This window comes from Pteropus medius, unplaced genomic scaffold, assembly GCF_902729225.1.
Source record: "Pteropus medius unplaced genomic scaffold, Ma_sr-lr_union100, whole genome shotgun sequence".
Lineage (NCBI taxonomy): Eukaryota > Metazoa > Chordata > Mammalia > Chiroptera > Pteropodidae > Pteropus > Pteropus medius.
This window is the reverse complement of record NW_024344253.1, coordinates 10,781,375-10,925,553: the sequence shown is the minus strand read 5'-3', so window position 1 is coordinate 10,925,553 and position 144,179 is coordinate 10,781,375. Positions and strand designations below refer to the sequence as shown.

The 144,179-nt window shown below is 38.1% G+C and overlaps 2 protein-coding genes and 1 pseudogene across 3 annotated transcripts; 2 read left to right on the top strand and 1 right to left on the bottom strand.

The window, feature by feature from the left end:
* The first annotated feature begins 24,981 nt into the window (after positions 1–24,981).
* On the top strand, positions 24,982–37,052 carry ABRACL (ABRA C-terminal like). 2 transcript variants are annotated; one of them, XM_039869754.1, is made up of 3 exons: positions 24,982–25,152; positions 29,971–30,037; positions 36,468–37,052. In XM_039869754.1, the coding sequence occupies exons 2-3, from the start codon at positions 29,977–29,979 to the stop codon at positions 36,650–36,652; spliced, it is 246 nt and encodes an 81-aa protein (XP_039725688.1). In that variant the 5' UTR covers positions 24,982–25,152; positions 29,971–29,976; the 3' UTR covers positions 36,653–37,052. The 2 variants fall into 2 exon arrangements, with proteins under 2 accessions (XP_039725688.1, XP_039725689.1); XM_039869755.1 differs by lacking the exon at positions 24,982–25,152 and adding an exon at positions 25,528–25,586.
* Positions 37,053–77,945: 40,893 nt separating this feature from the next.
* Positions 77,946–78,064, bottom strand: LOC120608040 (uncharacterized; annotated as a pseudogene).
* A 17,256-nt stretch (positions 78,065–95,320) lies between these two features.
* Positions 95,321–131,753, top strand: HECA (hdc homolog, cell cycle regulator). The gene is made up of 4 exons (XM_039869753.1): positions 95,321–95,734; positions 119,481–120,521; positions 126,795–126,949; positions 128,241–131,753. The coding sequence occupies exons 1-4, from the start codon at positions 95,464–95,466 to the stop codon at positions 128,403–128,405; spliced, it is 1,632 nt and encodes a 543-aa protein (XP_039725687.1). The 5' UTR covers positions 95,321–95,463; the 3' UTR covers positions 128,406–131,753.
* Positions 131,754–144,179: the final 12,426 nt, after the last annotated feature.

Here is a 144,179-nt window from a genome sequence, read left to right as displayed (position 1 = left end):
CAGCTAAGGCAGAATTACACGGATTTTTCAGTTTGAGTTTTTATTCTGTCTTCTACATGTTGCTCCGCAGAGTGCTGATTCTACAAATGGCCTATGGGAGCAAATTATTACACGTTCATTATCTTTTATCCTTTGGAATTCCAAAATTCAAAGAGCATAGGAAACGCAAAGCTGTTTTCGTAACACTTTGGCAGCAAAACTTGACCTGTCTCATTTGGAGGCAAAATCTTAACTTACATGAGGCTGTTTACAGTCTTTATACATGCCACTTAGTGTCGATATTTATTCATTTTACTCCAGGCCTTAATAGGATGGTAATATATTTGCAGTTATAGACATTGTATTACCTTTCTATTTTTTTTTTTTAAAAAGATGAGGACCATGGAGCTGTAAATATTTTCTAACTTGAATAGTAGCATTTAATATAGATACAAATGTAACATGCTATTAAGCACAAATTTCCCTCTCTAAAACTTTCAATTAGCTAAAGACACCTCACATACCCCTAACAGAGCAACTATGTCAGTACGTGATCAGAACCTCACCTAACGATGGCTTCTTCTTAAGGCAGGTGTAAATGGGAGGAGCACACTGCGGTTAGGAATTGGCTCACAATTGCCTTCAGCATTGTTTTCTCCACCCCCTTTCCTAGGCTCTGAAGGTCTTTCCTGCCCCATGGCCTTTCTTCCTGCCACCTAAAATACTCTTCCCACTGACCTTTGCATGGCTTATTCTCTCACACCATTTAGGTCCCTGTTCATATATAACCTCTTCAGAGAGACCTTCCCACAACACCTGATCTAAAATAGCCCTACCACCTCACTCTATCCCTTTTTCTGATTTATTTTTCTTTATAGCACTTTTTACTACCTGACATTAAAGTATATATCCATTTATGTTTTTCATAGCTAATCATTATTAAGTACTTACTATGTCAGGCACTGTTCTAAAACTTTATACTAATTACCATATTAATTACAACAACCCTACAGAATAGGCATTATTAGTATTTTTATTGGACAGATGAGGAATCTGAGGCATGAAATGTGTTAAGTAACTTATAAGTCAAATTATTATTAACTCTCTGGATCTGGGATTCAAAATACAGTCTCGACTCCCAAATCGTTACCCTGTGGTGCCTTTCGTACTTATTTACTAAGTTCCCCCAGCTACCATCCCTGCGTTTACCAGAAAATATTTGTTAATTGCCATATCGCCAAGGCCTGTTACATGGAACATAGTGCTCATCAAGAATTATTTGTTGAGAGAATAAATGAACAAATATGTGACAAGCTAATCAATACTGTAATCTCTTAGTTTGGCTCCCTTAACTCAGGCAACCTCCAGCTCCACTCCTCTGTAGCAGCCTAAAACAATGATAAGATTGCTTTACTTCCAAGTTCTGGGATTTGGACATTTCCTTCTCAGTTCATAATGTGCCATCCTTTTACTCTCAATTCCCATTCCTCAAATAAGCCTGCTCATTTTAACCTTCAGATTCTCCTCTCTGTATCTCAACATATATTTCATGTATTCAAAAATACATTTTGAGTATCTTGTGCCAGTATGAAACATATTGCATGATCTTCTCCTCAGGGATTATTCACTCTGGGGACTTATTGTCAGCCATGTCAAGGATGCTCTGTAGCACGCTGGATTCCTTCCTGCATTGTCTTTCCCCCTACCGTTTGCCCAATGCTAACACTGTATTGGTCACAAAGTATATGTTACAGGATGTTAAGGAGGACTCTTCCTGTAGTCCTGTTGCTCTGAGAGGCTTTCCTAATGGAATAGGACATGGAGTAGCTTTCTGTTGACAACCAAGACCAAGCTGAGAACAAAAAGTCTACAGTACCACATGTTCTAAAGAAAAACAATAAAGTCAAATCCCCACCCCTAAGGGCTTACCAAGAAGCCACCAGATGAGCCCTACAGCCAGAAACCACTGTCTCTGCCTGACAGACTCACTCCTCACGGTTTGGTGGAGGAGTCCTACAGTGCCGTGTTTGTGTAGAGCAGTCTGTCTGTGTAAGAGCACCTCCAGACAAACACATACTCTCATGGAGGCAGGAGCTCAGAAAACCAGAGAGGCCTGTATGAAGGGGAGACCTTCTTGGGCCCCGGCTGGATACTGGGTGGGCTTGGTGCTGGAGGGTTTGACAGTTTCACAAATGAAAGAGATTTTTCTCTGTATCTGTCACTTAAATGTATATTTCCAGGTACGAAGGGAAAGAAATGATTTAACACATAGGCTCTCTGAGGTCAAGTTTATTTTCTTTCCTTTACATTTCTAGACATATCAATTTTAAAAAGTGACATCACGAGAAAGCTATTTTAAAACAGATGGTCTATATTATATAGCGACATATTTAAACATGTTGGTTTTCAGGTAAGATCAAATAGTTGGTTACTGCCAACAAATATCAATTGTTTTTGAATTGGAAATCTCTAAGTCTTTAAAATAAATTACATACAGTAAAATGTATTGTTTCTGGTGTTCAGTTCTATGAGTTTTGACAAATAAATAGTCATGTTACTACCACCAAAAATCAAGTTGCAGAACCATTTTGTGACTCCTCCCCCCAAAAAAATTCCTTTAAGCTGCCCCTTTATATTAACTCTGCACTCTACTCTCAGCCCCTGGCAACCACTGATTTGTTTTCTGTTTCTGTACTTTTGCCTTTTCCAAAATGAAATTTCGTGTTTTGAATCAGGGTTTTTTTTCACATAGCAGAATGCATTTGACATTCTTACATGTTCTTCCCTGTATAGTGGTTTAGTTTTTTACTTCTAAATAGTATTCTGTTGTATGGATGATTATAACTTGTTAATTCATTCACTAGTCAAAGGATGTTTGGTTTGCTTCCAATCTGGAGTGATTATTAATAAAGACACTGTAAACTTGTGTGTTCAGGTTTTTGTGTGAACTTAGTCTTCATTTTTTTCTTGGTGGGGGATATTGGGTCATACTGTAAATACTATTTAACTTTAAAAGAAATTGTCAAACTGCTTTCTAAAATGGCAGTACTGTTTCTCATTCCCACCAGCAATGTATAGAATTTCAGTTTCTCATCCTCACAAACCACTCTAATGTCATTCTCTGGAGTGCGTAGTAGTACCTCACTGTGATTTTAATTTGCATTTCCCCCATGACAAATGGTATGGGGGATCTTTTCATACGCATATTTGTCATCTGAATTATCTTCTTTGGTGAAGTGCCTGTTCGAAATGTTTCCCATTTTTATAGTTATTTATTTTCTTATTGTTGAGCTTTGAAAATTCTTTATGCATTTGCGATGTAAGCCCTTGTCAGACATGTGATTTGCAAGTTTTTCTACAGTCTGTGGACTGCTTTTTTATTCACTTAGCAGTATCTTTTGCAAAACAGAATTGTTAAAATTTAGACTAATTCCAACTCAGAGGTGGCCCTAAAAGACATTAGTGAGGGGAAATCCACGGAGAAAGTTTCAGTTAGTGCACCTGATCATTCACTTTGTGTAAGAGAGGTGACCCAAGGTAAAAATAGACATTAAACACAGGAAGAATGACAAATGGTTGGGCTGGTAGAGCAGGGGTTTTCAGGGAGGCAGTTTGGAAGATCAGGGAGGAGGAGTTTTGCAGGAAAGCAGGTGATTGAACCTATAGGAAGGGGTATGAAGTGTGAATATCTTTATATTGCATATTCATATCTACCAGAAAGCATCCACTATGGAGGAAGCACAAGGCAACCAAGTAGACAAATGACCAGGCCATTTGATGCTCGGCAGCCTGTTTGATCAGCCACACCATGGTTGGCACATTGGTTCAAGAACCGAATAGCTATTGTGACAGCAATGAAAGGTATGCACGTGCCTCACATTATGAGTTTCCTCTTACTAAGGCCAAATGTCCAATCCTCCAGCAACAGGTGAGTTCGGTTCAGCCCAGCTTGGTGTCAACGAACAACAAATTGAGATTCTGATGCAGCATCATCTCTCAAGGACACCAGTGGTGGCAAGTTGATTTGTCCTTACTGGAAACAAACATATTCTGGGCATAAGTCTGCTTTCCTGTCCATAGGGCCTCAGACAGCACTACTATCTGAGGGCCTAAGAGCATCTTTATCGCTAACCTGGAATCTGTGTAATATCACTTCAGACCAAGAGACCCACTTTACAGCAATAAAAGTGCATTAGTGGACACATGACCACGGGATCTGCTGGACCTCTCACATACCACATGATCCAGAAACTGCTGACTTCCGCGAGTGTAGAATAGCCTTTTGAAAGTGCAGCTGGTATTATAGCTTGGACATGAAATTCTGTGAATATGGGACCCCTTACTCCAGGAAGCAGTGTGGACCCTGAATTAATGACCTCATAACTACTGTGTCCCCCATAGGTAGAGTACATGAGACAGGGAAGCAAGGGATGGAAGTGAAACTGGCTCCACTTGGCTTTACCCACTTGGGGGAGATTTGCACTTCCTGTGCCCTCAATTCTAGATTTTGAGTATCTGGAGGTCCTGGTTCTCAGAGGGGAGTGCTTCTACTAAGAGGCTTATTATTAGTCCCATTAAACTAAGCTACAAATGCTGTCCTGTCACTTAGGGGTCCCAGTGCCAATCGATTAATAGGGAACAAATGAATCAGCATATCTGTACTGGAGGGTAATTGAATCTATTTCCATCAGGAGGAAGTAGTACTTATTTTATACAATTTGGGCAGGAAAAAATGTTTCACATCCAGAAGCTCCACTGGGATGTTCCTTGGTCCTCCCCTACTTAGTTTAGATGATAAGTGAACAAGTGTAACTGCCACAGTCTGAGAGGGTATGGTGACCCTCTCACAGATGAGGGTCTGCGTCACGTCACAGGCAAGCCACCTGGAGCAACAGAGCTGTTAGATGAGGAGGAATGGGCATTGTACTTCTCATTACTCCTTCCTACTGCTCATTCTACTTCTGGAATGAGAAGCAGAAAGGAGACAATGAGCATCAGATGTGACCTTGAATGAACTATAACTCAAAGTTCACTCCACTAACCATCCTCTGGCCCTCATAAAATTTTCTGGGAAATCAGACCTATCAGAATCCTGAGGAAGTTGTTCCCATATAGGGTAAATAAGTGAAACAAGTATATTGAGTAGTACAGGTATGGACTATGGTGGTTGCTGTGGTATGCTGCCCAAATTACCCTATCCCCCATCCCCAGGACTGAGGCACTGTTCTTTCAGCTGTTAGGAATGTTGAAATGTCAGGGGCTTATAAATGGATCCCTCTGCAGGAATTGCCCTTGGGTGAAGAAAGTTGCCTCACTCACGATTATATCTCTGCCTAGGGGCAGCCATATCCAATGACTAGTCAGAAGATGTAGGAGCCTAAAGTTCCTTGCATTGTTTTGGGACAACTTTGAAAAGCCAACTCAGCTCCAGAGCTATTCCAGGGATTGGTTTGGGCCTCTGTTACCATATTATAATTCTCCCTCTGCCCAATTATGGGCTTTCTTCACTTCTCTATGGGTGTTGTTTCTGACAGTAGTTATCACTGAACTTCCTGTACCCAACATAAGCCACCCACACACTTCTGCTCCTGTTAAGCTGAGTTAGTGCTTACCAACCTGTTGTATTTATTATTGTAGTTATTATGATTGGATTAAATGTTACATGAACAAATTAATTATGAAAACAGAAAAATGGTTTTTGTTTTATGAAAACCAAGACTGACACCTTGGGAAAACATGATAATGGCAAATTGCTAAGAAAGATTCCTGTTGAATCAGCTATGGAATTCATGAAGCAAGACTTAGAGCTAGGAAAAGCAACATGCTATCCACGTTTTGGGCGCACAGTGTATTCCATGTGTGCTTCTTGATTGATTGATGTAGAGTTTGGAATGGAGTGTTAGTTTCTTATCTGTAATCAAAATTTCTGTTTTTTTATTTTTATTTTTGAGAAATTTATTATTTTTGTAAAAATAAACACACTCTTTGTAAAAACACAACTCAGAAAAGAATAAAAAAATAAAAATTAACTGGAATCTTGCCATCTACAGCAATTTCTATTAACATTTTGGTGAATATTCTGACATTTCTTGTTTAAAATACACACAAAAAAGATAGGTGTGTAATATCAAATAAAAGGATGGAATATGTACACACACATACATACACATATATACATATTACTTCATGTATTATATATATTACTACAGTTATATCAAATATATCAAATAAATGGATGTATTACAGTAATAATATATATTACTATATATTATTCTTACATATTATATATACCAATATATATATATAATATTCATCCATTTATTTGATATTGTCTTTTTTATTTAGAACACTTTCGTTGACTTATAACATTATTTTAATTTCAAATGTACAACATGATTTGATATTTGTACACATTGCAAACGATCACCACAGTTAAGTCTAGTTAACAACCATCAGCATACATAGTTACAAAACATTTTTTCTTGTGATGAGAACTTTTAAGATCTACTCTCTTAGCAACTTTCAAAAATGCAACTTAATATGAATTTTATTTCTTTTTCGCTTTTGGAATCATCATAAATGACACATCAAATTAACTTTAAAAAAATATATCCTCCAGAAACCATATGAGGCAATCTTACCTTATATTACCAGGGGATCTATTTTCATTACCTAACTCAGAGACAATCATAAAATTAATTTTTTTTTATGGATAATGATGTTGTAAATCAGCAGTTTGATAATGAGATAGAAAATCCTGGGTAAATTTAACATCTCATAGCATTAGGTTCATCAGGACCAGAGGCATAGAAATCTAAACATAGTTGTTGGCATAGCAAAAATAAATCAACTCTTTATATAAATAGAATTCTCAAAAGAGATTAACCAAAATGAAAAGCACTTTTTTCCAATAAAAGATCAAACCAACAAATATTTGTTAGTTGCACTAGGCAAGGCAATTTTTCCTCTAAGTTTCCTTTGTAAACATTCTCACTTTAGTGCACTTTCAATATTCTGAATTTTTAACATGGAAAAAGCCTTTATTATACGGAAGTATGCAGAGATAGTTTTAAAAAATGCTAAATGCATATTGCTTGCCATTAGCCGTGTTTTCTAAAGCAAAAACTTTACAGTTGGGCAAGGTCCTCTCTAGACACTTCAACTTTTTATAGTATTAATTTAACGAAAACAAAACAAATTAATCTATGCTTTATTCTACTCTACAACTTTTATTAGTTATCTGTTAACTCCCTGTCGCCCTGCCGTGAAAATATTTTACAGTGTCATGGGTTCCATAAGCTTTCATGGTGCTTATGAGCTAGAGGTTTTCTGCTTTGTGAAATATTTTTCCATTTTAATCCTATGTCTTGCTTTGCTGTTGTCAGCATTTCATTTTCCAAGGAAGTGTAGAGGTTATCTCCATGTAATCTTAAAAACTAAAAATGTGTAAAGTAAAAATGAATATAAATCCTAATGGCTATAGCAATAAGAAGATATCAAGTTGTAATGAAACAGAATAGTCCCAGTTTGAGGTCAAATACACCTGGGTTTGAAGTCTGATTCTGGCAATTATTAGCCAGGTAATCAAGGGCAAGTTTAATCTTTCAGCTTCAGTAAAATGGGATGCTTTATTTGGCCAGTGTAAGAAGAAGAGAGAATGAATAATGAATGTAAAAGGTTGCTATTTAATTGGTCTTTAACAACTAGCAGCTATTATCGATGACAAACATGATCAATTAAAATCTAGATTGTATATATTCTTGCTCTTTGTTCAAATAATTCAAAAAACCAAGGGGGATATCCTTTAAGATATATATAATTATTTTAAATACATCAATATCAGTTATCATATCCATTTCTTCCTAGTTTTTAAGTCATTAGTATTCTGTAAACCCTCTGGACCAAAAAAGCCTGACCTGTGTCTAGTGATGGGTACATTTAACAAGTGTCATAACCAGTAAGCATTTAGTGCTTAAAATCAACTTATCTCTTTTTAAAAAATAATTATTTTAATATGAGTACATAAGTAGTGAGATCAAAAACATTTTAAACACTATACGTGCTTTTAAATTTTCTCTTGTGAGTACAATCTTCCTCAGCAGCATGGGTTGAACCTAATATTGTCAATTATCTTAGGATAACTTAGGATCTTTCTGTTAAAGCGTAATCATTTAAGTAATTCATTCTCTCATTAAATGCTCAGCCTTTCATATTTCTTCCTCCTTTCCCTGATCTTCTCCCAGATGTCATGGGGAATTTATCAGGGTGGAAGACGGAGATAGCTTACATGATTTCCTGATTAAGAGAAGAAGGATCTATGGGTTGGAGTCCCTTGTGCTGTTCTCCGTTTCACTGCAAGGTGGCTGGTGTGGCCTGGTCCCCAAGTCTATGTCAAGGCATCTTCAGAGTTAGCTAGTTCAGTCTTGCCTTTTAGGGCATAAGGCTGCTATCAAGAAATCACTTGTAGCTTTTATCCTCTAATCATTAAGTCTCTGCATTTGGTGGCCTCTGTCATTCACCAGCCCTCTCATTATTAGCAGCACTGGTCCATGTAGAAACTTGCACGGGACAGGGAACACAGGATGCTTCTAAAAACTGAAACTTTGGTTTAGATAAGTTGTTGGTTATCTATTATTGCATAACATATTATCCAAAAATTGAGTGGCACAATACATGATTTTGTGGGTCAGGAATTTGGGAAGAGTGTGACTAGACAGTTATCTTTTACGGTAGCTTATATGTGCAACCATCTAAAGGCTCGAGCTGGCTGGATGTACAAGATGACTCACTCAGATGGGGAGCCATTAATTCTGGCTGTCATCTGGGAGCTCATCTGGGCTATCTCCTAGAGCTTCTCATTGCATCTCCATTTGTTTGGGCTTATAGCATGGTGGCTGGATTTTAAGAGGGAGCATCTGAAAAGCAAGAATTCCAAGAGATCAAGGCAGAAATTACGCAGCATCATTTCAATGCATTCTATTGATTATAGGTGAGTCACGAAGGCCAGCCCAGATTTAATAAGAAGAGAATTATATCCTACCTCTTGATAGAAGTGTATTTCATTATAATAAATAAACCATGTAAAATGATTTAAAAAAACAACACAAACCATATATACCGTATCAGACAAAAATGAGCAGAACTAACCAAGTGATTTACTTTACATTGAGTTTCTCTTTGTCAATCAATCTCACATTTTTCTGTTGTTGGCATTGTATTATTGCCACTTCCCTATCAAGATTATATTTAAATCTCCAAATTAATTGGATTGTCTTTTTCTATTTATCATGGGAATGATTCATCTATAAAACCATTTGATATTTTTGGGTAGGGTTACTTTGCCAACTTTATTAGTTTCTTCCTAGGTTATTGGCCTATTCAGATGTTCTTTGTCTTGTTGAATACATTTTTTTTCTTGGAAATTGATTCATTGATTTGAGATTTTAATGCTGACATAAATATTTTTTAATGTGCCTTATGTAACTATTTTAAAGACAGAACATTATTAAATTTCAATGTAGGAGATAAGTTTAACTATTTTCCTGGATTATTTAAAAATAGATTTACACTATCCTGAATTTTTTTTTTTTAATAAAAACACTCATCGTGAAAATATACTACTTGAATGGTAGCGAAGGTGGCAAGGTAAGTTATTTCAGCTAAAAACTATAAAATTAACTTTATGCTACTTTCTGCAGCATATAATAAAGAAACTCATGAAGGTCAGTCCAACAAGAAGTTGATAAGCACACTGGGATTCAGTCTTAGTGGTCCCAGGATTCATAATACCCATGCTTCCTGGAACAATATTTTGATTTAAAGACAGAAAGCTGTTTTACCAAAGTAACTCAATAAGCCAATTCATTCACTTACAGAGAATAATTTTCAAAGATATATTTATGAGGAAGGCAGTCATTAAAATAAGCCTCATAGGTACAGAGAGAAATAGAAAAAATAGAGAAATGCAGCTAAGGAATCAAAACCAAAAGTTTTCCTGAAATTGCCTGATAGCCAAAATGAAGTTTGTTAGTTTGGCTTGGTATTTGTTGTTGATAGTTGTATTTATAGAATTCGGGACTCTTAAAAAACAAATGGTTACTTTGATTTTCTACCTTACTATGCAGGCTAGAACATATCTCGCTTGTGTGACGTTAACTTAAGAAATACACCCTAATTAGCCAGCTTGTTTCAAGTGACTAGGTGGAGAAGTAGTTTCAGTGATTTTGTTGTGAATCTCGCAATTTACTATCATATTTTCTTCTCTTTTATGAATAGTACTCCCCGACTAATTAACTAACTTATTTAATATTCTTTTCTTTTGTTCCCTTCTTCTCTCTCCCCTCCCTATCATTCATCAATGATTTAATGCTTACTACATGTCAGGCACTATATTAAGTTTGAGGATTTGAAGAAAACATTTCTTGCCTTTAAGGAGGTAAGAAGCCATTGAGGTCGATGTTCACTGTGAGTAAACAAGTAATTATAATATAGTGTGGTACACGGTCTAAGAGAAAAACAACACTCTGAGAATATATAGAAAAGTTGCCCTACAGACAGTGGTGTGAAGTAAGGTCAAGTTAATCTTTTGCCGTTAGCCCACATTCAGGAAGGAACTGTACAATGATTATTGATACTTTGGCAGTAGAACAAGAGTTAACAAGATTAAAGTGATGACTTTTCAAGTTAGGTCATTGGAGATGGGGAAATGAAGAATGGCAAAGGTAAATGAAAAAGAAAAGGACAGAAAGGTAAAAAAAAAAAGTGTTGCAAGATGAGTAAGTTCTAGTGATCTGCTATAAAACAGTGTGGACACTTAACAGTGCTATATTGTACACTTAAAAATGTAAGTGGGTAGAACTCATGTTAAGTGTCCTTACCACAATAAATTGAAAACAACAATGGAAACAACACCATTCCCACAATACAAATCCTTGTGTTGGCCAGACTGAGCCTTAGCTGGGCATCATGCCTGGCTCTTCATACCAGCCGGACCCCAGAATCTACTTGACATTTTTCCCTTTGTAAGTCCTTCCCAGTTTCCTTCATCATTTTGAACTGTTACTCTGTTTCTAAGTCTGCTCTAATTAAACCAACTAGAGTTAAAGGAGCTGTTTGATATGACTAGCTTTGGAATAGGAGAGTCACCAGTTTATTTTTTATACCCAGGTACTTTTCTGCCTGTCCCCTGTATTGTAATTTATAACTATGTACCTCTCCACCCCCACACCTCTGAGTTCCAGCTTGGCTTTGTTCCTGGTTTGAAGATGTCTAGTTCTTTTCTAATGGCCTTTGATCCCATTTTATGTGATCATTTTGTGGTAGCTCTTGAACTTTCAGACTGCTTACTATGCCAGCTTCATTTTCTCTTGCATGTCTGCACACTTCTAGGGAGAATTTGGAGTTAAGCTCTCCCTGCTCTCAAGGAAAGCTCAGTTTTCCATTTTTAATTAACAAATTAATTTCTAAATTATCAAAGTTTATTGTGAAAGTGCCACAGGAGAAGGTGACATGAAGGGAGACAATGCTTCTGAGGAAAATGAGAAGTAGGAAAGGAGGGACTTTCCAATGAGAGGGGCTTACCAGGGGCCCCTCGGGAGCTGAGGGATTGATCTAGAGAAGCAGCCTAGAAGGTTTTGGACCATTGCTCTGGAAAATCAGGGCAAGTAGACCTCAGAAAGGGCAGCCAAAAGAGTCACTGTTTGAGGTCCCAATAATCACAAGTCTCAGAACTCCTGACTTCACTGGAAAAGCCCTTGTCCACACCCAGTACCACCTGGCATGGTGAAGCCCACTCAGGCTTACTCCTCCTGTGGTTACCCAGGTGGATGCCTCCTCCACTCTTGCAATGACCTGGAATGTCCACCATCCAAGAGCATAGAGCAAGGGCTCGATTCTTAGTTGGGATGGTGGGAGGAAGCTCCCCCATATTTGATTAGGAGCTGAATCAAAGAAGTTTAAAATCAGCCGAGCCTGAAATAGTAACTGACTTCCTTGTCAATTGTTTGCTTCCCCCAGGCCATTTAAGCTCTGCTCATCCACATGCCCCTTTGTGACCAATACCTCTTCAGTCCCCATAGCAAGCCTTTAGATGAAAACTATAAATGTCAATGGATACTCTAAAAAATTTTCAGAAATGCCATTCCTTTCTCTCCCTTTTTGCACTCCTCTACCACATTGGATCCTGCCTTTTCTTAATATTACCTGCTTTTTCTCTGAACTTGACCTTGATACTAGACCGCCAGATTTGGTGCTTATACTTTTGGCCCTTTTGAATTGGCTATCCTGTATGATTTTGACTTTCCCTGTTCTTACAGCCTCGGTGTCTCCAGGCGCCCTACATGGAGCCCAGCCCAACTGCTGCCCCTTAGCCAGTACCCTAATCAGGTTATGATCTCCTTTCCCCTCACCAAACGGAAGGGGAGATTCAGACCCCATCCCTGAGCTTTACGACAAAGTCCAGTTTACTGTCAGCACTGCCCTGTTTCCAGTTAGGTCTGCCTGTATGTTCCTTAGAGTTACCACACAAGTTAGTTTCCTGAACCATACTAGCTTTCTGGCAATTTCAGAGAAGGAAGTTTTTGTATTCTGCTGTAAAGATAGAAAACTGGACCCTGGGTAAGCTGATGCTCCTCCAGGTAACGACGAGAGCTCAGACTTGTGGCTTTCAGACACACCTTTACTTTTCATCTTGAGTACCTGATATGGTTTGCAAGGGACCTTTTTGCAAGTCCTGGAATGTCTCATACTGCTGGGATGGGACAGGGACTCAGAGGGTTCCTACACACTCACACAAGCTTAAATTACAGATTAACTTCTCTGTAGCTAACTAGAAAATTGGGTTACCATATCTGCAAGAACAGAAGTTCCTGCTGGGAGAGCAAGGCAATTTCCTTCGGCTTCTTGAATCCTCACAAAATGCAAGTCAGCAAAAGGGACATGGCACCCACTTTCTTATCTTGACACTGGGATGCATTACACGTATCCTACTTGCCAACTCCATAAGAGACTGCCTGGCCTCACCCTAGACAAGATGCCTCTTGATGCCTGGACGAACAAGCTCCATTATTTAATCACATTGTACATAATAATACTAATTACTATTACTGAATCATTGCTTTGGGCTAGGTAAGCCTTACAATTACTCTATAAAAAAAATTTATGATTCTCATTTTATATAGTAGGGACCTGGGTCCTACAGAGATTGGGCCCAAGCACATGAATGAAGTGATAGAACTGGATTTCCCAGCCATGGCCTGTAGGGCACCAAAGTGTACTTTAATGTTTTCACTGTTTTTTTTTTCTGATGAAAAAAAGAACACTTTGATAACAAAAAATTGGTGAGAATAAAAAAGTTATGGTAAACTTCTAACTTGAAACATTTAACTTTAGGAGACTAAAAATATATACATAATTATATACCTTAAAATAATAATCTATAAATTATAAAATGACACAGTAAGTTATTATACTTAGTAAGTTTAATGAAATTTATTTAAATAGTATAGATTCATTGGGAGCATATAATGAATTAAATGTTACCATACAGCAAATTTGTTTTCAGGAGTACATGTCATTTGTCAATGGCTTATTAGAAAATTATGAGCCCAAAGTAAAATTGATGCAAATATATCATGATACACACTAAATTAATAATGATGTACTTAACTAAAAGTCATTTATAACTAGTCATAAATTTACTTAACAATACATTTATGATCATTAAAAAGCAGAATCACAGTAACTGAAAACAAGAATCGTCACAGGATAATAATGACGCTTCACCAACAGCAAAGTGGCCTTGCTGATATGGTTAAATTCCAACTCTTTGCTTGTGGAAGTGCAAGTAGATGCTTTGGAACATAGTATAGCAACCATTATTCTTGGTGATAGGCCTTTTTCATCTCAAACTTTCCACCCTAATGGCTGCCTACCTCATGTATAGCTGGGCCACTGTACCCTTAAGTGGTCTGAAAATAAGCCTGGATTAAGCTAGCTCTCAGAGGCTCTCTACTCACGGGGGACAGAACACTTTAATGACTATAAACAGAAGATCATTGTAAGACACTGAAAAGGGAGAGTTTGATAAGAGACTTAGACAATCCCAGCTGAAGCATAATCTTATGATGTTTCCTCAAAGAGTAAATGGTCTTAGGTTTCAGACCCAAAACCCCTGTTAGAGGAAAGAGTCACCTATCGAGTTCATAGTAGGGACTCAATAACTATTTGCTTAATAAATATTTGTTTAACAGTTATAATTGTCAATGACAAATATAACTGGACTGACAATATATTAATATTAAAGTCTTGCATTACTATAATGTATCTAGTCATCTTCTTTTTCTCTCATAAGCTTTGAATTACTAGTAATATGCCAGTATTAAATAACCTTTAGGATAATCCAAATTGTTTTGTCTTTAATTCTATGATTATTAAAACTACTTTGTGGAAACCAATCTGATTTCACAAGTACAGTAAATCATGGATGCCCTTCGGTGGATAACTAATCTGACTTTTTGTACACTTATAGTTCTTACTGTGCAATAATATTGGTATTTCAAAGAAAATCTTCTACATACATAGTTATTATTAGCCAGTTTCTGTGACATATGTCATACCTGGTTGAGCGTCTTGAAACCACCTAACTACTCAGAAGAAAAATCTATCTATAAACATCTGGATGTTTAAACTTTTAAACTGAAATCTAAATGTTTAAATGATATAACCTATCAAACTCAATTGAATTTTATAAGCCCAAGGAAGTAATCAGCTATTTTAAGGAAAATTGTGGCAATCAAAAACATGTTCTGAGTTCCTAAGAAATCAATGAATAGATTGTAAGCAGTCCTAGAAAAATATCTCTATTTATCAAAGAATTCTTATAGCTTATTTAGAACATCCCAAACAGCTCCAATCAACACTGTTAAGACCAAGAAGTAAGAAAACGTGGTATATACCTTCCCTCATATTTTTGTTATTAAATATATAGAGCAACTGCCAAAAGACTTTAAAGATTTACCCTTGTAGATAGATCTTTTAAATTTATGTTACAAAACATCAAACCACATTTTTGCACTCTTTCTCTGAAATTTCTCTCAGGAAGAGTTAATAAATGTGACTTTAAACAGGATATAAATTGCTTGCCTTGTTGTAATGTAACTCACCTTCATCCTTAAACCTTTGGTAAAGCTTGACATTCATCATATAAGCCCAATGTTAGTTATTTGGCGGTGGGGGTGGGGAAGGAGTTGGTGTGTGTATGGGGCAGGAGCTCCTCCATGTCTATTTTGGGTGGAAATGATTGAAGATCTGTAAAATGTGATATATAATTAGGATTAGAGAGCTAAGAACCAGTGGAAAGCAGGAGAACATACATGCTGAGATTTTACAAAACTGTAAGGAAGAACAGTGGACTTCCTAGAGGATGAGCTTGAATTAATTTTATTACATTTCAAAGGTGATGATGATATTTGCATTTCACAAGGTGGCATGAGATAACTGTCCCAAAAGATGTCCAAAGTGCTGGAGGGCTCCCAAGAGAGGATTATGACACATTGGGGGCAGAGAGGAATGAGATGAAAGAAGAGAAGCAGGGCTAGGCATATTTCCTACATTCATTTCCCTTTGAATCCTTTTGCAACAAGGAAGGATGCTTTAAAAGGAGACCATTTTATTCAATCATTACAACCACCCTGCAAATACGTTTTAGTATCACTAATTTTTAGAATAGAAAACTGAGGCTGGTAGAGGTAAGTACCTCCCCCAAGAACACATAGGACTAGAGCCAGCCTGGGTGACTGGGTCATCTTTGCCTATATATGTAACACATGGAGCTTTGTGCAAGAGCCTGCATTAGAGTTTGACCTTGGATTTCAGCAGGCAAAGATACAGTGTATTGGGGCAGGATTCATCAGGCAGAGAGGAAAACCAGGCAAAGGCAAGAAAATGGGGATTTGGTAGGTTCAGGCCTAGGAGAAAAGAAGGAACAGGTTGTATGTTGAGCATATAGAAAGCGTTAACTAAGTACTTGCAGGAAAAAAAAAAAAAACAACTGATCTACACTTCATCCTCTCACTACAGTATGCACCAGACGCAGGAACAGGATATAGTTCAATTTGACTGACTCATGGTTTTCACAGATGGTTTTGGGTGATCAGGAATCTGGAAGGTAGTAGGGGCCAAGTTGTAGAAGGTTTTAAAAGGCATGGTGAAACATGTGTAGTACTTGATTTCATAGACCATGAGAAGTCACTGAAGGTTTTGAGAAGGCTGTAACATGATTAAAGCTGTACTTGCAGAAAGCAGAAAGTTGCCCAGGCAGTAGGTGAAGGATGGCCCAGGGCAGGGCATCTCAGGCTTGAATGTAATGCTGACTCTGTTTCGGCAAGTATGCGATTCTGCATTTCCAACAAGTTCTCTGCCTTAGAGACTGACCCAGGATGCTGGGAGAGCTTGGGAATCTGAGAATCCCATAGAGAGAAACACTGGAGAGGCAGGCCAAATGGAAAGTGAGAAGTTCTAAGCTGCGAAGATTTCCTTTGTTCAGAGTCTCAGGACAGGAAAAGAAGTTAGAGAAGGAAGAAACTGGCAATAGGAGAAGCCTCGAGGTAGGTCTTTGTTCATTCCTTCATACAGAAAGGGTCTGAGCTCATGCACTGTTCTGTCCCTTCCCAGGCTTTCTGTGTTTACAAATGAACATTTTCCAGCTGTCCTACTCCTCCCTCGCAGATGATTAAAGGCAATTGAGGCTGTCTGACTAGCTTCTCTTAGAGTCCCCTCCAAAAAGGTGGGTGCCCGCCAGTGTGGCAGTATACACCTGTGTCCCACTGAGAGCTTTAGGGTGTGCAGGCTGGGGGTCTGATCTATTATTTCCTCTGCCTGAGCCCTGGCTTGCTTCTCTTATTCCTCCCCTCCCTGGTCCTGAACCCAGTGGCAAGATCTGCTTCTGTTCCTGCATCTGATCCAGGGTATAGTGAGGGGATGGCTGGAGATCTATTCTGTTCTGTCAATGTTTATTTGGTGCATTCTATGTGCTAGACATACAACCTTGTACCTTAGTCTCTCCCAGACCTAAAACTTCCAGATCAGAACTCTAACTCTGAACTGTTTCAGCCATGCTCCTTTTGGACTTAGCCTTAGAATATCACTTTGTTCCGAAGAGACTGCGATTGGTCCATTTCCTGAATCCCCCTGCTTATTCTTTTGAATCCACTGAGTGCTCAGCCTCTTTCTGATCTCTGGCAGCCTAGATTTTAGGCAGGTGGTGCATGTGAGTCACTTACTCTCCCTTATTGGGTAATGATCATGACCGAGGGGATTGGTGACAATGCCAAGTGCTACAGAGAGCTGAAGAACAATGAGATCTGGGAACAGGTCTTTGTGTTTGCCAATTGGGAGTCATTGGTGACCTTACACTAGAGAGATTAGCTTTAGTAAAAAGGTGAAAGCAGAAACCAGATTGCAAGTAGTGCAGTAAATGATGGATCGTGAGAGATAGAAGCTGCTAATTTTAAGTGTTTTTTGAAAAAATTTGTGGAGAAAAAGAGAAAACAGAAGCTCAGGCAAGCAGCAGGATTGAGGAAAGGAGTTGTAAATAAACTAAAGGGATTTGAAAGAAAAATAAATACTCCATCATAGACATGAGAAAAAGGAAACCTTCCGTTTTCACTCCTAGGGACATTTACATTTTGAGAAGGGACTTTTTCAGCCTGCAGACAAGTTTCATTTTGCCTGGACAGTCTTTTAAAAGCATTTTAATGAATTGCCTCATTTTTAAGAAATGGGAACTTTATATTTTTTAAGAAATCCAGATTTCTATCTTTTCTTGAGAAACAGTAAGAGCTAGCAACTTTAGGTGCACAAATATTTCCACAGCTGTCATTTATATTATTTGCCTGTCTCTATAGACATTTGAATTTGCAACATCTGTTTTAAAAGCAATCTATACTGATTGAAATTCTCAGCATAAATCATGGTGGTATAGGAGATATCCAAAGGGAACGAGACCTTCCTGAGAACCCCTTACATCTAATGTTGCTGAGTTCCTACCTTGCCTAAATATCAGATTGTCCCCTGCTCATCCTGGGTAAGTGCCCCTCCCAAAGACACCAAGAGTGAGGGAGCCTGGGCAGAGACCAGAATAGAGCCTTTACATTCTGTAGGATGGACTAAAAAGATATTAATGAACTACTGTAGCTGAAAAGCAGCAGAAGTCCCTTGGAATTTCTTGGGGGCATTTACTGCCACAAGCTTTCCCTGGCTGCTGGCTTCACAGGCTTGTCTAGACTAGTGGTTCTCAACCTCAACTGAACATTTGAGTTACTTTGGGACCTTAAAACACAGATGTCCTAGAGATTATGATTTAATTGGTTTTGGTGGGTCCTGGGCACTGCTTCTTAAAGGTTGGCAAGTGGTTCTAATGTGTACTCAGATGAACTACAACTGTCATACATTGTGTCATTAACCCCTTCCGCTCCAGGCCTTTTGTAACGCTGGATATTTGGACTTGAAACTATTTCTTAGCATTCTTTGACACTTGACTCCACTGTGCTCACACAGCTGCCAGTCCGGCTGCTCTTTGCACACAGCATTTGAGCACTCATGACTGTGTTCAGTGATCTAGAAACTTTAACTCTCAGCTGGCAACACTGACCACTTGGCCCAGGCTCAATAAAGGATAATGTAGCCTCTCTACTACCAGAGCTATACCAAAGACTCGGGAAAAAGAAAGTGGAAGAACTGAAAACCAAAGAAACAAATGTACAAAAGAGAAGTGTGAAATATGAGTAGAATGACCAGTTGTCCTAAATTGACTGGGAAAGCTCCAGATTTTACTTTTTTAATTAATCATTTTGGGGTAAGAATTTAGATTTCTTGTCAGAAAAGTAGGAAGCTTAGAACACAGGTGATTTATAAATTTTTTGGTTGGTGGGTTGAGAGTGGGAGAAAACTTGCAAACACTAAATAGTGTTTATCAACTTATTAAGATTCTTAGTAATTTCCCAGATTTCTTTGAATTTTTTATTTTATTTTATTTTATTTTATTTTATTTTATTTTATTTTATTTTATTTTATTTTATTTTATTTTATTTTATTATTTTTTGCTATCTAAAATAGCTTTGTCCAATAGAACTTTCTAGGAAAATAAAAATATTTTGTGCTATCAACACCAGTAACAATTGAGTACTTGAAATGAGGCTACTGTGACTGAGGATCTGAATTTTTAATATTATTTCATTTCAAATAATTTAAATGTAAATGAAAATATGAGTCTAGTAGCTACTTAACGAACAAGGTAGATCTATAGAGTTGCTGTTGCCTATGGTAGACATATTTTGGGGTAACTCCTCGTCCATACCTTCTTTGTAGAGAAACTATCTCATTTACAGCTTTCAGAAAGAGCAGCTCTGTGCATTGGACATAGCAGATTTATCTGGGTCATTCTGAACTGGGTCAGTCCAAACTGAATCAATTACTTTCTCTCTTTTAAGGCTGATCAAGTAGGGTTGGCCCTAGAGACTATGCGGTGGAAAGCCAAAGCCACGTGTAACTTGAAGTTATGTTGGAGTGGAGACTAGAAACTATGTAGTGAAAGGGTGGGGGAGTGTGAGGAAAGGGAGAGGAGAGGGGGAGGGAAAGAGAGAATTATGTTGTCTCGTGAGTGATGGACATAATACCAGAGCTTTGTTGAAGACATTGTTTCTAATTCGAGCGTTAGAGAAGAGGAAAAAAAACAAACAAAAAAAGAAAAATAAGAAAACATTATAGTAAATTCTGGAAATAATGATGATATCTATTATCAAATAAGCCAGTTTAGAAGAGCTCTTCTTCAATTGACAAAGAATGGTTCTTTCACATAGGAAGGTTGTTCTCTTTGATCATTCTTTAAGAAAGAGACATATGAGGCTTAGCACATAATGGTTTTCAGTAGATATTTGTTGAATGAATGAATAAATGAATGAATGACTAAAGCACCAGGGAGGACATGCAGCATCTTCTTAGAGCAGTTACATCAACCCTTTTGCTCAACAGTTTTTCAGTCAAATCATTATTTGTTCTCTGGTTTAGCTTTTAATTATTAAGTGTTAGTCTTGCCTTTCTATTGTTTCTTTTTCAAAAACATTTAAACTGACATATAATTCATCTACCATAAAATCACTATTTTAAGTGTACAGTTCAGGGGTTTTTAGTGTATACACAAGACTGTGTAATCTTCACCACTATCTAATTCCACAATATTTTTCATCACCAAAAAGGAGCCCCATACCCATTAGCTCTATTCCCTCCTCCTTCCTCTTAGTCTCTAGCAACCATGAATCTATTTGCTGTGGATTTGCCTACTCTGGTATAGAATTAGAAATGGAATTACTGGGTCAAAAAATATAAAATATATTTTTAACTTTTTGAGGAACTGCTAAATTGTTTTCCACAAATGCTGCACCCTTTTATATTTCTACCAGCAATGTATGAGGGTTTGACTTTCTCCACATTCTCAGGAACACTTGTTAACTTCCAGTTTTTTTAAATTATAGCCATCCTAGTGGGTGTGAAGTGGTATCTTACTGTGTTTTTAATTTGCATTTCCCAGGTGACAAATAACGATCATTTTTTCATGTGCTTATTGGCTATTTATATATCTCCTTTGGAGAAATATCTATTTCAATTCTTTGCCCATTTTTAAATTGGGTTATTTGTCTTTTTATTGTTGAGTTGTAAAAGTTTTCTACATATTCTGAATATAAGATCTTTATAAGATATATGGTTTGCAAAATTTTCCTTTCATTCTATGGGTTGTCAAAAAAATTCTTTATAATGTCCTTTAAAGTGCAGACATTTTAAATTTCATGACACCCATTTTCATCTATTTTTATTTTTTATTATTATTATTCTTTTTGGTTGCTTGTGCTTTGGTGTTATAACTAAGCAAATGTTGCCTAATCTGAGATCACGAAGATTTACAACTATGTCTTCTTCTAAGAATTTTATAAGTTTCTGCTCTTACGTTTGCGTCTTCAATCCATTTTAAGTTTTTGTATATGGTGTGAAATAGAGGTCCAATTAATTCTTTTTCTTGTGGAGATCCAGTGTCGCAGTACCTTCTGCTGAAAATACCATTCTTTCTTTCCCATTTAATGATCTTGGCACCCTTATCAAAAATCAATTGACCATAGATAATTGAGTTTATTACTGTACTGTCAATTCTATTCCATTTTCTATATATCTATCCTTATGATAGTACCACTTCCTGTTCCTGTAGCTTTGTAGTAAGCTTTGAAATCAAGGAATGTGAGTCCTCCAACTTTGTTCTTTTTCAAGGTTGTTTTGGCTACTTTGGATCCCTTTTGTTTCTGCATGAATTTTAAGATCAGCTTGTCAAAAATAAAGTTAGAATTTTGATAAGGATTGTACTGAATCTGTAGATCATTTGGGGGAGTACTGTCATCTTCATAATATTGTGTCCTAATCTATGAACACAGGATGTCTTTTCATTTATTTAGTTTTTTAAAATAAAAATTTCTCTAACAATTTTTTGTACAAGGTCTTGCACTTATTCCTAGGTATTTTATTCTTTGGATGTTATTGTAAGCAGAATTGATTTCTTAGTTTCATTTTCAGATTATTCATTGCTAGTATATAAAAATACAACTGATTTTTATATATTAATATTATATCCTGCAACCTTGCTGAACTGGCTTATTAGTTCTAAGGGCTTCCTTTTTGGATTCTTTAGCAGACATCCTTGTCTTGTTCCTGGTCTTAGGGAAAATGCTTTCAGTCTTTTCATCATTAACTATGATGTTAGCTATGAATCTTTTATAGTTGCCTTTTATTAGGTTGAGGAAATTCTTTTCCCCTAGTTTGCTGAATATTTTTTTATCATGAAAAGGGTACTGCATTTTGTCAGATGCTTTTTCTGTACCTATTGAGATGACCATGTGGATTTCCCCCTCTATTAATATATGTATTACATTGATTAATTTCTATTTGTTGAACCAACTTTGCAGTCCTGGAATAAATCCCACATGTTCATGTGTATATCTTTTTTTCATTATTTCTTGAGGGCACAGATTCTACTTTTATTTCCTTGTGTCACCCAAAGCACTCAAACAGTACTGCAATTGGATCAAGAATTAATGCCCAAGACATGTAATCATGGTTGTGTTACTATCATCATCAACATTAATATGAGCACAAGGTGATGATAGTCCAAACTAGAATGACAGATCCAAATGATAAATCTCATTTTAAGGAATAAGGTAAAATTTAGAGACTATTGGCCACAGGGGATTGTTAAATTTCCTAATGCTACTGAATAATCCTTACAATCATGGTATAAGCCTTGCTTGGTTAAGATCCTCTATTCTTTATTTTTAAAAAGCATTTTATGAAAAGAGAACATGTTAAGATTAATGTTAAGATTAGGGAATTCTTAAAACAAAATACCTGGTTAACTAGTACACAGATCAAGAAGCAGAACCTTATCAGCACTCCATAAGGCCCCCTCATACCCCATCTCAGTCACTACTACCCACCACCCAACAAAGATAACCACTGTCCTACCTTCTAACACCACTGATCTTTTACAAAGGCTTTTCCTATGCACTGTGGCAGAGAAAATTATATGTTTTTAAATGAATACTTCAAATTTCCATGAACCTTTAAATATGTTATAATTTTTGTCATTCCAAGAACATGTAATTTCTTAAGTAAAATTACTAGCATATATGTCATGCTTTATTCTGGAATTGTCTATAGCCATTCTGACCAATACGGAGACTAATAGCCATATAAGGCCACCAAGGACCTGAAATGTGCTGAAAATGTAAAATACACAATAGACTTGAAGACAGTACAAAATAATGTAATAATTTTAAAATAGCCATCGCAGGTTATAATAATAGTATTTTGGATATATTAGGTTAAATAAAATGTTATTAAAATTAATCTCACATGTATCTTTTTTAATGTGGCTGCTGGAAATTTTTACATTACAAGTATAGCTCACAAGCATATTTCTATCGGAGAATGCTAGCATATATTATGCAATTAAGTATATAGATAAAGATTGTCTTAATATTTTATACGTATATTACCAAAAGTTCTTTTTGACAAAGGTTATGCCGTAGGCCACCTTTGCACCCTCCAGGACTGGGACATTGTTCCTGGCACATGTTTGTTAGTTAATGAATACTTCCTTACTGTTTGATAAACTTTATTTTTTGTTTGTTTAGGTTAAAGTTCCACATTGTTTAGCTACATGATAATATTCCTAAACGAATAAGATGGCAAAAGTCTATTATGAAAACTGAAAGAATAGGAATTGGGTATGAAAAATATTTGTTGGCAAAATATTTTTTTATCAAAAAACTTTCCTGAATTATAATTACTTACAGGTTAACATGAAGTTTATGTTATGTGTAGTGCAGCATATGTATAAACAAAGTATTTTTAAAGAGTGAATCCATTTTTATATGCACAGGGACTTTTACTTATTTAGGTAATCTTTTCTTTTTGCTTGCTGGCAGCGTACTGTGAAACAGTCATAACAGAAGTGGCACACTACAGGTCGATTATTCATTTCATTGGATATTATCTGGAAGAAATGTGATCACTGGCACTGGCCAACATAGCCAGGTCCTGCTTGGAGGATTGCTAAATATATTTCTTGTGAATTATAATTTTTGCGTTATATAGCCTTTGAAAAACATAACTTCTCAGATTTAGTGAGAAAAAAATAGGCCTCAAAGGATCCTGGAGTCACCTTAAACTTCGTGTGACATGCGAAATCTAGACAAATCAGAACTTTGGGTAATAATCTTTAGTGAACAGAGACTCATTCAGAGTTATGCCCAAAGTGATAGGTATTTACTGGAAAGGGTAACTAGAACACAGTTGGGAAGTGGATGGATCCAGTGTACCCTTAGGGACCTGGACACTCGCATGCCCCTCGGGAGCAGATTTCTGTTGCTTTTTTCCCATCACTGGGTCTCAGCTTTTCTGAGTCCGCTTCTACCACTTCCGCCCCACCCACCTTCTACTTCATGCTTGTGGTTTCTGCTTACTCAAATGTTTTGCTTTCTGGAGGCCCATTTTATCTACTCCTGTCCCAAGACCTCTTTCACCTTCAGCTTTTCTATCAGATGGCTCATTCTCTGTATTCTACCCTTTCAATTTCCCAGGGAGAATCTGATTGGCTTACCTAACTACCAGAGTCACTGGTGAGAACTGTTTGTTCCAGGTCACTTCCTAGGATGATGGCCAGTTTATAGACTGTGTGCTCTTCACGGTCACTCTTAATCCAATCAGATATTGGAGTTTGAGGTAGTTGTTTGTGCAATCTCTGCCTGGGGAATAGTTAGGGCCACTTCTCTCAGCAGGGCCTCAGTTTTCTTTCCCAGTGGGCTCCTGATACAGCAAGCATCACCCCCCTTCCCCTCACACCCACGCATTCTCACAGACACAGGTGGAAACGATAGTAACTAAAATAAAGTTAGTATGAACAAGCTGGTCACATTATGCAGTTAATGTAGGAAATAATGAAGAAACTTATATTGACCCAGGATCAATACCTTTGTTCAAGTGAAATTTCTTTGCAGTAGAACACATTGGTGTTCAAGATGAGTTCTGTTTTGCAAATCAGATTATCCTGCTGTCACGTAGTTTTCTGGGGGCCCTGCTCTTGGAACACAGAACAATATCACGTTCCCCCTAGGAGATCTCGGCTTTCAGCAAGTCGGGGGCGCTTTATTTCTTATGTCAGGAAAGAGATCTTGGCAGGAAATCATGCCAAGGATCAGAGGGAGGTGTTGGGGACCACTGGATCTGAGAGGCACAGAAGAAAAGAGGCGGTAATCGAAGCTCTGCGTCCGTTTTCCTAGAAGCCTCAGGCGCCCGGCCACCTGTCGGGAGTCTGCCCGCTTCTCGGAGGTCTCCTCTCCCGAGTTTCCTCCTCATAGGCTTGTCCCAGGGAGCGTGGGCGGCCCCTTTCCTGAGCGCTGAAACTCTTACCTCCCCCACCCCAGTCCGCCCCGCTCCTCCTCCTGCACGCCAGCCTTTCTCTTTGCCTCAGTCACTTCCTTCCTCAGCCTCTTCCCCCCCACAGTGCTTTGAAGAAGATAACCCGGTCGGGGCGACGCTGCACCAGTTTTTCATCGGCAAAGAAAAGGAAGCGGAGAGGTGAGTGAGCCCCCTGGGAAGATGTGGCCAGGTATAAGGGATGGACCCGGGTGGAGGGTGGAGGGCAAGCAGCAGGGGGAATCGTGGGCTGTGGTTGGAGAGCCGGGACCTGAAGCGGGCTCTGGAGCGCGCTCTGGAGCGCAGAGGTCGCGGCTGGGCTGACACCGCGCAGGGGGCCGGGGTCACACGCCTCACGCCCTCAGCTCTCCCGCAGACTTCCGCACTCGGCTCACGTGACGCTTTGCCGGCTGGGGGCGGACGGGGGAGCCAGCTGCGCTGCGCGGATTCTCACCCTGGTGCAAAGTGTCTGCTTTGTACTCGCCGGGGTCGGGAGCCGGTTCTGCAGAGCTGGGCGGGGCAGGGCTGTGGGTGCGGGGAGAGGCTACGCGGAGGAATTTGGTGGCTTCACGGCAGCGGACTCCGCGGCGCGGGCGGTGGGTGCGGCTCTGTGCTTTCCCGGTTGTGTGTGGGGTAGGAGGTAGTGAGGAGACACGAGGGGCTTGTGGAACTTGGAGCCGGGTCCGTTCTGCTTGCCGGGTTTGGGCGCTCGCTCTTGCGGCGCAGACAAAGGCTTCCGGGACGCGGCCCTTCCCGGGGAGGCCGCCCCAGAGCCCGCCGTGCCGGCCCGGAGCAGGGCCCCGAGCACGGCGCTCCCCAACTCTGCACCGCTGCCGGTGGTGATCGAGTGATGGCCTGCCGGCGACAGGGTCTTGGGACCCCTTCCGGGCCACCTTCCAAACTTGGAGCAGGGATGACCAAATATGGAGTGCATGCACGCCCGCGAGCAGGCAGGAAGGAACCCAGCCATCCTTTGAACCGCACCATCTGCTGGTCTTGGAATTCTTAGGAGAGCTGGAAAAGTGGCAAGCCCTAGTAGGTAGAGTTGGCTCCTGATTCCCAACGCCACCGCTCCACTAGGCTTTATTCCCTGCATATTAGAAAATATCCATGCATTGCCTTTAAACTTTAAAAAAAAAGAAAAAAGAAAAACTTGATAGTGTCCTTAAATAGATTCTTGAGTGTATATTGATGATGGAACATTTCAGCATATGCCCAGTCCTCTGACATTTCCTTTCCTTTGTGATTCCCACGCACGATGCCTAATTAGATTCTGTCACAATTAGAGGGCCCGCCTAGCATCTGCCATCGTCTTCCCTTGATCCCCCCATTGATGAACTCTTTCTTACCCTTAGACTTGCCCCGCTTATGGTCTCTCATTGTTTTTGATCTTGCTACTTGCTCCAGTCCCAGGCTTGTGTCCTGCTAAAATGCCATGGGCCTTCCAAGTATTGTGTAGCTATAAGTATTTCTCCCGTGTCCCCGATAAATAATAAATAAATCATGCCAAATTATGTATGCTAGCAATAGTTCAGCCTGTTATTTTCCTGCTCGGAGAGGCCTGGGCAGAGAGCCTTTCTTGCTTTGTAAGTGTTCTGCCTTAGTAAGTACTCAGCATGTAATATTTCATATGAATCCAGTATTATATTTAGTGTACTTTGTATAATAACTAGCAGAGAAAAAGAAGAAGGGAGGAGGAGATGAAGGGGATGGAAAAGGAGGAGAAAGATATGGTAGAAATAGCATTTAATTGTAGGGAGTCCCTTTGAGTCAGTTTCACCATTCATAAAACGGGGATAAATAATAAATACTTTGCAAGACTCTTAGGATTACACGAATTAACATAGATAAGGAGCCTCACATGTAATTAATTATAAAGAAATGCTGATTGCCTTCCCTTAAAATTGGATGAGCATACATCTGTTTCATATGATACAGGTATTCACACAATACATAATAGTGGGATTTCCTCTTTGAGTCTCATTAAAGGAGAGCTATGTATGAAGTGTGCAGCTGGTGGTGGGTGGAAGGAGTGGAGAACTGTGTTAAAGAGAAATTTTCAGAGTGGGAAGAAATCACAGAATCTGAGAATTAGAGAAGACTGTAATCCCCTTGGACATTTAATTCTCTCTTCTCTCCACTGTGCGCTAATTTCTTCATCAACCTTCACAGATCCATACTACTTCTGCATTAATTCTTCTGGTAAAAGGGTGCAAACTTTATTCATTGTTAGGCAATTTTGATTGTTAGAGAAATTTTTCCTTTATGGCTCCCAAATCTGCCTTTTCATTACATCTATCCATTCTACCCAATAGAGCAACACAAAACAAGATTATTCATATAAGTACATAAAAGGAGCTTTACTTTAAAAAAAAATAGTGGTAAATCTCTAGGTTAACTTTTTGGGTCAAGAGTTTCTAGAGTGCACATGACCGAAACTTATTCAAACAGCACGAGAAAAACCAAGAACAATTGATTGCTTCATGTAACTGGAAAGCCCAGTGTCATGTACAGGTTCAGTCGTTGTTATGTGGTTGGACTTTTTACTAGCTTTATTCCTGGCAGGTTCTTCCCACACAGTAGCTGTTTACATTGGGGGCTATACACGTATATCTTAGAATCCTATAGGATAGGGTTGTATTACTAGTGATTCTGGCAAAATCCCTGGGATGAACCTCACTGTTCAGAATGGGATCACCTACCTATGCCCCAAATCAATTATATTGGCTCTGAACCACTCTTGGGGTTTAGGCTGAGGCTCTTCCCAAGATACACAGGTTTAGAGTAAGGAAGGAAAGACTTGATCCAAACAAAAATTAGATTGCTCTAGCCATAATGGAGAATGGGTGCTGGGCAGGTAAAAATGACAGCTGTCTATCACACTGACATTTACAGGTTTTTTTCCTACCATTATTCTTGTGGTATGTCTTTCAGTTGTGTCCTCTGGGTGTATTTTAGCTTTTGAATCTCTCAAACTATATCTTGACTTGAATATCATGTCATGGATAAAATTTCACCAACACGAAGTTCCTAACATTTGGATGCTATAATTTTTGATAATGAGTTTTATGTAGATGCATTAACTTAAGATGTTGCATTTCATTGCAATACAAGCTTCTTAAATTATAATATTTACACATATAATGTAGGAGATGACAGTGATGCCTTTAGTTAGTACCTGATGGGAAATCCAGAGTCCCAATCAATATAATTTAAACATAGATGCCATTCTTGTTTTAAAAAACTACTGAGATTTAGTTACAATTTATATGAATAGAGTTGTTTCTTCCAAATTGTTACTCCAAAGTCAATCATACACACTGCTACTTTTTTGGTCTCTCATTTGATTTGGAGACTTTAGGATTTGAAAACAGACTGAACTGATGCACATTCTGCTCTGTTGCTCACACCCTCATGCTGTCGTTTTCACTGTAAATCACTGCCTTATTATGGAAACTCTTCTTCCTTTACTTTTTCCAGTCAACTCTGTTGCGGTTCTCTCCTGCATCTCTACCTCCTCTTTTCCGTTTCTTGCTGGGATTTTTCTTTTTCACTTCTGTAGGTGTTTGCCAGGCTCCTTTACCTTCCCTTTTCTGTCTCTGAGCTCTCTTCCTCTGAGAGCGCCTCTCTGTTCCCCACCTAAATCAGCAGCACTATACTGACAACTCTCATTGGAATTGTCAACTCCCAGCCCCTCTCATACCTTTGCTTCTTTCAGTCCACGAAACCACTATTTATTGAACCTGTACTCTCGGTTTCAGACATGATCCAGCAGAGAGCATTACAGTCAGGTCCCTGCCTTAGAGGAGCTTACCATGTAGTGGTGAAAGCTGGAAAACTGATAATTCCAGTCAGGTGGAATGAAGAGGGCAGACAGAGCTATGGGAACACACAGTGTGGGAGTTCTCCTATTCCAGGTTTCATGGAAGGCTTCCTGGAGGAAGTTATATCTTAGCTGGGACTGGATGTGTGGGAGTTAGCCCCAAGACAGAGGAATAGTCATGGTCTGGGCTGAAGAAACGGTGTGTGTGAAGGCTAGAGGTGAGAAATTGAGAGACATTTAAGGAATAGTTCAGAGGGTAGAGTGGAGGAGGCTGGAACAGTAGGCAGAACCCAGCTTGCAGAGGACCTAGTGAGCTGAGGGAAGTTTCACAGCTCCCATTAATCCTGGACTCCTCCTATCTGAAGATGAATGATTGTCACCACAAGCTCTCCATTGCAGCCAGGTTGTACTGGGCACTGTCCAGGGAAGGACATGTTGTCCCTGTGTGTGACGCAGAAGTCATCATTGCACTGACCTGATGTTATTAAAATTGCCTTATATTGATCTACCTTCCTCACTAGATTGCATGCTTCTGGAGAGGAGGATCTGTGTCCCTTTATCTTGCTACCTCCAGCTCCTACTTTAGGGCCTGCTTTTTCTCCTTTGCTTCTGTGTTTTGCATAGAACACCCTTTTGTATAGAACTCCATGCATAGAACATGCTTTTGCAACTGTCTACCTGGTCTGCTCCTCCCCAGTGACCCCCACAAAGCCTTCTGTGGCTTGTCCTTTGTGCCTTGGACCCATCACTCTAAGAATGCTGTCACATTGTTATGCATTCAGAGCTTTTCTTGGCTTCTGGTGGTTGAACATTCCCTGAAGACAGGTCCTATGCAGCTCACCTTTATATTTTTGGTTGTGAGGGGAGCATTATGAAGAGGATGGGCTTAGAGTTAATAGCGGGTACAAGGGAAAAAGGCTGCATTCTTCCCAGTAGACTGTGTAGAATGAGTGGAATCAGCCCAGAGGGGAAGTTATAAAGGAAAATGGAGGTACGCTAAAGCCCTGTACAATTCACAAGTATTTTTAGGAAGAGAGACATGGTAAATTAATAGTGACAAATGCTACATAAAAGGAGAAAGGGCCCTTGGATTTGCAAGATATACTTAATGGAATGTAGAAATGGTAGTAATACAGACTTATTTTTTTCCCCCTCAGGCAGCAATGAATGTGGATCATGAGGTTAACCTGTTAGTGGAAGAAATTCATCGTCTGGGTTCAAAAAGTAAGTACTATAACACAGGTACAGTATTTCTACTGAGTTTACCTAAAAAGCAAGTAGCACCAACTTTTTTGGTAGCAGCCTATAAAGGGGTCACCAGGGCTTCAGGACACAGTTTTGGTGGCTCTGCCTTCAGTCCCAGGTGTTGAGTGCCCTCAACCATGAAGTGATTGATATCTGCAGACACAGAGCTATTAGGGTATTGTGATTCTGATGCAAAGAATGGTTGAGATATTTCATAATCTTTTGAATGGAGAGAAAATTGCTGTGCCACTTTAATCTGCCTTCATTGAATTCTGATAATTAAATCATGTTCAAATTTTTAATTTTCACACTATTAAAATTTATTTTTTTGCTTTCTCCTGTCAGCATTTTACATATTTCCAAATGACTAGGGACTAAGATTGAAATTATACTAAATTGTTTTTATTTTCTCTACATTCTTGGATTTTATATAATCAGGTATTTATGTACCTATAACTAAACCATCCTTTCCATCGTTTTTTTTTTGAGTCAGCTTTTTCTTCAGCAGCATATAAACAGCTCCCATGATATTAGTGTCATGTAAAATTGGTGGTATTCGCGTCCTTTTCCTGAGTTGTAACGAAGTAACTGTTTGTTGTTCTTGTAGCTGGAGTATTTGTACATCTCAGATAAGACATGCAGGATTTGGGGAGCATTTAGAAAATTTTAAGAACAGTAAACATATTCAGCAACAACTAGGCTAATAGAATTCAAAATTATAAAATTACATCATATAAGTGAAAAATGGCTTTAAATGACCTCATAAGAGTTGTTTTGTCATTATAGCTTGATTCTTCTTATAGTTCTGACTGCTTATGAATCAGAAATTGTTTGAAATAATAAGACATACTTTGAAAATTCCGTTAAGCCATTATTATCAATTGTCCCCTGTGTTAGTTTTCTGTTGTTGCTGTAACATTACCACAAACTGTATGACGCAAAACCACACATTTAATATCTTAACAGTAATAATGTAGGTTAGGAATCTGCCTTAGTTCATTTGGGCCGCTATAACAAAATACTACAGCCTTGGTGGCTTGTAATTTATTGCTCATAATTCTGGCAGCTAGAAGTCAGAGATCAGGGTGCCAGGTTAAGTGTTCTTCCGGATTTGAGACTTCTTGTATCCTCACAGGGTGGAAGGATCTGCGGATCTCTGCAGCCTCTTTTCTGAGGCATTCATTCCTTATTATTCATGACCTTTACATCCTTATACCCAAAGGTGTCCTCAGCTCCTCCCAAAGGTGTCCCACCTGTTACTATACCTTTGGCGGTTAGGATTTCAATGTATGAGTTTTTGGGGAACATGAATATTGATGAAAACAGAGTCTGGTAATGGTCTGCATGGTCCAAAACCAAGGTGTTAATAGGGCACATTTCTTTTTGAAGGCACTAGAGAATATGTTTCCTAGTCTTTTTCTTGCTTCTAGAAGCAACCTACATTCTTGGCTCACGGCACCCTTTCTCCATCTTCAAAGCCAGCAACAGCTGGTTAGTCCTCACATCATATCACTCTGACCTCATCTTCTGCCTCCCTCTTCTAGTTTTAAGGACACTTGTGGTTACATTGAGCTTACCCATTTAGTCCAGGATAATCTCCCCATTTCAGAGTCCTTAATTTAATCGCACCTACAAAGTACCATTTGCCATATAAAGTAACATATTCACTGTTCTGGGGATTATAAGGACATGGATATCTATTAGGGTCATTATTTTCCTATTGCCTGGACTTTTTGGTCTTTTCTAGTCACTTTATTTTTATATCAAGCCTGACTTATCACTTAAATATACCAAGTAAAGATAAACGAGGCATATAAAATTTGGTATGGACTCAAAACTGAGTTTAATCATGTGATCAGTTACTATTTGTTGGCAATCTGTATATGCCAAGCACTGTGTAAGTAGAAGAGGCATAAAGTGTGTTCCTGTGCTTCAGTGATCTTACTACTTAGTTGAGAAAAATAGATTAAAAACTCATGATGCAATTGAAAAAAAAATGGTATGCTAACTGTGAAGTGCTGTCATTCAATTTAGTATGGTCCCAGATAACTAGATTATTGAAGGTGAAGTAGCTGGGAGCACTCAATGACACCTGACTATCCGGTAAGACTTTGAAGTTTAGGGCAGGGCAGTTTAGGAGGAAATGCATGAGCTGCATTTGGGATGTTTGTGGAGAACACTGAAGAGAGAGTGGAGGATGTCATTTATTTAGGTCTCCAGTCAAACAAATGAACAATCTTTCCTGACCCCATTTTTCTTCCTCTGTGGAAATTTGATGAGTCTTGTTTTCAACAGTAATGCCTCTGTGGTCCTCATTTCTACATTCCCAATTTCTCCTGAGCTCTGTGAGGTCATGTTACTCCTGGAAGTAATACTATTATTTAGTTTGTTAAAGGTTTTAAAGGTGTATTTCCAAAGATTTTAGGGTTCTTTTTTCCATTAGATCTTTCTCCATGTCACCTTAGTGTTTATTGGTCAGATTTATTGCATTTAAAAGTCTAACTTTTGTATCCCTCGCACAGTATTATTGTTTTGCTAGGATAAACTGAACCTGCACTTCAAAATGAGCAGTGTTACAAACTGTAAGACAACAGAGCAATTATCATAACTTCTATACAAATGAAAGTATTTTCAATATTGCAGCTTTACCAGGCCTCCTTGACTTACCTGTACCTGGTAATAGATGACTTATGAGTTGGAAATCATCTATGGAGATACGTTATCTACTGACATATTATAGTTAATTATTTAAGTTGTGTCTGGAATAATTTTGATGAATCTAAATTATGATATAGATTAATCATATTTAAACTAATCTAAATGATATATAAGCTGAAGATAGAAATTGATAAATTTATTTTTATCTGTTTCTTTTAAAATTCTTTTCTCATTTTTCATCCAGTAGAAAAAAATTAAATGGATAAAGATTAGTTGGAGATTTAAATTCTTTCATTCAACAAATATTTTCCGAGTGTTGCCTTTGTGCTTAAGTGCTGGAGTAGTGAAAATAAACAAAATTCTGTCTCAATCCTTGTGGATCTCTTTACGTAGCGAGGAGACAGACAAACTGGAAGCATGTATTGGGAAGTGGTTAAGAGCTTAAGTTCTGTATTGAGAAGACCCGTATTCGAAACTGCTGTATTGGGATGTCTAGAGTCAGACTCTCTGGGAATGAATCCTAGCTCTTCAACATATACTCACTGTGTGACCTTAGGTAAATTACTAAACTTTTCTGTGCCTTGATTTCCTTATTTGTATAATAGTACTCTGTTTCAGTGATTCAAAAATACTTTTTTTTTACACTTTGAACTCTTTAAAATAGGAATATATCTTCTAATACATGGTGTGCTATAGTTAATCAGAACATAAAATAATAGTCCTTCTTGAAATCAGTTGTATCTTCTCTTTGATGAAATGAGGATTGAGTTTAATGACTGTAAAATTCATTGAATGGTTCTAGCAACAGAGCAACTGTTACTATAATTGATGGTGCCTGCTTCACAACTATGTATTTAATTTTATGAGAAGAGCTATTAACTCAATTGAGAGAATCTCAGAGGACCTCTCAGAGATGACATTTGATTCCATTCTTGAAGAAAAGAAAAGGAATTTAGCTAGGGAAAGGGGTCTGGAATGCTGGACAGATGGCTCAACATGGCTAAAATTACCAAGGCAGGATCTTTCATGTCACCTTGGGTAGCAGCAAGTCATTTATTTTAACTGGATCAAAAAGTTCATGGTACAATAGAGGAGGAGATCAGGTGAGAGATGAGTGCAAGGGCCTGAGGATTTATCTTAGTCTTCTGGCCTTAGTCTAAGGCCAGAGTCTTATCTGTGAGGCCACGGACTTCACTTTATTTTTAAGGTGATAGGAACCATTGAAAAAGTAAAGTAGAAGATTATCAGTCAAGTTTTCATCTTATAGCATTTCTTCCACATTTTTTATTTTACACCAATATGGAGGATATATTTTTAGGACAAAAATGGAGAAAGGGAGGCTGGTAAGGAGTCTTGCAACTACCCACATGAGAATCAATTTGGGCCTGAATCAAGAAATTAATTGTCCATGGAGAGGAGAACTTAGAGCAACAGAAAGTACAAAGAAAGTGGAATCACTTGCAAGATTGAGGGGTGAGTAGGCAGGAGAACTCCAACATTATACCCAGGTTTCTGCCTTTGATGCCTTTAAAATTTAACATGAATTTACCATATTCCGAGCACTCTATAAAGGGTTTTACCTATATTCTATCTTTTAATCTTTGTGACAACCTTGTGAGGGGAGTTTCTACCCTCATTTTATGGATGAGATAACTGCAAGTCAGAGCTTGAGGGACCTGCCTGAGGTTACCCAGCAGCTCCATTTGTTTCTGTAATCGGTGAAAGATTCTTATTGCAAACAGAAGGTCATGATGCTAGAAGCTGAAAAAATCAAAGAGGTGCATCTTTGCTTCCAGGCCATGCATGGAGAGAGTCTCTGTTTTCCTTTACAAACTTATTTCCTTTTCTTCTCATCTCAGATAATTTACTTGAGGTGAGTCACTCTAGATCCTGTTCCCCAGACACTTAGTTGCTTCACCTGTGACTATGGCTTGGCACACTGTCCCATTTCTCTCACTCACAGTCGAGCCAATGATAATTGATTGAGTGCTCAGTGTGTGCTGGACCCTGTGCTGTGGGCTTTAGAACTGTGTCTCCCAGTAGATGAGGAAACTGAGGCTTAAGGAGCTTAAGCAGTTGCCCAAGGCCAAACAACTAGTAGGTGGGAGAGATTTCAACTGAGGACTGTCATGTTGTACTCCCTTTTTAAGTCCAGAATAGATACTACTCCTTCATGAGTCTCCTACCATTGTAGCCCAAAGTCATCTTGTTCTCTTCCAAGCTATAGGATGTATTGTCTTTGGTACTCACTTGACATCCAGTTGCATACTGCTTAGTACTCTTGCTTTACTTGTTATGTGTGTATTTCTTATTTCCTCATGGGAATTTATAGCATTTCTTTGAAAGCTAAAGTGATTCTATACTTTGTTCCATTTGCCTCCAGTGCCCAGCACAGTGCTACACTCACAGAGGAGTTTACTAAGCCTCAAACTGGAAGTTCTAGCAGAGGAGCACAGGAACTCAAGAACCCTTGGGCAAGGAATGGTCCCCGCTCACTATGATGGCCATCTTGACAGTGGGCACAGCTTTGGGAGAGAACAACATGGGGCAGTGCTATAGGAACAGGGTCAGCTGGGTAGATCAGAGGAACCAACCGTCAATGGGGAGGTGTCCCAGTTAACCCTCATCACCGAGTTTTGAGTTGATTGATTTTTAACCAAAGATTGTTGACCTTAATCATTTAAAAAAAAAAACTTTACATTTTTGGAGGAGTTTTAGATTTACCTTAAAATTGAGAGAAAGTACAGAGATTTCCCAGTCATCTCCTACTCTCACACATGCACAGCCTCCCCCATTATGACATCTCTCACCAGAGTGGTCCATTTGTTACAATGGAGTGGTCTATTTGATGAACCTACACTGACACATCATCAGTCACAGTCCATAGTTTACATTAGGGTTCACTCTTGGATATTGTACATTCTATGGGCTTGGACAAATTTATAATGACATGTATCCACCATTATACTATCATACAGCATATTTTCATGCTCTAAAAATCCTCTGTGCTCTGCCTGTTTATCTGTCCCCTACCCCAACCCCTGAAAACACCTAATCTCTTTAGTTTTCTCTTTTTCTATAGTTTTACCTTTTCCAGAATGTCCTATAGTTGGAATCATACAACATATAGCCTTTCAGATTGCCTTCTTTCACTTAGCAATATGTGTTTAAGGCTCTTCCCTGTCTTTTCATGGCTTGATAATTCATTTCTTTTTAGGATTTACCTTAATTTTTATCATCTATATTAAAAACTGACCTCCAAGCTAGATTATCTAGGAATCGTGGTAAATACAGATTTCTTCACTTTTAAGATCATCATTCCTTCCCTGGGGGTTCTGAGTATGTTCAGAACATGGAGAAGCATTGCTCTTGATCGGGGATTTCTGTTGTATTTGTTATTTTTACTGATTCAGCAACTGACATAATCATTTAAAAATCAAAATTTAGACAGAGAAGAATTGGTTCACAATAGTAGCACTGTTGCATATTTACCTTTTGTAAATGTTTCTTGGTTCTCTTCCAGTTTTTGTCCAGATACTACTAAGGCCAGGAAGCGTACAACACATTGTATTTTTTCCATTACTTTTTGGATCTGACAAGAGGTTACATTGAATTTTTGACTATTAAGTATTAAACTGTAATTTGGTTAACCTATGGTTAGATATTTATTATAAATAATTATGTAACTCTTCCATATATGGGGGCAAGAAACAGGCTTTACATTGGCTAACATTGTATTTTCTCAAATTAGATGCTGATGGGAAGTTAAGTGTGAAATTTGGGGTCCTCTTCCGAGATGACAAATGTGCCAACCTCTTTGAAGCATTGGTAGGAACTCTCAAAGCTGCAAAACGAAGGAAGATTGTTACGTACTCAGGAGAGCTACTTTTGCAAGGTGTTCATGATGATGTTGACATTATATTGTTGCAAGATTAATGTGGCTTACATATCATTGTTTATTGTTATTTTTTGTTTCTGGTAAACTGGAATATTTTCAAGTCAAAGGACGAACATATGAGCATACTAAATGTATTTTTATAGAACTTCGTTAACAAAAGGAGACTTATTTTAGAAGTCTGTCCTTTTTATATCTTGAAAGAAAATTTATGTATTACACTGTAAAATAAATAAAACCTATTATTTTTCTCAGGAATCTGGTTGGAAAATGTAGGCATTGAGGCTTTTTCGGTGGGTGCGTGAGAGTGTTTCATAAATCATTCTTAGACAATTTTTATAGATATTTGACATTCTGTGAAAGCAAGAAGCAAACTGAAGACCAGCTCCCACAAGGAATATCATAATGTTTATGTAATAAAAACATGTAACTACCTTAAAACTGCCTTATTGCCTTTTTTTTTATCATTTAAGATTTATGTGCCTTTCAAAATCAAGTTTTTGCATCAAGATTAGGTAACTGTAGTAAAGGTTATCTTAATTTGAAGAAAAATTCTCTTAAAGCTACAGAATAATTTAAAAATTAGACAATAAGGATGGGTAGTGTTATGATTGGGCCCTATGAAAAAATATTGATTTTGATGCCTAATGTGTGCTTATCAATGAGTTAGGGGACATGCCAAAAAATGTAACTAGAAAACTTCACTTTGTAAGTGGATTAGTTAGACCCACCTGACACAGTACAGGATTGTATATAATTGCATGTTGCAGCCTATAGTACAGGATTGAAAATGATGCAGAACCTCGAGGAGGGTAAAATCAGTAAAAGCCATAAAGGTTGAAAAAGGTATCATAGAGAAGGCAGAATATGCATAATTGGAGCTGATTATTCAGAGCAGAAAAATGGAATGGGTGAGGCTGATGACTCAAGGTAAGACAGAGGAACATGAATTAGCAAGGCATGATCTTATGAAAGGTAGGAGGATGTCAGGTTGACTGGAATGTTAGGGAGAGAAGTGATTCAGATTCGATAATTAAAATGGAACCTGGGAAGCTATAGAGAGAAGAGTCTGAACAGAAACTGGAGCTGGAAAATTTCATGATGAAAATGATGTTTAGTGAAGGTCACTGTAGCACTGGTGACTAGGATGAATTGTGGAGAGTAAAGATGCAGTCAGACAAGCCAGCTAAAATATTGCTCAAGAATCTCATGGGGGTGGTGATAATGGAAAGGCAGAGGAAGGATGGACTTCCAGCACATTTTGAAGGAAATTGAAACTGTCATCAGTACCCTTTCTATGGTGACAAGATCCCAGTTCAAATTAGATTAAACAGCAGAATTCACTGGCACTTCATAGACATTGCTAACATTTACTATGCTCATCCTCATGTAACCCTGTGAGTTTCATTTGGGCACAGTGAACTTGAGGTGTTTAGAGTGGAAATGTGTAGTAAGCAGGTAAGGATTTGGTTCTGGGACTCAGGTGAAGGTTCAGGATTATAGACAAACTTGAAAAATGAAGATTCAAGATCGATTTTCATCTCAATTTTGTTTGATATGTTTAGATAATTATAATTTTGCCTTTGTTATTATCATTAAGTTGAAATTTTAATTATCAGGCACTTGGAAGACAAAAGACATGTAATCTACAGGTTTTGTAAAAGGCCCAGTTGAGAAATTGAAGCAACTTTTAGGGGCAAACAATCTGAGAACCTCACGTATGACAGCTTTTCTGAGAGGAAGCTGGCCTCATGTAATCAGACTTCCTTAAAGAACCTAAAGAAGTAAGTTGAAATAGTTACTCAGTTTGTCCCTTTGATTAGTCTCTTCTTGGTAGTAAATGAAATTTCAAGCTTTCAAACCATAATGATTTAGAATTCAGTAAATATCTTCTGGAAAATGTATATTCATATGATTATTTTGAGAACATTGGCAGACTAGTATTCTTATATACCACTGACATCTGTGATACAATCATCCATAATACAGTTTTGTGTATTTTCCTTTAGATTCGAGATTCTTTTGTAACAATTTTGTATGTGGATAGTTTTTTTCTTTGAATCATGGTCTTAAAAATTCAAAATCATAGATTTGATTTTTTTTGAGCCAGATTCATAGTGAAAATAATCTTTTTGGTCACAAACTGTATTCCAGTTAATTGTGACAGTAATGAATGTCATTGGCTATAGGTGAATGGAAGTTGAAAATTATGAATGGTGTACACAAACATTTTTTTTTTTGTGCAACAAAATGTATTTACTGCATCTACTTTGGGTAGGTCACTGTGGTAGGCATTATGGATTGTTAAAGCAAAACAAAATAATAAAATTTGATTCCAGTGGTCAAAGAAAAACCAATTTGCACAATATGTATTAAATATAGAAGAAGCTCTGGGTAAACGATATAGGGATACAGGTGCACAAATGATGACTCATTCCATGGAGAACTGGGATGAAATAAAGTTTGTCTTAAAGCAGCAGAATGGTTGAGAAAGACTTAACTGGTGGGTTTGTTACTGCCTACAAAGATAGAGGAAGGCAAGTAAAATAAGGAAGGAAAGAAGAGTATTTTGAGCTAAGGCTGGAAAAGAAGGTTGGGGCATTATTTTGAACCCTTAAGATAGAAAAAACCATTTTAAATGTATGTCTTAATGATCAATTATAAAGAACTCTAAAAAACTTACATGAAATAATTTGATAAGTATCACTAATTATCAAGTAAGTTTAATTTGTAAGTTCCTAACAGTGCAATTTGGTATACTGAGATTACATAGGACAATCTATAATTACAGCTTATCATCTTTATATTGAGTGACCGTTAATTGAAAAGTTGATTAATGTTACCACTTTTGGCATTCAAATTTCCTTAAGTTGTCATCCTAGGTATTCCAAGCACTCCTTTTTGTTCTGAAGGCATAATTTAAAAATAAGTTAAAATTTTTGATTTGAGGAATTTATCTTAATTAAACACTAACATTCCAGATTTTTCTGGTGTCTGAGATGCATCCCACAGTTCCAGACAATTAGGAGAAAAGGGCCTATGGACTGATGGACAAAATAAAAACATATGTGATGGCTGAGGACCAATCCTACTTTTCTGCGTGGCATGTGGTATGAACTCATTAATTTATAACCTCATATATTTAGAAAAAGTCAGGAGAAAGGCATGTACCTTTAAGTTATTTATGGTGAAATAATCTTGGCGTTTCCTCTTAACAAAAGATGTAAATAATTCTTTAAAGAAAATTTGCTTCTCAGAAGCTTTTTATGATGAGAAATCAGAAATGACCATATTTTTCTAGAAGGTGATTCCATGTGAAAACCCCTGTCATGTAGGTTTGATTTATCTCTGGCTCTCTCAATAAGAAGTTAAATTTTTTGTTTTTCTTTAGTTCTTTTAGTGAAGACATTTTTGGTTAGAAGGAATGGAGACTCAGGTAACAAGGATTAACTATCAAGATGTATACACAGCAATTAGGAAGGTCAGGTAACCAACTCAGTGTAATCCAAGACTGGGAGTTTGCTGTGGTGCGGCTTCTGGAGATGAGGGACACCTAACCAGAGAGCGTCAGAATGGCTCTTGCAGCTCCCTCAACATCTCAAAGCTTTGGAGATTCTGTTTGAGTAGAGCATCTTCTAGGGTCCAGGCTGATTAGCATGGGCAGCCCTGGGAAAGAACCACTTTTCCACACATGAGAACTTCCCTATTAACGCCACTCAGCTGTTTTCATGGATCCAACTCTTTCTTTTGGCTTCTCTTGCTTCTGATTAGGCTTCCTCATCTTTTATCTTTTCTCTAATTCTTAGCTGCTACTTAAGCTTTAGTTTATTCCATCATTAATTTATTAGTGTCACTTCTTGCTGGCTGTCTCATATATTGTATGTCTGAATTAAAATGCTTTTCAATTCGTCCCTAGTTGACAACTTTTTGTGCCAGGCCACTTCATTGGTCATTGGCCAGCTTAAGGATTGATTGAGTCAGCTGCTCTCTCTTGGTCCAATCAGTTATGGATGCAAATGGAAGACAGGAATGCATATGGCCTAGAGCTCCTGTGCCAGGGCCTGTGAGCTGAGCTGCCTTAGACACATCTGTGAATCTGGGAGGCTGTTATGAATATTTTCTAAGAAGACTTTCCTCAGAGATTCTCTGTGATTTACGGTAGACTGTGAAGACAGTAACTTCTAATTTGGAGAATGTGCATTTCAAAAAAAATTCTCTTTTACGCATAAAAAAATTCCCTCTGCATGGTGTGCTTTTAGTAAACATGATTAAGAAAATTCATGATACAAAATACAAAAAGCGACTATGACTTCAGCAAAGATTTTTAAATAAGTTTGTATGTTATTAATCATAAAAGCTGTACTTATACTTTAAAGATAATAGTATGTTTATTTATGTACACAAGGCACATCATTTATCCACAAAAAAAATGCTTGGTGCACGTATGGTTTCCTGGAGTCCTTGAAATAACTCTCTGGCTCTTTAGGGGTGCTCTTCCCACAGGTTAGGAATACTTGTGGTACAATAACCACGCATTCTCTATTAGGAAAGCCTGCATTTGTGCCTTGGGGTTTACCATTCACTAACTATTTCTGAGTCAGTGGTAGTTCCACATTTCCTCTCTTACAATCTGAGCAGGCTTGTGACTGCTTTAGCTAATAAAATACAGTGGAAGTGATACTATTGCTTTCTGAGAGTTGATCCTGAATGACCAAAGAGCAACTACCTAGCACACGAAATGGAATGTTGAGAGGGAGGTAAGGCTTCAGGGATGGCTTGATCAAGCAAATCAATAATGTCACCAAGATCCTGGTATTTTTCTATTCACCCATTTCGCTTTCTATGACATTAGTTTTATTGATTTCATTCTAAGTCAGACTTTATTCCTAGTCAAAAAATAGCTGGCAACCATTCCTGAGGTTGTGTGTGTGTGTGTCTGCTGTCAGTGTGTGTGTGTGTGTGTGTGTGAGAGAGAGAGAGAATGGAACTCTGAGGTGGAAGAAGTTGCTAGCATCAGATTATTAATTATCTTGTAGTGCTATTGTTGAGAAGTCAGATGGTATCCTAATTCCTCATGTGACTTTCTTTATCATGGAAACTTTTAAGATATTTTTATCCCTAGTGTTTTATTAAAGTTTTGCTGTGTTGTACCTTGGTGTGAATAATTTTTTTAACCTTTTATTTGGGGCATTGGACTGACTCTTTCAACTGGAAACATGTTTTTCAGTTTGGGGAAGTTTTCTTGTGTAATTTCTATGATAATTTCTTTCCCTTTATTTCCTCTGGTCTTGTTTTCTTTTTGTTTTCAGAATGCTAAAGGATAGCATTTTGTTTCTGTTTCATGGATACAATATTTTGTCTCTTCTCTCTGAGGACATTAATTATGGTTTCATTGATGTTTTCTTCTACTTCCTTTATTGTCTCTTTCAATGAGGTCTTTTTTTCAATTGGTTTGTATCTCTATTTCTGTGTGGTTTTGCTGGAGTATTTACTCTAATACTTAGAAATCTTTGGCTCTATATTAATATTTAATAGCGAGTCACTAAAAAACTACTAGAAGTCTGGATGGTGGGAAGTTTTTGCCAATTTGTACTAGGAAGCTTTGCTACATGGTAATCAGAAGGTGGGCAAGCTTTTTATTGTAAAAATCCCAAACATCAACCTTGTAGGTTTTTTTCCCCGCTCTGAAGCCATTCGTTTTCTCTTGAAAAGAATTCAACTATTTTCTGCCTGGTTGTATTTCATGGGTGTTGGCATTCTGCAAGCAGAGTGTGGGGAGAACCTAGGGGTCCTACTCTTCAAACAGCTCCTCTATTTTCAGCTCTCATCACTCTTGCTCTCTACCATACCTGGGTTCTCTAGTATGGAACTACTTCCTCTCCATTTTCCCAGAGACCTTGGTCCTGTGTAGTGGGGAGGAAAGGTAGTTGTCTAGATTCATGGGAAAGGAGATGGGGCCTGGGGAAAATCCAGCAGCTCATTGTACAGCTGGGCAACCAATACCCCTGATTTCAGTCATACATCTCATTCCTGCTTTAAGAGTTCCCTGGAAGTATCATGTTCAGGCCTCTCTGGGGCTCTGTGGGGGTGAGTTGGCTCAATTCCTGTTGGTATTCTTATCCATAGGCAGCTTTCTCAAGTCTATTATGATTCTTCCACCTGCTTTCCAACCTCCAATGATTATTGATATTGCTCATCAGCTATTGTCTCTTCTTATGGTCTCTTTGTCCTCGTGAACTTGTTATTTTCTTCATTTATTTGCTGCTAATAAAAACAGGTTCAGGAGTAAGAGAAGATTAAAAAGCTGATCAGTTCACCATATTTAGCTGGAATTTTTCTCCTTTTTTTCTTATTCCTATACAGTTTTCCCTAATCTTTTTGCTCTAAGACTCTCAGATCTCAAATGCAGAAAATCCAGAGTTCATTTTTAGCTCTACTTTGTCATCACCTGTGTTAGAGGTCATTGTCATGCCACCCCAGTGTAGGATACATCAGTAGCCCTCAAAACAAGCTTTGCCTAATTCTTGCTTCTCTGAGTCTTTCAGCCTCCAGGTCATTCAGGTGGTGATGATAATCAGGAAAGCAAGTGTGAGTGCCAGGAGAAGCCCAGAAAGATCTTAATTCTGGGGAATCTGGCATTTAGGCTATTGAAGAATACAATCTAGGCTCATCATATTTTATTTCATGTGATTGTATTCTGAAGAAACAGAAGAGGAAGTGGGAGAAGAAATAGCACGTTATAGCAGGAGGTGGTATATCTTGCAAAATTAAAAAATGGGAGTAGAAAACATAAGATAATTAATTGGGAGAAGAATTTATTGGAGCAACTTCATCTAATTGCCATAAAATCCAATAACAATGATGTATCTTATTAACTAGGTGCTAAATTAACTTTGTGGAATGCACTATTTGATTAGAGTAGTTAACAGTCTATGCATATAGTCAATATTTATTGTGTGTTGAGGTAATCAGCAGAAAAGGAGCTTGCTGACACCAGGCTTCAGGGAGGGGCAAACGGTATTAGCACTAAGAGCCCATCATAAAGGTGAGTATTTTTAGAAGTGGAGTCAACCACAGAGTTCAGGACTTTACCTGAATTGCAAGTGGGGGGCACTCAGTAAATCAGAGGACTAGATCCTTGACTTGGAGTGGTGGACAAAACTTATAACCTCTAAGTCTTGGTCTTTTCTCATCTGTAAAATGGGGAAAATAATAATAATACCTAACTCTTAGGACTATTATGAGAATTAAATATCTGAAATACAGTGATTGGTCAACGAATGTTAGTTGTTACTATTATTTGTCTTGGAAGGGACATTGTTTTGGGAGTTGTAACTATTATCATTATTTGTTTCACGCAGTACCGAAAGTAACCTGAGCATCAAGGATGACTAATGGCAAGCAGGGGAAGTGGTCACAGTCAAGGTTTCACTGCATCAGACTTCCAGGGGAGATAACAGTGCTAACCGAAAAGTCATAGGACTAAATTCAGAGACAAATTTACAAATGATAGTTTTTCTTTGGGTGGTTCTTTGTTTGAAGGCCAAATCTCCTTTTAACACTTTGTCCATCCTATAGAGACTTTGTCTTTCTGTTCACTGATGAACTCTAGTCCCTGGAACACTGCCAGCACATAATAGGTGCTTAATAAATAGCTGTTGAATAAATGGATGAATGAAAAAGTGGATGGATGAGTTAATTTAGCAGAATAGCTCGGTTGCTGCTCTGAGCATCAGAAGTATGCTTATGTATCATGGTCACTTACAGCTTAAAATAATAAGAAAGAATATGGGTTGGCAGTTACAGTTCCTTGATTTGGCGGTATGCTATAGTTTTTTTAAAAAAATCTGTTTTGGCAGCTTTTATTGTACAGTGTTTGGATGATAAATGAGTACTTTCTTATAGAAAGGTAACACATGGCTCCTGTATTTTGTGAAATAACGAACCCTTCATTCCATTGCCAGGTTTTTAGAATATGTTTCATAATTAGAGAAATAAAAATGTGCCTTTGCAAGACTGAGCCAAAATTAAAAAGTTTTGGGTTGAATCCAGAACAATCTAGTCTTAGGTAGTGCATATTTGGGAACTAGAGCCCTACATACCCGGGAGCTTGTGATTCAGAGAGAGGATGGCAGCTGCTTCCCAGAGAGTTGGGGCCGATGGAAGTTTCCACTATAATTATAAGGCCTGGCTGATGAGGCTGTTGTTGAGTAAGTTCGTTAAAGAATAAGAGTAAGGAGTAGTAGATTTGGAAAAAGGTTTGGAGAACTTTTATTTTGGAACGGCAATCAATTTGGAAATTTGGAGAGGCTTCAAACTCTAGGTTGAAAGAGAAGAAATGACTCAAATAAGACTAGACCATAAAATTAAGAAATACCAGTGGAAGAGGAACAGGGCAGCAGATGGTCTAAAGGAACAGTTGCTTCCATGTTCTAGGTTAGTAACATGTTTTTTAAAATGGATTCCATTGCAAGGTCCTCATAAGGAGTGGGCAATTGATCGAAACATGCTAGGTATTTTTTTGGTGCTTAGGGGCAAGTGACTTGCATTTTACATAGGGTTAAGAGAAGCTTTCTAGTAACATACTAAGAAAGCTAGGGGTTGCTAAAATTCGTTATTTGTAAGCTAAAATTAATGTACTATCAGAGTTGACAAAGCACTGAATTCAGTAGCCTACTGACAAGGCGGGTTGGTGCTCAGCACTGCACATGCTGTAGAGTTCATACTGCACGTACGTATCATGATGGTGGGAATTCTCACATTTTTTCGAAGGGGCACTTTGTTAATGGTATATCTTCAGTGTTTTATTAAGTGAATCATGATTTCCAGTTGCTATTATTCTGGTTACTCAGTGATTTAGCTTCATTGTATTGTTTGTTGGTTGTCCGATTAGAACATTTACAAGTGGTGGCACGTATTTGGGACAATGATATTTTTGACTTATAATTCCCTGTAAACTTGACTTTGATATATGAATAACCCATACTCTACTGTTAGAGTAGATGTATATGTAAAACCCCAATAAGTGCTTATAAAGCTATAGCTTATTTGTATTACTCAGTTCTTTCTCCTACTGAAAAATGAGACTATTTGGTGGTACTTGGATTATTTTCCTCATCTAAATGACTATAGTCCAAAGAGTTTGAGATGCAAAGTTCAAACAAATAGTTTGATAAAACTTTTAACAAAAGGAAGCTATTTGTTGTATGTTGGTGACATTAAGGAAATGTCCTGAAAATCTAAAATTCCCATGAAAATTATTAGGTTATGGAAAGAATCTTCATTTCTATTATTAAATACTTGGAAGTCTAGATGTCATGATTTAGCAAGACTTGATTGCAAAGCATGCTGATACATCAGTGTCGGGCAGAGGAGAAAAGGAGGAAACCAGGAGCTGGTCAGCCTGGGGCTAAAGGAGCAAATACCTCTGTAAGCACTGGGTTTCGAAGAAGTGGTCGTGGTCGGTATCTGGGTCTGAGGGAAACTTCACACTGACCCAGTGAGGTTGAAGGTATTAGTCCCTAAAATTCAGAGATTTATATTTCAGAGATGTTGACACTGGGGGCTACCTGAAGAATTCTAGTCCAGAATCCCAGATCTTCACCTAGACAAAAACGTAGATGCCTTTGGATTATTTACATTCCAGGCCTGATTACTCCCTGCTGTGTTATAATGATTACAAGGTTCAACTCAACCCAAATCTAATGGAATCGAATGAGAAGGGAGGAACAAGAAAGCTGAGAATGAAGGTCTGGCCGAGGTCCAGAATGACTTTCAGAATAGGTTCAAGTGTTTTCGGTGGCTTTTTATGCAGTGACTCATGTAATAGAAGAAAGGGGCGAAAGGGAAAGAATAGAAAAGACTCCCCAAAGCAACTCACTACCCTCTCTTTTAGCATCTTCCAAAATCCAAGACAATTCTTCATTTTGGGCTAGTTTAGGATTTTTTTTTTTAAGTACAGTAAGAGAAAAACTGAAGAACATCAAGAAAGAATTGTGAAAGGGTTTCTTCTCCTTTTCTTCTCCATCAAATCAAATGCTAAATATTGAATATAATCTGCATTCTTTCAACCCGTTACCAATTGTGGACTGCTCAGAGTGGCTGAACCCCAGGGCAGGCGTGGCTGATTTATAGAGTGGTGGACACAGAGCAGTTTTACCCACCTGGGCAACTGTTCCAACCATGAGGGGAGGATCATGACCCCTGTTATCACCTCTCCTGGAGCAGAAACTATGGGCCCACATGACATACAATCATAATTTTTGTTTATTTGATATGCAAATGGAGATATTTCTTTCCAATTTATTTATAGAGGTGCAAATATCAAAAGAACAAGAAGGATTTCTTTAAAAAGAGTTTTTTAGCAAGAGATTTGCAGGTGCTACATTTTCTCTTTCGTTGGTGCAGGCTGTCTTCAGGGAAGGTGTGAAAAGATCTTGGCATGCCTCTTTTACTAACAGTGGTCTCAGCCCATCTGGGAGGAAAAATCAGTACCTGGTGATGACAGATACTCCAGGACCCAATTAAGAGGCGTCCAGTATCTGTCTTCTGAGGTCTGTCTTAACATTGTCAACTGCTACACAATTATCAACCTTCACACTAAAACAGAAACCCCAACAAGGCAGAGATTTTTTTTGGCTCATTTTGTTCAGGGTTGAAACAATACCTGGCACATAGCAGGTGTTCAATAAACATTTGTTGAATAAATGAACCAATGTCCTTCACCTCATTCGCTGTGGACGAAGGTGATAGTAATAGTTATTTATTAACCTTTTACTACCTTTTATTTAACATATTTTATTTAATCTTTATAAAAGCCACGAACTAGTTAATAATAATACCAGTTATCAATAATAATAATAATATTATTATTATTCATGCTTTATATTTTGAGGCTAAGGGAATCTAGTAATTTCCCAAAGTTACTCAGTAGCATAACTGAGAGTCTGAGCTCTCTGTTGCTATTCCTGTTGTTAGAGGCCACTTGGTATAAAGCTGTGTTTCTCAAGTATCTTTTATAAAGTGACTCCTGCCTTCTTGATTTTTACAATATCTGGGGAACACTGGATTTGCTCTTAATTTAGAGTTTTTGGTTAAATAAATTCACTTTAAAAAAATAAAAATACATTTATTTTGAATTTTATTGATTTTTCTAGAATATACGATAAAGTGAATATCTTATGGGTACAGCTTCATTAATTTTTACACACACACACACACACACACACACACACAACTTCTACTATATTTAGACATATAAAATATAATGATAAAGTGAATATCTTATAAGTACAGTTTCATTAATTTTTACACACACACACACACACACACACACAACTTCTACCTATATTTAGACATAAAATATAGGATAAAGTGAATTCTTATGGGTACAGCTTCATTAATTTTACACACACACACACACACACACACACACACACACACACACACACACACACACACACACAAACTTCTACCTATATTTAGACATAAATTTCCAGCCCAGGAAGTCTCCCTTGTGCCCCTTACCCACTCCCTCAAGTAAACACCCTTCTGACATCAATCATCACACAGTTTTTCCTGTTCTTGAACTTCATAAAAATGGTATTGTATAGCATACATACTTTTGTGTCTGTCATCTGGGCTCATCACAATGTCTGAGAGATCCATCCATGTTGTGTGTAGCAGTAATTTGTTCCTTTTGTATTAGTGTATTAGCATTACATTATATAAACATTTCACAATTTATCCATTTTATTGTTGGTGAAAATTAAGGCTGTTTACAGTTTGACTATTAAGATTAAAACTTGTACTTATCCTTGTTGGTGGGTATATAAATAGCAATATAATTACTGGATCATAGAAGAGACACATGTCTAGCCTTTGAATTATATCTATTTATAAAAAAGAACTTCTATTGTGGGCTTGATGTGCTAGTTACTTTTTGCTAATAAACTTTAAAATAAGAGTGTAACTATTAATATTCACCTGTGTACCACCTAAAATAATTTCACATATGGTACTTTGGAAAACATTGGTACAGCAGAAAGAAAGCATGGGCTTTGGAATGAGATACCACTGGGTTGAACTCTTGGCTCTGCTACTTACTATAGCTGTGTGATATGGTCACAAAATTTATGTGATTTAAGTGAAAGTTTGCAATCTCAGTCTTATTATTAATGAAGTGCAACTTTATGTTAACATGGATGAATCTTAGATATATAAAGCTTGAGGAGAAGAAGCTGGACTCAAAAGAGTACACATTCCATTTATATAGAGTATTAAAATAAACAAAATAAATCTGTGCTCTTGGATGTCAGGATAGTGGTTACCTTCGGGAATAAGTAGTGACTGGAAGAGGACTTCCAGGGTACTGGAAATGTTTTATATCTTGATCTGATTAGTAATTACACATGCATACATACAATTATATACGTATATACATATATACACACATTCATACATATTTATATACACATATATACAACACAACACAATGCTGTATATATTTGTATGCTGTGTTCTATTTCTTGATCTAGGTGCTGGGTATACAAGTGTGCTCAGATTGTGAAAATTCATCAAGCGGTACATATGTGATATGTGCTCTATTGGTGCTTTCTTTTTCTGTAAAAATGGGGATAATAATAAAAATAATACCTACTTCAGAAGTTTGTTGAATGAAGTATAAAAAAAGTGAATAGGAGAAAAATAGACCTTTGTGTTTAACACAGAATGAGGAATGGGATTTAGGGCTTAAAAACTCTGTACCTCTACATTTCGGGGCTGCTTAATTTGGGCTCTGTGTATCCCTGGCAGACCCAGCTGGCTGAATAAAGAGTGTGTTTTCTATAACTCACTGATTTCTGGTGGTCCGTGTGTCTTTTGGGGGCCGGCAGCTACAATAAAATAAAGTCTTATAAAAATTCTCTACAGGTTTGGATGTTTCTTACGATGACATGTCTTAGCCATTGGAACATTTTAGCTCAACACATTACTCATGTGTTTCTAGTGATGTTGGTGTAAACAAAGATACCATGGTGCAATTATATAAAATTACAGCACAAACAATTATGTACAGTACATAATACTTGATAATAGCAAACAACTATGTTACTAGTTTATGTATTTACTGTACTATTTATTGTTATTTTAGAATGTACTTTCTACTTATTAAAAAAAGTTTGGTGTAACACAGTATGCTATGTTATACTGGCAGCAACCTCATATATCTGTGTTTACCACTTCTCTCGATCGCATCATTTTTTTCTTGTGCTTGACTTAATCTCAAGTTGTTTTGTAAATAACATGCCATATAGGCTTGTAGCCTAGGAGCAATAGGCTATACCACCTAGCCTAGGTGTATAGTAGGCTATACCATCTAGGTTTGTGTAAGTGCACTCTACGAAGTTCGAACAACTATGAAATTGCCTAATGACACATTTCTCAGAATGTATCCTCATCATTAAGCAGTGCATGATTCTATAGAGAGATTTATTTTAATGAACTGGCTTATGTGAGTGTGGGGGCTGGTAATTCTGAAACCTGTAGGGTAAGATGGTAAGCTGGAAACTCGAGCAGGATTCTTATGTTATAGTGTTGAGACAGAATTCCTTCTTTGGGTAATATCCATCTTTGCTTTTAAGGCTTTCAACCGATTGGATGAGGCCCACCCACATTATGCAGGGCAAGCTCCTTTATTAAAAAAGTCAATGAATTATAAATGTTTATTACATCTAAAAAACGCCTTTACTGCAACATCTAAACTAGTGGTTGGGTACCATTGCCCAGCCAAGATGACACATAAAATTAATCATCACAGCATCTACAATTCCTGTTTAAAGAGAAGATAGTCAGTTATGTACTCTGCTTAAATGGCTCTGACTATATATTTAGTCAGAACACATTAATCCTCTGGTAGATATTTATATCCTCTTCCAAGTGGTATATGATCTTCTGGTTCAATGTTGCATGGGCCACAGGCAATGACACTAATTTTGGCGGAGGTATCTTAGTTATAAAGGAGATTAGATATCTATGTTATGTCAAGAACATAAAATAACTAGCTAAATAGTCAGAAATTCTCCAAAATCTTGTCAGATCGTAGCTCATGGAAAACTCCCATTTACTGGTTGTAACAGCATCCTTCAACCAATGAAAGTGTTGGGTTCTAAAAACTTATTTCCTTTTGCTGTTGTTGGAATTAAAACATGTTTTTCCCAAAAAGAATGTTATAAATGGTGGTTATTGTGTTCCAGACTCCTAGAAAAACACACATAGAGAGTATCTCCATTTGTGTATGGACATAAGAAATGCCCAAACCTGTAGAGAATTTTTATGAATTTATTTGAGCCAAAACTGATGACATTGCTGGGAAGCAAAGTCTCAAATGCTCTGGAAAATGAAAGTTTTGCAGTTTCTTTTGTACATTTGAAATTAAGGAAGGTTACATGAAGGCCTGAGAAAGTAAGGGAGGGATTGGATTACAAGACAGTTAACAAGATTTTGTGGTCTCTTGGGGGTGGTTGGGTTTTCTAGGGGTCTGGAAAAGAGGATTACTTCTGGCATTTCAAAGGTGTGTTAACCAAATACACAAAAACAGTGGACAGGGCTTGCTTAAATCTTTTACTCAAGAAGGTATAGGCTTGGGGTATGACTACCCACCACAAATGCCCAGTTAGGAACTTATGATCAGATCACCCTGTGAGGGTACTTTTAGTAAGATTTATTACAGTGCCTCTTTTTCATCCACAGTTAATTTTAACAATTCCTTTAGGTAATTAGTTTCACGATTAATTTCCAAATTCTCTATTCCCCTTTCTCTGACTTTAAGAAAATGTCAAAAATGAGTGATCAGGTGCTGCTGCCACAAAGTTATACGCAGAAGTTCAGAGAACAGAAAAAAACGTTTAACCGAATAGTAGACCTATGGATTACAATTCCACAGAAGTATTTCATTTTGATCCACGTTAAAAGACAATTAGAATTCTTCATTGACATTTAAAAGTCAAGAGATTTCTCAAAAAGCACAGATTCTTGGGTTTCCTTGAAAAATAAAACAAAACAGGAGATCTGTTAATGTGAGGCCAAGATTATGACAGGGCAAATATGGCGGGAGCGAAGTAGCTTCTGGATTGTGCTCCCCAGGCCACCAGAACCACTCGCTGCCAGGCTTCACCGTTATGTTACCAGCTTGATCTCAAAGGCCCTGAAGGCATGTAGGCATTTCAGTTGCAACTTCTGTCATGGAGACTCTCTGTAACACCTTGCTGTGGGCTCTGTCACACATGCAACATCTGTCCTTGCACTTGATTCAGATCCAGATTAAAAGCAGGGGACTGTGCTTGGTGGGGAGAATGAGAAGTGGCAAAGGGGACACACTGAGCTGTGGCTATTTTTGGAAAGATGAAGACGTAGAGACGTTTTGTATTAACACTAGAAAGAAGAGCCTTTCTGAAGCAAATTCCGTTTCATACTCTGCGTGCTGAAGGGTAAACAGATATGCCTTTACTTTGTATATTTTACACCGTATTTCTGGAACATTGTGCCCTGTCACTTTTTGCAGATGTGTTTCAAGTAAGTGTATTATATGATCATTAAAAATAAATGCCCAACAAAGCTAAGGAAAGAGGTTCTAAAGTCCAGTCTTCTTTCTGTATGTGTATACCATACCAGGATTTCTAGCATTGCAGAAAGAGCCTTTCAAATAGTTACTAATCACTGTATATTACAGGGAGACAAAGACCGGCCAGATGTTTCAAACTCAGTGTTTATTTTAACATAGTCAAACATAAATCTGAGTATCATTATCTCTTCTAAACTCTGAGTACATAATCAACATATAAGGCATGATAGTTCCTGTATTATGGTGATTAAATGGACAATTCACATTGTTAGATTTCAATTATCATCCCCAAATGTTTATTAAATGCTGACATATTGGTGGAGCTGTGATTAGACCCTACATAAAACAAATTAATCAGATAGGTAACCACCCAGGCATCATTCATCATTCAAAATAAACAATACTAATAAGACAAAAATAATGGCACTAGTCTGACAGGCATGGCATCTTTAGAAATTACTGGCCTGATTTCATTTTACCACTAGCTTCTGTGCAAGTGTTAACTTCATCAAAGCTATGAAATCCATAAACAATTGTCAATTGTAACAGGATTAATTAAGATACAGTTTGGGCTAAAATTCATATATATGAATTTTTATACATTATTTTTTACGTATAATATTTAGTAATAACATATTTTACATATTAGTTAAAAACAATTTTCCACTCCTAGGTAGAGATTGTAACATTTAAAATTTCCATTTCTCAGAAAAGATAAAATGATTATTAAGTCAATTCTTATTAGTCCCTTCATTCTCTCTCTTGGTATGTTTCAGCAAGGGAGGGGTGGAATCAGGAAAGCCTTCAAGAGAGATATAAATTGAGTGTTTAAAGAAGAGTAGATGTCTGCCATGATGATGTGAAGGATGAAGGTTATTTTAGGGGGAAGAGGAGAGAGAGAAAAGGTCTGAAAACAATGGACAGCTTTAGCGTAGCTTAGTTTTTCTGGAGTGAAGGGTAGGAGAAGCATGGTCAGAAGTTATTCTAGCAAGGCAAGCAAGAGTAAGATCATATTCTAGGACTTAGTGCTTCATTTGAAGAAGTTGGTGCTTCATCCTACAGAGGACTTGTAAAGCTCTGGTGGCAAGCTAAGACTCTAATAAGGAAACACTGCTATCAGAGCAATGGATAAGCTGAAAGGATCTAACTAAGGCAGTGGTTGAGAATGATGGTGGAGATGTTAGGGAGATAAAATAATCAGGGCTTGGACACCAGGTGAATGGGGAGAGTGTATTTGTTTCTGCATTAGTGTAGTAGGTCACAAAATGAGCTTTTGTAACAAGGCAATCCAAATAAACAGTGGTTTGAATAGGACAATGGTGTAAATCTGTCACTTAGCAGTCCAGAATTAATCAGGTCAGGACCAGCTGGGCCGAAAGTGGATCATTTGGTTTGCTGCCTCATAAATGAAGAGGAAGGTGTTCTTCTCTCCAAAATACAATGGAGAAGAAACAGGATAATTTCAATAAATATTCTCATTTGGAAAAAAAAAGACAGGAAGCACATGGTGGTCATTGCTCAATGGGAGTTACAAATTCTTGCTAGGTGGGAGATGTGAAAACTTGGGCCCTGGCAATGAAGTGAGCTCCTTGGATAGACCCAAGATCTGCTCCCTTGGGAGGAGCACCTCTATCCATTGCCTCCCACAGTTCCTGGCTTTACTTTCTTGGTCTTTTAGCCTCATTGGCTGCATTTGGAGGATGTTCCCTTCCCTTTGGCGGCATTTGAAGAGTGTGCCCTTCCCAGGGCAGACATCTTTCACAGCTGTCTGTTGGTGCAGGATTGAAGGCATGGATTGCTTTAAGGGTCCAGGAATGATATGGATCTGACACTCAGGGGATGTGCTCCTCTGAGACTGCCACTAGAGCCATGTGTTCAAGAATATAGGTTTGTATGCTAAGATATATTACAAAGATGTTTATTGCAGTGTGTGTATATACTAAATGTATACACCATTAAGATAATGGTTAAATCCAATATAATACATCCTTGTGGTATATAGCCATGTAACCATTAAAAAGAGTTAAGTAGATATGCATCTATTAATATAAAAACTTCAGAGTATATTGTGAAGTAAACAGAGCAAAGTGCAGAGTAGTATACATTGTATGTTCTCCTTTTTGTGTATATATTTAAAGATCATGCACACATGTATATGAGCAAAATGGAACATGCATATGTGTATATGTGTAAGCTGATGTGTGGAAGATTTTTCCCTTCATTGGACACCCACAAAAAGAGGAAACAGTTATTATGTGTGGAGAGAGGTTCCGGCAACAAGTAGAAGAGAACTCAGGCCTTATACTTTTCTTCGTGTTCTGTTTTAATTTTTCAAATATAGGCATGTGTTTCTTGTATTTTTTGAATGTCAGCAGAAGTTTTCTAGTTGGTTAAACCATCTTAATTTTCTTCTTACATTTCTATATTTTTAGAATACAATAGATGTTATCAAATAAATAAGAAGTGGACTAACTAAATAAATTACAAGTGTAAAAAAAAAAAAAAAAAAAAGAACTGAGCTTTGCCACTGTGGTCCAGTGGACAAGAAGCTGGAATCAAGACATTATCTTTAAAGCTGCTTCAACTGTTCTCACACTCAGGAAGCGAAGAACAGGGCCTGGAAAACTGCTGTAGAAAATAACGTCCCAAATGTGGCAGGAAGATGGCCCCTGCCTCTTTTCTGCCATCTACTGCTTACATGATTGCATGCGCTTGACAGAATACAACTCATATCCAGTACCCTTGCTGTAAGGGAGTTTTGGAAAGATCATTTTTAGATTTTCAATCTTTCCAACCAGATGGATTGCGTGTTGAGCTAGCCAACTCACCATATCCATCACAAGGTTTATTAAAGAGTGTATTTACTTTGATTAGAAAGTTCACTGTGAGTCTCAATGATGTTAATTAAGAGATCTCAGTGCATAGTGAGAAGGCCTTAGCTCTATAGCTTGGCTGTGGGGGAGGTGTGTTTGGGATATTCCAGAGCCTTCGTATGCACTCAAAAGGAATTTTTGTGAATGTCAGTGTGTAGCAGTAGACGTCCCCAGGACCTCTGACAAGGGCTGCAATACAGACGGTGCAAACACAATTCTCAAGGGCCAGCACTGGATCGGCAAAATAAGAGAGGAGTTAGAGAGGCCCTATCACTTTTCCATCAGACTAGGGACAAAATAGAACTTCTTGGACCTACTCTGGGGTTGAACAGGAGTTCTTTACCTCCCTCCAGATAAATGGCAGAATGACGAGATGGATGTGCCATGTTCTGGCTTTGTAGTCTTAATAATACCATATCCATGTAATAAATATAGTATCAAGATTACTGTTGCTGCTGCCGCCACCACGATGACTCCCTACCAACATTATTATTAACACCATAATTCTCTTTACAATGAAATTTGGGTAAAGTGCTTGCCTCTTTGTCATTCTGAAGTGGTACTACACCAAATGGTAATTTTGTAGGCTGAAAGAAGGAATAACTAATTCAACTTCCTGGGCACCTTACCACAAACACATAATTTGGGCTTAAGTGATTATCTGGCTTATTTGCTGTTTGTTTCTCACGAACCACACTGAAATAATCAAAACAAATTTGATCGTTAGTGATATGTCTTAAATTTTCTTGTAATCCTGTAAAACTATGTAAATGAGAGATTATATATAACAAATGCCAGCATATTTTGAAGCCTTCTATGTCACAACAAACAAAACAGCGCAGTAGAACATACTTTTCATAAGTTGAGGACTATCCATAGATTGAATCTGAGTACATTTGTGGTCTGAAAAATACAGATCATGAGTAAAGGAAGCTTTGAGGACAAAAGACAAGCCCCCTCCAGTGGTCAGAAAAGAAATGTGTCCCTTCCATTATCAAATGAATGGGATGTTCTGAGTCTTAGCAATGGTGACATTGTTGTTCAGATTGGAGGCTCTATGTAGGGGAATCTGGTTGGGATAGGAGGGTACTGAGGCAAAGAGGGATTCTCACTCTACATATTTCTCCATTTCTTACACACACACTCTCACCTTTACCTGGTTTGAGGAATTAATGTCACGCGATCATTCAGGTTTGGACTTTGGAGTCAAGCTCCACTGTGGCCTAGTTCTGGGACTCTGCTAAAGTTATTTAACTCCTCCGAGCTTCATCTACCTCATTGGAAATTATTATTATCACACCAGCCTCTTAGAGTAGTTGAGGGAGTAAATGAGATAATATCTATAAGATGCTTAGTACAGAGCATGGCACATAGTAAGTTCACATTAAATATAAGCTATTTCTTTTATTCTCACAGAATGATTACAAACCACATTGTGAAATTTTAATGGACTGGAATTATGTTTAAATTTTTAAAGGGTTTGTTTTTGGAGGAAATAGCATTAAGAACAAACATATACCAATATGTTATTATCAGAGCACTTATAAATATCTCATGATAAAATAATAAGAAAATGGTGTTTACTCTCAGCCCCAAAGTTCAAGACTATATTTTGTAGTTAAGTTAGATGCTTAAAGAGCAGCATCAGCTCTTTGCATACACTGCAATTGTATTAAATACATTAAAAGATACATTAAGTAGTTTATAAAGTCGCTGCAACAGAAATGCATAACCTATAGACAAGGAGGCAGAGCATGAAGTAAAAGAATTTTTGAAGTATTGAAAAGGGCTTTCTGCAGGAATAACAGTTGGAAGGCTGGCTGCAAGTCCTGCATATTAAGTAAAGATCTTTTTGTCCCTTGCCTCGAAGCTGTGGAAGAGGAGATCTTTTCAAAGGGGATCCAGGAAGCAGCTATACAGAAAGGAACCATCTATTTCTAAGGAACTTAAGTCTCCCCATCAAAAAGCACAGGGATGGCAGAAATAGCTCTTCCCAAGACAGTGTGAGCAGGAACCCAAGATTCTGGAAGACAACAGGAGCACTGAGAGCTGGGATGTCCAGGAAGCCATAGCCACACCCAGCGAAAGATCAAATGCCCACTGAGGCTGATGATAAGAATGGACCAGCAGGTGAAGAGGGCCACTGACCGTGTGGTCCTGAGCCAAGGTGCATTCCCTTGGGAGAATGTCTTCAGGGCTTGGCGAGCAGAGAAAAATCACAGTTTTGAGAAGGCAGAGCAAAACCAATCATAGACAAAACCCAAGTCCTACCTTTGGGACCACATGAAGAGGACCTGGCACTAAGTGATGGGTTTAATATTGTGTATGAATAGACATGAATGCCAACAGTGATAGGAGGTACAAGATAAAAACATTGATGGAACCGTAGTTACCTGAGGAAAGGCAAAAAACCTAAGGAAATTGGGGGAGAATCTTGCAAAGTCATGACTACTACAAAAGACAGAGTATTCAGGCCAGGTCAGGCCTGGAATCCAGGAGAACGCAAAGCTGAGGACCACTGCAAGGGCTGAGGCTGTGCCCCCACTTACCTGTGGCTAGAAACATTCACCAGTCCTTTAATGGGAAAGCATGTGGTGACTGCATGGAAACCACTCCTGTGTATTACTTCTTACTGATAGTGGGACACAAATATAAGCCCAAGTTAAAAGCTTGGCAAATTCATAGTGTAGCCTGGATTCCTCTCAGTTAATCTCTCTATATTTTCAATTTCCAACATAAAGAATGCTATCCAGATGTTTCAATACCATCTGATGTTTCAATAACATCTGTCTCATTCAGAGGACACTGAGTGAAAGTAAACAACTAAAACGTCCATGGGTCCAGGTGACCATCTGCTTGGGAAAGTAGTAAGGTACAGCTGTAATCATAACAAGGGCACTTACTTTGGAGTCAGCCAGATGTAGGTCTGGGACTCGCCTCCAGCACTAGTTAGAACTGTGGGCACATTTTAAACTTGTACTGGCATTAATTCCTCATGTATAACATGGAGACAATGATGGCAACCTTACTGGGTTGTTTGTTTGTTTGATTAAATGACCTTACACATGATAAGTATTTACAACAAAGTAGGTGCTCAGTGAATGTTAATCTCTTTTCTTATGATTTTGACATGGCTAAGAAACGTGGACGCACATACAGGTCTGACAGGCATCCTGACAGGTTGACCCCTGGGCCAAGTATTGCCAAGTTGTGCAGGCTTCCAAAGGGGCTGTGAGGCCTGCAGTCAGACTGGCTGGGCTCAGGGCCACTCAGCAGTGGTATGACTTTGGAGGAGTTACTTATCCAATCTATGACTTAGATTTCTTTTCTATCAATGACTATGGTAACACCCACCTCAAAGGATTGTTTTGAGTGCTCAATGAAATAATTCACATAAAGCACCTGGAATGATGTGAGAAGGGCAAAACTGAGGTGAAGTCCATGGTGACAAGGTTCCTAGAATGTCAAGATTTGACATAGTAGTCTATGGATTGCCTGGTTAGACCTTGGTCAATGGTGGTGCTGGAGAGTAGCATGTTGATTGCAAAGCCCCGGCTAGTCCCTGTGGATGATTCTAAATAGGCCATAGTAGCCATCCAGGGAGACGCTGTGGCATAGATACAGAACCTGGGAATGGCCTCCTCTGCTCAATATAATGCCATCCAACCTGGTAGAGCTAGTCTCTGTAGCACTCCAATCCCCCAGGGCCAGCTTTAGGTGGGTAGCTTTTACTTAAAATTCTAATTTATGTTTATTTTCTTACTTGTTTATTTTTTGCTTCTCCCCACTAAAATGTAAGTTTTCTGAGAACAGGGACATTGAATTATATACTTTGTGTCCCCAGGGCTTAGAACAGGACCTGGTACAAAGTAGATGGGTAGATGCTCCACAGTACTTGCTAAATGAATGTATAAGCATTCCTCTCCTGATCACACTAGATTATTCTGATACTTGTATCTGAGGTATTATAATTAGTCAAGACTCTTTTGATGAAAGTGACAGGAACTCAAAGCTGACTAGCTTAAGTGGAAAAGGAAATTTATTAGCTCATATAACCAAGAGATCCAAGGGCTAGATCCATGGCCTCGAACAAGGTAATCAAGATCCTATAATACTGCTTTCCTCTGCATTGATATTGGGGTTGAGACAAAGATTTGTGTTCAGGAAGTATATTGGGAGTGTTCTTGGTATCAACATGTGTGAGGAGGGTGAAGAAAGTAGGACTGGGAAGAGAGAGGCAGCTGGTTCTGTGAGGAGCCTGGAGCTGGAAAACCCTTTAGGGTTTTTCTTGAAGGGAAGTGGTCTGGGCCTTTATAGGCCCCACTCCCACATTATTCAGTTGCTGGGCCAGGTTGCTCTGTTTGGCCAAGGGCACTCATTAAGAAAAACTCAGCTGAGAGCTATCAGCTGCCAATATTCCAAGCAGCTGGAAAAATGAGTTTTGAAGGAGTGATCTGGGCAGCGTGCCATGCATCCAATTGGTTGACTTTATTCTCAGGCACCGTCTTTCTATGCGCCACCAAAGATGGCCACAAGCAACTAGGCTTACATGACTTAATGCCTGCAACCTTTCTCAGTAGTTACAGTGAAAGTCTCAGTGAGGACTTTGTTAGCTTGATTTGAGTCATGTGCCCATCCCTAGACCAATCACAATGCCAGAGCGATGTGCTTTTCTGATTGTCGAAGTCTAGAAAGTAGTGGTGATTACTGAAAAGAGGATTTCAGTTCAAGAAAAATGTACAATGGATGCTGACCAGGCGAAACTAGCTGTTGTCTATACCAGGGGACACCAACCTCTGGGCTATGGACTGGCACTAGTCTGTGATCTATTAGGAACCGGACCTCGCACAGCTGAAGATGAGCAGCGGGTGAGCGAGTGAGGCTTCCTCTGTATCTGTAGCTGCTCCCCAGCACTCACATCACTGTCTCAGCTCTATCTCAGAGCATCAGGCATTAGATTCTCATGGGGCACCAGCCCCTGGTGCCAAAAAGGTTGGATACTGCTATACAGCTTTGTTATCGGTTGGATTGTGTCCTCCCAAAATTCCTGTGTTGAAGTCTCAAGCCCCAGTCCCTCAGAATGTGACCTTATTTTGAGATATGGTTTATACAGAGGTAATCGAGTTCAAATGAGGTCATTGCAGTGAGCCCTAATTCAATATGACTGGTGTCCTTATACAGAGGGGATATTTGGACACTGGCAGACATACAGTGAGAATGTCATGTGAACATGAAGATGGCCTTTTAAAGCCAAGGAGAGAAGCCTAAAACAGTGCCTTCTATCATAGCCCTCAGAAGGAAACAGCCCTGCCAAGATCTGATTTCAGACTCCCAGCCTCCAGAACTGTGAGACAATAAATTTCTATTGTTTATACCTCCCAGGTTGTGGTATTTTGCTATATCAGTTCTCTAGCGAAGTAATACAAACCTGGGCCATTAAAGATTTTTGGTCACAAGATTTCATAACCCAGAAAATAAAATCAGTTATTTGTCTTGTAACATTGGCTGTCCAGTACTTAGTAGATTGAAACATCAAATTGCTCAAAGAAAGTGGCCCATTTTGCTTGGTATAAATGTGGTCTATTTAGCTATTTTCTTCTAGCCCTTCTCAACTGAAACTTCATGAGAGGATGAAGCTTTAAAACATTCAATATATGTAATGAATTAACTTGTCTCCTCTGTGTTTGTAATGCCTAGTAATGTTTCATCTGCGGCATAATCGAGAAAATAGTCATTCCAATCGTTTTCTGTAGGCTTCATTTTGTCACAGAACCCCTAATGAGAAAGGCCACTGAACTATATGGTCTAAGTGTTCTATTTTGTGCTACCAAACTCATCTAAATCATACATCTGCACTATGTGTGATTGACACCAGTTCTCATTTGTGCACATGGCAGTTGTCTTGGCCCGATAAACCAATGTTATTGAGAAGAGGCAATGGGAAGGGTTGCTACTGGTTCTATCTCCTTATGGACTACGGCATTTATTTTATGTTGGGAGCATCCGGGCAGAGAAAGCCAGGATCCAGTAGGAGCAAAAGTGAACAAAGTCTTCAAAGCCTTACCATCTTTCTTCTCCTTGAATAGGTCATTTTGGTAAAATTAAGGCAAGAGTAGAAAATGCACAAGTTAAAACTATGACAACCCTGAATGGAGGTATTATCAGATTCAGTAATGGCTTAGGAACCTGAATGTTAATATCTATATAAGGTCACAATATTCTTAGCTATCTATTTTTGTACATGGATCTGTAATTTTGTAAGTAGTAACTTCTCGCCCATTTCTTCCTCCATATAAAAAAAACCAACAAGCCTCAAGAATTGATGCTATTCTTTATTGTCTTGAAGGTCTCTCCAGATAAGATTTTGATGTTTTCTGGCATCATGAAATATATATTTTTTACATCTTTGAGCTTAAATAATTTCATATCTAATTTATCTTAGCTTAGCCTAAGAATTTTCTTTCATTATTAACAACTCTTTGTAAACATCATTTTTAATGGTTTAATAGCATACAGTCTATAAATATGTCAAGTTATTTAAAATAATTTCTCCATAATTGGACATTTATTTTCAATTTTTTGTACTTATAAATAAATAATGCTGTATTAACTTTTATGCATAAGTCTGTTTACACTTCAAATTATTTCTTTGGATAGTTTCCTATCAGTAAAATAACAGGATCATAGAATATGGATGTTTTTACTCTCATTATTTTTTAAAAATTGCAAATTTAATAATTGTTTATCATAAAGTATTCATGAAACACAGGAGATTTAGCTTATACTTTTTTATTAAGAAGTAATTACTATACATAACCTTCCTCCCAAACAAATAAAACCATCTCTTATTGCATTCATCTGGACTTTTTTGCCCCTGTGATCATGCTTCTATTATCTTAGAAGTCTTTTCTTAGTAATTACATTGAACATTGAAACCACATTAGCGACTTTCATTTCAACTTAACTCTAAGTTCTACGAATTTCTTTGCACTCATTGTTTCACTTCTTGTTTTTGTGACTGTTTCTTCTTTACTTACCTACTCCACAAGGTCACAGTGGGAGTAGCCATGTTCCTATATGTGACTTGTCCCAAATTAGGATATGAGCTCCATTCCATGAGAAAATTAGAGTTGAATTAGGAGATTCAAATCTGTTTGGCTGTTTGGCTTCTCTCTTGAGTGAAGGGCTTATAAATTCTTTTCTCATCACGTAAAATGAATTAAAATAAATAAAATTTTTAATGCTTTCTTGTGATCACAAGGAAGAATGTGAAATTCCTAAATTCCAGAGACTGAGAGTATTAAATCACAAGCTAAAACTATGAGAGGCCCAGATTGAAGTATTATCAGATTCACTCAGTTTAACGACTTGAATTTTAATGTCTACATAATGACCAGAGACATTTTTGTCAGTCTCTTTTCTATATTGATCTCTCATGCTCTGTTTATTCTTTTGCCAAGCCAAGTATAATTAAATATTTTTTAATAGCTGGAAATTCCAGTTTCTCTGTATTACCATTGCATTTAATTTTTAAAAATTAATTTCATTCATTTCCTTCTTTAGCTAATTTTAAGATCCTACTCCAAATTCCATTATAATGGAGGTCAAGATTGCAATAAATCTGTAAATTAATTTGAAATCATTGACATCTTTTAATAATTGACTTTCTATGTATTGATATGATGTGTTCGCGCTAGTTATTTGTTTCATTTTTTACAACAGGTTCAGAGAGTTGAGTTAAACATGCTCCTTCTCATCTTTGGTTTGTTCAAAATTATTCTCGTCTGTATTTTTAATTACCTTTCATTTCTGAGAAAGTCCATTTGTAGCTTTAGAGAATAAAGCTTACAGAAAAAAAGCAAAAAAAAAAAAAGAAATGGGAACTAAGACACTGTGTTCTTCCTGGGTCCCAGTCACTGTTTTTAGTCTATTACAGAGGTCCCACTGCACCCCAACTTCTGGATTCTGTATCAGACAACTTCTAAAGGGCATTTCAGATCTATTCAGCTCCACCTGTCTCCACAGTCTTTGGCCAATTGTTGTTCTGACCAACAAGTGAGTAGCTCTGGGTGAGCTCTAACTTCACATAGGCACAACTAGACTATGCCTGTTGCTAGCCTACATTGCTTAACTCACATCCTCTTCTCAACAACTTCCTGGAGCTTCCCTTTTGATCCTGAAGCATGAGAAATTTCAGGATCTGCGTGATGCCCACTTATGATGGTGAGACCCAGAAAGGTCAAGAAGTCAACTTCTTGAGGAGCAAACCACTGTCCTCCAATGGGGTCAGGACCTGTTGGACATACTTTCCTGACATTCAGTCATTCACACAGCTTCCTAGAAAATAGATACTCCTGTCAGATCACTCTTGGTATACAAAGTGACGACTAGCTTGGTAACATGCTCTTGTACTGGTTCTCCTTCCTTCCCTTTTTGGCTTCCCTTTTTCCTCACTCCTCCCTAGGCTTGCATGTTCTAATTTAATAATAGCACATAAGCTTTTGCTTCAGGCTTTGTTTTCTAGGGAACTCAATCTAAGAAAGATCTTGTAAAATAGCTTGTCATCCTTATAATAACTTACCTTTTTGCCTAAACTAGTTCACATAGATTCCTGTTACTTGCAAACAAAATAGATTTCAGTAATAACACATTTCTACTATTTTTAAAGTTCCTCTGGAGCAAAATCTTTTAGAATTTTTTTCAGAGGGTGTATGTGGCAGGTAAGGCTTTTTAAAAATGTATATGTATCATTTTCTTCTTTGTACCATGTAGTTTGAATATAAAACTATGTATGGTATAACCACACAATCTGTTATCTTTAAAAGTTTGTGAAAATTGGTTTGTTATTTCAACACCTTGTTTAGCAGCTGATAAGTCTGATGCCAATATTATTTTCATTCTTCTGTTTTCTAATATGTTTTTAGAATTAAAAAATAATTTTAAAATCAGATATTTCATGATTCTATGTATAGCTGTGCCAGTTGTGTCCTCTGGGAAGCAAACCTGAAAAGGTGTTTTGAACATAAGAAATTTATGGGGTATAATTCTTGTGAAAAGTAAAATGAGAAGGAAGGATTGGCCAGGGAGAGCATTCAGATAATGATACGGATCTGACTTATGAAACTAAATGAGTGAAGCTGTCATTTGATAGATCTAACCAAGTCTTGGCCAACACAACAGGGAGCTCTGAAACAAATTTACCCTATTAGAGGAATCCCACCTGGGGTGGGAGGAGTAGAAATGGCCAGCACCAGTATCCTGCCAGGCTCAGCCATTGGTTGGAAGCTACCTGGAAAGAGCAAGGCCTTTGTTCAAAAGCAGAGGTAGATCCTGAAAGCACCAATAGCTGGAAGCTATCAGCTAACTGCACTCCATGCAGCTGAACACTAAGTTCCTTCTAGAAGGAAGAATGGAGCAGCTGGCTACCTCCTATGTCTTTTTCCATTCATCCTGCTCGTTGACACTTAGCAGGCTCTTTGACATGATGACTTAATATTTCATTTCGGGGAAATCATTTTATATTATTTATTTTATTACACTTGTGTTCCTATTTTGATGTTTATTACTTCTGAAATACCTCTTATTCTACTGGACATATTATCTATGTAGCTTAATTTTTCTATCATTTTTATCAATCTTTTTAATCTATATATTTAAAAGATGTCCTCAATCTTATCTCTATCTATCATTATCTATCTATCTATCTATCTATCTATCTATCTATCTATCTATCTATCATCTATCTATCATCATCATCTATCTATCTATCATCTATCTAATTACCACTGGATATTCTGGGACAAGCTTTCTGTTTGTTCATTTTGACCTATCCTTTACATGCCTCAAATGTGTGGTGATCTTTGAAATCTATTTAAATAAGGGACATGGTTGATCATTCAGAGTATCTGCTTGGGTTTGCCCAGCAACTGCGAATGTCTGTTTCCATAACAGACTGTCCCCTGAATAGAAGCGCTGATTGTAGGCTCTTTGTAGGTTATACCAGCAATAACCTCTTCACAAATAAATCATGAAGAGCCTTTGGTGGGGTGGGAGGGAGCAGGCAGAGGTCTTAGAACAACATCAACTGTCAAAGGAAGTAGATTTAATTTAGGGGCCAAGATAGGTTAGGAAGTATTTAGTGATTTTCTCTCCTCAGTGTGAAAGTCTTCCACGTGAATCATATGGATTCAAAGCTGGCATGTCCTGTGTTTCTCTTTGGCATGTGAGACAAAATTCTTCTGAATTTTGAGAGTTGTTATTCTAGGGGCAAATATCCCAAGGAAGAGGATAAAGAAAGGAAGAGAGATACATGTAGAGGAGGCTGGCCTGGATGTTCTGAATTTTTAATTAATTACCATGATAATTGCTTCATGATTTATTCAAGCTCACTATCTTTTCTAATTCTAAGCTTGGAGCACTATTAGTTTCCATTAGGTTCTTAGAGAGTAACAGACTTCTCCAATCCAATTTCTATTTTGTGTTGCATATGTTTATTCTAGTTTCTTTATCAATTTGATCTGATCTGCTCTCTCCTAGAAATTCTTTAAAATTTCTGGACAGTGAATTGTGCTCTTTTATGTATTTTTTCCATACCTATTCTCTAGAATTTGGCGAGGTATGAGATGAAATGGTGATAAACATGCACTCAGTCTTGCCATCTTAAACCTAGAAGTATTTAAGAACTTTCTAAGTTTATGCATGTACATGAATATATATACAATTATATAAAACATATTATACATAAATATATATTTGTCATATATATATGAAAAAACTGCTTTCCATGTAAGTTTTAAAAACAAACTTACATTTTATTAGCTGAGTATCAGTGTAACATTTCACTATAGCGTCTCCACAATTGGGTTTTATTACACAAATAAAATTTACTTAATATCATAGATACAGCATAAATGTTTAAAGTGTGAAATCATCTTTAATAATGAAAATTTATTTTAATTTTTTACAATGGAAAAATTGCAAACAGATACAAAAGTAGAGAAGATTGTATTTAAAAAAATCCCTTGTGCTCATTATTCAGCTTCAACTACTATTTTTGTGACCAAGGTGAAATATTTTGTTAAATATACATTAAGTGTGTCTGTCCTTGTAAATTGTCTGTTTAATGCTTCTAACTACTTATCTTTTAGGATTTTGGTTTTTTTCTTGTAAAAAATTATGAATTTCTTAGAAATTAAGGTTATTTCCCTTTTGTCAGAATCATTGCAAATATTTCTATCACATAGTTTCCTCAATTCTCTATTTTGTTGTACTGAATTTTACATATTTGTTTGGTAAATGGAATAAGGTATGGACTTACTGTGATTTTTTAAAAAAGATCAATCAATTTTCCAGCATTACATAATTTAACATGGAATAATATTACAGGCAGGCAAATATATAATTTTTTCTAGATTTTAAGATTTATCAGCTTTTTTGGTAAAAAGAAGTTTATTGCAGCATGCTTTATTTTAAAAACAGCTATTTTTAGAAGAAATTTAGATTTACAGAAAAGTTGCAAAGAGAGTATAATTACTAAACCTCATACCCAGTTTCCCCTATTTTTACCATCTTACATTAATATAGTATATTCATCAAAACTAATGAACCGATCTTGATACATTATTATTAGTGTAAGTCCATACTTTATTCAGATTTCCTTAGTTTTTACTTAATGTCCTTTTTCAGTTCTAAGATTCCATTTCATCATTATGTCTTCTTATACTCTGCATGTCTGATAGTTTCTTAGAATTCCCTTGCTTTTGATGATCTTGAAATATTTGAGAACTAGTCAGGTGTTTTGTAGATGTTTCTCCACTGGGATTTGTCTGGTGCTTTTCTCATGATTAGACGGGGGTTATGGATTTGGGGGAGAAAGGACACAAAGGAAAGTGACATTTTCATCACATTATATCAAGAGTACATATTATTGACATGGCTTATCACCATTAATAATGACCTTGTCACCTGACTGAGGTAGTGTTTGTCAGGTTTCTCTACTATAAAGTTATTTTTGTTCCCCATTCCATACTGTGTGCTTTGGAAGAAAGTCACTATGCAAAGCCCACACTTAAAGAACAGGGAGTTGTGTGCCTCCTCCTTGAGGATGGAGTATCTACACAAATTATTTGGAATTCTTTTGCATGGACTATACCCCCCTCCATTTATTTATTTGTTTGTTTGTCTGTGTCTGTCTGTCTATCTATCTATCTATCTAGCTATTTAAGTAATCAATTATTTATATTAAAATAGACTCACAAATATGTATTTTATACTTTAATATATACTTACTACTATGTTTTGTCGCACAAATTATTGTTTCAGCTTTGGCCATTGGCAGTTCTTTTTGTTGGCTTCTGTGTCCTTCTGATATACTCTTATCACTGTGTGTGTATGTGTATGTGTATGTGTGTGTGTGTTAGCACTTCTTTTCTTTCTGGTACTATAGGATATTCCAGGCTCATCTTTTATATTTCCTACTCCAGTCTTAGAATCAGTCATTTGACCAAGGAGCCCTGTTTCCTTTTATTGGAGAAAGATATTAGAAAGCAATATCTGGGTGCTAGGTATGCCTGCTGCTACTAGGATGTTGTTGCTTCTAGGCCCTCTCAGCTGACAGTGCAAGGACATATATGTTTGTATACTAACTTGTGTATATACATAAATCTAGATATATTTCTATATGTAGCCATTTGTATCTATACGAAGCTAAACGTGAATTTATACTGATGTCTCTAACTGTAATCCATTACCCCATGGATCATTCTAGGCACCTCCCCTTGCTTATCTATAAACTCACTCCAACAGTGACAAATTGGGCTTCTACCACCTGCTATCCATTTACTTAATTGTTCAGATTCAGTACACATGTATAGCAGTAGCAGAATTGTTAAATCAAACTCTGTAGGAAACAACCATCAACTACAGTACAGTGTCCATGTACAGTTTCTTTTGCCTTTAGTTTTGCAGACTCCATTCTTTTCCAAACTTTGAGGTCAGCATGTCCCCCAACTTCCAGCCCTCAGCTTCCTTCAGTGAGGTTGTTTAATATATTTGTAAAACAGTTAAACCATAATTTTGTCATATTCTGTCTTCCATCTGGGATTCCTTACCTCCAAGATAGTTTTATTTTAAGTTGCATACATAGTTGCAGTCTTTGGGTTTCCAGAGCTAATTTTAAAAAAATAATAATTCTTTTCTTCACATCTAATTAGTAAGGCCTTCCTTATCACATGTTAAATTCTTAAAGTCTACTATTATCTGCTTCTTTGCCCACTATCTGTGTGGTACACAAATCTTCTAATCTAGAAATAAAAACATAAAAATTGGTCTCAAGTCAGAGCAGAGAAAAACACAAAATTTCCTTGGAGGCACTGTTTTACAACCCAGGCTGAATGGGATTCCCATAGTATAAAACCTGTTAAAACAAGTTTACCAATATAACACAGAAAGTCACAAAACAAACAGTAAGACAATCTACCATAGATGAGAATCAATAGATACAACAAACAAGGATTCATGCCCCTAGGAATTTGAATGCAAGATGAAAAATGAAACAAAAAATGAAAAAGATGATAAAAGAAATTGTAATATCTATTTGTGGAGTTAAAAACAAAATAAAACTAAATACTAGAATATAGTTACATATGAGATTGGAGGGGTTTTTAGAGTATCGGTATGCCAATTCTTTGTACTGTCAAGGATGAGGTTTTTAGAGTATCGGTATGCCAATTCTTTGTACTGTCAAGGATGAGGTCTAAGATATTAGTTTAGATTTTGTTAAGTGTCCAGGCAAAGTAATTTTGCAGATGACTGATTCTAGGTCTTGATGAAAATGAGCACTTTGACAAAAAAATTGTGTACCAGTTACATTTTACTGTCATAAGCTCTAAGCCTAACAGAGAACAATCAGCCAGGCAGATAGTCAGCGAGCATGGTTTCCTGAGTCTCCCCAAAGACTTCACAGACACACTTGGATAGGGCAACAGTGTACTGCCTAGTTAAGGTAAAGCAATGTTTACCAAGCCTCTTGCACACCGGTTTTTCAAATCTCAGCTTCAAAAGTCACTTTTATATAGTTATGTCATTGAACATCTGGCTCTGGGTACAGAAGTTGGGTAATATTCAATCAACTGTCTGTCTCCTGGGTTTTAAGGTTGAAGAGCAATTAGGTACAGCAAGCTTGACCAGAACCTACCATTGCATTTTAGTTTAAGAAAAACTAAAGTAATAGGAATATATAAGGTAAGATGTCCAAACTAGCTGAAGAATATAATGAAATGTAAAAAACTAAATTCATGTAAAAGGCAGGAAATGAGACACACACACACACACACACACACACACACAGACAGAGAGAGAGACAGAGAGAGAGAGAGAGAGAGAAAGAGATTCAGTGGGTTAAAAAATCTGCTTATAAACAAAACTAAAAACTAAACATCATAAGTTCAAAATGGTTTTATAAGCAAGTTCTACTGAATCTTCAAGCAACAGAATAGATAATTTGAATCTCATACACAATACTTCAGAGAATAGTTAAGTAGAGACAGTCCCCCAAGTCATGTTATGAGAATAATGTAACTTGATTCTAAGAACTGAACAAAAAAGAAAAATTATTGACTAATTTTACCTGGAGATGCAGGCATAAATGCAAGATGAGAGTGGTTTAAATGCATCATTGACTCTTCCAGCAGGGGGCGCCCACTAATAGTGTCTACCCTTATGGCAGCTTCTTTACAAAGGCTGAGTAGTTGGGCAGGCTGGATCAGGTCTTCTTCGGAGAACCTTACTGATGTGCTTTAGTCTCTCATGTCGTGGAGAGTCATGTTGGTATTTGTTATAGGTTGAATTGTGTCCCTCTACAAATATGTTGATGTTCTAACCCGCAGTATCTATGAATATGGCCTTATTTGGAAATGGGGTCTTTGTAGATGGTCAAGTTAAGATGAGGTTATTAGTAACGGCCGTAACCCAATATGACTGGTGTTCTTATTACACGGGGGAAATTTGGACACAGATTCAGTCACACAGGTAGAACGCCATGTAAGGTGAGAGGATTTGAGTAATGTATCTACAAGCTTCAGACTACCAGAAGGTAGGAGAGAGGCATGGAAAAGAGACTCCCTCAGAACCCTCAGAAAAAGGACAAACTCTGTCAACGCCTTGATTTTGGACTTCTACCCTCCGAAACTGTGAGGCAATACATTTCTGTTGTTTTAAGCTACCTACTTTGTGGTACTTGGTTATGGCCACTCTAAGAAACTAATTCGGTACCTATAACTTTAATTCCAAGGCCAGATGAAATCCTCCCATCCTATGACATGCTAGGGTCAGGGCCAAAATGGTGTAAAAATCTTTCTGGTCCCTATTCCTTGTCTTCCTGGTTTTCATTCTTCTGATAATTTGGTGGTTTCCCCAGATACTAATGCCTAAGGGTGGACATAATTGTCCTGCCTGCTTTTGGAGTATTATTTGGATATTATCTGGTAGAGGTTTCAGGGAGGGCATTGTATAAGATGCCATTACCTCCCCCCAATATTATTCCTCTGTGGCTGGCACTCAAACCTTCCTTCCTTACTCCTGTATAAATCAGAGAAGCTAGAGCAGTGATTCTCAACTGTGCAGTGTGGAGACTCTCTTATCCTCTTACCTATTGCTTTTAGCCATGATTTTCCATTATTTTTTAGCTTTTTATTTTTAAATAATAATAGATCCATAGGAAGTTGCTTTTCCATTTATTTCAAAATTCCAAGTAGACTTGTAGGAGAGTGTATTAGTTTGCTAGGGCTACCAATACAGAGTACTACAAACTGGATGGCTTAAACCAATAGAAATCCATTGTCTTGCAGTCTTAGAGGCTACAAGTTTAAGATCAAGGTATCAGCAGGTCTGGTTCCTTTGGAGGGAGAACCTGTTGCATACCTCTCACCTAGGTCCTACCGGTTTGCTGGCAATCTTTGGCATTTCTGGATTTGCAGATGCATCACTTTTTATAAGGATACAGTCATACTGTATTAGATCTCAAGCTAATGACCTCATCTGAACTTGATCATCTGCAAAGACTCCATTTCCAAATAAGGTCACAGTCACAGATACGGAGGATTAGGACTTCAACATATTTTTCTTTGCGGAGGAGGGGACACAGTTCAACTCATAACAGTATATGAGGTTTTTATGTTTATCAAAAGTAGATATGGAGTTTAAAAGATTGAAAACTTCAAACCACTGGTGACTTTTTACAGAGGTTCCCTTGAGATGTGTCCTAACTGCTGATATGCATCACAGCCTTTTCAACTCTTGCTATGGAACTCCTATTCCCCACTCATTCCCCAAAGCCAGCAAATTGGAGAATTCATAGAGCTCATTGGGGAAGCCTCCATACTGTCCGTAAGTTTGGACTTCCTGCACAAGCTATACTCAAGAGTCATTGCCCATGTAGTTTTCTTGAAAAATTAAGTTCACAGCCACAGGAGAAAAAAATATTAACTTTATTAAAAACCTGAATTATGTCAGGAACCCCCCTCCCCCAACACACATACAACACAGATACACAAACAGAAAAATACAGTAGTATGTGTGTGCGTACACGGCGCAAGACAATCTGCTGCGGTAGAATTTTCACAAAGGAGACAGCCAGGCACAGGCTTGGTTTTGGTCCTGCAAAAGATGTCCTTGGCTAGCCTGAACTCCTGGCACTGCGCAGCAGAGAGGATCTGGGCTGAATAGAAAAATAGTCCCGTGCAACGTGACCGTGACCTCCTTCCTCTCCAGCCTCATCTAGAGCTGTCTTCTCTCTTGAATTCCTTCTCTTGACTGTGTGCAGGGCTGGTTCCCTTTCATTAACCCCACATATAACTCACTGTTATTATCTTCACAATGTTTATTTTTCAATTTTTAATCGTAATTTTTAATTTGTTTGTCTGTTTAGTGGTAGTTTTTCCCAACTGAACTGTGAGAACAGAGAATAGCCTGTCCTGTTCAGCATCTGGCACATAGTGTAGCCTCAGTGTTTGCTGAATGAATGAATGGGTGAATGAATGAATTTATAGTTGAGATATAGTGGCATCAACAACAAACTGTGACTATTCCAGTGTTTTTTAAGATCAGATATTATACTATTCCCACAGATCCTATTAATGAGTCCAGCATACCATATGCCATGTTTCTACCTAAAGATGGTAAGGATGCTCTGTTTAATCTGGCCATGTTTTGCTACCTGTGGATAATGGCTACTGGTAAAACCTTATTTGATGCTTTAAAAGATGATTGCACGGTCCCCAAGGAAAGATTTTCAAGCAAGTCTGTTTAAAATTTCACTGTCAATTAATTAGTCAAACTCTCCACATTTGACTCTGCTCCCTCTAGGAAACAAAAATGATATTAAAAAAAAGGATGAAAAACATTTTATAAATTTAAAAAAGAAACTAGGTATAACCCTTAAGGTATTATTAGATTCTAAAATTCAGTGGAAATGCTTTATTAAATATCTATTTTTTATGGTCATGTGACCATCATCATAGGACTCTTACGAGTTACCCACTATGTTTGTGAATGTTTGTGGGAAATTTTATAAGATCTCAAAGTCATCTTTCATTGAATGGGGTCAAGGTGACATTTGGTTTGCTGAAAATAAAGAAAGAAAGTTGCTCATAGTATACATTTCTATTCTTTGTGCTGCTAGAAAGATAATATATGGTGGGAAGAAAGACTGAAGAGAATGATTTTGGGGTCTTAATATTTCTAAATCTTTAAGAGCAGACCCAGGATTAAATGAAGTGATGAGTACAAAATTCAGCTTGAGCCGTTTAAGGGTTTTCCATTAAGATTATTTCAATTTAATTACAATGAAATTTAATTACTATTTATTGAGTACCTAGAGGAAACAAAGTTTTGATGATGAAGTTTTAGTGTTCCTTAACAGCTGTCAGTTAAAAGCTCTGTTCCATCTCTGAACATAATTCACTTTTACTCTTCTAAGTCCCTGACCTAATCTTGGCTCCTCTATTCTTACAATAAAATTATACTCTGTTCTCTTTAAAAACTCTGCTTAAGCTTTACCTCCTTTAAAAGCCTTCCCAGACTAATACCCATGGAAGACTCTTATAATGTTTATTCCCACAATCTCTAACACAAGCAGAAACGTAGACTCTCAGGAAGAGAAAGTTATTGACCTGTCCTCTGCTCAGCTTCCATTCTCCGAACTCCCCACAGACACCCCTGCAATAAACTCCAATCAGTGGTGCTCAGTCCTGGCTGCACATTATAATTACCTGCGGGAATTTTAAAGTTTTTTTTTAAAGAAGTTTAAGAAGAACTTTTAATTTGGGAGCTCTTTGTCAGGCTAATTAAACCATAATCTCTGAAGGTGAGGCTCTCAGTTTTTTTTTGTTTTTGTTTTTTTTTTAATTTCTAGGTCATTTTAATATTTGTTCAATGGTGCAATTTTATGTCTTAAACACGACAGGACTCTCACATACCCTAACCGTCATGTTTAAATATGTATTTGTTAAACGTGTTTTCTTTGCTATTTTTTTTATGTGTAATTTCATAGAATCATGAGTTTTAGAATTAAAACATGTCTTAGAGGTCATCTTTTCTAATTTATTTTTAGAAATCCGTGAAGGACCTGCCTTACTCGCCCATAGAGAAGCGTTGGAAAAATTTCAAGATTTACTAGGCTGAAGATGTTTGGAAGATAGCTATTTAGAAAGCAAAGGCAATGTTTTCTTTTATTTGGAATAGTGAACCAGGTGAGCCCACAGATCACTGGAATAGCTAAAATACAATGGACATGCCTGGGCGCTGAAGTTATGAGACTCTTTCAAGTTTGGCTTCTGGGGTATTGGGCATGTCTCAGCTCTTCCTCTTTAAGCCAATTTCCTTATTTGCAAAAATGTGGAGACTAATGTCTCCAGGCTTATTTTGAGGATTAAATTGGATAAATATTTACGAAAGTGGCGATATATAGTTAGTCTGATTTTTAAAAATAGTTGTAAAATTGTGAGAACCTTCTTTCACTGACCTTGGAAGATAAAGAGAAAAAGAACTATTTTGCATTTGAATAGGTATTTCTTTTATATACATATTTTTACATGGTCTTATTTATTCTTTCTAAATATTTATTAAAAATATTTTTAATTTTTAAATTATAATTGGGATATAACATTATATTAGTTTCAAGTGTACAATATAGTGATTAGATATTTATAACTTTTGGAGTGAGCACCCCTATAAATCTAGTGCCCATCTGACACCATACATAGCTATTACAATATTATTGACTATATTCCTTATGCTATACTTTACATCCCCATGACTGTTTTGTAAGTACCAATTTGTACTTCTTAATCCCTTTTTCACCTATTCCCATCCTTCTTCCATCTGGTAACCCTCAAAAAGTTCAGTGCCTATGAGTTTGTTTCTGTTTTTATTTATTTTTTTGTTCTTTAGATTCCACACAAAAGTGAAGTCATATGGCATTTGTCTTTCTCTATCTAACTTTCTTCACTCAACATAAAACGCTTTAGGTCCAGCCATGTTTTGCAGATGTTAAGATTTTATTTATTTATTTATTTATTTATTTATTTATTTATTTATTTATTTATCTATTTATCTATTTATCTATTTATCTATCTATTTATTTATCTATCTATCTATTTATTTATTTATTTGTTTGTTTATTTATTTATTTTTATGGCTGAGTAATTCTCCATTGTATATATGTACCATCTCTTTATCCATTCATCCACTGATGAACACCCAGGTTGCCTCTATATCTTGGCTATTGTAAGTAATGCTGTAATGAACATATGGATGCACATGTCCCTTCAAAGTAGTGTTTTTGGTTTCTTCTTACTCAGACGTAGGATTACTGGGTCCTTCTTTGTCTCTTATAGACTTTGTTTTAAAATCTATTTTTTCTGGTATAAGTATTGTTACTCTAGATTTTTTTTTCATTTCCATTTTCATGAAATATCTTTTTCCATCCCTTTGCTTTCAGTCTGTGTGTGTCTTTTGATCTGAAGTGAGTCTCTTGTAGGCAGAATGGGTAAAGGTCTTGTTTTCTTATCCATTCAGCTGCCCTATCTTTTGATTGGAGCATTTAATTTTTTTCATTTGAAGTGCTTGTTGATAAATATGTAGTTATTGACATTTTATTATCCATATTTTCGATACGTATTTTTTCCTTCATCTTAAAGGAGTCCCTTCAACATTTCCTGTAATACTGGCCTTGTGGTGATGAACTCCTTTAGCTCTTTCTTGTCTGGGAAGCTCTTTATCTGGCCTCCAATTCTAAATTACAGAATTATAGCTTTGCTGGGTAGAGTTATCTTGGTTGTAGGTCCTTGCTTTTCATCACTTTGAATATTTTGTACCAAACTTCCAGCCTGCAAATTTCTGTTGAAAAATCAGCTGACAGTCTTATGGGAGCTCCTTTGTAGGTAAATAACTGCTTTTCTCTTGCTGCTTTTAAGATTCTTTCTTTGTCTTTAACCTTTGGCATTTTAATGATGATGTATCTTCGTGCGGGCTTCTTTGAGTTCATCTTGTTTGGAACTCTCCAAGCTTCCTGGGGTTATATGTCTATTTCCTTTACCACGTAAGGGAAGTTTTCTGTTGTTATTTCTTCAGATAGGTTTTCAATTTCTTCCTCTCTCTCTCCCCATGATGCAAATGTTGGTGCACTTGATGTTGTCCCAGAAGCTCTTTAAACTATCCTCATTTTTTGAATTCTTTTTTGTTGTTGTTGCTCTTCTGATTGGGTGTTCTCTGCTACTCCATCCTCTAAGTCGCTGATTCGATCCTCCACTTTATCCAATCTGTTGATTCTCCCTAATGTACTCTTCATCTCACATATTATATTCTTCATTTCTGACTGGTTCCCTTTTACATTTTCCATCTCCATTTTTATGTTCTCTATCTCTTTGTTAAAGTTCTCACTGAGTTTATCTACTTTTCCCATAAGTTCATTGAGCAACCTTATAACCAGTGTTTTCAACTCTGCATCTGGTAAATTGCTTGTCTCCATTTTGTTGAGTTCTTTTTCTGGAGCTTTGTTCTGTTCTTTCATGTGGGACATGTTTCTTTGTCTCCCTATTTTGGCTGCCTTTCTGTGTTTGTTTCTATGTATTAGGTAGGGCTCCCAAGTCTACTGGTCTTAGTTGAGTGGCTTTATGCAGTGTGTCCTGTGGGGCCCAGTGGTGCAGTCTTCCCTGGTGTATGGGTTGTATGTGCCTTCCTGTTGTAGTTGAGCCTTGGTTGCTGTTTGCATGTCGATGGGAGGGATTGAGGATTGGCTAGTAAGGGATTGAACTTATAGAGCAAGATTCACTTTATCAGGGCTCTGGTGCCTGCCCAGTCTGCCCTCGGACTGCGTCCTCCTCAGATGCTGTCCTGGGTGGTGCTCTGGCTCTGTTTCCAGTCAAAGCAGGTCACTGGGTGTGCTGGCTCAAGGGCGTCCTAGGAGGTGCCCAGATGTAGACCAAGTTCAGCCATAGACTATGTACTTCTGGGGCCACCTAGTAAGAGTCACCAAGCAATCAACAGATGGCTGCCACATGTGTTGGGCTTACAGGTGCCTCCAGAGGCCAAGCCAGAAACTGAGGCCAGCTGCCACTAGTGCCAGGCTTGGGCTGCTCAGCAAGAGGTATGGGGCATGCTGGGACCAGATGCTGCTTCTTTGGGTTTTGTGAGCCTTTGAGAGATTTTAGGAAAGTCTGTACCATGAGCCCTCAGGCTCTTGGGAGACTAATGCTGTGACGCGCGCGCGCGCGCGCGTGTGTGTGTGTGTGTGTGTGTGTGTGTGTGATTGCATGTTGTTAATGGTATTGTTCCAGTTTGAGCTTTGAGGAAAGCAAATATAAAAAGCACTTTTCTATTCCGCCCAAGAGGAGAAGTACCAGGGTAGCCTATCAGAAGAATAAAAACAAGGGGAGATAAGATCTTCACTAAAGTAATGAGGGCAAGCACTTGCTTTTAGTGTTAGAACCAGGGGAAGTGGTTGAGTTTCAGAGCGTTGTTTGCAGTCTGAAGTTTTGCCGAAGGCTGGAGCAATGGAGATGCTTCCTAAGGCCTCTGATTATAAGTGACAATTTTAACATCAACTTTATCGGGCTAAAAATAAAACAGAAAGAAATGCCATTCTTTAATATTTTCATGGAAAAGATTATTGGAAGAAGTATTTCCTTGTGTCTCCTACTCCCAACGCTTTAACCTGTTTGATTTTGGGCTGAGGAGATTACAAAAATTAGAACAGCATGAGAAATTGAATGATAACAGTTGAGTCTAGTTAGAAAAAGAATCACATTGCACTTAGGAGTGACATAGCTTTAAGTCTAAACTAGATACACTAACTCTTTAATTATACCTTGAATATAAGTTAGAATAATGAATTATGCTATTTATTTTGATCCAAATAGCATTGTTACATAAAAGCATACATTTTATTTCACCTCTCTTAATTCCCTACTTTTTGGACAGAAGATATCTTTTTTAAAAATCTTATTTTTGTTTGTTTTATTAAAGTATAGTTGACATAAAATATTATATTAGTTTGAGGTGTATAACACAGTGATTCTTCATTTATGTACCTTATGATGTGATCACCACAATATGTCTGGTAACCCTTTGTCACTGTATGAAGTTATTACGATGTTATTTATGTTCCCTGTGCTGTACATTACATAATTATGTCTTATTTATTTTATAATTGGAAGTTTGTACCTCTTAATCTACTTCATCTTTTTCACCCATCCCTCTCCCCTCTCTTCTTTGGTAACTATAAGTTTGTTCTCTATATCTATGAGTCTGTTTCTGTTTTTCTTTCTTTCTTTTTTTATTTTTAAACACCTACAGCACCTGGTATTCCTAGGTGGTCTCCCATCCAAGTACTAACCAGGCTTGACCCTGCTTAGCTTCCGAGATCAGATGAGATAGGATATCTTCAGAGTGGCATGTCTGTAGACAAGTCTGTTTCTGTTTTGCTTTGTTTTGTGTTTTAGATTCCACATATAAATAAAATCATATGGTATTTGTTTTTCTCTGTCTCACTTATTTCACTTCGTGTAATACCCTTTAGGTTCATTCATGTTGTTGCGAACAGCAAGATTTTATTTTTGTGTGTCCGGCAGAGTAATATTTCATTGTGTGTGTGTGTGTGTGTGTGTGTATCACATCTTCCTTATCCATTCATCTATTGGTGGATACCTAGGTTGTTTTTATATCTTGACTATTTTAAATAATGCTGCATATATCTTTTCTAATTAGTGTTTTTGTTTTCTTCAAATAATAGCCCAGAAGAGGAATTACTGGGTCATATGGTAGTTATACTTTTGATTTTTTTGAGGATCTTCCATACCATTTTCCATAGTGGCTGTACCAATTTACAATCCCACCAACAGTGCATGAAAGTTTAATTTTTCTCCAAATCCTCACCAACACTTGTTATTTCTTGTCTATTTGATAATAGCCATTCTGACAAGTGTGAGGCGATATCTCATTGTGGTTTTGATTTGCATTTCCCTGATCATTAGTGATGTTGAGCATCTTTTTATGTGTCCATTTGCCAACTATATGTCTCCTCTGGAGAAATGTTTGTTTAGGTCCTCTGTCCATTTCTTATTCCAATTGTTTGTTTTTTGATGTTGAATTGCATGAACTCTTTATATATTTATAAATTTTGGACATTAACTCCTTATCAGATATATCATTTCAACAAATGATCCTATAAGCAAATATCTTCTCCTATTCTGTAGGTTTCTTTTTCATTTTGTTTATGATTTCCTTTGCTGTGCAAAAGCTTTTTAGTTTGATGTAGTTCCATTTGTTTATTGTTGTTTTTGTTGCCCTTGCTTGAGGAGACATATATACAAAAGAATACTACTGAGACCAATATAAAAGAGTTTACTGTCTACGTTTTCTTCTAAGAGTTTTATGATTTCAAGTCTTACATTTAAGTCTTTAATACATTTTATTTTTGTAAATGGTGTAAGAAAGTGCTCCATCTTCATTTTTTTTTTTTTGCATGTATCTGTCTAGTTTTCCCAAGATCACTTATTGAATAGACTGCCTTTTCCTGATTGTAAATTCTTGCCTCTTTTGCTGTAATTAATTGTCTTCCTAAGTGTAGGTTTATTTCTGGGTTCTCTATTCTGCTCCATTGATCTATATATGGTTTTGTGCCAGTACCATACTGTTTTAATATAGCTTTGTAGTATAGTTTGAAATCAGGGTGTGTGATACCTCTAGCTTTGTTCTTCTTTCTCAAGATTGCTTTAGTCATTTAAGGTCTTTTCTAGTTCCATACAAACTTTAGGTTTATTTATTCTAGTTCTCTGAAAAATGCCATTAGTATTTTGATAGGAATTGCACTGGATCTATAGACCACTTTGATTAATATGAACATTTTAACAATATTAATTCTTCCAATCTGTGAGCATGATATATCCTTTCACTTATTTGTGTCATCTATTTTTTTCTTTTTCTTTCTTTCTTTTTTTAATCAATGTCTTATAGTTTTCAGAGTACAGGTCTTTCACCTCCCTGGTTAAATTAATTCCTAGGTATTTTATTCTTTTTGATACAATTATAAATGGAATTGTTTTCTTAATTTCTCTTTTTGATAGTTCATTAATAGTATATAGAAACACAATGAATTTTTGTATATTAATTTTGTATCCTGAAACATTACTGAATTCATTTTTTTAGTTCTAACTAATAGTTTTTTGGTGGAATCTTTAGGGTCTTCTATAAATAGTAACAGGTCATCTTCAAATAGTGACAATTTTACTACTTTCTTTACAATTTGGATGATTTTTATTTATTTTTTCTTTTCTAGGACTTACGATACTATGTTGAACAAGAGTGGTGAGATGGGGCATCCTTGTCTTATTCTCGATCTAAGAGGAAAAGCTTTCAGCTTTCACTGTTGAGTATGTTAGCTGTGGGTTGTCATATATGGCCCTTATTATGTTAAGGCATGTTTTCTCTATACATACTTTGTTGAAAATTTTTATCATAAATGGACGTTGAATTTTATCAAATGCTTTTATGCATCTATTGAGTTAATTATATGATTTTTGTCTTTTGTTTTGTTAATGTGCTATATCACATTCATTGATTTTTCGGATATTGAATCATCCTTGCATCTGTGGAATAAATTCCACTTGATCATGGTGTATGATCCTTTTAGTGTATTGTTGAATTAAGTTTGCTAATATCTTGTTAAGGCTTCTTTGCATCTATGTTCATCAGGAATTTTAGCCTGCAATTTTTTTCTTTTCTTTTTTTTTTTGTAGTGTCTTTGCCTGGTTTTGGTATCAGGGTAATGCTGGCCTTCTAGAATATGTTTGGAAGCATTCTTTTTCAATTTTTTGGAAATGTTTGTAAAGGATAGGTATTAATTCTTCAAATGTTTGGTGGAATTCACCTGTGATGCTATCTGATCCTGGACTTGTTTGTTGGGAGTTGATTACTGTTTCAATTTAATTACTGGTAATTGGTCTGTTCAGACTTTCAGTTTCTTCCTAATTCAGTCTTGGAAGATTATGCTTCTAGAAATTTATCCATTTTTTCTAGGTTGTTTAATTTGTTTGTGTATAATTGTTCGTTATATTCTCTTATGATTTTTTGTATTTCTGTGGTGTCGATTTTAACTTCTTTTTCATTTCTGATTTTATATGGGCCCTCTTTCTCTTTGTCTTGATTAGTCTGGTTAAAGATTGATCAATTTTATTTATTTTTTCAAAAAACCAGTTCTTAATTTCATTGATCATTTCTATATTTTTTAAGCCTCTATTCATTTATTTCCACTCTGATCCTTATTATTTCCTTTCTTCTAACTTTGGACTTTGTTCTTTTTCTAGTTCTTTTAGATGTAAAGTTAGATTGTTTTGTTTATTTGAAAGTTTTCTTGCTTCTTTAGGTAAGCCTGTATTCCTATAAACTTCTCTCTTAGAACAGCTTTTGCTATGTCTCAAAGATTTTGGAATGTTGTATTTCCATTTTCATTTGTCTCAAGGTATTTTTCATTTCTTCTTTGATTTCTTCATTGACCCATTGGTTCTTTAGTAGCATGTTGTTTAGCCTTCAGATGTTTGAACCTAGGATATCTTAAATTGTCACTCTATCTACTTAAAGCCTTCTCCACAAATTATAACATATCACCTCCCAGATAACAAAACAATGATCAATGGATAGAAATTGTAGGGGTGAAAGATTCACCTCAACATACAAAGGAATTTTCTGGGAATCGAAAATATCCGATAATGTAGTAGGCTGCCTTCCTGAGGGCTTATCTCACTGTCATGGGAAGAGTTCAAGATAAGTATAAATGATCAAGCAAGTCTTGAGTCATGGTAAGACTAAATGGTCATCTGTTTCAAGATGCAGTGGAAAGAATTCCAGGGCTCAACAGTTTGGATTGCAAGATCTCTTTTCAATATGATTATATGACTTTGAATAAGTCTGATACAGAATATTTGTTTCTGCTGCCTGTCTGATTTTAGATGATAATTCAGTTCATCAAGTATTTATGAATAAGGCACTAACTTAAAGGTGAGAGAACGAAGAGTATTGCCTATTTGTAAGCTGGAGCCCCCTCACACTAAATTGTGAATTCCTTAGGCAATATTGTTAGTACGATAAAAAACTTGAATATTACTCAGCTTTATTGTCCTATATTTCTTTTACATGTATTCCTTTGGTTTCTCTAACCTGACAATGTGTTCTTCTGTTTCATGTTTTACCTATTCATTATGTCAGTTATATCCAATCACAGGTTATTTTCATGGTGCATTGATTTCCATTGCAAACTTGAGTGAAATCGCATACATGTTTTCCAATAAGCTTTGTAGCCTGAAGCCTTGGGCTCTGTATCTACTTCAGGTATTAGGATGGCTGAAAAGAGTCTATCATTGGTGCTTTGATTGAAAAATATATTGCAGAAAACAATTATGTCTTTTAACTCATTAGAAGCTATTTTAAAGATCATAGCAAAGTTTATTACTTATCGAAAAGGGTGCAACAGAGTCCGCCCTAGTGCTCGGCATTACACATGTTGGGATAACAGCTGGCATGGGGGATATTCATGGGCAGCCCTTGTCCTTGCACCTGGCTGGGGATAGCAGGCTGAGACTCTAGTGCAGCTGCAGAGGTTCTTGTAAGATTTTTTTCTGAGTAACAGAAATAAGAAAAATAATCAATTTAGCTTTACATAACATACTAGCCTCCAGTAAATATCTCAGATACTCAGGAAGGATAACTGAAGTACACAGTAAAATAAAATTATTATGAACAGTCTCTAAATTAGTTAGTCTACTCTTTCATTATCTTAAGAATAAAGAACATTGATTATAAAAAAAATAAAGTAGAAGAGGTACATGAATAAGAAAAAGATGGGGCTAAACATTGGTACTTGAATACATACAAATGCTGTGTGATTTAAGTTATTAGAAGGTACAACTAAGACATCCATTCCAAATAAAATAAGGATCTGGTTATGAAAAAAGAAAATGGAAAAACTTATTTATAAAGGAAATAAATTAGACTTGTACTGCAGACCTATAGAATCCTCCACTCCCTTCTTTCCCTTCCTTCCCCTTTCATTCCACTTGATTCCTTTCTGTTCTTTTCTAGATCTCTTTTCATTCCCTTTTTATTCTCTCTCCTTTGCTTTCGCAAAGATTTCCTAAACACGACTTGTGTATAAAGTATTGTCAAATCTAGGAGAAAAAAGCAGCCCTCATATAGGGATATAGTATCTTCATAAATAATTCAAATATAAGTTAGAATGGGCCCAATGGAGTAAGTGAAGTACAGAAAAGTGTGATGGGTATTGAGAGGTGGGAGAGACTGTGTTCTGCCAGAAGTCAGGGAATGTCAGAAAAGGGAGACGGCAGTAGAAATAGAATGGAGGGAGATCCACTTGTGAGACACAGTGGAGGCAGAATTCACAGGATCCGGAAACTCAGTGGATAAAGCGGGAAAGAATGAGGTGGAGTCAAAGATGGCTTCAGCCTTTCAGTTATTTTTACTGGTTCCTGACAGAGTTAGGAAAGCATAGCAGATGAATCTGCCTGTCTTCTCATGGCAGCCTCTGTTCTTGTTCCACCCAGGCTGTGAAGTGGGATTGAACACTACTCACTATCGGTTCCTCAAAAGAAAGTCCATCCCATAAGCCAGTATTGAGAGGCTGGTATTTTACATGCAGTTTTATTTGCATATAAATGAGTATATGAAAACTAAGGCAGATGGAAGGTAGTTACGAGGCAAAACATTTCATTGGATAAAGGGCCATCTCCTCCTCCAAATCTTTTTTCTCCCCTTCACCCAGTGTATAAGCCTCTTACTCCTTGTCTTTCCTTCTGCCTCCCTTTCATACCCCCGCCAGCTTCCTTCTCTTTGTTTTTTCCACACATACCTTTCCACTCTCTTATGCATAGAAATATATCTCACCCCAACTCCTCCTCACCTGTCATTTAATACTATCTTCAAGTGTCTGTAATTCTGATGATGACTTCATTTGTACTCAGCAAACAAAAGATTCTTAGTCTGGAGGATCCACCCTCTTTACAAGGTGGCAGATGGATTTTTAAGTGTTTGGTTTTTATTTCCGTCACACAAAAATGTTGTCAACCTTAGTACCTAAAGCACAGCTCAGTAAAGATTTAAAATACTGTTTTGTAATCTCAGCAACTAATCACATGTACTCAGAGAAGTCAATGCAAATGTTTCTGAATGCTGTCTGCTGTGGTCGATAAGTAGGATCATCTCTGATTTCTCATCAGTGCCAATCATTCTCAGTTTGTGCATTTTTATCTGTGGAGATTTAGCATTATCCTTCGATATCTGGCGTTAGCCCCAATCATAGTGCTATAAAGGCCCCTTCTGCCACTCACCTGCATGGCTCATGGGAGCTGCTCCGTACCTGTTGATGAAGAAGCTTGTCACAGTATAAAGAAGTTGGGAAATGCTACTTCCCTTTCACACTTGCCTAAACACTAAAGAAAAACATTACTTTTATAAAACCAACCACAGAAGCATATTATATTCCTTGTGGTTTTCTTTCTCTTCAAGACAAATTTTGTCAGCCCTTTTTCTTGAATGGATTAGAAATCTAAGACTTTTTCTTTGACACCATATATGTGGATTATTTTAGAACTTCCTTTTCTGTTTACTCTTTCTCTACTATTAAGCAGAAATATAACTCTTGACTGTATCGTTTTTAAAAAATGAAATTTAACACAGAACCAGAACGAATCCCCAAAGAACGCCTTTTGTTCCGTGCTCTTGGATTTCTGGGGGAGCCTACCTAAATTTCATATAACTCTAAACCCTCATTGATTCTTTGGACACCCACCCCTCAGATAGGCAGACTCTATTTTCTTAATTTGTTTCTCATTATATTTAATTTTAAAGGTAAGCTGAGAAATGTAAACTACAAAGAAAATGAGAAACTTTCAATTAGGGTGTGTTTTGATTTTTTAATGTGAATTTTGATGTGATGAGAAAGCTCTTTTAAAATAATATTCCATCCATAATAAGTGCTAAGAAAGTTAGGTGTTTGTAGCAAAACCCGCATATTTCCTTTGGAAACTGAAGTTCCCAGAATCTCTCCTTGATGATGATTTCTGCTCCAGCCTTGAATAATTAAATTGCTGTTGTGTCCCCTTTGTTCTCCCAGAGCATTTGATGCATATTTCTATCTGTACTTACCACATTATAATGAAAATTTCTGCTTAAACCTCAAAACTTTGTCTTGGGAAATCATTGAATTTAAGATTATTGACTTAGTCCAGAGTTGGCACAAAAATACATCTAGCTCACTGGGCAATGTCTTTGAATGACAAAGTATCCAATTTTACCTAGAACTTTCAAGTCTTGACTAACAGTAAATTAATTTTGTTCTTTATAAGGAAATAAACTAACACAGTTAATACTGTGTTCTTTTTCACTCTTAATGGACTTTCCTAGAAGATGCTAATAATTTATTTGTGGGTATTGAAATTCATGGTATCTATCTAAATGGAAAAAGATGTTAATGAGATTACCTTTCTTTGAAATCAAAGATTTTTGTCTTTAGGTCCTATGATTTCTTCTTTTGTGTCTGCCATATACATCTTTTCCTCTCAGTTCCCCTGATAATTTTTATGATCTTACCCCAGCAATGATACAATAGATTTTCAGCTGGCTTCGTCACCACTTTTTCTATTCAATCTTGAATGTTACTTTCAGATTATCCTTCCGAAAATAGTTTTTATTACATCTTTTTAAAATTTAGTAACTTCCAATAATTTCTTACATCCATACAAATCAGTTTCAAACTCTTGCTTCTCATAATCTCCTCCCATCCTGGCTTCCAGCTGTGTACACCAGAGTGCGCTCTGTTGTAACCTTAGCATCCTGCATGGGTGCCTGGTTTTGACTGTTCCTTTAAGGTACCCATATCTGCATGCGACAGGAAATAGGGTGTGGTTTGTTTTTGGAGGAGATTAAAGTTATGTGCTGAAAACAGTTTATCCTTGACCTAGAACTAGCATTGCTTTTAGAAAAAAAAATGTTTTGTTTACAGTTAAAAGGGATAAAGTTAAAGAGCAATAGTTTAATATAAACTTTAAGTGTTTCTGCTAATAAAGATAATAGCTACTATTTATTGAGAGGTTACTATGTGCTAAGCACTACTGAAACATTATCCATCTTAATTCTGAAATAGATACCATTATCATTACCTTTATTTCACAAATATGTTGCCCAAGGTCACACTGCTAGCGAGCCAAGACTGAAACCCATGAAGTTTGGCTCCATGCATAGACTCCCAACCACAAAACTATAATAACTCTTAATAGAACCTAAATCCAGTGTCCACCCTGAAACCTGAGGAATGGCTGCTCTAGGAAATAACAAAGAATGTTTTGGGCTTATGTGCTAGACGAAATTCCCTCTATCTGGAACGAAAACATTTTTTTCTGAACCAAATCATGCTCTAACATGAGCTCGAACCTGGCAGAGGCAGTCCTCTTGCCACTGTGCTTTCACTTTTGCCTAGCTCCTTGTTATTTGTTCAGATGTTTCATTCCACAAAGAAAACGCACAGATTAGGGAGGGCGATATTTTATCTCCAAACAGACCGTTCACTTCAGTACTACAAATCTGTGTTGTGGGATTACTTCAGAGTAGGGCCCATGCCATGATCCTCTGTGGCAGCCTCTTGACCAAACCCAGTTTGACAATTTTAATGGTGCAAAAAAATGGCCACAAGCCAGGAAGACTGTAGAATCAACAAGTCGGCATTTAAAGAAGATTCTTTTAGAAATACGACCACGATATACAAGTAGAGAACCTAACTAGGTGGGCAATTGAACAGGAAATGCCCATGCCTAGAATTCACACATTGTATGTAGGACGTTGCCTCAGTTGCTTATTGCAGTGTAACTAAGTCTTACTGGCTCACAGAGCCATTGTGCACATCTCTTTCCAGTCTTGAGTTCAGTGGCTTATGCTGGTAGACTAAAATTAGCCATGGTAGGAATATTTATACCATGGGCAAGTAAAAATGCTACAACTCGGGACTCCTTCCTTTGACCCTCCTCATCGTTTTAACAATAGCACACCATTGAAGCTACCCCAACAGTTGCTTAAAACAACAAGTTCCTATGTATTACTTCTTATAACTCTGTGGATTGACTGGGCTCATATGGACAATCTGCTCCATATGGTGAAACTACAGTGACTCATGGCTGCATTCAACTAGGATAGGATTTCTCAACCTTGGCACTATATTTGGTGCTGGAAAATTTTTTGTTGTTGTGAAGGCTGTCCTGTGTACTGCAGGATTTTAGCAGCATCCCTGGCCTTTACTTACTAGATGCTAGTAGTGACAACCAAAAATATCCCCGGGGAGCAAAACTGCCGAGGCTGAGAACCACTGAGCAAGGAGCTTGGCCAAGGCCAGAATATCAAAGATGGCTTCCCATCTTCCAGGGGTTTAGGATTCTTTGTTAAAGAAAAATTTATTCATGACTCTTGTTAAAGATAGTAAGGCAGACTTTATTCAGGATACTACTACAATGGGTTTTGTAATAGGGGAGAAAGATTGGGCTCAACTCCAAATACAAAGAAGAGTGGAAATTTATTAGACCCAAAGAGCAGGGTAGGGGGCAGTGGATGGAAAATTACTAAGAGGAAACATCAGGGATAGGGAGATTTTGGTTAAACTGACTCGACAGGATTCTTGTTGAAGGCAGACCAGGGTGATAAGATATCAAAGGTGATCTGATGTCGAGTAGAATATTTTTGCTAAATTGACTTAGCAAGATTCTTGCTCAAACTGGACTAAGCAGGCCAAGGACAGAGCCCAAGGTTAGGGCCTCATCAAAAAGAGGAGCCTGACTCAAGTTTGATCAAGAAGAGAGTCTTAGTCACCTACTCTATATGATCTCTCATCATTCCAGTCTAGTTCAAGTTCCTTCACAGGACAGTGGCTGGTTTTACGAGAGTAAGAGCAAAAGCTGGGATGGGATTTGGAGCAACATCACTTTTGCACATTTCTAATTGGTCACAGCAAGTCACAAGGCCAGGTCGGAATTAAGAGGAGGGGAAACAGACTCGACCGCTTGAAAAGAGGAGAAGCAAATTTGTGGACGTCCTGAACCCCTGCAGTATCATATTTGCACTCAAGGACTCAGAATCAATATTTTGCAAAAGGAAAGAAAATCTTAGGAGATAACTCTATTCAAGATCAATCAAAATTAACTCCAGAAACAGATACATAGTCCTTATTACTGGACTGAAGGTGAAACTGATTATTCATGTGATGATAAAGAAAAGAACCATATCATATTCAGAGGGTATAAGGCAATATATTTCCAGATTCTATAGTACTTATTATATCAAAGATTCTGAACCAGAGTTGGATGTTGCTTCTGGTTATAATACTGGTAAAGAGGACTTTCCATTTAAAAAAAGTAGTCCTCACTAGGTTGTTGACACTAATTTTTGTTCTTCAGCTAAACAATGATAGTATAATTGATGTTTCTGAAATTGGAAGCAGTATTGTGAATGTTCAACTATTTTACATTATATCATTAATATATTTGTATCATTATAACAGTTGAAGTTTATAGTTTTAAAGATATTTCCTAAGATGTTTTCTAAAGAACTGGCTTTTTACAAGAGGGACCCACTCTGCCTTGTCACTTGGATTTTCAGCATTGCATCAACTCACTTGAAGGCTAGTGCTACAAGTAGGTATTTTTTTGCACTAAGGCACGATTTCCCAAAAAAGTATTTAGCAGAACTCTAGTTAATAGGTATTACACGTAAAGGGATTCCTAGGTTGTATAAACTTGGGAAATTCTAAGTTGAGAGTAAGCAGGTTTCTTTATTGTTGGACATCTTAGGGTCTTTATTCTATTAACACATATTACGATTCATAAAAAATAGTGTTTCCTGGGCTTATTTAACCACAGAAATAGAGGCACATCTTATATAACTAGTGTTCCTCAGGATATACTTGGGAGAAATTTCTCTAAGTGGAAATAAAGGAGGAGGAGGAATCTTGAGAGAGAATTCTATTCAAGATCAATCTAAATTCACTCCAGAAACAGGTATAGCAGTAGCCTTAACACTTAAAAAAACAGGTGTCCTTGAAGCAGGCCCTCAGCTCCAATAATGTACTATATACTGTTGTTTGTTCTAAATGCCAATGGTGTTTTGGTACAGAGGACTGAAACAGTTTAAACAAAGGTCATTTTGCAAAAATTATTTTAAGTTCATGAAATTTAATCAGCCAAGATCTTAAAAAGTTGATTAGTTAAAATGGTCATTTAGAAAGAACCAGAATAAGTTCATATTTTTGCTCACTCTTCTTGTCTTACAAATAAAAATTGTATATATTTACGGTGCACGAAGACAGATATCTTGATAAATGTATACATTGTGAAATGATCACAACACCCCATCCTTCTTGTCTTATAATTAAACTCGAAGCTCTTAGGAATTAGAATTTGGATTGTAAGCAATATATTAACATGCTTGTGGTAGGCAGTTTCTAAGATGGTTTTCAATGATCCTCATTCCCTGGTATTCACGCCCTTGCATAATCCTCTCCCCCTAATTGTGGGCTGAACTTAGCAATTTGCAGCAAAGTGATGGATGTTATTTCTGAGGTTAGTTACAAGAAAGAAAAAAAAAACTGGTTTCTGCCTTGCTTACCCTCTCACTTGCTCACTTGGATGAAGCCAGCTGCCTCAAGCAGAGGCTCACATGAGGTAGACCTCAATCCAGCAGCCCTTAGCAGTTGAATCCTGCCAACAACCTCAGGAGTGAGTTTAGAAATGGATCCTCTCCCGTTGAGCTTTGAAGTGACATGACTGCAGCCCTCCAGATACCTAGATGGCAGCCTTGTGAGAGCTCCTGAATCTGAGGACTCTGCCTAGCCACCATACCTAGATTCCTGACACAGAACTGAGAGATGATACATGTTTGTTATTCTGAGCTGCTAAATTGTGGGGTAATTTCTTAGGCAGCAATAGATAACTACTGAGTATTAAAAGAGGTATTTAGAGAAGGGCAATGCTGTATTACTGAAATCAAACCTCGCAGAGAGCCGAAGGAAGGACTAAAGCACTATGGTTAAACCTTGCTTTGGAATGACAGGGTAGAAAAATAGATTTAATTGGGAAGAAACACAGAATCTTGAAGATGAAATCTAGGTGATAAAAATCCTTGAAATTTCAATGCCACTTCTCGAGGAGATATCAGAAATACAAGGTGTAGAAAGTGATAATTGCATGGCCACTGCAATTTCTGAAGAAGATATTGCTATCATATGAGCACCTTGTTATACAAAGCTAGCCTTTGAATAGAACCACTCCTTTTGGTTCAAATATTATGTTAGCTACGGGGGAAGGATGTTATGTCTACCAAGAACATAGTAATGTGGTTTTAGAGGCTCTTTTTTTTGACGTCTGGTTTGGATTATTCCTTTTATGTATTCTTCTATATGTTTTTTTATTTCACAAATATATATAGAACACTTATTGTCTGCTAGGTGCTGTTCTTGGCACTGAGGATTCGACAGAGAAATCCTCACCTTCTTGAAACCTACATTCTAGTAAGAAGAGACAGACACAGTAAACGAAGTAACTAAATGAAAATAAAGAAATGTAGTAATTAAGTACTATTGAGAAAAGGAAAGGGAGGAAGGGAGAGAGGGAGGGTGAGTGAGTTCTAGCTTTCTTACCAATTATCAAGGTCTGGATTGTAACCAGCTATGTGTCTACGTCTGCTTTGGGCCCATTATGACCTGTTTTCCAACTCTGCCCAACAAGCACCAGAATCTCTATGCTTTCTTCTCTCTGTTCTGTATGCTTCACACTTATTCTTGCTTTCGTGCCTTTTTAAAAGGCTTATCTTCAAGGCTTTCCCATGAAGCCTTTTTTTGACAATCCTAGTCCCCACTAGCCCCTCTATATTCTGGCGATCTGAGAGGATCACTCTGCCCCCAAAACAAAAAAATAACAAAACAAAATAAAATACGACCTATCTTTTTTGTTTTATTTATTTTCATTTAGTTGATTTTTGTTTCACATGTGTTTGTTGTGTTGCACCCCACCCCCCAACCCCATTTACAATTTCAGGGTTTTGAGTTTGTTTTGTTTTTGCCTATGTGTGAAACTTGCAAGAAAAGCATTCTTAGTGGTAAGTTCACTGGAAGAAATATAAAAGATGAAAGAAATAATGCCTGTCTTTGGGGAATTTAAAATACACTTGGGGAGATAAAATGCTCCCCTTGAGGTGAGAAGACCATGGAAAAACAGCCTATATAAATAAAATACTTTACGGCATGGTATAGAAAGTAGTTTTGAGATTTTTTTTCTTTCTTCTTTTGACTAACACCTACAAGACTTGAATTTTACATCATGACTCAATAAATATATTTGTGTGTGTGTAAACTAAATTTTACAAAATAATATGTATGTTTTACAAAACAATACTCATATCTACGGAATGCATTGTGATATTTTCTATTCTCTTCCTGTTTTCAAAAAATGCTACTAGAAGCCCTCTGAACTGATTTTACAACCTGCCAAGAGAGTATGACCCACAATTTGGAAAACACTGGTGTAGCCAGGTGGTGAGCCCACAAAGGTGTGAAGGAAACAAGGGAGTATACTGAATAGTATGAATCCACGGAAGTCTGTCTTGGGAAACATTATACTTGATCTACCTCTTGAAAGGAGCGTCCTATTTAGATTATTGGGGTCCAGGACAATGTTGATGCTGAGTGGTATAAGCAAAGAAGGCACCAAGGTTGGAGTAAGTACCAAGTTCAGGGGTCACCAAGAATGGAATTCCGACCTTTTATGTCAGCGGTTCCCAACCTTTTTGGCACCAGGGACCAGTGCTCCTATGAGAATCTAGTGCCTGATGATCTGAGGTGGAGCTGAAGTAGTGATGCTAGTCCTGGGGAGTGGCTGCAAATACAGATAAAGCTTCGCTTGCTTGCCCACTGCTCACCTCCTGCTATGTGGCCTGGTTCCTAACAGCCCATGGACCAGTACCAGTTTGCAGCCCAGGGGTTGGGGAGCCCGGTTTTATATGGCTGCTTTTGTACAATATGGAAATAATGTTAAAGTCAAACTAAAGGCCTGAAAAGAGATTTTGAGGTACATATTTGAGAAAAATATTGACACTTGGGAATAGTCTAATGGGAGAAAAGATCTATGGCATTTAATAATTGATATTATTATTTGCATTAGTAATTCATTTTTGTCCAAGTTCTATATAATCACAATTATCATTATTTTTTAAAGTAAATCTATAAGTATAGGAGAGGCTATTTCCAGAAGAAATGATACATAGAGATAACATACATTGTTCAGGCCAACTCTAGCCCAAAAGACTTACTTAACCCCAAGAGTTCAGGAGATGGGCACAAATATCAAGCAAGAAATAAACATACCCCCCTGCCCAAACAGAACAAGAATATTGAAACAATGACCACTTATTCCCATCCAGCCCTGATGATCAACTTGTCCCTTTTCTCAAGGGTGTAGGTTGTTTACCTTTGATGACTTTGATTTGTTGCTGTGCTTTATTTAATTTTGCAAAGACCTGAGTGATGGAGTGGGTGATGAAGTCTGGGGGAAGGAAAACTTGGGTAGAGGTACAATTTTCTTGAAGTTTAATTTGGAGCACATGAGTTGATCAGGGAAATTACAGAAAGAGAAGCCCCGTGTAGTTATACAGAGCATAGTGGCTTCCTCTGATTCCTAGAGCTCATTATTTTTCCTTCTGGAAGCATCTGAGGGGTGTGTTTTCTGTCACAATGTGCCATCTTTCTCCCTCCTTCCCCTTTTCTCTCTCATTCTTTCCCCTTCAGAAAGGGTGGGAAAAAGGGAAAGATAAAATGGTTAGAACAGCAGGATTCCTGTGAAATTCCACATATTGTATGGAAGTAGGAAGTAGAATCCTTTAACCCCACCTAAATTTTGCTTTTAACATTTTGATTTTAATTTTTTTTTTTTTGGTAGCAATAAATCAGAACTTTTGACTAAGGCTAAAAATAGATTAGCAAGGTTGAGCTTAGAAGAAATGAACCAACTTCTCCTTCCTTTTCATTTTGTTTCAGTTTGAATGGGAAGGAGGTGGCTCACACAATGAACAAGAACAGCAACTGGCTGGCTGGCTGTGTGCTTTGAGCCAATTATGATATTTTTTGTGGGAAAGTTTCCAATTCTTAAGTCTGTTATGTAGAGGTGGGAGGCAGCTGGTGTGAATGTCTGTCTGCAGGGTACATGTGCAATTACTCTGATCCAATATGGCATAACAGCAATGTGCTTATTTAAGAAAATAATTATCTCAATTTTCTTGTACTCTAACTTAAGCTTCTTCATACTTACCATTTAAGAAACAAAACAAAACAAAACAAAAGAAGAAAAAAAAGAAAGGCCAAATCCCAGGTCACCAAAAGATTTTGAGAACTCACAGCTACCTCTAGTAAGAGATATCAGTAATTAGATTAGGCTGTCAAATGGGCCACTTTAACTCATTATCTTCGTCTACAGCCTCACTGTCTTCCCCGCTGAAGTCTCCATTTAATTAACAACCAATGTCATTTCCTCCAGTTTTCAGAATTTCTTGACTTTACTCTCTCCTTCACCTCTCATATCCAATGGCCACCAAATCCTCCTGCATCTACCTTCAAAGCATTGGTCCATTCATTTATTTATTATTTTTCATGCATTTACTAAAATACCCACTGTGCACCATACACTGTGCTAGGCACCAAGGATACAATGATGAATAAGACAGTTCTGTTATCACAGAGTTTATAGTCTAGTGGAAGCCCAGAAAAAAGACAAGTAAATAGGCAATTTCAATACCATGTGTGCAAGCTGGTGTGTTGGGGAAGGTACAGGGAGCACATGGAGACGAATCCAGCTTTGGGTTATCAGAGACTTCCTGGAGAGTTGATATTTAGCTGAGACTTTAAGGTTCAGAAAAATGTAGGCAGAAGAGTGCTTTAAGCATCCTCCATTCAAAATTTTATTGAACACTTAGTGTGGGTGGGCTTTATTCTAGACTCTGCAGATAGATAGATACAATCCTGGCTCTCCTAGTGCTTAGAGGTTGTAGGAGTGGGGGAGAAATAGACATGAAAATAGAGGCACAAAAAACCATCTACTTTATGAATATAGCTTTCTAAAGAGTCATTTTCCTTCAATAAAAATTAGGGAATTAAAAGGTTCATAATTTTCCAACTGAAAAGTCCAACTAGCAATTGCTCCCAAGTACCTAGCTCTCCTCCTTGCAGCTCCAGGCTCTTCTCTGGCCTCTGGAATGAATGCCTAGAGTTCTCAATTAGAATCTCCCCCTTAGGTGAACATAGGGTGGGTACTCTTCCTTGTACTTCCCTGCCTGTCTCTTACCTCTGCAACACAGCCACAGCCTTTACTAAAGAGCTGGGTTAAAGATCACACTACAGGAGGAGAAAACTGTAAACCATGAGCTAACATAGCTTTCCTCCACAGTTCGTGGGAAAAGAATTTATAGTCAACAAATATATGCTAGTTATTCCCTGAGGTGCCCAAGACAGAAAAAAAAATCTCCTATCCTGTGGATTTTCATTTGAGTGAGAAGGAAACAGACAGACAATAAATAAACATATGCATTGACAAAATAATTAGAGATAGATGGAGGAAATAAACAGGGAGGTACTTCTGATAGCTCTTTTGAGAAGGTGCCTCAGTTATATCATCTTGAAGGAAGTGATGTGTTTGAGCTGGGATATGAGCGATGGGAAAGAGATGATATACCAAATGGCAGAAAATAGTTGCAGCGAAAGAGACCAAGTGAAACTCTTCCCAGGGGTCCCCTGCCCTCAGGTCATTGGCTCTCATCAACAGAGGTCACCTCCTAAACTCTGCCAGCTCACAACGTGGGCACCTATCTGGACAACTCAGTCTTATTCGTAGGGATTGTTGGGTTTCCTCCCAGGCAGGGCCTGCTTCTTGGTTACAGGCAATATTTGGTTATATCCCTGGATGGTGGGTCCTGTTTGAACTGTCATCACTAGACTGTGCTGGCTTCCCATTCAGGGACTCTGCAGTTCGCTCTCATTGTCTAGGAATTCAACCCTATTTCTGTAATTATTGAATATAAGGCTGTTCCTAAATGGCAAAGCCTTTTAATGGATTATTAATCCAAAATCTGAAATCCTTTGTTTTTCATTTCTGTTCAACTCACCCGCCTATTTTTCCGAACCAGACTGTGCTAAGCCTCAATTACATGAAGGTCAGAAGGCTACCGACTAACTTCAGATGCCATCGGCTTGATGTTAGAGGCCATTTCAGGAAGGCGGTTCATAGACGAACCCGAGCGCCAGACGCCGTGGACGAGGGCGCCAGGATGACGTCACTCAAAGGTGGCCGTCTCAGCGCGGGGTGTGACGTCACGAGGGCGGGCCAGTCCGCCGTGAGGTCACCTGGTGGGCGCGGCCACGCCGAATCCCCAGTGTCGTCACGGGCGGGGGCGGGGCCAGAGCGTGTCAGCGAAGCCAAATCAAAACAAGCGGGAGACCCGCCTTTTCCCTCCTGCTCGGGAGCGTCTCGCTCGCGCCCCGAGCCCGCGGCGCCCGCGCGGCTGCGAGCCTCGGGTGGCCGCGCGCCGGCTCCAGGAAGCCGGACAGGGCGCGGCGGCCGGGATGGTGCGGCGCGGGCCGCGCGGCTAGACGGGCGCCGAAGGAGCCGCCGGCCCGCGCCCTCCATTCTCTCCCTCCCGCAGCCGGCTGCGCGCGGGGCCCCGGGAGGCCGCGCCGCGGGGAGCCGCCTTCGCTGACACCGGGTACTTGGACGCTCCCGAGATGCCCAACCCCAAAAACAGTAAAGGCGGCCGCAAAAACAAGCGCGCCAACAGCAGCGGGGACGAGCAGGAAAATGGAGCCGGGGCCCTGGCAGCGGCGGGCGCGGCGGGCGCGGCGGCCGGGGGGGCCCTGGCGGCGGCGGCCGGCTGCGGAACGGCGGCGGCGGGCGCGCCGGGCACCGGGGGTGCGGCGGGCACCGGAGGCGCGGGAATCGGCGCCGCCAACGCTGCGGCCGCCGCGGGGGCTGCAGCCGCGGGTGACGCCAAGAACGGTAAGACGGGGCTGGAGGGGCGAGCGCCAACTTCCTCCCCGACGGGGACGGCGCGGTGGCGGGGCCCTGGGTGGCGCGGGCGATGCGTGGACAATGCGAGAGTCAGGAAGTGCTCACCCCGCCCCTCTGCCCCGCCGCGGCTGCCCCTTCCCGGTCCCCACGCCTGACGGCGACGATGCATCTGCGGCCCCTGCCCAGTGTCCGCGCGGCGCACAAGTCGCGCTCCCTGGGCAGCCTGCGCCCCAGACTCTAAGGGGCGCCGGTGCCGGGCTGCGGCAGCGCCACCCTCGGGCCCTGGCCTTGGTGCCCGTGCTGGCAAAGCTGAGTGTGTGCTCCGGCCCGGAGGGAGGGAGGAAGGAAGGAAGGAAAGAAAGAAAGAGCTGCCTAAGTTGAGAAAAATGATCCGATTGAAAACTTAGGCACCCGTTCATTCTCTCCTGTACTCCCCTCACCCACCCGCCTTCCCCCTCACTCCCCGAGAGAAGAGCCTTAAATCCCAGCAAATCTGGACTTATTGTGTCGATTGCCACAGGTGAAGAGAGCCTCGAGATATATATATTTTTTTTCTGTAGGGTGTGTGTGCGTGTGCTGTTTAATTCAGTTGCTCGCTTGAGGAAGGAAGAGAATCTGAACTTGACTTCCGTTCTCAGCCCAGAGTTAAAAAAAAAAAATCGTCCACTATTTAATACTGCTTCACAAATTTGGAAGCCTAATAATTTTAGGTAGTGCCTGAATGCACCTTTTCAGGAGGCACTTAAGGAATAGTGAAACGTGACAGGATTGCCATTGTCACTACAAAGACATGGTTTTCGTTAGGCGGTGCAAACACTTTTTACTTACTTGGACAGTTCCTTGATTCCTCTCTGGTCAGGCAGTTTTTCAGGTAAGGGGATATAGGTAGGTTATAATGGAAGGAGATTAAGACCTTTATTTTTGGCTTTTAACTTGGTAACTTTCAGCTTTTGAAGCTGTTATTTATTTGGATCAGTCACTTTTTAAACAGGGCACCTGCACTTAACCCCAATAGAAGTGTCGCCTATTAGAAACAGAACCTTAGGGTGCATTGGCTGTGTCTCTGCATTGGAGAAATAGGAAGTTTCCCAAACTTGACACATTTGTGAATGTTTGATAATGCACCTTTGGCCAGATTGTCTTCTCCATGTTCTTTTGTTTTCCTAGCTCTAAACTTCATTTTGGTATTGATGTGACTGAGGGGAAGGAAGACAGACTCCTGGCTCAGCCATTTAGAACTTTGTCATCTTGAGAAGGTTAGTCTTTCTGAGCCTCAATTTCCTCACCTGTGGAATTGAAGAAAAGATATACACTGATTATATTGGCCCCTTGACAGGGTTATTGTAGGGCTCAGAGTGGAGCGTACCTTGTTTTTCCTTTTTTTGGGGGGGCGTCTGTATGGAAGCCTTAAGTTGGCTGTTTCCTCTTCTTTCTCCAAAGGATTGGACCACTTTAAGGTGGTGTGAAGAAATTTTTTTCTTAGGCTGGTATCTCCTCATTTGTTATGGTGTGCCTGTTATTACTGTCCTCCGAAGTGGCAGACTCAGGTTTATTTAGCAGTTCTCTATATAGCTGTGTATTTCTGATTTGGGGCTTGTTTTATTAATTGAATGTGGGGAAAGAGGGAAGAAATGGGCCTAGCATTGCCGTAATCAGGGTTAGAAAGGGTACAAACTTATTTTAGAACAGTGAACTGAGGTTTATGATGCCAAATTCTTGGTTCTGACATGGTGTGAAATCTCAGTGAATGATCCACTTTAATTCAAAGAACCGCTCACTGCAGTTGATGATAACTGAACATGGATGCTGAGACCTCCTGTGTGCAAAATTGATAAATAAGGAAATTACAGATACTTTTTGTTTTACCATTTAAAGCTGTGCATTATAAGGTAGGGATGGGAGAAGTGGTTTTGGTGAATTTTTAAAGGAAGTGGCGACAGATATGTGCAAACTCTTAGATAAATCAACTGATAAGGCCCAATTATTTTTGAATTTTAAAATGACATTATGGACTTACAGTATATTTCAACTTTTTAACTTTGACATTAGATGATGTGATTGTATTACAAATCTAACAATTCTTCCAAGGATGTAGTAAATCTACATTCTGTTAAACTTCTAAATGGTTCGTTTTCACCATTTGAGTCAGCCGTGATCTACATCTGCAAGAATGAAAAAATGACTTCGCTTAAAGTTAATAGTATTAATTTATGGTTATTTGGAGTTCGTAGAATGGTTTTATGTCTTGTAGTTCTTTGGCAGTGTGGCTCTCAGTGCAGGATAGTATTAGTTCTTAGTCATTCACTGTTCGTCAGTAGGTATAAATAACCACTTATTCTATAAAAGAAGATTGCTAGCTAGAGAAAGCTTGGGGAAGCCATGGTCTGGTTGTAGTTGAAGTTAAACCAGTTGCAGTTGTACATCTTGGGTAAATTGAATATTAATTGTAAGACTTTGTACCCCAATAAAAAATTCATTAGTACATTTTTAGATACTGTTTATGTATGTTTTTGAAGCTTTTTCCAGGGATCGGAGTAAAAGATGAGGAAGCACTACCTTCCTCCTACATAGTAAAAATCTCTATGCACATATTGTAGCATTTTGATTGTAGGTGGACAAGATTTGCCAATCGTTATTTTTAGGATTGAGTTATCATGCAGTAGGTTATAACTATGTAGTTTTATTCTGGAATTCTGGTTCCATTGGACCTCCACTTTTTTGCTTCAGGCCTACCAATATATAAACCCTTGATCATAGTGTCTGATTTTCAGTGGGCCTGGATCCCAAGTCCTTTTATAAATTCCTGTTTTCTGGATGACCATGGTTCACCACTCTACCCATTCTTGACTTCAACCGTAACCCCTGGGCTGCAGAGTCTGCCTTAACACATTCAGCAGCTCTTCTTAGGAGATGGAGTTAGTTTACATAGTGATTGGCTTTTCATTGGGTATAGCTTGATTCACATCCTGGCTCCTCAAATTACTTGCCATATGATCTTGTGCAAGTCATTCGATGTCTCTGAGCCTCAGTTTCTGCATATTTAAAATGGGATTATTGTACCTACCCATATATATATATAGTAAGATACACATTATATATATTATACTATATATGTGTATATGTATGTATATATATATACATGTACACACACATACATACACTCACATAGTGTCTGAGTTATAAAATGAGCTTACTAAGTATTAACTTTTTGTCTTAGATCTTGGAAATAGTCTCTGAGATGGAGATTTATGTGCAGGAAGTTTACTGGGGTTGTCCTTGGCATCATTACTAGTGGGGGTGTGAGAGAAGCAGGCTTCTGCAGAGGAGGAGTTGAACTGTGATGCAGATATAAGTGAGCTTTGGAGCTGGAATGGCCCTGCAGAATTTATCTCACCTAGAGGCATGGTAGCAGGGCCTTTAAACCTTTCCTCCCCTACTGACTTGTCATTTGGACATGGTCTTCCCCCAGGAAGAGATTATGACATGCGGGTGGCATCTCTTAGCTGGAGAGCCTCTGTGGAGAGGGACTCACCTGAGCCTTTGGCTCCCAGTGAAGGAGAGCCCCTCCTACCTCCCGAATGTTATGGGTTGCTTCACTTAGACCATGGGTGCCATTCACAAAATGCAGGTGTAGGATAATAGTTCTAACAGCTAAGTAGGCTTCATGGACCAGGCTGGGATTTAACACTATTATAACATTGTTTTGATGGGAAAATGTGTTCTGAATTCCACACATCTGTTTACAAATAGATTTTTGGAGCACCACCTGTTCCCTGTAAACAAAATTTGTATTTTTCTGCATACTTAAGCCTCTGAACATTCTTTTTATAACCCCAGGTTTGTAGTATATTTTAAATAGTTTCTCTTTTTAGGTATTTACTTGAATTCTTACTACATTTTAAATTACCTATATCCATCGGAAGGAAAATGAAGAGTGTTGCCTGCTGTTTGTTTTCAAACCAAGGAATTTTTATTGAGGGTCTAAGGTATGTAGAGCATCATTGTGGTCTTGGAAGACATTTTCTTACTTTATCTTGAAATTACTTTTGTCAGGTCTTTAAAAATATCTGTTACTTTTGGACCTTGTCTTTTGAAATCCAACTTTATAATTGGCATTGGTAGAAAATATTGCCTCATCCATCAAAGATTCATCATGTGCACTTTATATGTCATAGTAAGAAAGAATTATTATGTGCTCTGCTAATGGAGTTTTATGCACAGTCCTTATTCTTTCTCTCTTTACTTGTTACAGGACCTGAGCTTAAATTCTAGAAACGAAACCTTCAGTGTCAGCTTTCCTATAAGTCCAAGAATATATATTATTTTGTAAAAAATTGAAAACAGGAGATAAAACTGGGAAATCTCTTTCGGCTTAATCCCCCTGTGAATTTACTCCAGGCTTTTAGCTATGAACAATTTAAAGAACTCGATGGTATCAAAAGGAAGACTTGGGAAAATAAACTGTCCTGACTGATTTTGATCTCCAGCTCTTTGGCATTTTTAAGAGATTGATTTATCATTATTTTAGCAGCCATAAAATGGGCATTATGGAAAACATTTTAAAAAATAAGATAGACAAAGTTCTTTTCTACTTTCTAGTCAAACACATAATCCCACCAGTTAGATCACCATTGTTAATATTTTAATATACTTGTAGCCTTTAAAATTTTTTTCTTGCATACTTTAAAAAGTACATATGTAGCTTTTGAAAAGAGTCATTTTATGATCTGCTTTTTACGCGTACACTATTTTGTGGACATTTTAGCACAGCAGAAATATATAGGTGTATTGCCATTTTAATTATTGCATAATATACCATCATATGTCTGCATATTGGATAGTTTGATCAATCTGCTATTGTTTGATTTTTAGGTTCTTATTCATACATCTCTGGACATTATCCAACTACTTCCCGTGGACTTGCTATGTCAAAGGATATGCCTATTTTTATGATTTTTTAATACTTGCTGACATTACTTTATAGAAAGGTTGTACCAGTTTGACTCTGTTTGGTCAGAGTGCTCTTTCTCAGTCCCTGGTTCTTGGTGTTTTAAAGAAATCCTGGAGAATTGCTGGGACCTCAGAGTGTCTCAGCAATAGGAGGGCCCTGTTTAGATTGAGAGCCTGGAGCTGCCACACTTACGGGGCCTTTCCAAAGCAGCATTTGTTTCTCCCGGGGACTTCTGTGCTTTTTAGTGATTTGGTGGCTAACAAGGATTCAATAAAATATCTAATAATGATGAATGATATTTTAGCAGCTGGTAATAGTGAAGATAAAAGCACAGGCTTTTGAAATCCGGTCTGTACCATTATTCTAGTCTTAAGAAGTAAGGCCTAGGATTTTTGACATTTTAGTTAAAAAGTACGAGGTTTGAATGGACCAGGGTGTAAACCTAGGTGCTACAACTTACTAGCATAGTTACTATGGGGAAGATTATTTAACCTTTTTCAGCTCCCATTTTCTAAGTGCAACCCTTTTGGAGTGTTTTTGAATATTAAGAAAAATATATGTGAAAGATCTTGGCACAGATTTGGGTACTAGCAACAATAGCCTATATAAGTTTTGTGATTGATTCAACCTTATCCAATAACAAAACTTGGTAAACTATTCTGCTGTTGAGAATAGACACTGAGAGACAATAAGATGATGATAATCTGTGAATATTGATATAGAAAAAGACTGGTATTCAGATTTTTAATTAAAGCACCGATTTCACTATAAATGATTTGGTCTTCTCTTATCATCTCTCTTTGATCATAGTCTACCTGGAAAAATTAGATAATTTAGTTAAAAGAAAGTGAAAAGCAAAGTGTGAAAACTGTTATATCTTCCATTCTTCATTCATTCACTTATCCATCTCATATATATTGAGTGTCTGCTGTTTGTCAGGCACTGTGTTAGGCTCTGGGATTACAGGGGCAAAAGAATTGGGCCTGAGGGGCTTTTGGTCTAGATGGGAGCCTTTATAGAAACAAGTGCAAGTAGGTTATTACAGGTACTACACAAGGGCAGTTATGAAATAAAAAGCAGTAGCTTCTGAGGTGGTAAAATATTGGATTAAATGTGGGGATTGGATTTGAAGATATGTAGAAGTGAAATAAGCATGTGGAGTTGAAGAGTAGCTGAAAGGAGGTAAGGAGCTCAGGGTGTTTCAGGGATCAGCTAGGGCTTAATGTTACTGAGGACTAAACAAAGACCCTTCCCTCTTCAGAAAGTTCAACAACCAGAAAGTTCTTCCATTAGTTTAGTTGTTCATTTGCTTGCTTATTCATTGTTTTGTTCATCTGTGCACTCATCCAATTACGAAGCACTTCGTATGTGCTTACTGTCTTCTGCGACTGGAAATATAATTTTGAATTATATTTGGAAGTGTGAGAATCTACACCCCCATAGGCTGTTGGTGAAGCTGGGACAGAGACATGTATGTACCGCTCGGAACCATGATAATGTGCTGTGGGTGCCCAGTGGGAAAATAGTTTATTTCCTGGAAGAGAGGACAGTTGAGCTGTGTCTTGCAGGAAGAGAAGCGGTTAGCTCTGAAAACAAAGGAAGTATGTTTCAAGCAGAGGGAAGTGGGAAAGAGCCTTGATTTCTGGTTGCTGCTAGGAGTTTGTGGCTGGTTTGAGGTGCAGCACTAGGCTCGAAAGGGATGGGGACAGACAGTCACATTTGGATGTTTTGTAGCCAGTGCAGAACCATCCCTGAGTTTTGTCAGCAGGGACATGGTCAGCTGAACCTGCCAAAGGGAATAATCTTAGGTTGTTGACAAGCATGTAAAGTTAACACAATGGGTATCTTGGCAATTTTTCTTTTGATACAGCTTGTCAAGGCATGGGTTGGCGGTCCAACCTGCCATGCACCCTTGATTGTGATTTTTCCGTAAAGCGATGTGCAGACTGCACATACTGCTTTTCTGCACAGCTGGATGATAGTGTCGCAGCACACACGGCTGCTGTGTGGAAAGGCTGTCTTAATAGTGGGCACCAGCATCCCTGTGCTTCTGAGCCATGGGAGGTTAGCTAATTGAGGTTAACTTCAGAGAACCAAATGCCAAGGGAAGGGTTGAGGCCATCTGAGCAGAAAGGCTTTTCTCTGGAGGGAGGGGGGTGTCCCTATGTTTTTTTTTTTTTCATATTTTGCTACACAGTATTTATCTTTGTGCCAATTGGGACTAATTTTCTTGGTTTGTCTTTTTATTTTTATCATCAACTCAGTTTTAAAACAATAAGCTCTGGTGAGGGGAATATCATTGTTTTATACAAAGTGACTGTGTTTTAATTCTGTATATTTCAGAAAGCTTCCAGTTCTCAGTGGTTGGTGAAATAGCAACTCGCTTTATTTAATCAATATGATGTTTTAGCTTGATTGTACTTGAGAGGTTTTTATAAACTGGCAAAAAGTGAGTAGCATTTTTAACACTTAATAATGATCTGTTCTGGTTTATCAGAAGTAGAAAGAGAAAACAAATTATTTCTGCTAAATTATACTTATGAGAATAATACTTGAAAACAGTATAAGAGAAACAAAGATTAAGAGGAAGTTTAAAGAAAAGCGAGGAAAGAGGAAGACTTAAAGAGGAAGTATTAATCATATCATTGTTTGACTGCAATTATGGTTTAAAAAGTTCAGGGGTTTTCATATACACTCATAATACAGTGTATTTCATAGTTTTAAATTGTCAGGGAGGAAAAACTTTACCCTCTTAGGTTCAGTATTTGGGGAGCTTCCAATTAAACTGATAAGAGATAGATAAGCAAGAGAAAAGACAGACTTAACCATAGAAAAACATGACTAAAATGGGCCAAGGGTTAGAATTTGTGGCTTATATACCATCTTAATAGGAGAAGGGGAGAGAGAAGGGCATTAATGGGGGAAAAAATGATTTCCTAATAGAGGGGCTGACTAGGCAGGAAGGGAACCTATGGGAAAGATAAATGAGTCTTTCCTATTAGAGAATATATGAGATATGATAGTTTTGTGACAATGTCTGTTCAAGTGTGCTGTGGAGATTTATCTCTGCTGATAAGATTCAGTCTTCCCTGGTTGCTCCTATGGAGAGGATTTATGACAATTGAGTTCTTTTGAGAGGCTCTGCTTTTAGGTAGATAAGATTTTTCAGGAACTCTAGTGCCTTCAACTCAAAATAATTTTTAGGCCACAATGACATATTCCGGACCCCTTCAAAATATATTGTAGCTCAAATCACATTACCCCTACCCCATAATATCAATTACAGATAGTCAGCAAACACAGTATCATAATTTAGGATTTCTGTTTTTCATTGTATTGGAACTTTATTAGAAATAGACAGCCTTAGGGCATATGCCTCTATAAAGATGATAAAGAGAATGAATTTAGGCAAAAGTTAGCAGGATGTCAAATTGCTCATATAAGTAAGAGAGATATTTGCTAAATATAAAATGTATATTTTTCCCTAGGGGTAACCTTAAGTCTGATGGTACTTTAGATCATGTCCCTTCAAGTTAAAGCATCTCAGTAGTCTTTTGACACTAATGTTGAAACTGAATCACAAACTATTTTAGTTTTCTAATGAGCACTCCTGAATGTGATGATTATTTCTATATAATATTTAGTAGAACTCTGTTATAACACAACTTATTAAAGTGACACACTGTTTGTTATGCCAGACAAAACTCAGCGTCTGGGCAGAAATGGAAACTAGGGAATGTACAGAAGCAAGTTCTGGCTATTTTTGATTGGCAGCAGGTGCAGTCTGTAATCTGAGAGACAGCCTGGGATAGTTGGTGATGGTCATTAATGAAGAGATACTGCTGCCAGAACCCATGTAAAGAGCCTGGCATTGAGAATAGGAAGTGTTTTCCAGTGGTAGAGGCAAAATCGTGCACATCTAACATGAGATAGTGTCAAGGATTTTTCCAAATGGTTTCCAACTCCTTCGATTTCTTCTTATTGGGCAGCCTTACACATTGCAGGAACCACATACACCCTGTAGTATGTGGTTCCGCTATATTAAGCCTTTAGTTTTAGAGGTGCAGATGATGTTTTGCAGTACAGAAGCAAATGAGGTTAGGTTCCTGGGTGGTAGGTGTGTTGGGGCTGTAGAACCATAGAATCCACAGAAAGGAGAAGTGGCTTTCATAGTGACGATGATACTACTGCCCTTTATTGAGAACTTACTAAGACCAGGTGTGACACCCAGCAGTCTGCAATCTACATGAGGACGAGGACACTAAGCTCCAGAGATGGCCTCCTTCCCTTCTGCAGACAAGACATGCTTTGGTTGGGGAAATGATGATGCCACAGTTGGATCCTACTTGATGCTGAGTTTGTCTTGAGTGACACACACATGTGCATGAAGAATGAATAAGCTTTAAAGTAGATGACTTAAATTCAGTATAAAAATGTCAAGGAAGCAATAGAGCTGTATAAATTACTTTTGAAAGGCCTCAAGCTTATCATTCTGGCACTTGAACTGAAATTAAATTTGTAAAACAAGAAAACACTTGAGCAAGGAAGCACTTCACTCACACATTGTACACTCAACGTTGATCTGATTCCCTGATGTGATAGGACTTCCTGCTCTTGGAATTGTGGAGATTGTGAACCTTTGAACTGATACTTTCTGTTCTTAATGGATTTGACGATTCATAACTGGGAACCAATTATCTTCTTTAGGCTAACGTCCTAGAATTGGGATTGCTGGTCACAAGGCCTGCAGTTTTCCAGGCTTCGATCCAGGTTGCCAAACTGCTCTCCTGAAGGGGTTTAACCTTTTCACTAACACTGGCCCTGCCTGGAGTGCTTCTTTCTTCACACTCCTCAGCATGGATTTCGATAACCAATTTCATCTTTGCCAATTAGATGAAAAAGTGTACATCCCATTGTTGTTTTTATTTGCATTTGTGGAATTATCAGTGAGTGAGTGTCTTTTTATATGTATACTGCTTATTTGTATTTTTTTTCCTGTTTGCTCTTTTTATCCATTTTACTGATGGGATATTTGGGTTCTTATTGATTTGCACAAAGTCTTCAGGATACTTTGGGATGTACTTTTTCCCTAGTTTATGGTTTTTTTTTTTTTTTTTTTTTTTTTTGCTGTATTTAAGATGCTCTCATTGGTTAGAAATGTTACAGTTTTGTATAATCACAGAACATCCACATAGAGATAGAACCTCAAGAGGAAGACAGGGGAGAGTGAGGAAAGTTGTTTGAAATTGCTTATAGGAAGAGTGATTTGGGCATGGCATAAGGTTAGACTGAGTTCATTTGGATGTCAGTGCACAGTAATGCTGTAACACTTGTGAGGTTCTGTTTCCTTTTCACATTTAATTTTTGAGGCCATTTCACAGAATTAATTGCAACTGCCACCACCCTCCCAGACCTCGTCTCTGACCCTCGGCTTCCCTGGCCACTACTCACCATGCTCCAGTTGACAGCTGAGCTCCAGTGCTCAACACCTATCCCTTGCACATTTCTAAAATCCCTTGCAGTTTTTATTCCAGCTAGTTCCAAGGACTTTGAAACTTGTAGATAAAGGCCCATTATTTTCTTATCGCCTCTTCTCAAGAACCAAACTGCAAACAGGCCTCTTGTAGACTAAATTGTCCATAACCTCCTTGTAATAAAAAACTTAAATGCTCAGTCACAAGAAAGTTCTCATGTTTCACATTCTAGCACTTGGATTGAAATCACATTTGTATGTTAATAAAATGAGAACATAGCACTCAATTGAAACAAGAGTTTATTCGCACCCAGTACATCATGCTGGTTTAGTCAGCCCTTGTGCTTTCTCAGATGTCTGAGATTTGGAAAAGGTTCTCAAACTCTGCTTGCTCTAAAGAGTGTGGGATTTGAGATTTGGTTATAATTTGAGATCTGCCATTTTGCAAGGCCAACAAACCTTTCTGAGCCCAAATGTTCTTATGTGTAGAAAGTGAGGATAACATAATATTGTCTGTAACTCTCAAACAAACTGTAGAGCTATTAGAAAAGGCAAATAGTTGTGTCATGATTTGGGGATTTTAATGTTTTCTAGTTGGGTTTTTGGTTTTTAGTTTATCATGTGGTAGTGAGATTGTTTCCCAACTAGTGACAAAATGTGCTCTCTGATTTGTTGGAAGAACTCAGGGCAGACTTTTGATTTCCCCCACGGAGTTTGAGGCGAATGTTACTCTCTCAAACTCTTTATTCTGCCTCCTTTGGGGAGCCTCTAGTTTCTCTTCAAGTTCAGATCTTGGAGCTCTTACTGTGAGATTTTCCCAGAGACTCTGCAGTGCTTGCCTGCTGGTCTCAGGGCAAGCCCAGCTCCTTGAGTGAGTTGAACTCTTCTGGAGTTTCTGCAAAAGGCCTTTCTGATCCCAGAGTGGAGAAGAACTGGCAGCTGAAGCCTTGGGAGGGTTCTTTTCACCAGTGTGAGTATAGCTGACTTGGGGATTGTTTTGCTGTGATCTGTGAATCATCCTGTCCCCAGGTTTCATTTCCACTGTGATTTTAACCATTTGATTAGCAGAGCCTTCCTTGCCTTTGGCCCGTTGTACTGCATGATTTATGAGTATGTGCCTGTATTTGTAATCAGCCTCACATAGTTTGTATCTTGATTCACTTCAGACCTTTCTGCTTTCTGCTCTTTACCTGCCTCTAGGGTCCTGTGGAGTGGGAGTTTTTAAGTGTTGTAGAAGCATTGAAATGCTTACATATGACTTTAATTTGCTTCCCTACGTCCCTTTTAGATTTTGCATTTTATATTAGGTTAAAGAAAAAGAAAAACAAGACAAAGGACACACAAAACAAAACAAAAAACTTATAGAGGGATACAACAGATAGGTCGTTACCAGAGGGGAAGCGGAGTGAAGGGGGCCTGAAGCGGGGTGAAAGGAGTAACGGGGTCAGTCATGCGGTGAGGTATGGCAACTAGACTGTCAGTGATGAGCACGATGTAATGCATGCAGATGTTGCTTTATAATGTTGCACGCCTGAAACTTACATAGTGTTCTAAACCAATGTTACCTCAGAAAATTAAAAGAATTGTGAATATATCAAATTATATTATGGATTAAAAAAATAACTTCTATAGGCATTATGATACTTGGTATGTATGTCTATCAGTATATGTATGTAAATGTAGCAATATTTATATTGAATCATTGCTTTTCTTTGTATTCCATTAATTAAAAACAATTTGTAAACTTCATCTTTGAGATATTCAGATTTGAAATTTTTGACTTTGGAATAAGTCAGTTTTCCACATAACTTATTTTTTTAAGATTCTGTAAGGTATGTGATCTAAAGATTACTGGAAGAATTTTTAAATAATTAAGTTGAAATGTTTTTTTCTTGACAGATTTGGAAATACTATTTAGAATTCATTTGAAATATAATCATATACATTTATATATATTTACATATTTCAATAGAATTATATGTAATATGACAGTCTCATGTCAAAAAGAAACGTCTAGATACTTTTGGTAACTTATAAATGGTATATTATTTTGTTCTCTCTAGTTTAGAAATGAATAGTTTTGAGTCTTTGAGAATAGTCATACTAAGAATTATATCTCTGTTCCACAAGAATTAGTAATTGAGAAAGGAATGAATGTCTATTTATAAAACATCTCTAGCAAATATGTCAGTGGGGTCTAAGCTTTGAGATTCCTTTGCAGTAAGAAATTTTATGAAATACTCTCTTGACAATAAGTCATATTATAGCAGACTGTGTTGAGTGTACTTTGGTCATGAACTGCTGGGCTGGGACATAGACGTGACTGATTCTTGGGTCTAGTTTTCATTTTTGCTGAGATACATGTGAAACTTAGACATGCCCTCTCCTTTGACAAGTCTTTCCTTGTTGCAGCAGGTTCTGTAACTTGCTTGTTGGTTGCTGACAGCACAGGCCAGCAGTATGGCCTCCAGGCAAAGGCTTTGTCTTTTCTCCCTAGATCCCAGCAGAGTGACTGCCAGAGTGGGAGGGATTCTGCTATGAAGCATTTTCCCCAGTTTATTTTGAAGGGAAGGTAAAGGAACAGAAAGAGTATTTTTCAGGGAGTTCAGCAGGGTAGAAAAGGTACATGGAAAACAAAGGTAGGGAAATGAATTTAGCTACATTGTGCTGGGGTTTTAAATACAGTAAGTAGCCTTAAAATCATCGAGGGAGTTGGTATGTTGGCCCAGTCCATTGAACCAAACAGGGTTTGGGCAAGGCAGGCTGAGCTGTTTCTCAATGTCAGTGCTTTTTCTGCTGCCCAAATTTGATAGTCCGCATACCAATAGAATGTTTTTTCTTTATATTCTTTCCAAGGAAAATTGCTTTATTCTCACTGAATGGCAAGTAAAGCTTTGCTCACGTCGTTTTTTTTTTGTTTTTTTAGTTTGGCATTTCCATTAGCTAGAGTAGATTTACCTCGTTGCCTGTCTATCTTCCTTTTTAAGGAGTGCAAAGATTGGGGTTAGGAAACCTTAATATTGTAATTGGGTTTAAGCACTTGCTTCTTTAGCTTGGTTTTCCTTATACCTAGTTTTTAAGTAATTCTGAGGATTACTATGACTATTGAACATTTTGATTTTGAATAAACTTTTATATAACCAGATCAAAGTAAGTAGTTCTATAATTTTGAATAAGATACTGCTCCAAAGTATAGAACTACTTACTATTATCTGGTTACACAAAGCTATTGGTCACTGCCTCTCTTTATAAAAACTGGCTCTGTGCTCTTTGTTGGTCTTTGGGCAGTGTAGGTGAGAATGGACGAGGGAAGGCCACTTACTAGTCAATTGACCTTGGGCAGATCACCAAAAGATCACTTGGAAGTAGGCTCGGGAAGTGTTCATAGGATCTGAACCAAGGGATTGCCTTATTTCTGTTCTGTGGAACTTTGATGTTTTTAAAAAAATATTCAGAGAAAACTATAAAACCATTATCTTCATCCTTATAGTCAGCCTAAACCAGGCTTATTTTCGGTCCTGGTCTCTTTTGGTCTTGACTTGTGCTCTGTTTGACAAAGATAATATGAACTTTTTACTTTATAATTAATATTGATATAGCAACATATCAGTATTGATATATCATTATCAGAGTTTTGGAGCCAGAATGGAAATTAAAAAATAGGTAAAATAGAAGCCTATAGCTTTCTATTTAGTTTGAACTTGAGGCTGGGTAGGCTTGTGGGTTTTAACTGAAAGTAAGTAAAGAGGGGGTCTAGGAGAATAAACTGAATATACTGAGAGAATGTTAAAAACCCAAGTTGCTAAATATAGTTGAAGGCCTCTCATTGTTTTCTTTTTTGGAATGTGAAGCTTCCATGTTTATTTGGATAAAGTGGTTTGTCTGAGTAAAAGCCTTGTGTTTTAACCCTACTCTAAGCATAAAAATATGTTTAACCGAATGTAATCGCCATGTACTCAACTTGCTACCCACTTTGGAGCAGTCTCACACACTAGAATAACATAAGGGAGGATAAACCAAATCAGAGGTTAAGATAGATATGCTTAAGTGAGCTTAGTGTAGTTCCTATGCTAATTGAAACAAGTTGACAAAATATTTGTGTATTAACTTCCCTTTATACATTGGACTTAGTGTCTTTTAAAAATTTTTAGTAGGAAAAAAGTCTCAGAATTGTTGGGAAAACTTATTTAAAAACCTTTTTAGTTTTCACTTAAAAAATTATCAGTTAATCAAGAAAGTGTTTTTAGACACCGAGTGAATTTGAAGTGCGGTGTGGGGGACCTGTGGGCTGCAGTTAGGTTTCTAACTAGTCTGTCCACTCCTTCCCCTTCTAATCTGTGTTCGGTGCTGCAGCCACAGGGAGGGATCACTGATGAAGCAGAGCCTTTGCGTGTGAGCGTTGTGGACGATCAGGTGGAAAGGCCAGAAGGGAGCCTAATTGTGGAGTTCCTTGAACATATCCTAAGGACTTGGAGCTTCAGTCTGGGGGTTTCTGAGGTTCCTGAATGTGTGTGTGACATAATCATAGTGTAATTTGCATAAAGTTGATTTGAAGGTGGTGATCAAACTTTTTTGTTTCTGTATCCCCTAAAAGAATTTGAAAAAACAGAGTCCCTCTTGCACATTTAATGTTGTCACATCAGTTTTTTTTAAAGGTTTACATAAATGCAGAGGATACATTTTCCAGTTGATTGTAAACATTGATTGACATTTAAATGTATTTAAACAATCCAAATATCATATTAAATTGATAACTGTTATCATCCATTTAAAAAATAATAGAAAATTTACATTCTTTATTTCAGTTTAATTCTTACCCAGAATTTGACCCTAAAATGGATTATTGTTCTGCTTGAAAGTCTTTTTTTGATCATCCTATCATATTTTTGTATAGGAGTATGTATATAAACTTAAATTTACATTAAGAAGCATTTCTGGAATGGCAGAATAAGGATCTCTAGAAGTCTGCTTCTTCATAAAGGCAATGTGAACACTGGCAAAAATGATGAAAATCAACTGTTTCAGAAATCTAGACATTAGCTATAGGCTTATAATAATCCTAGGAATGTTTATTCAAGGGAAATGGGTGAATCATAGTAAAAACAGTGAGGTTTTGTTATATTTTAACTTACTCTGTGTCCATTCCCTCTCCCTAGCCTACATGGTAGCTTTAAAACAAGCAGACTAGTTAGATTTTGGAGGGGGAAGAACAGGTTCAGAGCCCCCACCTTCAAAGCGATAACCCCAGAGAATTGTCACTATTTGAACTGTCTGGAAGCTGATTTGACCTGACTCAGATCAGTCAGTGGTAAACCCTATCTATTCTTGGGTGTCTGCTGAAAACAAATCAGCAGAAGTTGTTTAACATGGCAACTGCCTGCAGCAGTGATACTAGTTGGGGCAAACAAGAAGTGGGCCAAAAAAGTTAAAAAGAATATCTTGGGAATGAGATGTCAGTGGGATCTTTGAAAAGCTCTGATATATTCCTGGTGCTCTAGAAGATCATGCACATGGGCAGGACTGTTTGCATGCCCAGGAAAGACCTGAGATGGTTCTTAGGCTCACCTCCGGTGACTTTGAGGTTCTGCAGAAACAGAAAGTAAAAGCTAAAACAGAGTTGTAAACTGTCAAAGCATTGAAGTTGTGCCCTAGAACACACACAGAGCCTCTTGGTGAATTCAGGGTGGGAGACTCACTGGGGTGGAGACCTGAATGATCAGAGAGTACGAAATACACCTAAAAGGCATTTGAATTTACATTTAATAACAAAAACCCAGTACTGATTTACTAAAACACACTGCAGGCCAAACCACCCCCCTGAAACTCCGATATACAGGCATGTGTGGCTATCATCTACGACATCTTAAACATTCTCTCAGTTGAGCTTTTACAAGGTACTGAACAGCAGTGAGTTATGGGTTGTATTCTCTGACAGGTACCTGGTCTGTAGATGACCCGTGTTGCCAGTTAATTGTGCGGCCATATGTTTTACCTGTTGGACAGACTGAGGAGGTAAAGTCATTCGTCTTCTCAGCTGAGGCCATTGAGAATTGTTGGTAAGGAGAAGAGGCCACCCCCACTGTGGACTTTGGTCTCCAGGTACCATTTTGGGCCCACTAAGAGAGAAGCAGACCAATGTTTTGGGGATGTTGTGCTATAACTTAGGTAGTAAATGGGAATCACTATAAAAATATGATTTAGGAGTTTTGATTATGGCCCCTTTTGAATATTTGTGCTGGCAAGTGGGTGGATGTTGACAAGGGTAATTAAAATCAAGTTCTATAATGCTTCAGAAGAAGCAAGGAAAATGCTTTAAAATTGGAATATAGCACTGAAGGATGGCACGAAGTCTTTTCTGGAGTCTTTAAAAATGGCATAGTTTAACAACAGTCTGGACAGTTTCTCTGCAGTTATTACGTATGCGTACATACATGCACATACTCAGGCCTGTAACATATACTTAATGTGGAATTCTTTGCCCATCCCAAGATACTGTGATTTGGTTTTCAGAGCTCATGGACCTACCTTTTTTCAGGGTGAGTACCTGCAGTACACGTAATGCTAGGGTGCTGTGCAGTTCTCTGTGATCCAGCACTCTCAAGATTATGCTTGGACAAGAGAAGATGTAGCCTGCTAATTTATCTCCTAGTACAGTGTGATCCCATTATATGCAAATTGAATTATGCAAATTTCAACTAATGACACCTAAATAATATTAATAAAATCTTCACAGTCTGTACAAAATTTCAACAGATACGTTTCCCCAAAGTATGTATTAAGCCATCTCATATTTTCAAAGCTAGCAAGTCAACTGAATTATAAAAATGCTTTGTTACCCAGTGACACCACCTTTTCTTATAATGAGAAACTCATACTAACCCTTGGCAATATTATGTGAACTCATGTTGTTTATAGAACTTCTTCAAAGATTGTGGTAAAATTTGTGTTATTATTTTAAAATTAACTGTTATAATTGAGATCTTTATTATAGCTTTTAGAATATCCGGGTGTGCTAACATTGGTGCCGAAAACTCTTGAAAATCAGTAACTATGGAATAGAAATGTGGTCAAACATAGTATGATATGCCATGCTGACAACTTATTAAATGCGACTGAGAAATATTATAGGCAACGCTGATAATACAAAGCATCAGTAAAGCAAGAAATATAACACGATTGCAAGTGTCTGTGTTTTGAGGATGCCTTCCCCACCATCTACCCCCAGACCATGGGATAATCAGTCTTAAATTATGTAAGCTCTTCAGGAACACATCCCATGAATCAAATGCAACCATGCTTTATGAATTCCTGTTACGTAGGGTTGGAAAAGATCGCTTAGATTGAAAAATACGTACTTATTTGTCTGACACTGAGTAGAATATCTTTAAGTGATTGGAAGAAGACAGTTGTGCTTCTATGTCTTTGAAACTTGTTAGTAAATATTTAGTGAATCATTTTGTGCATGCCACCCTGCTTTGTTTGTTGTGGGGAAGAAATACATTTCTTGCACTTATTTATATATGGAGATAGGAGGCTGGTGACTTCCTGATTGTAGCTTTGCTCTAAATGCATTCAAAGTTCTTTGGTTTTTATATCAAGTAATATAAAGTGATAGGCTTTTAATAATAATTGCTTACATTTAAATGGTGTTAATTATATGCCATTATAATTATATGCTCTGTTCGAACTGCCTAAATTACTCCTTTAATCCTAGTAGCAACTCTTTGAGGTAGGTACTGTTGTTTCTGCCGGTAAGAAAACAAGAGCACAGGGAGGTTAAGAGACTCTCCCACATCTTAAAACTAATAAATTGTGGAGCTGAGAGTCAAATCCAGGCTGGCTGGCTCTGGAGTCATTATCCTCAGTCACCATGCTCTGTGGCCTCTCAGGAAGCTAGAGATGAGGATTCTTTTGTTAAAACTTTATATCCTGTGGAGAACTTGCTCAGCAAACAAGGAGATGTATTTCTGTGTAAGAGGAATTACTGTATGGAAAAGAATTATATAATAAAATAGTTGTTCAGAGACCCTGCTATTTGCATTTGGTAACTGGGTACTGAAGGAGGATGGAATAGATAATAGTAAGTTTGAGGACGCGAGGGTGAGGGCCAGCTCTGCCCTGAAAGAGAAGTCCTGAGTTGAGTCTGGAAGATGAGTGGGAGCTGAGCACTCAGGCTGTGCTCTCCAGGGGTTCTGCCTTCCTCCCTTCTCCATCCTCTGGCACTGTCACCATGGAGTACTGAATCTGATTGGCCCATACTTTCCTTCAATGAGACATTTATTAAGCATTAAAACGATTTTCATAGTAGTGGCTTTATAAGGATGAATAGGGCCAAGTCCCTATCTTAGGTTTTGCCTAGAAAGCCTCATGTGACTTCTGAAGACTCTCCCCACTCCTCTACCCAGCTGACCTCCCCACTTGCTTGCAATGCTGGCAACTATTTTAAGAGGGTGAAAACATTTAATTTTACAGGTAAAAAACTGAAAATGGCAACGCCTGGTTTAAGGGGCTCCTGTTAGTGTGAATGAGTTGTCAAGGGGTTTGGGTTTGTTGGGCAGCCAACGTAAATGACTACTGTCAGATCCTTCTCTTTTAATAGGTTGGGGAGCATGGACACCTGAGTGGGGTGGTGGGGTGAATATACAGGATGAGAAAGCTGAAGATGACAGATTTTGTCCTGGTGACTTCAGCCTAGTTATCCTGTTGTCCGCACTTAAAACTAGTTGAGATTGTTGCCCAGAATGAGGTGAGCCCTGATTATTTTCACTTGGGCAGAAAGAAGTAGAAGCTGAATACTGAATTTTTGATGATGAAGCTGTAAAAACAGGCATTGGAGGGCTTATATACATTCTTTAAAACAATTCTGACTCTGCATAAAGTAACATTTTTCCATATTGCTTGTTAGTCAAGCTATCAGGCTTAGACTAATGTCCCAAGAGATGTGCGTGACACAAGCCCTCAGTGAATATGGATTTCCCTTCTCCCCTTCCCTCACTTAAAGGTTTAGTTGGGTCACATCGATCTGTATTCCATTTATACCTCTGTGGGACAGCTGTTCTTAAGAGCTAGGGGGTCTTGTAAATTTAGAGACGCCTTTCAGGGAGCAAAAAAATATATTTCTATAATACTGCTAGTTTCTTATAAGTGTCATTTAGAATGCCACCAATGCTGTTTCTTAGAGTTACAGAATCTTTTTCTACATGTTTTGGTTAATTGTAAGACTTGGAAAATCTAAAAAAGAGGCATCGAATTATTAATTTATTTACTTTTAAAATACCTATTGTGTGTCCAAAGCATTATATAGAAAAAGTAGGAAATATATTAGAGCAGTTTGCATTTAGTTGGGTAGCTAGATACACAGGTCTAAAAAGTTATGGTAAAGGAAGCATAGAAAAGTTTTTTTCTAATTTTACAGAGTGCTTTCATATATATTTGAGATGAGTGAGGGCAAGCATTTTCATCCTCATTTTGCAGGTGAAACAGGAAACCATCTCATGTCAAGCAGCTATTCAATAGCAGAACAGGCACCCAAACTCCCCTGTCAGTTCTAGCTGCCTTTCCAGTGTGGACAGTGGGAAGGGGAAGGGAACCAGGCAGAGAGATATGTTTGAACCAAGCCTTGATTTATCTTTGAATGTAGAGGCCGCCTACCACAGCTTCCTCGGAAGGGTGTGTGAGTGTAGAAGCCATGTCAGAAGCCCTCGACTGTCCCAAGGCTCACCTTGTTGCTCACCAATCCCTAGGAGCCTCGTCCTCAGGCTGGAGGTGTGTAACAGGGAGAGGTGTCTGTTGCACATAATACTTGGTATTAAACAAGCCCTTGGCTTTGTATTTGTTCTTCAGGGCTAACCACAAGGCCACACCAAAGTGGCTGAGATGTAAACAAGCAGGGCTAGCAAGTTGGACTGGGGCCTTTTCATTGTTGAGTGTAGAAAGCAGGTGAGAATGGCTGTGATAATTATAGACAAGGTTAAAGGGACGGTGACTTGGAGTTATACTGCCTTCTCTGTGGTCCAGGCATTTACTTTTGTTAGAGCTCTCTGCAGAATTTGCTGGTCTTTCTGCCTCCAGAGACCTGGTGCACAGGAAGTGTTCAGTATTGGTTAAGTGATAGTTGCACTTTTTTGAAAAGACATAAATAGGATTTTTTCCCTCTCAGTCTACCTTTCTTTAATGTGGAAATATTTTTAAAAGAAATATCAAGTCAATCTCAGCATTTAAATTTTCGATATTGTAAATGCAAAGGTATAGTTAGGCCATTCTTTGATTTCATTAGTTCTGGGTTAATATCACGTTGGTTACTGCCATTGCATTTCAGAGACATTCCCTTCAAGGCTCTTCCTCTAAAAGACTGAAGATAAAAGCAACTGAACTTTGTTTAATTGACTAACATTTTAAAGGACACTAAAGGTCACAGCCTGGGTGACTGCAGTTATTTTATTAATTTTAAACCACTTTGCTGCTGCCTTTCAGTACATTCACGCCTTTTCTCTAGGATTACAACTCTCTCTTCCTTCTGCTCTGCTTGTCATGTGTGGGTTTCACATGCCAGCGTCTTTTTAATGCAAGTTTATTCAGCCCTGGATATGTGCAAGGCCTAGCTAGGCCCAATGGTTTCAGGAACACAAAGATGCATAAGAGACATCCTCTCCTGAGTAATCCTGGTGGGGACCACAATGGAGACTCAAGTAAAGTTCAGACTAAACTGTGCCGGAGAGGGTCAGGATGTAAGGGAAGAGGAGAATCCTGCTGAAATTGGTGTCTAGAGGTGGGCCTGGAAGGATAGGAGGCAGGGGTGGAGGTTTACTATGTGCCAGGCCGTGTTCTAGGCACTGCCTAAAATGAAATATCAGTATACTTCATTCTTATGACAGCCTAAGGTTTATTTTGTCATCTGCATTTTATACAGAGGGAACTGACACAAAGAGAAGTTAAGTAACTTGTCCACTGCATATAGCTTATCAGTAGTACTGCTGGGTTTCCAGTCAGGCAGTCTGGTTGCAGAGTCCATGCTGTGAATTGCTATAGTAGGCAAGTGCAGTTTGGACAAATGAAAATTAAGGATTGTGGACTTCTGGGAGGTAGATGGGGAGGCCCCACTGACCTAAGGCACAGAAGTAGACAAGTTGGTTAGAGTCATTTCCTAGGTCCTGGAGTCCCACATTGAAGGGGATGATTGTAACATACAAAAGTCATGGGCTTTATGGGTACCATCACCTGTGCTATTTCACTTGGCGGAATGTCATATTTGTAATTCAGTTGAAGATTTTTGAGTAGCTTGTTCCCTCTCCTGCTTCTTCAAGTTATCCTAAGTTTTTGGCTTTCATTCCCCCGGGTGATGAATAGGTCTCAGCCTTTGTATCTTTTGCCCTTTCTCTTTGGTGCCCTCTACAGCTGTACTTCTAGAAGGTTTTTCCTGATGGTCATCTGTATTGCTTCTACTTTTTTACCTCACTATCCACTCCTCACCATCTGCCTCTGACCTGTCTCACTGGAACTGTCCTTACTGAGGTGTCAGTGGCCGGCTCACTGCTCATTCTCAGTCTTTATCTTACCCAGTAGTTCCAAACCAGGGGTGATTTTTTTTCCCCAGGGGATATCCAGCAATGACTGGAGACATTTTGTCGTATCGCAATTGGGAGACATTTTGGAGTGTCACAATTGGCAAGGGTGCTACCTGCTACACATCAGCAGTGCATAGGACAGCTCCTTCAACAGAATTCTCCAGCCCGAAGTGTAGTGCAGAGGGTGAGACACACTTGTCTTAGCTGGCACTCCAGGACATTTCAAGTCCTCCATTCTTACAACTTTCCCGCCTGCCTCAATAGAATTCTCTCCTGACTTGTCTTCCAGTGAATTCTCAGTTCCTTTCTTAGCAATCCCTGTGGAGGACTCTTGTCCTCCAGCCTTTTATCGTTGCTTCCCAGGATTCTTTTCTTCTCTTCACATTCTTCTTGGAGCAGCTCCTCAGTCCAGGGGTTTAACCTCCATGTCTGGCATGTTCCTTCACATCTGTATTCACAGCTCCAGCTCTCTTGAGCTCCAGTCACATCTTTCTTCACCTCGGTGGTGCACAGACACTTTAATTCAGCAGGTCCAAAATAGAGCCAGCCCAAAGTCGTCTACTGTCCAAACCTGTCCCTCCCATATTCACTGTCCATTGGCATCTGACCACCCCCAACACTGAGAGTCATCTTATGCTGCTGCCATAGCCCAGGCACTTGTCATTTCTCACCGGGATTACTGCAGTACCCCTTCTGTCCTGCTCTGGACTCCCTGCCTCACGTCCCACACTGGGGTGAGATTTCTAAAATGGAACTCTGACCGAGGGGCTCTGTGGCTTACAGTCCCCATTTAGCTTCTCAGCTCCAATAGATCATAGCATGTGGAACCTTCGTGATCAGGCCCAGTGGTTTCTAACTGGGAGTAGTGCTGCCCTACAAAGGGGCCTTTGGAAAATATTATGGACACTGAAGTCACAGGAACCCAGTAGAATTCTAATCTCTATAAATCCTGTTTACCTCTTAAAAAGTGGATTCTACTTTGTGTCACCAAGTTTTCCCTCCTTTCTGGCAACGTGCTTGGCCTTTTGGATGCTCTGTGAGGCATGTGGTTAAATGGGGTAGAAAAGTCTTTGCGTTCCCGCTTTCTGTCCTGATAGCTTTAGGAAAATTCTGTTTTTCCTTCACAACCTGGCAGCATAATTCTGTGTAGACCAACAATTAGTTTGACCAAACATCCCTGCCATTACGTGTCAGAACATTCTAGAAGAGAATCGGGAGGAGGCCAGTTTGTTTTCTGGCTCCTCCGTGGTACTCAGGATAACCCGAACCCCCGATTAAGGGCTTTGAGGGCCCTTTTGCGGCTGCCGCATGAACTGGCTGGTTAAGTAGCTTCATTGTGTTATTTACTAGTTCACTGGAGTGATTCATTTTTGAAAGGACACTAGAACTGCCTGTCATTACACCTGTGTCTTAGGAAAACCTCATACTACATTGTTGCAAGTACTGACATACAGCTAATTGCACTGTGAGGGACTTGGACTCTTTGAAGCTCATTGGTGTATTTTTCAGTGGATAACAAATATCAAAATAAATTACTTTGACGTATCATACTAGGAGAAAATGGTAAATGTTTTCCCATCATGCCTGGTGTCATTTCAGTGGTTGACATCTTGACGCCAGAAAAATCGTACCTTTGACATGGATGGGCAAATGTGGGATGGTAGCTTTGATCTCTGACTTGGTGTCAGCTGGGATCCCACATCCTATGTGCTGAATCTCTCTCTCTCCTTTTGTGTTTCTCCCCAGAAGCCCCGTGTGCCACGCCCCTGATCTGCAGCTTTGGGAGGCCGGTTGACCTGGAGAAGGATGACTACCAGAAGGTGGTGTGCAACAATGAGCACTGCCCCTACAGCACCTGGATGCACCTGCAGTGTTTCTATGAGTGGGAGAGCAGCATCCTAGTCCAGTTTAACTGCATCGGCAGGGCCCGCAGCTGGAACGAGAAGCAGTGCCGCCAGAACATGTGGACCAAGAAGGGCTACGACCTGGCCTTCCGCTTCTGCTCCTGCCGTTGTGGACAGGGCCACTTAAAAAAGGACACAGACTGGTACCAGGTGAAGCGGATGCAGGATGAGAAGAAGAAGAAGTCTGGATCGGAGAAGAACACAGGGAGGCCCCCTGGCGAGGCTGTGGAGGAAGCAAAAAAGTGCAGGCCCCCAAATAAGCCCCAGAAAGGCCTGAACCACGACCTCCCCCGCCGGCACTCCGTGGATCGGCAGAACTCCCAGGAGAAGGCGGGCAGCACTGGGGCCTACGGGGCCCGCTCTCCCTGTGGCTCCCCTGGCCAGTCCCCGCCCACCGGCTACTCCATCCTCTCCCCTGCCCACTTCAGCGGCCCCCGCTCTTCCAGATACCTTGGGGAATTCTTAAAGAATGCCATCCATCTTGAGCCTCACAAAAAGGCCATGGCTGGGGGCCACGTGTTCCGAAACACCCACTTTGATTACAGTCCGGCTGGGTTATCAGTTCACAGGGGCGGCCACTTTGACGCGCCTGTACAGTTCCTGCGGCGGTTGGACCTCTCCGAGCTTTTAACTCACATCCCCAGGCATAAGCTGAACACTTTCCACGTGCGGATGGAAGACGATGCCCAAATGGGCCAGGGCGAGGATCTGCGCAAGTTCATTCTTGCAGCCCTCAGTGCCAGCCACAGAAATGTTGTAAACTGTGCCCTGTGCCACCGGGTGCTCCCGGTGTTTGAACAGTTCCCACTGGTGGACGGAACTCTGTTCTTAAGCCCCTCGAGACATGATGAGATCGAATATGATGTTCCTTGTCACCTTCAAGGTACAGGTGTTAATTCACCTTGCCTGCTTTCTGTTAGTTAAAAGCAAGACAGCAAACAAGATGGGACTTCTTTGTTCTGGCTTAATTTTAACCAATACTATTTTTTTGTTCTAGTCAGGTGCTAAGTCACATTTGAATATTTCAGCTTTGCCCAGTAGGATGGTGGAAGTGGTGGTGGTTTGTTTTACTCTTAGGTCACTGTACCAATAGTATAGTTGTCCTGGTGGGTAATTTTATGTTTTTGTTCTGTAATTTGAGGAGTGGATTTCGGGTGTATAATTTTTCATAATTGGGAGGAAATTTAGAGAGGGAATTGCATAAAAATATGACTCACTGTAAAATAGTTGCCTTTGAGACCTGTGTTAATGAGCCCAGCTAGCCGTGTATTCTCTCTGATCCCTGTAAACATACTGAGTGAGGGAAGGTAGGGGTCAGAGAGGGCCAGGTGTTTTTAGATTAGTTGAATTAATCTTGACTTTTATGAAAGGTGAGACTGTCTTGATAACAGCAAAAAGAAAATAGGGGATTATTGAAAGATCAGATATTTACCCTGGGGATGACATACAAGGACTCGGTGACATTTCAGCCTTAAGTTGAATGACAGAGGGTTGGTCTCACTTATACTTAAGTGAGAAATCTGTTGATTCATGTAAAACTACTGAATTTACATAAAAATGAGATGCGTATCATGTAATACATTTATAACTTTAAAAGTGTGCTAAAAAAGCCTGTAGTAAGAATGATATATCCCACCTGTGTTCCCACCAACTGCTGCTGTCTCGGTTCCCAGAGACAAACACTTTCGAATCCTAACTGATTCTTCAGGTTTTTACCATCACAGTTTAAAAACTGTTGTCGTCATTCTTCAATTTTAGGTATCACTAGTGGCTGAGTTTTAGGGTGGGTGACTATGCTTCTTGCATCTTTCCCTTTCTTTCAGGATAACATATCACAACTCTTGGATAATCCTTAGTGTTTTCTTACTATTATGAGTATGTAAATATTTAGTGTCTAGTCAAGAAAATAGGTGTATTCCTATATAGAGTATAGTACATTCTGGGACCTCTTTTATTTTTATTATTGTTTATTATTGTTGTCAATTATTATTGTTATTTTTATTATTGATGTTAATTGCTTCACATTTTCATTTGCTTAGCCTTTTTCGAATGTTTGGCTGCTTGTTCTCATTTTCCAGCAGCAGTGCAAACCACATTTTGAAAACATTTCCACATACTTGTCAGACATTTTAAGAAATTTTTTTTTCTAGAAATTTTCCTCATGGAGTCTTTCATTTTCCTGCTCCTGTCTGTCCTGGTGCACTCAGTACGTGCTATACTACACAGCTGTCCTTCTAAGAATTCCTTTAGTTCTTTTCTACTTTTTATCTTGTTTCCTAGGTTCCATATTTCCTATTTTCTTGGTTTATTTCCTCAATTTGTTAAGAACCATACCCTAGGAGCTTTCTGAGAAAGGGAGCAAGTTTTAAGTCTTTGAAAGTCTGATAATGTCTTGAATCTGTCTTCACACTTGATTGCTCTTTGGTTAGGTGTAGTCTTCTAAGTTAAGATATTTTCCCCTTAGAATTTTGAAGGCATTTCTTCACTGTTTCCTGCCTTCCAGTGTTGCTTTTGAGAAGTTTAATAATATTTTTATTTCTGTCCGCGATTCCCGTCAGCCCTCAAGGATTTTAAGATTTTCTTTTTATCCCTAATATTCTGAAGTTTTACCATGATATGGATGATATTGGTCTTTTCCTTTTTTCTTTTTTCATTCAGTGTGCAGAGTGCTTTCTTGGCTTCTTGACTTTGTGAACTTAAGGTCTTTTTAAGTTTAAGTTTGGGACATTTTCTTTTGATTACCTTTATTATATCAATTTTGACCCTGTTGTTCATCTCTTTATATTAATTCTGCTTTCTGGAAGATTTACTTGACTTTATATTTTAGTATTTTTACTGAGTTTAAAGATTTTCTGTTCTCATGTTTATAATTTCCAAGAGCTCTTTTTAATACTGTCCTGTTCTCGTTTCATGGATGCAATTTCTTGTCTTCTTTTTCAGCAGGGAAAGGAAGCTGAAGTTGCAGGGAATGGTCTCATTCATTTTCTAGAGTTTCACCTAATCCCCTCTATCTTTTAGCTTTTGTTATAAGGCAAACCACTCCAAAACTTAGTGGTTCAAAACACTGATGATTTATAATTTCTCACAATTCCATGGCTTGTTTGGTTAAGATGACCTCTTTCACACATCCAGCAGTTGACAGACTCCTTGGTCTCAGGAGCCTCAGCTAGAATGACTTATCCCTGTTCTGCATAGCCTTTTGTCACCCAGTAGGCCAGCCTGGGCTTTTCACGTGGGATTCTCACGACAGTATTCAAGGGGGTGAGAGTGGGAGCTGCAGGGTCTCTCTCTCTAGAAGCTTAAGCTTGGAACCATGTAACATCACTGCTATCACATTCTGTTCTTCAAAATAAGTTGTGAGACGAGCCCAGATTCAGGGATTGATTAGATTCTGCTTCTTAATGGAAGAAGTCACACAGACTATATGGTTACTTGTGTATCCCACTATTTCCCTTTCTGCACCTCTTCGCACTCTTGCCGATGCTTGTTCGATTTCACAGCTAAACCATTGACCATTTCTCCCATCTAATTTCTGACCTCATTCTGTTTCAGGGTCAAGATATCACATAGCTTCATGGATGATGGCGTTTGTGTTTTGTTTCTTGTTCTTTATACTGTTTGGGGATAATTTTAGAGAGAAGTAGGTGGAAACACCTTTGGTTCATTTTTAGATTGGAAATATTTATGAAGATGAATCAGGGTACAATGGTAGAGGGTACATGAAAGTGTTAAAAGAAAGTAGCGTTCATTATCATTCATGATGGACAAATTCTTTTTATTTTATCTATTCATCAACTAATCAAACTTCTGAATTTCATATATGTGCTGGGTACTGTCAGTCCTTGCCTGTCATCAGTTTATAATCTTGGGATGTAAGATAAAAATGTAACTAACTACCAGGCCTAATTGTACCACCAGTGGGATGAGTAACACCTGGATATTATGTATTTTCAGCATCCTATAATTTCCCAAGATGAAGAGGCCAATTTGGCCTGGGTAGTCAGAGGTCATGTGAAGGCATACATCGAAAGACAAGCTGGATTTTGATAAGCAGAGTATGTACCCACTGAAGGTGTTTGTTGATAAGGAGAGAGAACAATGTGAACAAAGGAACATTGGTTTTAAAAAGGAGACAGAGAACTGGAGAGAGCCGTTTGGTTGATCAGAGATTCTAGAGTGGAAAATGAACAGGTTGTGGATGCCCTTTCAAGCCATGTTAAAGAGTTTTGCCATGTTCTTCATATATGGAAGGGTTTCACCTTTTTATTTTATTTTTTTTTAAAGCAAACTATTGCTTGGAGGAAAAGTTGAAAGGGGTAGAACCTCGACAGAGTTGGAACTTCTACCTCTGATCTAGATGGAAGGAGAGAAGAGACAGCTGGGTGCTGACAGTGGGAATATCTGTAGAGATTATTTTAAAGAAAATACTTTGGGGACAACGACTGTAGAGGGTAAAGTTGAGTCCTTGGTTCATTTGGGTTTTAGATCAGATACAATGATGCTGTCACAGATAAGAGTGGAGAAAGTTGGGAAAGGGACTTGATATTAGGGGAAAGATGAGGGCATTGGTATGTATTGGGTTCAAAGGGATGTTGGGACTTTTGTGTGGAGATGTCCAGCAAGTGCTATTAGTAATACGCATTTGGGATGAACTGGGGAACTTATTTTATAGCAGTGGTGGTTAAAATCTTGAGTGGAAGAACTCTTGAATTGGGAGAAAAGAGAAAGAACAGGAAGAGTATAAGACAGAGCCCAAGACCCAAGCTTGAGGGTACCCATCAAGGAGTAGCTGGAGGAAGGTAAAAATTAGGCCTGAGAACGTGTGTGTATGTGTGTGTGTACACACGTAAGTATTTATACATCCACAAATAGATAATGGATGCGTAGGCATTCACTACAAAGGTCTTAAGAAGTTTGAGTATTGACAATAAAATCTGAAGATCAGGGTGTTTATCAGTATCAGACAAGAGTCATTGCCACAGTTGGGGCCTTAACATGTGCCACTGTTTTTGTTGCGACACCTCAGAGAAGTCCACACCATCTTTTTTATAGCAAGCCTGTGTAAAGCATTTCTTCCATTACAGATTTACAGCATTTTCGACTCCAATAGAAAGGCCAAGTTCCAGGTCACGGGATGCTAGGCTACAGTTGATTACATGCTGCTGAAATAGCTTGTTGTTTCCAGTTCTGGCCCATGTGGATTGTCACTCGCTTGCCATGCCCGTTACCTCTCACTGTCCTCCCCAGCCTCCAGTTCCAGCCTTTGCTTTCTGACTCTTCCTCTGATAAGATGTTTTTGTTTGGTTTTAATAATTAAGACTGATCTAATTATGCTTCTTTCTCACTTAGAACCACAGGTGACTGTTCTCTCAGGAATCTGCTTTTTGTTTAAACTCACAACCCTAAAGTTTAGGAATTTAAAATTATTTGTATTTAGGACAATGTATAATAGTAGCTGAAGCAGATCTAGAGACTCAGTCCAGGCTAAGAATTTCCCATGAGTTTGTTTGGAGGTTAAGAGTCAGACAGATAGAAATTTAAGTCTAGACTTTGCTACTTATCATCTTCTTGAACTTGGGCAAGCTGCTCAGGCTCCCTAAACTTCAGTTCCTCTTGTCTGGAGTGGGAATAACAATAATGCCTGCCTCTATAGTGTTGCTGTGAGAGTTAAGTGAAATGATTCATGTAACCATATAGCACAGTGCTAGACGCATGGTAAACACTCTATAAAAGTTCCCTGTCAATTTCATCATCATGGTAATTGCTACCAACACACCTGACCTCTGTGTCTGTCCCTGCCCCTGTTCCTACCCTTCTTAGCAGCTTCCCTGGTGTCTTTGAGTATTTGAGAACTGCAGTAAGTATGTCTAGGGATGGAGACTGGAAATGAAGCATTCTCTAGTGGCCCCTGGATACTTGAACTGACATCCTGAAGTGCCTCCCCAGGGCACTCTGAGTGGGGCTGGCATGTGAGACCTTTCTATTTTCAATGCCCTGGAGCAGAGGTCAGTAGTATTTCAGGAAGCTCTTTTCACCCTTCCCACTTTTGACATAAAGGCCCCCAAAGTTATAACTGTCTTTGGTTATTAACATCTCCCCTTCATTCATATAACATAGATTTTGGGGGTACTATCCACATTTCAGACAGTGTGCTACATACTGAGCCTACAAGGATGACTAAGACATAGTTTCTGCTCTCAAGGATGGGGAGTCTTTTAAGCAAACGGAATAAAAGGTATCTCTGTAAGTACTGTAGACTCCTCTGTAATGTAAGGAGCAGGCTGGTCCTTAGCATGAAGGGTGAAGAGCCGCTGTCTGGCTGATGACAGTGAGCAACACACTGTGAATAGGAAGCTACTTAGGAGTATGTATTCTGATAGTTTTTAGCACAGTGGACCTTCCTGGTCCCCACATGGAGAGCAGCCCTGTTGCTAGTATACGATGCCCAGGCAGATCCTGAACATTCTGACTGTCAATGATTTGAACGCTAACCATTCCATAAAAATTGTGTGGCATCTTTCCTTTTACAGGCATTAGATGTTGATAAATAATGGAGGAATAGGGATGTGACTTTTAAGTGCCCAGTAAATAATAAGACATTGAACTCCTTTTTAAAAACCACTTACAAGTAGGATATAATTCTGGTTCCCAAATTAGATGTGGTGATGGTTGAGCAGTTTTAGAGACAAGAACAGTTAACATAGTAATTTTGGCTCTGGTATAATGCTAGGCTACTGATACCAGGACAGACTTTTGACTTTGTGATGTGACTTGTCAGTGGATGGAGAGCTCATGACTATAGACCAGTGTTGCTGGTCAGTCACCATATGCCACACTTAGGCTTCTGGGCAGAAAGTCCTGCATGGTCACGGGCTGGTTTTGAGCATCTGTGGCTTAATCATTTGAATTTGGATGTCTGTATTGTATATCTGGCAGCACTTTTTTGGAAAAGTGAATTGAAGCAACTATTTAATAAGATTGAACTTAAAGTACATGTTTCATTGACAATAGTTGTATCATTATTCTAAAAGGGCAACTTGGGGATATGTGTTAAATATCTATTTTGCTTTTTATATTTATCCATTTTTAATCCCATTTGAAGATAAAAGGTGATTTCCTTCATGGCCACTCTCAGCACCGTGTCTTCTGTGCACAGGGAGACTCATGCACCTGTATGCGGTGTGCGTGGACTGCCTGGAAGGGGTTCACAAGATCATCTGCATCAAGTGTAAGTCGCGGTGGGACGGCAGCTGGCACCAGCTGGGCACCATGTACACTTACGACATCCTGGCCGCCTCTCCATGCTGTCAGGTTTGTATTGACCCCACAGGGCAAGAAGTGGGTGATATCGAGCTTCTGTCCCCAAGTAAACATAGAGGAGCTAGACGGAGCAACACAGTGAGGCTGGGGGAGACGGAGGGCACGGGAACGTGCTTCACTAGTGAGCAGTCACGAAGCTCCTTTGAAGTCCAGCAGTGATGGTTAATTTACTACAGTGTGGTGCAGCTGTTACTGGACTACGATGTAGTCACGAAAAGGGGTATTGTAGAATAATGTATAATTATGTGGGAAATATTTTCAGTATTTTAAGTGAAAAAGGATTATAAATGGCATCACAATATGTTTCCATTTGTGAAAAGTGAACATGAAAAGGGATCTACTGACCAGAGGTGGGCTCTGGATGTTGGGATGCTGAATGGTTCCTTTAGTTTTCTTTTTGCTTGCCTATATTTTCTATTGTTTTGTATGAAATGACCAGGAGCGTGGGCTCCAGAGTAAGCTACTTGGTTCAAATCTCAGCCTTTCTACTTCCCAACTATATGGTCTTGGGCATGTTACTTTATCACTGTGTGCCTCAGTCTCATCATTAAAAATTCATGTAATACTGTCTACCTCACAGGAGTGTTTTGAAGACAAACTGAGGTTATACTTTCTTATTACATTTTTAGAATGAATCTGAATTGAGAGTCTGTTGTATTTACCATTTCTGGTTACTCACTGAAGGCCTGGTGGTGAAAGCCTCTGATACTGTGCCACTGGAAGCCTGGGCACAGATGGAGAAGGTGCTGTGCCAGTGGGTTCAACAAGCCTCGGGATGAAGATAGCACTTCTGGGGTTGTTAACTTTCTTGGGTATTTTTATGTCAAAGAAAATACAAATGTAGTAAGGAGTGGAATGAAAAATGTATATGAATTTTTAAAATAAACTCAGAATCTTCAAAGAAGTTTTATGCAAGTTTGGATGAGGGAAGTCAGCTTCTCCCACCCTTTAAAGTCCAGGGGGAAGGCATGTCCTGTGTTAGGGGGACTTTAGTGGAGCAGTTCAGGGCAGTACAAGTTTACATTTTATTCCTATGAGTAGGATAAACTGGTACGGTGCTACATATTGGGAGAAAAATTGGAGTTAATCTTTCAGACTGATGACAAGTATTTGAATATACATCTTATGCTTAGCCTACCCTGTTTTCGGTAATAAAAAGGACACTTTACTAAACTTCGGATCAGTTTCCCAGGTATATCAATCTTGCATTTGGGTTCGGACGGCTTTGACGGTGCTGGAGGCAGGGGGTACAGTGGCTGACGGCACCTGTCTTTCTCCCCAGGCCCGCCTGAACTGTAAGCACTGTGGGAAGCCCGTGATCGACGTGCGGATCGGGATGCAGTACTTCTCTGAGTACAGCAACGTCCAGCAGTGTCCACACTGTGGGAACCTGGACTACCATTTTGTGAAGCCATTTTCCTCCTTCAAAGTTCTTGAAGCTTATTGATGAAAGCTTTGCTTTGGTAATAGCTATTTTATTGATATTATTACTTTATTACATATCTTTTCTAGGGAAACATTCTGTGACTTTAATTTCTTTTCTAATTTAAAGGAGAGTTCCTTTGTGTATGCGTGCCACTAAAATGGGGGCTGCCCCTTGCCCTCTCTTGACCCCCGAGTGTTAGTCTGTGGTCATAACCAGAGCCCAAATGGGTAATTCTGTGAGTTTGGAGTATTGGTTCACTAACTAAGAATCTCATGCAGCTTTTAAGGTGGTAGGGAGGATGAGGTGAATTTAGGAAAGGGATTATGTGGTTCTAAACTAAGAGCATGGTAGGAGTTGGGGAGGAAACTCTTACTGAAATGTTGCTGTCTAAAGACCCAGTTTTAGATCTTCTCTGGGCCTTGAGAAAAACAAGTGACAAGTGAATGTAAGTCTGTGCCTGGAGAGCTGATAGTATGTTGGTCTGTCTTGGTTTAGCACTGTGCAGTGCAAATTGACCCACAGTTTATCCACACTGACAGAGTCTTTGAAAGTGAACACAAGTGCTGTTTCCATCACTGTTGTAAGTTAACAGTCGTTTTCATACTGAAAATAATATCCACATTATAAGACATGAAAGCTATTGGTGTTGCAAATATTTTTAAGCTGACCTATAATAGAATATACTAAATGAATTTGGAAATTGATGCATACTAATTTAAGAGGGCAAAAAGGCAGAAAATTGTAATTTGAAGTTGGTCACAGTAGCTCTTAAAGACAATCCATGAATAACATGATTTGGGCAGCACAGTTTCTATAGGTTGCACCGTTGAAATACCATTCGATGTCAGATCCTTCTCACAGGTAAATCTCACAGCCACAGACCGAACTGGTGAGTTTGAGAACCAGTCACTGCCACACGAATCTTCTCTAAAATTGCTTAACAGCAATGTTTTACTAATTTAATACTGAATTCCAAAATCAAAGATTTGGCCCTAGGAAGGAAAGGAAAAAAATTACTTGTGAGAGTATGAAGAGAAGAATAATTTTAATATTTCTGTTTTAAGTTTGTTTCATTCTGGAAAATCACTGATCGTAACTTACAACAATATGTTTGAAAGCAGGTCATTCTGAACATCTCCATGATACTTTACTATGGGCAAAAAGAAGTGACAATTTATATACTTAATTCGTCAGAGTATTGGGCTTTCCAAAATACAGCTTGCTGTTCATTAGATCTTGGTGATTTAAATTGACATACACTCTATATCCTTAATAGAATTGGAATATGATTTCTCAAAAATGAATTTGATAATTTCAAATACGATATGCATATATGCTAAAAGAATGCTGAAAATATAATTATAGGTAGCTAAATTTGGGATAATGTGAGCATTTTATATTACTCACATGGTTTATACCTTTTTTTTACCCCCAGAAAAAGTTATTTCACCTCTCAGAAGTGTTTAGGCATTATTGCAAGTAAGCTTCAGTTCTATTATATGAAATATTTGATGTTTTGTTTGAAACAGCACAGCCTTAAAGAACTAATATAGTCTTTATCTTTCAGTTTGGATGATTATAATTTAGTTTACTACATCCAGTTTGGTGTTTGATGATATGAAAAATATTTCACAGTGGGAGGAAATGCTCAATGCCAGTAAGAAACAGAAAATCGTTACTGGTCTGACAGTATTTGATGCAAATGAACAAAGTCTATAGGACATAACCCTTGAAGATTTGTTTTTAATATGCAAAGATGTAATTGTGAGTTAACTGTTTCCCTGTTGATTCTCTCATGTACCCAGTTTCAAAAATTTTTCTTGTCTTCAGAGTGCCATTTGGATTTTACTTCTAAATTTAAAATGCATAGGATATATTTGTAACGCTATTCTTTAACCCACCTAAATTTTTTAGAGAAACTTGCTTATATTGTTGTCCCAAAGCTTCAAGTTTATGTATAGATTGCATTCAGCAAGCTCCTCAGTCTAACACTGCTGTGAGTGCAGTGCCTGATGCATTCAATATTTTCACCTTATATTGTTTTCTACTCCTTAAAAAATAAGTATGATAGGTTTCACTGTAATTAGGTAAAATTTGCTTTGGCTTTTATTTTGATGATGAAGTTAGGATTCTGCAGCTATGTGAAATAAAAGGTATAGGTGTCATATCTGAGAATATCTTGCCTTCATGGCATTGCATTCTTGTCTAAAATAGAAAATTTGATTGATTTGAGAATAAAACATAATTGAGTATGCAATAATATAAAGAATAAATCTTATTTTGGAAATCTGCTGACCATGGTATTTTCCCTATGCTTTCTCAAAGTACCTTGTTCCGAGTACCTTGATGAAATTGGAATATGTCAAAAAAAGATGATTATTTTTGTTGTGGTTTGGATATTAAAGGATATTAGTCACCCGGAGATCCATTTTCTTTTTTTCTGATGAATAGTGTTCAATAATGTGAACCACTCGTAAGTGACGTAATTTCAAAGCAATTTTTCATCTACTCTAACTTTTTTATCACTTACTTTTAAGAGTTATTATATACCTTGAACAAATACTTTGGTGAGAAGACTATTTTTTATGGTCTCATCATTTTCTCTTCAGGCCAGCTCAGTTCTCCACTTTCTTCTGGCTGCATCTGAAGTAGTTGATATACATTGGCCATGAAATTGGGGAATGGAGTCACTTATCCCATTCCAGTTATAAAAGAGCTTTCTCCAGTGTTTATTTTTGCAGTTTTTGTAAATGAAGTTCATTTTCAGAATAAAACATCTTTTCATATTTGTTTGAGGGAAGTTAACTCATTAGGAAAGATTAGATGTTTAAACCCCAAAACTAACAGATACACTGATACACAACTTGTTAGACCACCAGAACTAACCTGCTGAAGTCTCTCATTTTGTCCTGTGGGACCAGTACTTCACACAGTCTTTTCTCCTGTGTCCGGGTCAGTAACTCCAATTTGCTTTTCTCTTTAGTCTCAGGTAGCAGCTGTTGAGTAATTTTAGCTGGAGATTTGGGAAGGGGTGAGGAGAAAGTGCTCTTGTTCAGTGTTTTGGTTCCTATAATCGGATGCAGCCTAACTCAGCTTGTCTCCACGTCCTGTTGACTTCATTATTATTCTTGGTAATTGAAAGAAAATGTAATGGATGGGCATCTTTCAAACCAGCTCAAAAATATATTCTTGTCGGTAAAGATTTCTTGTCAAGATGTCTTGGATTGCACTTTTGTTGAGAGAAGACAGTGTAAATATTTAAAGAATGTTGATAAAATTGAAACATTTGGTTATGGAATTGTGTGTGATGTTAGAAGGTTTCTGTTTGTGAAATGTATGTATTAAAAATAATAAAATTTCAGAAACTAACATTGGACTCTCCATTGTGTCACTTTATTTTTTGGGGGATTTACGGTCTTTGAGCTTGGATTGCTGATTGAAAAGACAGAAGACTTTCTGTGGTTTTGATCACTGTTCAGGTAACCATTTTAAAGTCACTACTGCAGCTAATAAAAACTATGAACTTTTTATATTGTTCGAAAGTGGGTTGTCACATGTAAACTCCCTTTGCAACAAATTAAGCATTCTGTATAACAGTCGATTCCATGTGAATAATCCAAAATTATTGTTATGATTATTGGGAATTTTATTAACTAGAGAGAGATTCCTATTCTACAGATGTTTTCTTTGGTTCCTAGTGCTGTAACATTTTTCATCATGAAAAGATTTGATCATATACTTCAGTAAAAGAAAATGAAAACTGAGTTTTATTAAATTTCTTGCTGACTCTGAACTGTAATCAAGTATAGTTTAACTTTCAAATCTCCTTGTCCCCTTCATTTTTTTGAGCCCTAATCTGTTATTGAAACATGCAATAATATTCAGCAAGTGTGTTTCAAAACCTAGATATATGGTCAATAAGTTTTTGTTTTTCTTTTCACCCATTTGCAAAACCCCCTCCATCTCCTTAGGCAGCATCAGCTTGTTCTGCATCTATGGGTCTATTTCTTTTGTCATTTTTTTTTTTTTAAAGATTCCACCTATAGGTGAAATCATACATTATTTGTCTTTCTCTGGCTGACTTATTTCACTTCTGTAACCATTTAGGTCCATGCTGTTGCCTTTCATTTCAAGTATCATTCTCAGCCAGTGGATTGAAATCCACAAAATCCTTAGATCACAGGATAAGATGTGGAAATGTGAGTGGGGAAACAGTCCAGTCTGCCAGTAGATTAAAGCTTGTCTTACCACTTATTTACTACAGACATCTGAGGAATACATTTTATTTAAAAGCTCGAGAACTTGGGATATCGTGATTTCTATTAGTGTAATTTATGTCAACAAAATTCTTTTGTAAGGAAAGTACAGTTCTTACTGTAGTGGAAAGAAAAAAACAAAGTTAAACAGCAATTGTTAAGAGCTAAGTTTAATGGAAGAAAAATCTTATGTGTTCTTAGTGGTTTCTATTTCTTTAAATCTTGCTCATATTGTTTTGACTTAAATTTGGCAGCAATGAGATTGCTAATTACGTAGACTATTTCTATAGTAAAGAGTTAAATTTTGGAAGAAAAAAGGTCTTGAGCTTTTGTTCTCTTCATGTTCTCTCAGCTCTCCACACCTAGAATAAACCTTATCTAATGAATGTGAAATATCTTAGATGATAGTAAAGTGGTATATAGTGGTATTATTTGAAATAAGGTATTTTTAAGGCATATATATATATATATATATATATTTTTTTGTCTAATGGCAGCCTTTAGCAATGTGATAATTATATAAGCTTTATCTGGTATGGCTAGGCCTTAGGGAGAACAAAAATAAAAATTGTCTTACGGAATTCATTAGAACAACACTAATGACATTTGTCAGGGTTCAAATGGGATCGGCCACCATGCCAAGTGCTTCTGATACACTTGGTTGAAAATTTAGATCATATATTAAAATCAAGTTTAGAACTATCTAATTACATTCCATAAACCCAAAAGTGGAAAAGTCATAGCCATAATGGTCACAGAATTGAAAGATGCCAGAATAGAGAGTAAGGGCTATGTTTTTTTGTTGTTGAATTCGTAATGTTTGTTTGTTAAATTTCATTGAATATCGTATTCATTTGAGATAAACAGGTCCAGAGAACTTAAATCTAAATATTGAGTTCGTATAGCTAATGGCTAACTGGGAATTAAGCTTGGATTCCTTCTCTTAGTCCTCAAAATGAGAGCAATGGGGGCGGGGGGAGGTGTACATTGTTTTCTGCCGAGAGATGACTTGGGGCTTATTTTGACAAGGCAGTAGATTTAAAAGGTATAGTAGCTCTGATTTCAGCAGTACAGGTGCTAAAATGGGAATAATTCTGAGATGCCTTGCTGGGGTCCCTGCATAAGGCTGACAAGCACATTTGAAAGCATCCTCTAGTATTAGGAAAAAAAATAAAACAACAGGAACACTTTTTTAAAAGAGAAAAATATTTAAAATCAATAATTGTGTCCTCTACCCCATTTTTCATGCACTAATTCGTTGACATTTTTTCCCTTCTGTTAAGATAGGTCATTGCTTGAAAAGAACTGTGTCTGGGTATAAGGTGACATTTTAACAGTCCGCTCTAGTAATCCATCACTTTATTCACTTTGCGATCTGACTTTGAGATGTTTTTGGATCAAACATGTCAAGATGTCAGATTTGATAGCATTGATCTATCTAATTTGGGCAGGGTTTTTCTTTGACTAACTTTTCAAACAGTTTCTCAGTGTGTTTCATTTTCATTTTCTTACTATCATGTCTGAAGCTCTGATATCCCAGACTTTTTTGAGTTGTTAAACCTGATCATAGTTTATTTGAATTCCACACGATCTTAAGGGAAACGAGTGCTGATTATAGGTTTCTTTTAGAGAATAAAAAATTTTCATGATTTTAAGGCTATCTTTTGAGCTGATAATTAGTGATATTTCAAGTTATTGTAAAATCATGGGTTGGCGATCGGTGCTTTATACCAGGAGTCCCCAACCCCCAGGCTATGGACCACTGCCCATCTGTGTCTTGTTAGGAACCAGGCTACACAGCAGGAGTTTGAGTGGCAGGCAAGCCAGCAAAGAGCTTCATATGTATTTGCAGTCACTCCCCAGCGCTAGCATCACTGCCTCAGCTCCACCTCAGATCATCAGGCATTAGATCTTCATAGGAGAACCGGTTCCTGGTGCCAAAAAGGTTGGGGACCACTGCTTTACACTTTCTTGTTATTTTCATTACATTAACAAATCACATATTTTTCTAAAGCTCTGATGGCACAGCAAGTGGCTGATGAAGTAAAAGCAGGTGAAGCCCCCTTAGGCTAAGGTTTGTCTGAGGCTGCAGAAACCCAGGGTTCTAGAAAGAGTGGTTTGGGCAGGGAGCAGATGGTTAGAGTCCTGGGGGCGGTTGTGAATATTTCAGAAAGCTTAATGGAAATCATAATATTGCCTACACTAAACTGCACTGGATATCTAAAAGGTCTTTATTTTTGACGGAAGTTACAGCAACCTTGGTTATCTCATACTTCTCAGAAACACTGGCAGTAACATGCCTTTGATGAATAATATATGAGAACACAAATGAATTATCTAGTAAATACTGTTTATTTTATAGACTAACTTTTCAAAACAGGCTGGGTCATATTAGGTGGGGGGTGGTCTTTGGTGACGGCAGAATAGGAAAAATGCCTTAAAAAAGTGTCTACTTCTAATTCTTTTCCTTTTACCTGTGTGATACTTTTGCTCTATTATGTGCCTGCCCATCTCTCTTCCCGACTTTGTCCTTTCCCCTCTCTTTTCTGTTGCATCAAGTTTATAATCCATTAGAATAAGGTAAAAGTCTCCCAGCAAACCTAGACATTAGTTTGGCCAGTAAATCAAAAAAGTTAGTTAAAAAAATAGATACCTATAATTGGCATAGAGTTAGACAAGTTGATTAGTGGAAGGATAGAGTCCCGAAGATCCACACTTACATAAATGCTCACCTGATTTATGACAAAGGTGTAAAGAATTCCGTGAAGAAAGGATAATGTAAGAAATGGAGCTGGAACGATTTGATATGCAATAACCAAAATGAACAAACTTAGATTCTCACTCTTCGTATTTAAAACTCAAAGTGAACATAGATCTATATGTAAAATCTAAAAATGGATACATTTGATTTTATTAAAATTAAGAACTTCTTAAAAGACACTGTTGAGAGAATAAAAAGACAAAACACAGACTGTAAGTAATCCAGAATATATGACGAACCCTTAAAATGTAGTGATAAGAAAATAAACGACCCACTTAAAAAGGGGAGGAGCAAAATATTCTAACAGACACGTCGCCTAAAATAAAGGACACATGAACACGTGATAAGATGCTCCACATTACTCATTATTAATCATTAGAGAAATATAAATTAAAACCACAATGCAATACACACCTATTAGAATGACGAAAAGAGAATGCCAGTTGCTGGCAAGGATGTGAAGTGATGAGCTCATACGCTGCCAATGGGAAACAGTTTGGCAGTTTCACAAAAAGCTAAACATATGCCTATCCTATTATCCAGCTGTTTCACTTCTATGTATTTACCCAAGAAAAATGAAAGCATGTCTCAGACTTGTTCGTGAATGTTTATAGCAGCTTTATTTCGTAATAGCCCAAGATGAAAACCCAAATGTACATCAGCAGGACAATAGATGAACAAAACATGGGATATCTATACAGTAGAATACTACTTGGCAACAAAAAGGAACAAACTATTGATATATGCAATGACATGGATGAATCTCAAACTAATTACACTAAAGTGAAAAAGCCAGAGGAAAAAGAGTACATACTGAATGAATCCATTTTTGCGAAACTTTGGAGAATGCAAATGAATCTGTAGTGACACCCCTCCCCCAAGGGATGACAATATGTGCCATAAACATTTTATTTAAATTTAAACCAGGAATACAAATACATTCTTTAGTTCGTTTTAATGTGTGATTCCTACAGTTGTAGGACCATGCTGCCTTTCTTGCAAAATCTCCTTTCGTGATGGATTCTCTAATAATACTTTCCATTCGGTTCTCTTTCAAATGGAATAAGAACTTGAAGACACGATATACATGTAAAAACTCTAGACTTTTGGGATTTTTGTCCCCTAATCTTTTACTATTTTATCTCCTATGTTTAATTCAACGATATTTTTATACGTATGTAATTTGTCTTTACCTTTCCAAAATATCCTACTGTTATTGAAATAGTGTTTTCTTTTTATAACTATATTTCATTGGCTTGTGTACTATTTTTATTAAATTTCATTATTGCAGTGACAAATATAACTGGCATAAACAAGTTTAGGAACAAACACAATTAACTTTTGGTAATCACACAAACTTTGCTGGGGGAAACTGAATGCAGACCCTGCCTGAGATTTAGGCTACCAGCCACCAGCATCCCCAGACCGAGGTCGTTCCTCATAGTGCTGTTTTACTAAGTGAATTAGAATCAGTACATTTGCTGAGTTGGCTAAGCAAAGGTCAGTTGAGGGAGATTCTACTACTCAAGCTGTCTAATGCTCACTTTCCTCATCTGTAAATATTAAGAGTATCTACTTGTGAGTATGGGTATTATTAAAGTTTAAGTGATGTAATGTAAGTAAAATGGTTATTGCAATCCTGGCATGGAGTAAGTGCTGAAAATGTGCTTTATTATGATCATGTATTTTATTTCAGAAAGCACTTATAAACTTAGGGCGGAAAGGACCTTAGATATTATGTGACTCAACTGATTTGTTTTACAGATAGAGAAAATGGCTCAACAACACACATCCGCATGTAGGGCTGAAGGCCTTGAGCATCACCAGCAAGTAGGGTAACCATAAGGAACCCCTAGGGGGCTTCTTACTAAGGCGCTCCCAAAAACCTGGAGAGATCTCTAACACTAGGGGAGAAATTGCAGACCTTATGTCAGACTCATAAAAGTGCTCTTTTTGAGAGCAGCCTTACTTTTCAGAGGGCTGATCATCTAATAGCTGTGAACAGCTTTTAAATAACGTTTGCTGTATTCTGCTTTGGAATTGTCGATATTCCTTCACATAGCTCAAATCAGTGGGTGTGTGAAGCAAGGTAAAACCAGGCCTCAGTGAAGCAGTGAGGTAAGCAGGGGATGAGAAAGTTGTGAGACTAATAAATAGATGAAATCTGACTTAGTAAGATGGATTAGAAATTTTGTGAAAGCCTTATTTGATTTTTCCCACTTGGGTTTAGCTTCAAACTGAGACGTTCAAAAACCTATTTCTTCTTGGGCTGGAAAATGATCCATTTCTTTTTCTTGGTGGTGAAAACAAGCAGCTGCCTACCAACTAGGTTATAGTGATTGTTTTTTTTTTTTCACCTGAAATATGCTCATGAAAGATGGCATCCACACTCCTGCCTTAGTGCAGTGAATGTCCCAAATGATAACACTTGGAATGTGATGGAAACATCTTGGACACTCTGTGCTGGCCTAGATGACACCCTCTAGTGTTGGTGTTTACTTCTCCTGGCCCTGTCCGGCTTGGGGGTTTGGGGGATGTAAGTTGCCAGTGGTACCTGCTGAAATGCTGCAGGGTTGTGAACCTCTGGAAGGAGTCTGAACTCAACAGCCAACCTGGGCCAAGTGCCTGGCAACAGTGCTCGTCTCAGAAGTAGGAGGTTTGGGATTCAATTGTGCCTCTTACACACTCAGGCAAATCACTTCACCTTTCAGATTGTGCTTTCTGTTACACCATGAAAGCACAAATACCAACTTTCTAATTTCTTAAGTGAGATTTAATGAATTAATAGGCTTAATGAATTTATAAACTATTCAGTGAGAGATAGGAGAGATGATTAAAGTGAGCAAATTATGATGATTCCATTTATTTCTACTTTAAAAAATAGCATTTATCCCAGATGCCTTTGATCTTTGGTGTTAAACAGCTGTGACTGTCTCACTAAAATTAGTCTTTCACATGTCATGCTTGATGTGCTAAATGCTATCCAATTTAGCATTTATTGAGTACATACTATGTGCAAGGGTAGGAGCTAAAAGGCCATGATTATTCAGATTATTCAGGTTATCCTCAAAGCTGTGAACATCTTTTAAAAACTTTGCCAAATTCTATTTTCAAGTGTTGGCATTCCATGAGAGGTGACAAGACTCCTTGAGGTATATACACCCAAAATAGTTCTTGCTGAGAATTACTGAGCTCATCTGTGATCCTCTACCCTAACACTGAAATGAAATTTTAAACCTAGATCCCTTTTTAAAGGACTAATTGAAATTCTAACAAAGCATTTAACTTTATAAAGTTTGCATTTTTAGATTAAGGAATTGTATTAGGTTGAAAAAATTCTGAAAGAGAAATTTCACTCCTAGCATGGCTCTCATTTACATTTTCTTCAGGTTTATTAATGCATATGTGGCACTTTGTGTGCAAGGAAGCAAGAGCTTTCTGAAGAATTGAGTTGGAATCTCAATCATTTTCCAGATGTTTTTAATCTGGTGTCTGTGTAGGCAGGAGATGGGCTATAGTTCTTATTATTTTGAAATTGGGATTTTAACATTAAGCATTTATATGATGCTTAGTGTAAGAAGAACTAATGTTTTATTATAGCTTTCGGGGTAAAAACATTGTAAAGGAGGTGACAAGCATATTCTTTTTCTGTTGCTAAAAACTATAATTTCTCTTAAAGTGATGTGCATACTTGGATTTACATTAGTTGAGAGTTTTAAGAAAATATCTCTAGCAAATCATCTAAGCTATATGAGAAAGCTTATTTGGAATTGCTAAATTCTAAAATTTAAGAGATTTTATCTAGGAAGGATACTGTTCGAAATAGTCAAGTTGAAGTTTTTATTACTAGAACTGCCTCTATTTTAAGGTTGGAGCAAGTACTTTGACACTTCGTTTTCTTTACACATAATTTTCATTAATATTAATTATGAGTAATGATTTCAAAATTTATTACTGAACCCCAAAGAAAGGAAATCGGGTCTTGCAGTAAACGGAGCTCTCTGCGGTGGAGATGTACTCATTTTAAAAGTTCTGGGTCAGGTTTCTAATATGGTCCAAGGAAGTAATCTTTCAACCTTTCAAAGATCATACTCTCTGCAACTGTGGGGGGTATAAATGGGTGGAGGGCAGAGCCAGTTGAAAACAATGTTTATGGGATTGCAACGTCAGCATTGAGCAAGGACGATCTTGTTGGCATGAAGTTGCTCAAATGTGAGGTACAGAGAAATTGCTAGGCTGTTGTGCTCTGGAAATCATGTAGATACCACTTTGATTATGCTCTCCTTGAGGGCAGGGGCTATATTTTTGACATCTGCTAACGATAATACTTAGTACAGGGCTCTACTTGTTAACCAGCCTGTTTAGTGAACCTGTAAAGGTACTGGCATTCCAGAGACACAAATGAGCTAGTTGTGGGAGAATTCAGGCAGTTTTCTTTTCAACTCTTGTACTATGGTGCCCATTAGACTATGCTTCCTGGTTTTGCTTTTTGATGCCTGTTTCTTTGGGGATTCCTTTCAGAAAATTATCTGTCAGAATATTAAAAATAAAGAAAATACCTGTGTTACAAGAACTGACTTCTATCCTGGGCCATTAGTAAAAATCACTTTGTCTCTCACATGTTTAGAATAAAGGTGAGTGTCTTTAAGATTATTTAAGTATTTAAGATTTAAAAAATTACAATTAGAGAATGTTAGAAATAAAAGGTGTCTTAAAATCCTCTTTTTCAGTCTTCTTATTGTATAGAAAGAAAACATACAAGGATTTCTCAGAATTGAGACCTCTGGTGCTGTGCCATCCAGTACAGTTAGCCACTGGCCACATGCGGCCACTCAAATTAAAAAACTTTTTAATTAAAAGCCACATTTATAGTTTTCAATAGCTGCACATAGCTAGTGGCTATCATATTAGACAGTGCCAATTATAAAATATTTCTGTGGTTGGAAAAAGTTCTATTGGACTATGTAGGACTAGACTTTTTCACCAAAGCCCTTCTCTCTGACACTGAAAAGCTTAATGCCTGATAATTGGCCCCTGACACTGTATCATGTGTTTCAATAAATAATTTAATTTAGAAATAATGTGGAATGATTTTGTTATTTATTATTCATTTTTGGTTATCCTAGGAGGGAGGTATACCCAAGAGACTCATAGAGTATGTGTGGTTCATTCAGACATCGACAACTTTAAGTGAGCAATCACAGAGCCATATCTCTGATTGTGGAAAAGGGCTTATTTGTTGATTATCAATGTACTGGAAGTTTTAGCCAGAGCAATCAGGCAAAAAAAAAAAAAAAAAAAATAGAAAACATCTAAATATGGAATAAAGAAGTAAAATTGTCACTTTTTGCAGATGACATGATTCTTTATATAGAAAACTATAAAGACTCTACCAAAAAAAACTATTAGAAACAATAAACAAATGCAGTAAAGTTGCAGGATACAAAGTCGATGTACAAAAATCCATTGTGTTCCTATATACTATCAATGAAATTTCAGAAATGAAAATAAAAATTCCTTTTGCAATTGCAACAGAAAGAATGAAATACCCAGGAATAAACTTAAGGGATGTGAAAGACCTATACACTGAAAACTACAAGACATTATTAAAAGAAATCGAAGGAGACAAAAAGAAATGGAAAGATACTCTGTGTTCATGGATCGGAAAAAAACAGTTAAAATGGCCATATTACCCAAAACAATATACAGATTTAATGCAAGTCCCATCAAAATCCCAATGGCATTTTTTAAAGAAATAGACAAAAAATCATCAGATTTGTGGAACCACAAAGGACCTGGAATAGCCAAAGCAATCCCAAGATAAAAAGAACAAAGCCAGAGATATCACACTCCCTGACTTCAAATTATACTACAAAGTGACAATAATCAAAACTGCATGGTATTGGCAGAAAAACAGACACTGACCAATGGAAGAAAATTGAGAGCCCAGAAATAAATCCATGTATATATGGGCAAATAATCTTCAGCAAAGAAGTCAAAAACATGCAATGTAGGAAAGAAAGCCTCTCCAATAAATGGTGTTGGGAAAATTGGAAAGCCACGTGCAAAAGAATGAAACTAGATTGCTATTTCTCACCATGTGCAAAAATTATCTCAAAATGGACCAAAGATCTAAATATAAGACCTGAAACAATAAAATACATAGAAGAAAACACAGGTACTAAACTTATTGGCCTTGGTCGTACAGAAGATTTTATGAATTTGATCTCAAAGGTAAGAGTAGTAAAAGCAAAAATAAATGAATGGGATTGTATTGAACAGAAAAGCTTCTGCACAGCAAAAGAAACCATCAACAAAACAAAAAAGCAACCAAACTCAATGGGAATAGATGTATGTAAACGACACCTCCAAATAGGGGGTTAATATCCAAAATCTAAAGAACTCATACAACTCAACAACAAAAATACAAACTCCAATTTAAAAAATGGTTAGAGGACCTGAACAGACCCTTCTTCCCAAGAAGACATACAAATGGCCAACAGATATGTGAAAAGAAGCTAAACTTCTTTAGCTATTAGGGTAATTCAAATCATAGCCACAATCAAAGCCTCATACTTCTTAGAATGGCTGGTATCAACAAGACAAGAACAAGTGTTGTAGTTAGAAGTGTTGGAAAGGTTGTGGGGAAAAAGGAACCCTCATACACTGCTGGTGGGAATGTAAATTGGTACAGCCACTATGGAAAACAGTATGGGGGTTCCTCAAAAAATTAAAAATAGAATTACCATATGACCGAGCAATCCCTCTTCTGGGTATCTACACACCCAAATTGAAAACATTTATTTGTAAAAATATATGTACCCCTATGTTCATAGAAGCATTATGCACGGTGGCCAAGACATGGAAACAACAGAAGTGTCTGTCATTCAACAGATGATTAGATAAAGATGATGTGGTCCACATATACAATGGAATACTAGTCAGTCATGAGAAAAGATGAAATACTGCCATTTGTGACCACATGACCTTGAGAATATCATGTTAAATGAAACAAGTCAGATCGAAAAAGTCCATCTGATTTCACTCATATGTGGGTTATAAAATTGAAACAACAAATGAACAAACAAGACAACAAAAACTCATAGTCACAGACAGCAGTATGGTGGTTATCAGAGGGAAACGAGGGAGGGGGGAGGTAGAAAAGAATAAAGGGGATCAGATATATGGTGAAAGAAGATTTCATTTTGGGTGGTGAACTCACAATGCAATATGCAGATGAGGCAGTATATAATTGTATACTTGAAGCCTACATAATTTTATTAACCAATGTCATCCTGATAGACTTAATATATATTTTTTTAAAAAGGGTGCTTTTAGCCCTTGCCTGCCTCATGTGAACTACCAAGGTTAATTTCATATCTGTGTCAAGTGAAAGTAACTTTTTAAAGCTGATGTTCTTAACAGCCCTGCTCAATTTGGCCTCTTCTATGAGCAGCCAAACCTACACTTAATTCAGTTTTTAATAATGCTGCAATGGACATAGGGATGCATATATCTTTTCAAATTAGCATTCTGGGTTTCTTCGGGTAAAAACCCAGAGGTGGAATTGCTAGGTCATAAGGTAGTTCTATTTTTAATTTTTTTGAGGAACCTCCATACTATTTCCCATAGTGGCTGCACTATGAGATTTACAATCCCACCAATAATCTAATATTAATGGCTTTTTTTTTTAAGTTGCTAATGCCTTATGAACCTTCATCAGACTTAATCCAAGATGATTTTTCTTTGTTGAGTGGTTCTGACAGATCACATTGCTAACTGGATTATTCTGAGAGTAACAGCGAAATCAGTGGAGGCTAAATCTTGATTTTTACTTCTGGTTTATTTATTCAACTAATTAACGTTTGGGGAACCCTCCAGAGTCACAGGTCTTGTAGATATACTTGACTGTTTAATGCAAGCTGAAGGTTATAAACTGAGGGCATCGAGGGAAATAAAATCCTGGAGTAGTCTCGGATCAGAAAGTAAACTCTTTAAAGTGATTAAAGAGCTTTAATAATGAACATCATCTTCATTATGAAGTCTACCTTGACCACCCTATTTAAATTGCAACCCTTCTGGCCTTCTCGATTTCCCTTGTCCTGCACTATTTTTGATAGCGCTTATCGCCTTGACTCATTTATTATTCTTATTGTTTATTGTGTGTGTCTCTCCACTAAAATCTGAGCCCCATAAAGGCATGATTTTTTGAGGGGTGGGCAAATCTCTTTCACCAAATGTCTAGAATAGTGCTTGTCACACAGTAGATGCTCGGAAATGGTTATTGAATGAATGAATAAGTGAATATGATGACAAAGAGTGATGGTTTCATTTAATTACTTCATTAAAACTATTGTGAAGTTCACCAGTGACCTTCGTATATTAAAACCAGTCATCATTTCTCAGTCTTCATTGTATTTAAATTATTAATAGCACTTAATAACTTAATAGTGATCCTTCCTTCTTCCATGACACTACATTTTCCAGTTTTTCCACCTACTGTACTGGCTAGTTCCTTCTCAATCCTCCTAACTGGTTCTTCTTCATCTCCTCAGCCTCCTAACAATGGAGTGCCCTTGTGCTCAGTCCTTCACCCTCTTGTCTGTTCTGTCTGTACTCATTGTCTTGGTGATCTCATCCTGATTCATGGCTTTAAATTCTAACCGTATAGTAAGGACTCCTAGATTTCTCCCTTAAACTCTAGATTGTATTAGTTCAGAAACCAATCATCCCTAAATTTCATTGGCTTAAATTGACAAACATTTATTTTTTGTATGT

Excerpts from the sequence above, each read along its gene's own strand:
- ABRACL (XM_039869754.1), top strand. The coding sequence starts at position 29,977 with ATGAATGTGGATCATGAGGTTAACCTGTTAGTGGAAGAAATTCATCGT. Across the intron at positions 30,038-36,467 it reads TCATCGTCTGGGTTCAAAAA|ATGCTGATGGGAAGTTAAGT; the intron begins GTAAGTACTATA and ends TTCTCAAATTAG.
- HECA (XM_039869753.1), top strand. The coding sequence starts at position 95,464 with ATGCCCAACCCCAAAAACAGTAAAGGCGGCCGCAAAAACAAGCGCGCC. Across the intron at positions 95,735-119,480 it reads CGCGGGTGACGCCAAGAACG|AAGCCCCGTGTGCCACGCCC; the intron begins GTAAGACGGGGC and ends GTTTCTCCCCAG. Across the intron at positions 126,950-128,240 it reads CCGCCTCTCCATGCTGTCAG|GCCCGCCTGAACTGTAAGCA; the intron begins GTTTGTATTGAC and ends CTTTCTCCCCAG.